General features: G+C 36.2%; 6 protein-coding genes and 2 pseudogenes across 7 annotated transcripts in view; 4 read left to right on the top strand and 4 right to left on the bottom strand.

Moving 5' to 3' along the window:
- LOC103454537 (protein IQ-DOMAIN 12) overlaps nt 1–2,841 on the top strand; it is a 2,862-nt gene extending 21 nt beyond the window's left edge. The window contains exons 1-6 of the mRNA XM_008394116.4: nt 1–233; nt 575–749; nt 891–1,202; nt 1,420–1,665; nt 1,776–1,907; nt 2,028–2,841. The exon at nt 1–233 is cut by the window's left edge and continues 21 nt beyond it. Coding sequence (XP_008392338.1) covers nt 675–749; nt 891–1,202; nt 1,420–1,665; nt 1,776–1,907; nt 2,028–2,468 — 1,206 coding nt within the window. The 5' untranslated portion in view covers nt 1–233; nt 575–674 and the 3' untranslated portion in view covers nt 2,469–2,841. The remainder of the gene's footprint in view (nt 234–574; nt 750–890; nt 1,203–1,419; nt 1,666–1,775; nt 1,908–2,027) is intronic.
- Nucleotides 2,842–22,267: 19,426 nt separating this feature from the next.
- Nucleotides 22,268–44,047, bottom strand: LOC103454591 (pentatricopeptide repeat-containing protein At1g56690, mitochondrial). The gene is given in 7 exon segments (XM_070812562.1): nt 22,268–22,591; nt 22,594–22,889; nt 26,616–27,594; nt 32,703–32,725; nt 33,641–34,268; nt 34,591–34,629; nt 44,023–44,047. Coding segments are annotated over 5 exon segments (2,103 nt in total). The 5' UTR covers nt 34,246–34,268; nt 34,591–34,629; nt 44,023–44,047; the 3' UTR covers nt 22,268–22,391.
- Nucleotides 44,048–58,585: 14,538 nt separating this feature from the next.
- LOC103454535 (uncharacterized) lies at nt 58,586–61,278 on the top strand. Its single transcript, XM_070812311.1, has 2 exons — nt 58,586–58,766; nt 59,152–61,278. Exon 2 carries the CDS (start codon nt 59,164–59,166, stop codon nt 60,085–60,087), a length of 924 nt encoding a protein of 307 aa, XP_070668412.1. The 5' UTR covers nt 58,586–58,766; nt 59,152–59,163; the 3' UTR covers nt 60,088–61,278.
- Nucleotides 60,106–62,664, top strand: LOC139187611 (uncharacterized). 2 transcript variants are annotated; one of them, XM_070812309.1, is made up of 2 exons: nt 60,106–61,644; nt 62,356–62,664. In XM_070812309.1, exon 1 carries the CDS (start codon nt 60,106–60,108, stop codon nt 61,072–61,074), a length of 969 nt encoding a protein of 322 aa, XP_070668410.1. In that variant the 3' UTR covers nt 61,075–61,644; nt 62,356–62,664. The 2 variants fall into 2 exon arrangements, with proteins under 2 accessions (XP_070668410.1, XP_070668411.1); XM_070812310.1 differs by having other exon boundaries at nt 62,241–62,664.
- Nucleotides 62,665–70,371: 7,707 nt separating this feature from the next.
- Nucleotides 70,372–71,548, bottom strand: LOC103454588 (glucan endo-1,3-beta-glucosidase, basic isoform-like; annotated as a pseudogene).
- Nucleotides 71,549–84,065: 12,517 nt separating this feature from the next.
- LOC103424367 (glucan endo-1,3-beta-glucosidase, basic isoform-like) lies at nt 84,066–85,432 on the bottom strand (annotated as a pseudogene).
- A 15,569-nt stretch (nt 85,433–101,001) lies between these two features.
- On the bottom strand, nt 101,002–102,321 carry LOC139191141 (uncharacterized). The gene is made up of 2 exons (XM_070811701.1): nt 101,778–102,321; nt 101,002–101,570 (listed from the first exon to the last, which is right to left on the bottom strand). The coding sequence occupies exons 1-2, from the start codon at nt 102,319–102,321 to the stop codon at nt 101,002–101,004; spliced, it is 1,113 nt and encodes a 370-aa protein (XP_070667802.1).
- A 20,818-nt stretch (nt 102,322–123,139) lies between these two features.
- On the top strand, nt 123,140–126,324 carry LOC103454534 (cytokinin dehydrogenase 1-like). Its single transcript, XM_008394115.4, has 5 exons — nt 123,140–123,993; nt 124,496–124,623; nt 124,826–125,086; nt 125,191–125,453; nt 125,538–126,324. Exons 1-5 carry the CDS (start codon nt 123,333–123,335, stop codon nt 125,857–125,859), a joined length of 1,635 nt encoding a protein of 544 aa, XP_008392337.3. The 5' UTR covers nt 123,140–123,332; the 3' UTR covers nt 125,860–126,324.
- Nucleotides 126,325–131,005: the final 4,681 nt, after the last annotated feature.

The raw sequence follows: 131,005 nt of genomic DNA, 5'->3' as shown, positions 1-131,005 counted from the left end.
TGTTAGACTTTCTAACGTCATTATAACTAATGCTAGGGTAATTTCATGAAAGCAGACATTAGGACTCGTCAATGGTGGTTGTTGAATTGACCGTTGATGGTGGAGAGAGAGAGAGAGAGGACCACAGTGAAGTTAAGCAGACTCGTGCTTCTTCTTAAACCACCACACCTGCTGCTGTCATGAGTCATCAGTCTTCGTCAACTAACAACGTCTACGTACCTGCAGCAGCCATTGTACAGTTTCTCTCTCTCTCTCTCTCTCTCTCTCTCTCTCTCTGTTTGCTGTTAGTTGTAGTGATTGAAGGCTTGAAGCAAAGAAACCATGGAAAACCTACTTGAAGTATCACGGTTCATGCATTTAAGTTGATTGATGTAGGTTTTAATAGGTTTGGACCTGAGAGTTTAGTGTTTAGCATCATGACAGAAGAATTATGAGTCTAGAATCTTTCAAGTGCATATATCATGATTCATTATGTATTACATATTCATGTTCCTTAAGTTTTCGTATTATATACGTACCTGCTACGAACCTTAATATACACACAAATTAGTAACATATATATGTATATATATAGTTACAGTAGTGCTCCAGCGAGTGGTTAGCACCTGAAAAATAAACGACGATGGTTGACATCATAATGGATTAAGATTTAAGATGGTCTTACTACTTGTTCAATGGCAAAGACAAAGTGCTGGTTTGGTTGGGTCAAGAAGCTCTTCACTTCTGAAGCAAACTCAAAGACACAAAAGGTTGGTGAATTGAATTCTATTTCTCAGTCTTCCTTCATTGCCTTAATTAGGTTAACTACTGCTTAATTATTTACACATATGTTGTGATCCTCTTTAATTTGGTTCTCATTATATATTTTTTGTTTCCTAATTAATCACCAGAAATCGAAGAACTGGAAATGGATTTTCGGGAAGTTGGAGGTACTTCCTCAGTACCCTGCACAGCCTGCACTGATCACAGCATCATCATCAGAGAGAGCAGTACTGCTCAGTGAAGCAACAGAAGAGCAGAAAAGACATGCTTTCACTGTTGCAATTGCAACCGCTGCTGCAGCAGAGGCAGCAGTAGCTGCTGCCCGTGCTGCAGCTGAGGTTGTGCGCCTTACTACTACTTCAAAATCTCGCCACTATCACACAAAGTTTGATAGGAACTTGGCCGCCATTAAAATTCAAAGCGTTTATCGCGCACATCTTGTGAGCTTCTTCAAAACTTTAAACTCAGATTCATAATCTTGAAATCTATGCATGAGTAGTCAATGTGTACTATGAATTATTATAACCATTCGTTCAAATTTATTTATTTAATGGGAAAATTAAATGAAACGTGCATTTGAAATAAGTATCGGTATTGAGAAATCACCATTAGATCCTCTATAGAAATTAGCATGGTCTAAAAGTTAGAGTGAAACAGGCAAGGAAAGCATTGCGAGCGTTGAAAGGACTCGTACGAGTTCAAGCAATTGTTCGTGGCAGAGCTGTGAGACGACGACAAGCAGCTACCACTTTGAAGCGTTTGCCGTCCAACAGAAAAGGAAATGAGGGGCAAGCAGAGGTTTGCCAAAGGAGCATTCTTACTACACACGAGATATGTAGTGATGGTGAAAACAAACAGCTGATCAGCAAGACAAAAAGGGAGTGGGAAGAAAATGAAACACCAGTAAGTGAGAATTTATTTCTTCATATCTACAAATAATTATTCCTTTTCATGATACTAATTTATGACGCCTCTACATTGATTGATTTACGCAAGATGTTTGTTATGGACAGCTTCAATGTAGCAGCCAGAGAGGGTGGGATTTCAGTATAATTTCACAGGAAGACATGGAATCCGTACGGCTAAGAAAGCAAGAGGCTATGACCAAAAGAGATAGGATGAAGAAATACTCTTTTTCTCTACGGGTAAGTAAAACGTACTTTTCAGCTTAAATTATCTGAACATCTTGATTCAGATGAGAATATACAAGGAAAAGGAGAACCCACAGCAAATTTGAAACTCCGTACAACTATTGTGTTTTGCAGGAAAGCAGAAATGTGCAAATGTTAGAAGATTCAGCGAGCATCAACGAAACTGGAACGCTAATCCTTCATTCAAATCTTAGTGCTAGTACTGGAGCATTGTTTGGGAGATCACAAGTTAAACCGCAACATGTGAGAAATGAAGATTCAGTGGAAAGACCGACCCCAAAATTTCTGGTATTGCCAAGGAGATCATTTTGCAATGTAGAAGCGGAACAGAACAATTCTGTTCATGATCAACATTACATGGCTGTGACAGCATCTGCCAAGGCAAAGACACGGTCGCTAAGTACCCCGAAGCACCGCCTAGAATCCCAGGATCGACACAACTATGGGATTTCTCTTTCTTCTTCTTATGATGCTGAGTCTGTTAGCAAGAATAGTAAGAATGGATGGGGTTCTTTGGCAGATATGTTGAAGCAACATCACCATAAACAACGTTGAAAAATAAGAAGTCGATCGTCAAATTTTCCTCCCGGAGATCAATGTGAAGTTTAGGGTGAACAGTGATCTGAAAACAAGGAGGCTGAATTCAGTTCTATATCCGCCGAGACTTTCAAAGATGACGATGCAATTTTATTGACCCTTCAACACTGTAGTCAGGTTTCCGATGTGGGACTTTTACATTCCTCAAGAAATATTTCAAGAGAGAGGAATATGTGAACGGGCTGTTGGAGATTGAAGGAATTTGTAAAATCTGAGGATGGTTTTTTATTTTGTTTTGGATATTGTTTTTGTTTGGAGGATTTTGTGTCTAAGAATTTTGAGGAAGAAAATAATGCTATGAAAGGCATTGTTTCGGTTGGAGTGCAAATAATATCCATCTTCCATGTCCCACTTTACATGCCCAAAGCTAGTGCAAAACAATTCACCAAATTCTATTAAACTTTGGAGTTTACTGAAACATTTTAAGTATCAAAGAAACTGAAATTCCTTTTATCGACGGAGTCAGAAATATTGTCGTTAGTTATAAATTCTAATAAAAGATAATGAAATTGATAAACAAACAGATTTTTAATTTCTTTTTTCTTTTTATTCTGTGTGCCATCATTTAGGTGGTCCCCGTCCCCATATCCCTCTCCCTCACATCACTCTACACAACCCACTTCTTGTTTGTTTTGTGTTTTTTCTTTTATTTTGTATATAATTCAAAAATTAGTGCATGAACCTTATATATGTGGACTCACCCTTTTATTATTATTTTTCAATCTATTATGTTTTTCATTTGGTGTATTGTCACATCTTTTACAAGACATACTAAAATGGTTTGTTAATCGCATACCAAAAAATAAATAAAATTGTTATCAACAAACTTAAGGAATAAATAAATAAATAATACAACCATGCATAATTTAGAAGAAACTAGTTAATAATATTACAATCCTACGATATCGAGAAAAACCTTTATTATTGAGTTTTAGAAACAGTGCTTACTTTAATTTTGAAAATGGTGATTCTAAATTTAGTTTGGGCATATCTTTTGAGTTTGTGCCATATTATCCGAGTTAAATAATACAACCATGCATCATTTATATCAAACTAAGTAATAATATTACAATTCAAAAAAACAAAAAACTAACTATATTTAGAACTGAACACTGACTATTTCTTAAACTCAACACTAGTACTATTATTATTTTTTAAACTGAATAGTTGTAATCTATTTCTTAAACTTAATAGTGAACACTAATACTATCATTATTTCTCAAACTGAACATTGATTATTTTTTAAACTGAACACTAATACTATCACTATTTCACTATTTCTTAAACTAAACTGAACATTAGTACTATATTTCACTATTTCTTAAATTGAACATTAATACTATCACTATTTCTTAAACTGAACAATAGTATTATCACTATTTCTTTAATTGAAAATTACTATTATCACTATTTATTAAACTGAATACTAATATTATCACTATTTCTTAAAATGAACACTGACTATTTTTAGAATCAAACTTGACTATTTATTAAACTAAACATTAGTATTATCACTATTTCTTTAACTGAACACTAACTATTTCTTAAATTGAACATTAGTACTATCAATTTCTTAAACTAAACACTCAATATTTCTTAAAATGAACAGTAGTACTATCATTCTTTCTTAAATTGAACATTAGTAACACCGTTATTTTTTAAACTGAAAATTGACTATTTCTTAAACTAAACACTAATATTATCACTATTTCTTAAAATGAAGACTAAATATTTCTTAACTGAAGACTAATAATTTATTAAACTTAATACTAGTACTATCATTATTTCTTAAACTGAACATTAGTACTATCATTACTTCTTAAATTGAACACTGACTATTTTTTAAAATGAATATCTACTATTTTTAGAACTAAACTTGACTATTTATTAAACTGAACACTAGTATTATCACTATTTCTTTAATTGAACACTAACGATTTCTTTAACTAAACAGTAGTACTATTAATCTTTCTTAAGCTAAACACTTGTGCTACTACTATTTCTTAAACTAAAAAATGTCTATTTCTTAAATTGAACACTAGTACTATCATTACTTCTTAAACTGAATACTGACTATTTCTTAAACTCAAAACTAACTATTTCTATAACTGAGCTTGGGTACTATTACTATTTCTTAAACTAAATACTGGTGCTGTAACTATTTCTTAAACTGAAAACTGAGTATTTCTTAAAATTGAACATTGACCATTTTTTAAGCTAAATATTGACTATCTCTAGAACTGAACATAGGTACAATCACTATTTATTACACTAAGTATTTTTAATATGCATGAAATAAAAACACAATTTCAGGGCACCCACAGATGCAAGCCATAGAATTTCATTCACAAATCACAACTTTATAGAAATTCGTTCACATAGATCTTCCCTATACATCTAAGTTTGAAAGTCAAATTGTCTTTCCAAAGACTTGAGTAGATACACATTTTTATGTGTATGGTTTTGTGCATAACTTGTATCGACAACGTATCTCAACCATATTGACAGTATATTGCTGATATACTTTCCATATGAAGATACATTATCCTTACACTATCTATCTGGATCATACGCATTAGACTATCTACTTAAATTATGCGCCTTACACTATCTATCTGATTTATGCGCACCACCCAGGTGATGAGCAAACTCTTCCTCCTCCGTTATGTATGGAAAGAGAAATATAATGCGTATAATTATAAGTTAGATAAAAAAAGTTCAAAAGAAAACTACTTGGCATAGGATGATGGTATTGGCGCCAAGGGGAAAAGCTCCCTCATTTTCCTGCCGAATAAATAGCCCATTTCACGACCAAAAAAAAAAAAAAAAAAAAAGCCCCATTTAAGATTGGTCTTGCACACGCTTTTAGTGTGTTTTTTTTTTGGTTGTTGTCCTTCTTTATCTATCTATCTATATATATAAAGTGAGAAACCTTAATAGATGAAACAATCGAAAATCTAAAATGCCCTTTTGTTTCCTTCACAATCAAACTCCAAAAATTTCAAAAAAAATGAGGACAAATTAGTAAAAAAAAAAAAAAAAAAAAAAAAAAAAAAAACATAACAGAGTATAAAACTGTCTTGAAAAAACAAATTAAAAAAAAAAACAAAAACATAATAATTATCCTCTTAAACTCAGTTATGCGTGTTAAAAGTTAATGCTTTACTTAAACTGATTCTGCTTTACTGAAACTGATTCTGTGTAAAAGGGCTGACTGTTGCCTTTATCAGTCGACCCATTTACTTCAGTCGGCTTATGTATTGAGCCATATATATATCAGAAATATCTAAATGAAAAGATCATATCTCTGTTTTTACAAAAAGCATCAGCCCTCTGTTTCCAAAGCTCTCTGCACTCTGTTTCTTTGATTTTCAATCTTTATCATTTTATTCAAGTTTTATTAATGATGAAAGATTGTCTAAATACCAACATGGTATCAGAGCCAATCTGATCAAAGAGTGGGGCGTTTTTTTTTATTCTCAAAAAGGGGGAAAATTCTAAGTGAAACCCTAGAATCAAAATTTTTCAAATTCATGGCTGGTTCAAGTAGCAGTGGTGAGATTCGAACTCCTATCTTCAGTGGAGTAAACTACGACTTCTGGAGGACAAAGTTGAGAACAATTTTTGTATCTCATGATTTGTGGAGCTTGATTGAAGATGGCTATGTTGTACCTCCAAGCACTGTGGTTTTGACAGAGACTCAAACAAGGGAGTTGAAGGTAAACATCAAGAGAGATGCAAAAGCTCTTGGGGTCATCCAAAATGCTATCTCAGATGAAATTTTTCCGAGAATCTCAAATGGGACAAGTGCCAAATCAGCTTGGGATGTGCTGGAGAAAGTCTACAGAGGTTCTACTAAGGTAAGGGCTGTCAAACTCCAATCTTTGAGAAGAGATTTTGAGTATATAAGAATGAAAGATGATGAATTGCTAGATGATTACCTGAGTAGATTGTCTAAGATTATTAATCAAATGAAAAGCTATGGTGAAATCTTGTCTGATGAGAGAATAGTTCAGAAGTATCTAATGAGCTTGCCAAGAAAGTATGACAACATAGTTTCAATCATAGAGGAGACTAAGGATTTGTCAACTTTGAGTGTTGAAGAATTGATTGGTTCTCTCAAAGGTTTTGCTCAGAGATTATCTAGGCATGACAACAATGATGTAGAAAATGCTTTCCAAACACTTACAGTGAATCCAAAAACTCAAGCTAGTTCAAGTCAAAGCAAAGCCAACTCCAACAAGAATTGGAAAGGCAAAAACAAAGCGTGGGAAGGAAAGGGTAATTTTGAAGAGAAGAAAAAGGTTGAGAAGAGTTTGTATGTTTCAAAGTGCAAAATTTGTGACAAAGCTCATTCCAGTGAATGTTGGTTCAAAGGAAAAGTGAAATGCCACAAGTGTAGCAAATTCGGGCATATGCAAAAGGATTGTACCTACAAAGATAATCAGCTAGCTCACTACACCAAAGCAGAAGATGAAGAGACCAATATGTTTTATGTTGGTCATGATACAACCGTCCAAGAAGAAGCTAAAGTTTGGTTTGTGGACAGCGGCTGTAGCAATCATATGACGGCGAATAAGAACATTCTCCATAATGTTGACACTACAAACCTAACCCGAGTGAAGATGGGAAATGGGCAGCTAGTCGATACATTGGGAAGAGGTACTATTGCCGTGCATACAAAGAATGGAAAGATGTTCATCAAGGATGTCATGTTAGTTCCTGATTTGAAGCAAAATTTGCTAAGTCTTGGACAACTCATTGAGCATGGCTACTACTTATATTTTGGAGACAATACTTGCAAGATATATGATAGGAGGAATCGTCAACAACTCGTGGCTAAGATTGAGATGAGGAAGAGTAGAAGTTTTCCACTCACAATTGAGTATGCAACTCAATCTGCATTCAAGATGGAAGTGCAAGAAGATTCAAAGCTATGGCATAAAAGGCTTGGCCACTTGAATTTTCAAAGTCTCAAGAAGCTACAAGAAAAAGAAATGGTGCATGGGTTGCCGAGTATCCAAGAAAATGAAGAAATCTGTGAAGGGTGTGCACTTGGGAAGCATCATAGAGATTCATTTCCACATGGTAAAGCTTGGAGAGCAAAAGTTCCATTGGAATTGATTCATACAGATGTTTACGGACCCATGAAGACCTCTACTCAAGTGGGAAACAAGTATTTCCTAATCTTCGTGGATGATTATTCCAGAATGACTTGGGTATACTTTCTAAGACAGAAATCAGAAGTGTTCTCAATCTTCAAGAAGTTTCAAGCTATGGTTGAGCGACAATCTGGGTATCTAATCAAAGTTCTTAGAAGTGACAGAGGAGGAGAGTATACATCCACAGAATTTGATAAGTTTTGTCAAGATATTGGCTTGGAAAGACAACTTACTGTCAGCTACACTCCACAACAAAATGGAGTAGCTGAGAGAAAAAACAGAACCATAGTCGAAATGGCTAAGGCAATGTTACATGACAAGGGAATACCTCAATATTTGTGGGGTGAGGCAGTTAATACAGCGGTCTACTTGATGAATAGGCATCCAACAGTGGCAGTTGAAGATAAGACACCATTTGAGGCATGGAGTGGCAGAAAGCCTTCCGTGAATCATTTGAGAGTGTTTGGGTCAATCTGCTTTGCTTATGTTCCGAAAGAACTAAGACAAAAACTTGATGAGTCAAGTGAAAGATGCATTTTCGTAGGCTATGCTTCATACACAAAAGGGTACAGACTCTACAATTTAAAAAGGAAGAAAGTTGTGGTTTGTAGAGATGTTCTTTTTAGTGAGAAATCTTCGTGGGATTGGAATCAAGCAACCATCCGAGAGGAATCTGCACAAATCAGAATTGAAGAAGAAAATCAACCAAATGAAGAGGAAATTGAGCCAGAAATTCCACAATTATCACCTGAAAACAGTCCTCAAGCTCACTCTCCTACACTTTCAAGTCCAAGTTCAACGCCAGTTCGGTTAAGGAGCTTAAATGAAGTCTATGAAAGCTGCAATTTTTGTGTTGAAGAACCAGAAAACTTTGATGATGCAGTGAAAGAAGAGACTTGGAAGGCTGCAATGCAAGAGGAGATCAATGTCATTGTGAAAAACAAGACATGGGAACTAGTGGACAGACCTTGTGACAACTCCGTCATTGGAGTGAAGTGGATTTATAAGACTAAGCTCAATCAAGATGGTTTCGTTCAAAGGAACAAAGCTAGATTGGTAGCAAAGGGTTATTCTTAGAAACCCGGAATTGATTTCCAAGAAACATTTGCACCGGTAGCTAGGCATGAAACAATCAGAGGCCTTATTTCCGTAGCTGCTCAGAAGGGGTGGTTTCTACACCAACTTGATGTCAAGTCGGCTTTCCTAAATGGAGTCCTAAAAGAAGAGGTGTTCGTTGACCAACCTCAAGGATTTGTTCTTAAAGGACAAGAGCACAAGGTGTATAAACTTAAGAAGGCACTTTATGGCCTGAAACAAGCTCCGAGAGCATGGTATGGAGAGATTGACTCATATTTCAATGAAAGAGGTTTTCAAAGAAGTGAGAATGAACCTGCCCTCTAGGTCAAAACAGAAGGTATTTCAGATATCCTTATTGTTTCCTTATATGTTGATGATTTGGTTTATACTGGAAGTAGTCATAATATGATCTTGAATTTCAAGAATGACATGATGAGGAAATATGAGATGAGTGATCTAGGCATGTTGCATTATTTTTTGGGAATTAGTATCATTCAATCAAATGATGGTATCTTTATTACTCAAAAGAAATATGCAAAAACACTTCTAGAAAAGTTCAAAATGGTTGGTTGCAAGCCTGTTGCAACACCTCTAGTTGTGATGAAAAGTTTCAAAGAGAAGATGGTAGTGGTGATGCTGATGAATCTGTGTATAGAAGCCTGGTTGGGAGTTTGTTGTATTTGACAGCGACTAGACCCGATGTTATGTATGCTGCAAGCTTGTTGTCTAGATTTATGCACAAGCCTACTTGCATTCACTATGGAGCTGCAAAGAGGATCCTAAGATACATACAAGGTACACTTGACTTTGGTATTATGTATGAAAGGAATGTTAAGCCCAAATTGTATGGGTTCTGTGATAGTGACTGGGGAGGTAGTGTGGATGACTTGAATAGCACATCTGGCTATACTTTTACATTAGGGACTGGTGTATTCTCTTGGGCATCTAAGAAACAGAAATAAGTTGCACTATCAACGGCAGAGGCTGAATATGTGTCGGCTTCAATTGCAACTTCTCAAGCAGTGTGGCTGAGAAGAATTATGCAAGATTTTGGTGAGAAACAAGAATCAGCAACTCATATCCTTTGTGACAATAAGTCAGCTATTGCCATGAGCAAGAATCCTGTCTGTCATGGTAAATCAAAACATATTGCTCTGAAGCATCACTACATCAGAGGTGCTGTGGAAGACAAGGAAGTGGATGTGGTCTACTGCAAGACAGAAGATCAAGTTGCTGATATCTTCACCAAGGCATTACCAAAGGACAGATTCATCTACCTAAGAGAACTTTTGGGAGTGAAGCAGCAAAGCATTAAGAGGGAGTGTTAAAAGTTAATGCTTTACTGAAACTGATTCTGTGTAAAAGGGCTGACTGTTGCCTTTATCAGTCGACCCATTTACTTCAGTTGGCTTATGTATTGAGCCATATATATATCAGAAATATCTAAATGAAAAGATCAGATATCTGTTTTTACAAAAAGCATCAGCCCTCTGTTTCCAAAGCTCTCTGCCCTCTGTTTCTTTGATTTTCAATCTTTATCATTTTATTCAAGTTTTATTAATGATGAAAGATTGTCTAAATACCAACAATGCGGTTAACTACTCGGCAGACACGATTACAAGAACAATGCAGCGGTTGTAAAGAGCGGAGGACGATGGAAACCGCCTTCCACACGTTATTGAGAGGAGAACGATTAATCAATTACAATACACTCATTCTAACTGCTTGCATACCCATTTTCCTTCTCAATACTCTCTCTCTCTCACGCTACCTTGAGAGTCTCCCGAGCGTATTGTTCTTCATAATTGCAATTTGACCAATTTATGCTGTTTGATTTCGTGTCTCTATGTGTTGTCTTTGGTACTTTTTTATTTCATTGATTGGCTCATTAGTTTACTTATCATTTGCGTATGTGCTTCTTCCTACGTTTCATTTCAGTTTTAGTTTTCTTACTAAATATCTCACTTCTTTGCATTTTGTTACTACAAAAATTAAGGTAATTTTTGCCCTAACTTCTTTGCATTTTGTTGGAATTAGGGTTAATTTTTTTAATGGATTTATTTGCTCGGTTAATTTTCACCCAATTTCTCTGTAGCCATTCTATCTCTCTCTCTCTCTCTGCGTTTTTCTCTCTGGGTTCCATTAGTAAATGGGTGATTCAATCACCATTTTAAAATTTCCATACCCCATCACAATTCAACCAAAATCAATCACCAAATAAACATATTCAGGGAACAATTTCCTCACGGATATCTGTTAGATAGATTGAAATTATTTTCATAACTAATCTGACTCTTAATTTATACTCTACACAACCAAATCCGCTGCTAGGATATATATGATCGATGTTCATACCATTACCCCATACCAATAAGAGATAACGTCAATTGGTGAAGTGTGGTGACATGAATGCATGTAGTAATTAACAAATTTGTTAGCCAAAAAAATTAAATTGAATGAATGTTTTTCCAACGTGGTGTTTATGTCTTTCCGGATTGATTATGGTGAATCTCAATTGTTTTATTCTTTGATAGTATATGCTCCTCATAGTGATTGTAGATGCCTTGATAGGAATAAAATTTTGCTGCTATATTTTAAATTTTCTATTTTCCTACTAAATATCTTCGCTTCCCTTGCAATGTGAGTTTTGTACTGATTTTGTGCCTATTGGTGGTGTTTGGTTGGTTACTCATGGTGCAGGACATTAAAAGTGACACATCAATGGTGTTAACGCCTTCTAATTTGGATGATTGTATTCAATCAAAAGCCGTGGGCAAAGAATTTAGAGCAACTCCACCCATGGAACCCTTCCCCTTGGCAATCCACTATTGAATTCACTCTATTGAACAATAACTGCCTTTAATGAATAGTAACTACCCTTAATGAACAATAATTGTCATTTGCATCTCCACCCTTGGAGCCCTCCCCCTGGCAATAGGCAATAAAATATTAGTTTTTTTTGTTTGTTTAAATAATACAAAATAAAATTATTTGTAATTTCGGATAAAAATTTTTAAATCGTTCTCGTTGCGCCACGTGTCATTTTATAAAAAAAATAATTATTTAGCGATGGATTTCGATAAGATTTTTATCCAATGTCATCGTGCCACGTGTCGTTATCTTTTGAGAATCTTTGACGATAGATTTCGATCAGATTTTAACTCGTTCAAAATTATGTCACGTGTCATTATCCGAAAAGATAATTATTGAAGATCGATTTTGATAAGACTTTTATCCAATACGATCGTGTCACGTGTCATTATCTTTTCAGAATTTTTGAGGATAGATTTCGATCAGATTTTTAACGAATGACAGCATGTCATGTGGCCTTATCTACAATCCAATCCTTTTTGAATCGTCCATATAATCCACCATCCATCCTCACAAATCTCACACCAATTTTCTCTACATCTCTATCTCATTATTCATAGTTTCTGCTTCTTCTTCACCATCCATCCTTACAATGTCTTCTTCTTCATCAAGGATGATGTGGGAAATCGATCAGCAAGAGGAAGAATTGTTTAACCAATTTGAAGGAATGTTCAACCTTCAGATAGCCGAAAATGAGATGGAAGAGGATGTGGAGCGTACAAGGAGAGATGACGAAACAAGAATGGCCAGAGCCTCACATTCCCGTCGAGTCATCTAAACTGTTACTCAGATATGTAGGCCCAGCCGTTCAAGAAACCTTGATAGAAGCAGGAAACGACGGGGTGAAGAGTTGTTGGACGATTACTTTGTCCATAACAGTGCATTTCCTGATAGGTACTTCAGACGCCGTTTTAAAATGGAACGACATTTGTTCAACAGAATCATGACTGATGTTTGCAACCATGATTCTTACTTTGTGCAAAAGAAGGATGCTTATGGTGTTATGGGTTTCCTGCCTGAGCAAAAAATCACTGTTGTGTTGTGGATGCTTGCGTATGAAGCATTCGCAGACCAAGTGGATGAGATAACGAGGATGGGGAAATCAACCATTCTTGAGGCCCTGATGAGGTTTTGTGGAGCAGTCAAATCTTTGTACACCGCAGAGTACCTCCAAAAACCTACTCACATGGACTTGCAAAGGCTTCTGAAGAAAGGCGAGATGCGAGGTTTTCCTGGGATGATAGGAAGCATCGATTGTATGCACTGGACGTGGAAAAACTGTCCAAGTGCATGGCAAGGCGCATATGGGGACAGAAAATGAGCAAAATCTATCATTTTGGAGGCAGTGGCATATTTTGATACATGGATATGGCATACCTTTTTCGGGGTTCCGGGGGCTCAAAATGATCTCAACGTCCTTGCCCAATCCCCAGTGTTCAACAACGTCCTACAAGGAAAGGCACCAAAAGTCACGTACGTCGTCAACGGACGTAGGTACGACGGGCCATACTACCTAGCTGACGACATTTACCCACGGTGGGAAACATTTGTCAAAACAGTGCCATGTCCGCGAAGTGTAAAGGAAAAACACTTTGCAAGCTGTCAAGAGGGGTGCAGGAAGGATGTGGAGCGTTGTTTTGGTATTCTTCAAGCTCGTTAGGCGATCGTCAGGGGTGCTGCCAGAATGTTCGATGTAGAGTCACTTCGATCCATCATGATGACGTGCGTCATTCTTCACAACATGATTGTGGAAGATGAGTTCGATTATGATGCGGTTGATGAATATGAGCCAGAGCCAGACACAATGAACAATTCAAGAACACGGATATATTGTGCGCATGATGCCACCGAAGAACCCGTGCAACACGAGCCATTAGAAAGGGATGGACGTTACAATGAAAGGGTCATTCAACAATATACTGCACTTCAAAGGTCATCTATGCACAATGATCGGCAAATTGACTTGATAGAGCACCAGTGGGCATTGAAACAAGTTGAAGATACTTAAGTTTATTTAGTATGTTTGTTTGTATTTGGTGTGTTTATTTAATTTTATTTGGTGTGTTTTTTGTAGTGAGTTTTTTATTATTTGGTATGTTTATGTAATTTTATTTGGTGTGTTTTTTGTAGTGAGTTTTTTATTATTTGGTATGTTTATGTAATTTTATTTGGTGTGTTTATGTAATTCCATTTGGTGAGTTTTTTAGTTTTATTTGGTGTGTTTTATAATTTCATTATACTTGAACAATTTGATGAATAAAGATTCTATTATTAGGATAAATATATTACAAAATTAAATAAATGTACTCACTTTAAATAAAGTACTAACTTCAATAAATTGGAAACAGCATAAATAATAAATTACAACCCAAAGTGATTGGAAAACTATGGGCTCCGATTACAAAAAGTACCCTGTTCATCATCGCTTAACCAATCTGTGGTGCTAGGATCATCTTGTCTTGTTGTGCTAGGACCATCTTGTCTTGATCTCGCTTCTCTTGCATGCCTCCTTTGCACCACATCCGCTTTCTCCGACTGCCAAAAATATTTAGAATTTGGACACATCCCTTCTAAACGCGTGTTCATAATGTCACGATCTCGTTGTGCAATTCTTTCTTCTCTAAGCAACTCCCTTTATTGCCTAAGTAGCTCTTTTTCCCTCTATTCAGCTTGAAATGCTTGTTGAATAGCTGCAGCTTTTGCCTCATCTCTAGCCTTTTTAGCCTCATATTTCACCAATTCCCACGCCAACGTCAATTCACCTTGACGAGCAAGTTCTTGCATGTACTTTCCATAATCATTCTTGGAAGCACTCCCTTTCCTCTTTTAAGCCTTCTTACCTTGAGGCCTAATTGGATAACGGGTCGACCCTGACGCTTGTTCAGGAATGGGCGTTTCAGGCACTTCTTCTCCATCTTCTTCATCAACACGGGAGCCATGATCGGGTGTAGAGTGTGGAGGGGTGCTGTGTAGAGGGGTGTTGTTCATGCTTACTTTTGGACCAACATGCACAACTTTGAATTTAGGACAATCTTTAACAATATTCCAACATTCCCACCGGCTGAATGATTTGTTTCTTGATTTGATTTTGGCAGCATACCATGCTTGTGCTTGAAGTTGCTACAAATGAATAATAATGAAATTATTAGGTAACAAATAAATAATACAAACAAATAATAATAATGAAATTAGGTCACAAATAAATAATACAAACAAATAATAAAAATGAAATTAGGTCACAAATAAATAATACAAACAAATAATTATAATCAAATTAGGTAACAAAATAATAATACAAACAAATAATTATAATATATTCTTACCTCATCCGCATAATTTGCCCCACTTCGAACATTACTATTAGCTTGTGTCAAGGCATCTCTCCACGTACTAAAGGAATGGCTAAGTATTTTCCAACGACTGGAGATCGATTCTTTGGTTCTTTTCCCACCCATTTGCTCAAGAAATTTGGTATGAATTAAACTCCACATTTCTCGCAACTGCATCTCATTACACGTAAGGGAATTATGAGTAACTTCAACCCAGCTAGTACCTAACGCAACATCTTCAAGAAGCGACCAATTCGTACCTGCATCAGTAGTCATTTTGTGGAAAAAAAATTGGATTGAAACCTTGAGAGAAAGATAGGAATTTGATTGAAAGTAGTTGAGAAAATATGAAATTGTGGTGTAAGGTAGATGGAGAAGAAGTAGTATTTATAGAAAAGTAAAAACAATTTTTTACAAATTTTTTTCAGATTTTTTACAATATTTTTAAATTTTTATTCAAATAATTAATTTCTGCCATTGGATTTTAAAAAAATTGAACTCCAACACTCCAGATTGTGCCACGTGCACAACGGTAGCTTTTCTTAATTTTAAAACTATTTTTTATTTTTTTTTAATTTATAAAGCAGATTAATATCAACCGTTGATCTCAGATCGAACGGTTGATATAAAATCAGCTTTTTTTTTATTACCGTTGCAAATCGGACGGCTCATATTAAAGAGCCGTCGGGATCGAACGGACCGTGGGAAGCCACGTGGCTTCCCAACGGTCACTGGGTTTTTTGAGGCGCACGAGCCCGTGCCCTGAATTCCGGTCGAGCGACGCGCCCCCACTCGCGAGTGAGGGGCACGAGCCTAACACAAAAAAAAAAAAAAAAAAAAAGGCCGGCCACAGGCCTTGCGTCAGCCTGACGTCACAGGCCTCGGGTAGCAGGCCTGTCAATCCCCCACAGACCTGACCCTCGGGCTCCCACCCTCACTCAGACTCTCCAAGGCTAGAGGCCTACCCACCGGCCTTCGGGCCCTTTCCTAGAACATGTCCCCCGAGCAACCACCATGGGTGAAGTTGCTCTTAAGATTTGATAAATTTGTTATTTTTACTTTTTGCAGTACACGTGCCCCGATGCAACTCACGCTATTGTTCGTTGCGCTGCTACAAGTTACCTATGCATATTTGTACAAATTTATTTCATTTTATTTATTTTGGTGTTGATTTTTGTGTAGTGTTTTGTGATTTGATTTGATTGATCAATCCCATAATCTCCGATGTATCGAATTATTCAGGAGAATGTGGTGGGCGTTCCTAGGGCAATTGGGGCCCGATGACTAAATGAAACTGAAAATGTTGGATATACTGAAACGATTTCACTTTGAAGAAGAAGAAACTAATGACATGGATGATGATGATGATGCTGGTATGTTTTTATTTTACTGTTTTAAATGATGAACCATTCATAATGGCACCTGATACAACTGTTTGTCATGTCCTTTGAGTTTACATATATATGGATGCATGAATTGTTCTATATATTTTCAACGACCTAAATTTGACTCAAAAACGGAATCCAAGATCAATATTGTCACCTATTCAACATGTCATATGATCAACGAAAGATTGAGAAATTCCTTGATCAATTGAAAATGCAATTGGCTTATGAAGGTAAAAAATTTTGGAAACCATTTTTTGTGTACGTTACTCTGGAGAAGATCAATATATACTCCACAGGTAATTTCTGAATCTACAACATAGGAGTTATTACATATTGATTGCATACCTTACAATATTACATTATACTTTGTATTCCATTTGTAGAGTTTATATTGTTTCATGGTGTTTGTTTATAAACCATGCTTAGAAGAAATCCCTTCATTTGAACTGACTTGCATCTTTTTTCTACCATTTAATTTATTTTAATTTTATATTTTTGTTTTTCTTGGTACCAAACTTTTGATGAAACTTACTGTTTTTTAAATTGATTCTAGAATGTTAATTATGTTGTTTTCTTAATTTCTACAGTGAGGCTTTGGTAATCTCATTGCATTTAGGTGCTGAAATTTCCAAAAAATAAAAATAAAGCAAACCGATGATGATGTGGTTACAAATTTCCGCCATCTTCTCATTTGATGAAAATGCACCTGCAAAATAATAACACCTAAGATTAAGGCTAAAAACCTCATGTACCCATGATGAATGGGGGGCTTTGGCTGAAGAATCTCCAATGCCAAAGTTAGAATTCTGAAAAGAATTTATATTTGGAGTTTATGGGTAGCAAATGGCTTGGCATTTTAGTATGATAAGAGGGGTATTTATAGGAGGTGGCCGGGCCTTAGGGTGGAAAATGGTCGGCCATATATGGTGGTATTTGGAGAATAATTGCAAGATATTATGTGAAATAATATATTGCAATTAACATGACAATTATTCCTATATTAAATAGGAAGTTTTGGGAGTTACCTTTTGAATAAAATCAATAAGGGATTGATGAGGAGTGATGAGAGGGATTTGAATAAATATCATATTGATCACCTTTGAATCTTCCTTGATTGAGACGTTATTGTCTGTTACATGCGCGTGAGAATCCTAGTGTGCCTCGAGAGTAATTTTGTCTTCTTATCCAAAATTCCATGTGTCACCTCCTTGATTTTTTGGATTATTTTTGGTTCCACATATGAAATATATAAGGCTATAGAAGAAAAGGGATGTAGTTTTGAAGCAACACTTATGACAAATGGTTAGAGTTGTTTGTTTTTATTTGATTCTTTTTAAGGTGTTGCTAACCATACTTTTAGAGTATTAGTGTTAGGTACGTTTTAAATGATTTCATTTGCTTGTCTTTACATTAATTGTTTTGGACTTCTACCTTCATTGTATTATTGAAAGTTTGATTACTAAATTACTTTGTAGACAGAGTTCACAAGAGCCAAGAGAATACTGAGCAAAGACTTATGACATGCATAGTAACTTAAAATAGTCTTACTATTATTTTCTTTTGTTTCTCTTCAATGTTTTGTTGTATGTATTGAACAATTCTTTTGTGTTAGTAATTTGTTCTAGATGCATGTACATTTTGTTACTTAGAGAACATAATGTAAGACAAATGGGTGTCTGGAAGGATTATGTGATTACTAATTTACTATTACATTGGTTTACACAACGATTTCAAGACACTAGCTACTATGCCTTGCGTTAGTTGTTTTTCGTCCCTAAAAATGTCTTGCATTAGTTGTTTTTCATTGTAATTGTTGAAATTGCTCACTGAATGAATTGAAAACTACCAGAAGACATCTTCAAGGGTGTGTAGCGATTGTGATTGAAAAAGGCCTCTCGCACGCACGTGAGTGTGTGTGGAGAGGCTAGTCATTAAATAAAGTTATTAGATGTTTTTTTTTGTTAAAATTTAAAGTTTTGAAGTTCTTTTCATTAGTTTTCCTTAAAAATTAATCATGAAGAAAACTTATCCATTTTGATCATCTCCAAAATGGTGTCGGTCTTTGCGTAGCCTGGTGGCTTTGTGTTCACATAAGATCCACTGGGTCAACAATTCAATCGGCACCAAAAGAAAGATCATCTCTAAAGTGGTAGGATTAGAAGGAATGAGTTTTCATTCTCTTATGATCTCCTCCAAATGTGAAATCATTCACTAATGCCTTTAATTTGTCTTGAAATTAGTGTAGATTCATTTCAAATCCTAATCCTATCTTACTTACTAAAGGATTTGGATCCTCTCCTAAGCAGGGGGTCCGAATTCTCTTGATCCAATAACAAGGGCAATTGGATTTTGATCCAACATCTACAAACAGGAGGTCTCTCTAAAAGTTATAATAATTGTAACTGTTTGATCAAAATCCAACGGTCTGTGTTATTGAGTCAAAATGATTCGAACCCCTTGCCCAGGAAAGGATCCAAATCCCTTACTAAATGACGGATTTGGATCCTCTCCTGAGCTAATGGAGAGGATCCTCTTGACCAAGTGTTATGGGCCGTTGGATTTTCATCCAACGGCTACAAACAAGTGGATCCTTTTAAAGTTATAATAATTATAGCCGTTGGATGAAAATCTAACGGCCCATAACACTTGGTCAGGAGGATCCTCTCCGTTAGCTCAGGAGAGGATCCAAATCCCTAAATGACCACACTATGGTGAAACGTTATAAATATGACGTCTTAAATTCAACTGCCACCAAAGATGATTTTGACATCGATAACTTATTGAGTGACAACTCAACACCCCACTTCCAATATCTTAATCAGAAAAATATGAAGTACAGTAAGGGGAATCAAACCCGCCGGGAAAAAGACATGCTATCACATGTCATAATTGCATGAAGTACAGTAAGGGGAATCAAACCCGCCGGGAAAAAGACATGCTATCACATGTCATAATTGCTTTGCTCACCACATGGTTGGTGGAAACATTACGTTGTGGGGATGACGCAGCCCAATTATTCTGCTAACCGCACCCAATAGCCGAATTGACCATTCTACCACTGCTGTCCAACACAGATTTCGACCCTGCGAGTCAAAATATGCAGAGTTCCCAATGGGTATTTTTGTCAATGCGTGTGTTCCTTCCTCTCTCCGTCGGAGGTAGATTCTCTGCCCTCCCATTTCTCGTGCCCTCACGTGCTCTTCTGGTTTGTATGGTCACGGTTAAGCCACGCGGAAAGTGGGAGAGCAAAGAATCTGCCTCCCTCTCTGCCAACGACTTCTACAGTCTTCGTCAATAATATAAACAGTCGAGCAAGCAACACGCTTTTCATGTCCTTATCTTTCCCTTCTCTCTAACGTCACAAACAAGTTGAGAAAATATGCAATGCAGAAGAAAACAAAGTGATTACATCTATATATATCTATACACACACATACACGCATATACATACAAACATAATACATATATATGTGTGTGTATACCAGACACACTCACTCACACAGAGCAAGGGGGAGTTAAGAGAGAGAAGCATGGAAGGAGGAGGAAAGAAGAGGAAGATGGAGGATGAAGAGGAGGATGAAGAGGAGAAGATTGAGAAATTTTATGCGTTGATTAGAAGTACGAGGGAGGTGCGCCAGCTTCTTAGGGGCAATTCAAATGGGTCGAAAGAGAAGAAATATGAGAAGAAGGAAGACGACAAGGCTGCCGGGGGTTGGAACCCGACATTTCAACCGGAAGACTTCCTTGAGGATGTTAAGATTTCTGGTCATCATGGAGGAGGTTCCTCTAAAGCAAAACAAGAGGAAGATAAGAAAGAGGAAGATAAAAAAAGTAATGGTTTAAACCTAAACCTTTCTTTGTAGGGCATGGAGCTTGTAGTTTAGTTTCAGAACATTCACCCTTGCGCCTGAGGTCCCAAGTTTGATTTTCCTTCCTCCTACAACATTGCTTGTACCGGAAAAATAAAAAATAAAAAAGGCTTCTTTGTAGGCACATTGTTCAATTTTCTTTCTGGGAAATTGGGTGGTAGGTCGAATGAACTAACGGTGCAGTGTATTTTCTTCCATGTGGCTCAGATTGGCCTAAGCTTTTGTAAGTTACTAAGTTGTTTCCTCAATGTCAATGCTATGGCCTCTCATACAGTGTATTTTCTTTTGGCGTCCTTCTCCCATTACAAAGTTCATGATTTTTTTCGTAAAGTTTTAGGGTTTGACATGTTTTTCTCTAAGATGTACTGTTATCAATAGCGTCTACGTGAAAAACCGAAAGAAAATATGAAATTACATCTTACAACTTAGGAGAGAATCCAATTATTCAAGTAGAAAATATCTTCGTGGATCATAAACTATCACGAGTGGTAGCCACTACTTCTAGCATGAAATAAAGAAGTAAAGAGATTAAAGAGTGATGTAATAGCATGACATCAGCAAACTAAACCAACCAACCATGTATGACTCATTCAACTTTTGAAAATGCAAAATTCTAGAGTGCTCCGTAGTATGAAATACTTGTTGTTTTAACCGTTAGATCTTAATTTTTGTATTTTTAAACAAAGATCACGGGTTAAAACAATCAGATTATCTCATACTCAAGAGTACCTTAGAAAATCACTTTGAAAATGAGCAAACTTAGTTGATTCACATCAAACCAACACTTGACCCACATTGAAAGACATCACAACCTACAATAGGTCCCACTTAAATGATAGATCTTTTCTGTATATAAACAAAGAAAATTACTCTAGAACGAAAGCTTTGTGCAACTTATTTTTCACTTCACTCATATAAGATGGACTCTACGATCAAGTGAGTTCAAAAACAGTTATACTCTAAGCCAAGATCAGAGGAGCAAAGCGAAAATCGACAGGTATTGTATTTCTACTACATCCTTATTTTCATGCACTAACAATAAAAAGGATGAATTTGAAACAAGCTCACACACAAAAGGAGAAAAAGAGAAGCCTAGTTTAGCTCAATTCAAGTGAAGATCTTTTAGCATGACCAATTACAACTCTGAAACCAGTTCGAACTTCTTTTGCTGTTTGGGCACAAGTTTTGGTTTTACTACTTTCTTCTTCAGTGTAAAGGGAAATACCTTTTTTGTTCCTTAACATCTTAGAGGATTTGTTTGAAATAATAAACTGACAGACACCAGGATGCAGTGCAAAATGCTTTTGTTTGAACACAATATGTTTTCGGCAACAACTGATGTGCAAACAATCAATAACAGGTTTAACAGTTGAAGAGAAATAAAAAAGTTTACAAAAAATTGTCAATATCAGTGATATTGCCCTTCAAATATTTTACTAGTATAATTTATTTACACCAACATCCCAACCATTCAATTGGCGGGAAACCTCTTGGACAAACTCAACCATGCATGCAAAAGTTCACTCATGCACGGACACACACTCGCTAACATGGTAGTTGATAGCAGGGCATAGAGGAAACCATGTGTTTGATCCCAAAGAGATCACCCTAAGTTAGGAACGGGGGAAATTTAAAAGTTTTTAAAAAATGACCTTTCTTAATGAACTTCAGGGCAACAAAAGCTCTATGTTCGCCTTCCTCGGCTGAGCTCACTGTGTATTATTCATGTCAAGTTCCAGCCCTGAATCATAAGGTGAACAGCGAATGTGGCACAAAATATTAGCCGAGTAAAAGAACAAATAGTATAAAAAGAGTAAAAAATAAAATAAAATCAATATTATGAACTTAGATTGAATATAACATACCTGCACACGAGAAAATTTTCACCCCATGCCATTTTCACACAAGCATAAGTACTTCAAAACCGTTTCAATTCCAGAACCATCATTGTAGGCCTTACACTTTGAAGTTTACAAGCTTTTATGGATTGCCAGTGCATACAAGTTATCGTATTTGGAAGTTCTCCCCATGTACCAACAAAGTTATAGCAAGTTCTCCTCATGGTTCTATATATAGGTGTCATTATCTGGAAGTATCAATTTCTGTCCTGGTCAATTAACTCCGGTAGGCACAATTCCTGTCTCAAAACCAGACTGTCCCAGGATGTACCCTATTAAGTTTGGAATCACCAATAGTCTCCACAAGAACACACACCATCCTTAAAATGATGAAATCTGTTTGCATCCCTCAAAACAATCTCTCTCTGCATAACTTTAGCTATTAATTTAATTGCAGAATGGCAATCCCCACAAACCCGAAGGTTCTTCATCAAACGAATTGGCATCCCTTTTGGCACCTTCAGGAGCCCATATGCTATGGCCAATTCTCACTATGATAACCCAAGCTGTGCGCCTTCTCTTCTTCTTCTACATCATGCAATACAAAGCTCCCATCAGGGCAGTAACCAGTTTCTCTTAATAATACACCCAGTCTCTCTAACTCTCTCATGATCATCTCATGTTCTGGGTGACCCGTGCTCTCTCCCCCAGTAAACATATGCACATTTTTCTCCACTACAATCCAGCTACAACCAGGTAACTTGCGAAGACTTCTGGCTCTCATGTTTTCCCTCACCTCTACAACATCATACCATCTACCCTGGGTTGCATAAATATTTGATAGTGTTGATGCACAAAACCGGAGGGGTCTTGGAACAACGTAAATCCGACTGTGAATCTGCAAGAAAGTAAAGAACACAAGATGTATCGTGGTTCACCCCAATGTTTAGGCTACGTCCACACTGATATTATATTTCTCTGTTTGTGAGAGGATGAGAGGGTGAGAGCCTCTGAGGGTGAGAGTGAGGCTTTCCATGGCCTAAGAATTGGCTCTTCCCAATAAGGAGAGTGAGGGGTCATTTTATAGAATAAGGGCTCCTCACTTTTACATATTTGCCATTTCATTTATTACATAATTACATTTGAGTCCTTCGAGTATTTATACGAGGTCTAAATACAGAGGCCCTAAGTATGGTACAAATAGTATTCCCCCAAGTCTTCAGTCAAGAGAGTTTTTTGGCTGGAGACTTGAAATTCAGTCCATGTGTGGGCCGAAGTAACTAGATGTCATCTTGAACTGATATTTGATATGAGGCGGTGCTCAAAGTGAAATGATTCTCAACTAGAAGTAGCACATGTTGCAAGGCTGCTCGGCTTGTGGCTTATGTTGCCTTGGTTGGTTCGGCTTATGGCGTTGAAGGTGAGGGAGTCCCTTTTATAGAATGAGGGCTCACTCCTCAATACATAAATGATGGACTAGAGTCGATGCTCGCGATGAGCCGGTTGCTCAGTAGGTAGCGATGCTATCTAATGATGGTGAGGGAGTCCCTTTTATAGAATAAGGGCTCGCTCCTCAATACATAAGTGATGGGCTAGAGTTGATGCTTGTGGCGATGCGGTTGCTCAGTAAGTGGCGATGCTCTCTAATGATGGTAAGGGAATCCCTTTTATAGAATAAGGGCTCGCTCCTCAATACATAAGTGATGGGCTAAGTCCCCCAAGTATTTTTCATGAGGCCCAGTTGAGGCCCAATATATGGTACATAATGTAGTCCCCCAAGTCTTCGGTCAATAAAGTCTGTTGGCTGGAGACTTCAAATTGAATCCATGTATGGGCCGAAGTGGCTGTTGTTCGGAGGCGGTATTTGTATACCCTACACTGAAGCTTTGTAGGTGAAGATTTGCAAGTGAAGCTTTTGAAGTTGGAGCTTTCAAAGTTGGAGCTCTGTAAATGAAGCTTTCGAAGCTGATTGACATGAGTAATACTCATGAATGTTTATGTTGATTGACAGAAGTGATGCTTATGAATGTTGACTTGAGTGATGCTCATGAATGTTGACATGAATGATGGTCATGAATGTTTATGTATGATTGACATGAGTGATGCTCATGAATGTTTATGTATGATTGACATGAGTGATGCTCATGTATAATTTTGGAGTACTAGACGTACTTTTGATCACCTGGTTGGTGATAATAGCGGCGGGCTGCCGAATAATTTTGAAGTACTGGGTGTACTTTTGATCACCTGGTTGGTGGTAATAGCAGCAGGCTACCGAATAATTTTTTGTAGTACTGGGCGTACTTTTGATTACCTGGTTGGTGGTAATAGCGGCAGGTTGCCGAATAAGTTTTTGTAATACTGGGCGTATTTTCGATCACCTGGTTGGTGGTAATAGCGGCAGGCTGCCAAATAATTTTTTGTAGTATTGGACGTACTTTTGATCACCTGGTTGGTGATAATAGAGGGCCTGGCTCTTTTAGGCATATAGGTCTTCGCCCTCCACATAACATTCCAGCCTATTATTTTGGGCTTGCCCTTTTTTTATTACCCTCTGATAGCGTTATACAGATATCTGCAAGAGATAAGAAAAATAAATTACATCATTCAAAACAAAGGTTTCGACACAAAAGCTTCGACAGTTGCAGATCGTTGGTGCGTACTGCACTTATTGCGTACTGGGTTGTTGCAGATCTGTTTCCATGTGCGTATTGCGCCTGCTGAACGTTTTACCTTTTCCTTTCTCTTTATTTTTCTTTCTTTTGGCAGATGACAGACAAGGGAATAATGTCATTTCCTTTTTTTTTTTGCTTTTGCTTTTGCTTTCGTTTTCTGCTTTGCTTTTGCTTTCGTTTTTCTCAGCTCACCTTTGCACCTTTGCTGCTTTTGTTTTTTTGGTTTTTGGATCTTGAGGTTTGGAAAAATATGAACCAGAGTTACCGGTTTCCAAACCTAAGCAGGTTGTGGAGTGCCCATCGAAGAGCTGTGCTTGATGCATCCACCAAATGCGGCACGAATCCTGACCATATGATCTTCACCTTGTTGGGCTTCTCCAGAGACAAGTTCACCAGCGAAGTGAGGGCATTTTGCTGTACGGTGTTGTATCGCGAGATAACTCACCGATTTGACGGCGGCGATTCTCCCCTTTTTAGTCGGAGCAAAAACTATCGTTAACATTCTGTATAATGAGACACTGCAACCACACAAATTTGCAACTCTGCCACTGCTATGGTCGACTTCCCCAAATCTCTCTCTCCGAAGCGAGTCCTGAAGCTCCTCAAAGCTGAGAAGAATCCTTACACTGCATTCGCACCGCTCGACTCAGTGAGGCTCTCTTGATTTACCCCATCGAAAAATCTGGTCGTAGGACCATGATCTGACGAGTCTTCAGCTGGAGCTCGTTGTCGCCCTAGTATCGTAGGGTGGCGTCGATGCCGTGCTCGGCGTAGATGACTTCCCAAACCACAAGACCACATGTACTTGTTCCTGCAATCACATCAAAATAGTCGACGATTCTTGCATCTTTCTTCTCTAATTTTTCTGTTGGCAAGATCTAATCTGTGGAAGGCACTTTAGCCAAATCGGGTGGTACTGCCTCTGCCACCTCGTCGTTGAGTGGAAGCGGGAAGATCTGCACTTGCTGTGCTGTCGCCGGGAAGAGGTCATTTTGGGCTCCGATTCGGGGGTCGTAAACGCATCACACTTGAACGGTAGGACGGAAGGGAAGTCGACGGCAGCAAGTTGTCTCCGAAAATCGATGATCTCTTCCTGCACACGATGGCAGACATGTTTTGCCTTCTCTCACACTCTCTCTTCTTCCTCTGCATTCTCCCCCACTATCGTCTTCATTCTCATGCAGCGCACCGTTTCGATCTGGAATGGAACCCCCTTCAATAACAACCCCTAATTTCCCCAAATTTGGCAACAATTACAATTTCTAGGTTCTGTGGGGTTTGTTTTAGTAGATCTGAAAATGCTTGAGTCAAGTCAAAGAATATATGCTCAAAATTTTTTGGGTTTCTTTTTGTTTTCGTAGCTGTTGGATGGAAGAAGAAGATGACGAAAAATAAGAATAATGACAAGAGTTATAAGGCAGCCATTTGATAGTATTGAAAGTTGTTTGCAGATTCACGGCGGAGGTGAAAATATGAAAGAGAACCGACATAGTTTTTCGTGTTGATTCCCACAGACGGCGCCAAATGTACTGTTTGTACCATACTTAGGGCCTCCGTATTTAGACCTCGTATAAATACTCGGGGGACTCAAATGTAATTATGTAATAAATGAAGGGGCAAATATGTAATAAGTGAGGAGCCCTTATTCTATAAAAGGACCCCTCACTCTCCTCATTGGGAGGGGCCAATTCTTAGGCCATGGGAAGCCTCACTCTCACCCTCAAATGCTCACACCCTCACATCCTCTCACTAACAGAGAAATACAATATCAGTGTGGACGTAGCCTAAACATTAGGGTGAATCACGATACATCTTGTGTTCTTTACTTTCTTGCAGATTCACGGTCGGATTTACATTGTTCCAAGACCCCTCCGGTTTTGTGCATTAACAGATAGCAAGACGTAAGGCCTTGCTTTATAGGGCTCAAGCTCTGTAAGTTTCTTTGCTCCAACTTCCGCTAAGTCCATTTTCATGTGCTGTCTACATGCACCTAATATGGCACCCCAAACAATCGCATTTGCCTCTACTCGCATCCTATTAATTAAACCCATTGCCTTCTTTACTTGTCTTACTCGACCAAGCAGATCAACCATACATGCAAAATGTGCAGTTCCTGGCTCCACCTGGTAATTTGATTTCATTGTTTCAAAAATCTCAAGACCTTTTTCTACATTTCCACTGTAGCTACAGGCTAAAAGAACTCCAACAAAGGTGATTTCATCTGCTGCTATGCTCAAAGAGCACATCTCATCAAACACTTGTAGAGCTTTACCTCCTAAACCATGTTGGGCATAACCAGTGATCATTGAGTTCCACATAACAATATCCTTTGCAGAAAACCTGTCAAACACCTGTTTTGCCTTCACAAGGTCGCCACATTTAACAAACATTGTCATCAATACTGAAGCAACATATACATCAAGATCAAACTGGTTCCTCACCAACTGGGCATGAATCTGTCTACCATAATCAAGATTCGCCAAGCTGCCACAAACAGATAGAACACTTAAAGGGAAATTCGGCCTTATATCTTCTCTTTGCATCAAAGCAAACAAGTCAAGGGCTTCCAAATCAAAACCTTTCAGTTCGTAAACTTTAATCATTGCACTTCATGTCCGATCATCCCTATCTCTCATATTATCAAAAACTTCCCTTGCTTTAGCTACCTCTCCATTTTGACCGTAACCACGTATCATGGCATTACAAGTAACAACTGACTTAATAGGCATTGCTTGAAAAAGCTCTGAAGCCTTTATGATCCGTCCACACTGAGTGTAACCTATCAGCATTGTTGTCCAAGACAACTCATTTTTCTCTGGCATCACTTCAAAAAGCTTTCTAGCAATATCCACTTGTTGGTTATGCACATAGAAGGCTAAGAAGGGATGTTGTAAAGCCTTATACAAGGACATAACCGATGAAAATGGTGAAAGGTATAGAAGAGCGAAGCAAGAGGGGAAGAAAGCTGTGAGATAAGCTAAGTTAGCGGCTTATGACGATATGTATAAGCGACTAGATACCAAAGAAGGAGAGTTGGATATCTATAAACTAGCTAGAGCAAGGGAAAAGAAGACAATGGACCTAAACCAAGTGAGGTGCATCAAGGATAAGGATGGAAAGGTTCTTGCTACAGAGAACGCGGTCAAATACAGATGGAAAGGTTATTTTCATAATCTTTTCAATGAAGGACATGAAAGGAGTACTTGTTTAGGGGAGTTGAGTAACTCAGAAGAGTGTAGAAACTACTCCTTTTATCGTCGAATCAGGAAGGAAGAAGTGGTTGTAGCTTTGAAGAAGATGAAGCATAGAAAAGCAGTGGGCCCAGACGATATACCGATCGAAGTGTGGAAAGTCTTGGGAGAGACAGGTATAGCATGGCTCACTGACCTTTTCAATAGGATTTTGAAAACGAAGAAGATGCCAAATGAGTGGCGAAAGAGCACTTTGGTGCCTATCTACAAGAATAAGGGCGACGTACAAAATTGCATGAACTATAGGGGTATTAAGCTAATGAGTCATACAATGAAGCTCTGGGAGAGAGTCATTGAGCATAGATTGAGGCAAGAGACACGGGTTTCGGACAACCAATTCGGGTTCATGCCAGGGCGCTCAACCATGGAGGCAATCTATCTCTTACGAAGACTGATGGAAAGATATAGAGATGGGAATAAGGATTTACACATGGTCTTTATAGATTTGGAAAAAGCGTATGATAGGGTCCCAAGAGACATTCTTTGAAGGATTTTAGAGAAGAAATGAGTACGAGTAGCATATATCCAAGCTATAAAGGATATGTATGAAGGAGCAAAGACTGCCGTAAGAACTCATGAAGGACAAACCGAAAGCTTCCCCATAACTGTAGGATTAAATCAAGGCTCATCCTTAAGTCCTTACCTTTTTGCGTTGGTAATGGATGAGTTAACAGGACATATTCAAGATCATATTCCTTGGTGTATGCTTTTCGCAGACGATATAGTGTTGATAGATGAAACTCAGGAAGGGGTAAATGCGAAACTTAACCTTTGGAAAGAAATGTTGGAATCTAAAGGTCTTTGCCTAAGCCAATCAAAGACAAAATATATGGAGTGCAAGTTTAGTGCAAATGGAGGCCAAAATGAGTTAGGGGTGAGGATCGAAGATCAGAAAATACCAAAGAGCGATCGTTTTCGCTACTTAGGATCTATCTTGTAAAAGAACGGAGAATTAGATGGAGATCTCAACCATAGAATACAAGCTGGATGGATGAAGTGGAAGAGTGCATCCGGCGTGTTGTGTGACCGTCGTATGCCACTGAAGCTCAAGGGAAAATTTTATAGGACGGCAATAAGGCCGGCGATGCTGTATGGCACAAAATGTTGGGCGGTGAAGCATCAACACGTACACAAAATGGGTGTAGCGAAGATGAGGATGCTTCATTGGATGTGTGGGCATACGAGAAAGGATAAGATTAGGAATGAGGATATCCGAGGTAAAGTAGGAGTAGCTGAAATTTTAGGAAAGCTGAGAGAAAATCAGTTACGGTGGTTTGGACATGTGCAAAAAAGGCCTACTGACGCTCCGGTTAGAAGATGCGACTACGGGACAGAGGTTCAGGGTCGAAGGGGTAGAGGAAGACCTAGGAAAACTTTGGAAGAGACTCTAAGAAAAGACTTAGAGTACTTAGATCTAACGGAGGACATGACATAGGATCGAGCACAATGGCATTCTAAGATTCATATAGCCGACCCTACTCAGTGAAGAAGACTTTGGTGTATTTAACACAATACGTTGAAATGAAGCAAAGCTTATTGATTGATATCTCCGATAAGTTACAAATATGTACATATACATGAGTCAAAATAAACAAACAAAAGGGAGCCTTCACAAAGGTTGCTTAGGAGAAGTCTCAGCAGTCGGTAGAGCCCCAGAAAGAGAAGGCACCGGAGGGGGATCATTCGGAGCCTCAGTACTGGACAGAACACTAGAAGGATGAGGCATCAGAGGTTGATCATTTGGAGCTTCATTACGCGGTACAGCCCCAAAAGACGAAGGCAATAAATACCTTTGGAACAAACCCATAAGCCGCTGATGATCAAGTAAAACCTGACCATCAAATTCCTTCATCTGGTCAAGCTTCCTCTTCATGTTTGTAGCATAGTCATGTGCGAGCTGGTGCAACTGTTTATTCTCATGCTTGAGCCCTCTAATCTCCTGTTTGAGACTCATCACTTCAGCCACCAATGATTCAACTTGGCGGGTTCGAGCAAATAGGCGTTGGGCCATATTAGACATAGAACCTACACACTGAACACTCAGAGCCAGAGAATCCTTAACAGCCAACTCATCAGACCGTTTGGAAAGTAGTCTGTTATCTTTTGGAGTGAGAAGGTTCCTGGCCACCACCGCAGCGGTCATATCATTCTTCATCACGGAATCCCCAATGGTAAGAGGACCAGTAGGGGATAAGAAGGATGGGCGCCATATGTTGTCTGGAGAAGGCGTGGCTGCCTCTTCAACAAGGTTCAAGTCAAAACGACGGTCGGAGGGGCCAGACATTTTCAAAGGTGTTGAAGAAAGAAGAGGTCGGACAAATCAAGATCTTAGAAGTGCAAGAAGGGAGCTTCTACTGGTGGAGATTCAAGTGTGCTTTGGAACTTAATGCCAGCCTCTATAAAAATATGCACTCAACGGAGCTTCAGAAATCGAAGAGGCATCTGCCCAGAAATCGAAGAGGCGTTTCCTTTCTCAAAAGCTGGGCTGCTCAGAGACCATGAGGGCCGATATCAGAAATCGAAGAGGCGTTTGCTTTCTCAAAAGCTGCTGCTCAAAGACCACGAAGGCCGATCTCAGAAATCGAAGAGGCGCTTGCTTTCTCAAAAGCTGGGCTGCTCAGAGACCACAAGGGCCGATCTCAGAAATCGAAGAGGCATCTGCTTTTTTTAGCCTTGTCAGCACCTGTCACATGCACACTCAGCGTTGCTGAAATTACGGGCATTCTGTTGAAGATTTCTGGTTAAGTAGAAAACACGTGAATCTTATTGTTCAATCATCCACTTTCCACACGCACCATCAGCTCATGAATACCACAGATAACTTTGCCAAAGATCTCTGACAAAGTTTAGACACGTGAAGCTCGCAGTTCCCACTACATCGCTATGACCAAGAAGGGTAAAAGAATAGCAAAGAAACAGCACTAACAAAGTTTAGACACATAAATTTTGAAGGTCTAGCTACCATATTATTACCTACAAGGGTAAAGGAACAGCACCATTGCTGGATAATTGGAAAGTCCCTGTGTGTCAACCTCTGTGTTCCGTGGCAAGGTAGACTAGAAAACATGCCCAACCTTTACTCATATTCGAGAAAACACTCCCAACAAGATTGCTTGCTCCAAAATCGAAGAGGCACCGCCCTCCGAATCTCGAGAGCCAAACTCCCAACATGATTACTTTCTCACAAATCTAAGAGACACCGCTATCCGAATCTCGAGAGCCAGACTCCCAGCAGGATTGCTTTCTCAAAAATTGAAGAGGCACCGTTCTCCGAATCTCGAGAGCTAGATCCCCGACAGGATTGCTTGTTCGAAAACCGAAGAGGCACTGCTTTCTCAACTTCGAGAGCCAGATCTCCTTGGATAAAGCTTGTCTGTAATCTTCACACACAACATCAGCTTTCCAGATACCACAGACCACTTTTTCAAAATGCTCTGACACACGTGAAGCTAGCAGCTCCCACTACCGTGTTATAACCAAGCAGGGTAAAGGAATAGCATTACTACTTGTTGTTAGGGAGACTCCTATATATGTCGACCTTCATCCTCAACGGACAGGCAGACCTGCAAAAACGCTCAACCCTTCCTCATATCTGAGAGGGCACTTCCAACGAAGCCTTTCGAAATACTCAGCTTTCTTTCCCCCCAATAATACCTCTGCAAACAAGCTACACCAGAGCAAGAATATCTCATATCATCAGGGTTAAAAGCAAGAGTATCCCATATCATGCTTTTTCCCTGTCTTTTCCTTTGGCCTTGTTCTTACCTGCAAGACAAGGAGAAAAAGAGCAATCAGTCAGCACTTGGAAGCAAGCTTCCAGTTAGGAACTGACTTCCTGGAACCCCATACCTGATTACTTACCTGGCATTGCTCTCGAGTACTCATCTTCAACATCTTATGCTTCTAGAGAAGATACCACATCTGCTTGAGGAACAGATAGGGAAAGTGAGAAGGATACAAGGAAGCATGTGGAGACAAGCGTAACAGAACATGTGCCGATACATCCACTACTTTGTCAACAGCAAAAGTATCCCATATCAGCAGGGTCGAACGTACTCTAGATTTGATGGACTTGTTTTGACCCTCAAATTCTTCAGTCGGCCTTATACTCTGGAGGAAACCAGAAAACCCTCCAGCCTAGTTCAAGAATAAGCCTGTGGAAAGTTACTTTTTCAAAAGCAAAAGTATCTCATATCATCTATTCTCTTTTTTCTTCTCTTTATCCTTCATGTTGCTTGCAAGATATGGAGAATGAGAACAATCAGCTGGAACTCGAAATCAAACTTCTCATCTGGGACTGATTGCTTGGAGCTCTGATTGCTTACCTTGTCTATCACCTCTTTCAGCAGATCCCCTAGCTCGGCGACTTGGGGGACTCCTACTACATGGTTTGTATCGTGCTTGACCAAGCCTGAAACTACAAGTAAGCTTCAAGTGAAATTGATACATTTCCTTGTGCATCTCCACCAGTTAAAGATACCACCCCTGGATGGAGGAAGAGTACTTCTAGAGAAGATGCCGAATCTACCTATGAGACAGATAAGGCAAGTGAAGACGATACCACACTTCGGTACTTAGAAGTTTCGTGATTACGAGATCATTCTCCCACACTATTTCCTAATGTCATTTGTACTAAATCATTCACTTGTACTCACTAAAGGAGAGCTTGAACCTATGTACTTGTGTAAACCCTTCACAATTAATGAGAACTCCTCTACTCCATAGACGTAGCCAATCTGGGTGAACCACGTACATCTTGTGTTTGCTTTCCTGTCTCTATCCATTTACATACTTATCCATACTAATGACCAGAACAATCTAGCGAAGATCACAAACTTAATACTTTCTGTTGTACCAAAGTCCTCACTGATTTTGTGCATCAACAATCCTTAAGTCCTTACCTTTTTGCGTTGGTAATGGATGAGTTAACATGACATATTCAATATGATATTCCTTGGTGTATACTTTTCGCAAATGATATAGTGTTGATAGATGAAACTCAGGAGGGGTAAATGCGAAGCTTAACCTTTGGAGAGAAGTGTTGGAATCTAAAAGTCTTCGACTAAGCTGATCAAAGACAGAATATATGAAGTGCAAGTTCAGTGCAAATGGAGGCCAAAATGAGTTAGGGGTGAGGATCGGAGATCAGGAAATACCAAAGAGCAACCGTTTTTGCTACCTAGGATCTATCTTGCAAAAGAACGGAGAATTAGATGGAGATCTCAACCATAGAATACAAGCTGAATGGATGAAGTGGAAGAGTGTATCCGGCGTGTTGTGTGACCGTCGTAGGCCACTGAAGCTCAAGGGAAAATTTTATAGGACGGCAATAAGGTCGGCGATGCTGTATGGCACAGAATGTTGGGCGGTGAAGCATCAACACGTACACAAAATGGGTTTGGACATGTGCAAAGAAGGCCTCCTGACGCTCCGATTCGAAGATGTGACTACGGGATAGAGGTTCAGGGCCGAAGGGGTAGAGGAAGACCTAGGAAAACTTTGGAAGAGACCCTGAGAAAAGACTTAGAGTACTTGGATCTAACGGAGGACATGACACAAAACCGAACGCAATGGCGTTCTAGGATTCATATAGCTGACCCCACTTAGTGGGAAAAGGCTTTGTTGTTGTTGGTTATGCACATACCCAGATACCATCACAGTTCACGAAACAACATTCTACGCGGCATCTCATAAAAAATCTCACGTGCTTCAGCCAAACGCCCAACCTGAAAATACCAACCAATCATATTAGTCCTTGCCACAACATCCTTGTCGGGCATCATATCATAAAGCCTACGGGCATCATTAATCCTACCCTCTTAAATCAGGCCACCCAACATCATTGTCCGCGAAACAACATTCTTTTCAGGCATTTCCTAGAAAAGTGAGTCAGCCTCCAAAATCATACCCTCTTGCACGTACCCTCGAACCATCGACGTCCAAGAAACAATATTCCTTTCGGGCATTGAATCAAACACTTTCCTAGCCTCACTAATCATCCCATTCTTGACATACCCAGATATCAAACCGTTCCAAGAAACTATATTCCTCTCCTACATTTTATCAAACAACCTTCGGGCTTCTCCTGGCTGATTACCTTGGAAGTGAGCTCCCACCATTGAGTTCCAAGACACAATATTTTTATCGTGCATTTGATCAAACACCCTTCGGGCTTTCTCAATTTGGCCAAGCCGAGCATACTGAGCAATCTGAGAATTGGCAGAAATTGCAATACCAGTGCCATATTTCCGAGATAGAATAAACCGAGCCAGCATTGTTACACTAAATATTGCACTACCTACATAAAGAAAACAATTATTCAGAGTTTACAAAGTAAAGGCTAGAGATCTAGTATAATAAACTAGTTCCCTTTTTTTCCAGCGCAACCTCCACAACAATACACAATTTCATTTTTACACGGACAATACAAAGTGAAACATTAACAACCATATTACAAGGGAACTTTTATTAGCACTCTAAAAATCTCTTTCTATACTCCTCATAAGTATATTTTTCTTTCTAATTATAGAAAATTTGTAGTGCAAAATGAGATTTTTAGAGTGCCAATAACAATTCCCTATTACAAAATGGAATACAAATTACTCTAGACACAAGCACACCTCATATTCTTTCTTGTTTGCCAAGCTTTAGCTCCCACCCTACAGAGACACACAGATATCAATCATAAGCTAACTTTTGCACACGTAGATTCATACTTAAGCAAGTGAAATGTTATGCACAAGAATTTTCAGAATGACCAAATTATACAAGCATGAAAAAGTAACTATTCAGGAGATGTATACTAATAAGAAAAATGTTAACCATTCCCATCATATTCGAATTACCAATTTGACATATTGTACTTTGCTAAAAATCAAACAATGACGAAGATGTGAGCAAAGAGGTGTGAGAAAAAAAATCATTGTTAAGTTTGCTTTTATCACCAGTTACAGTATCATGAAACCTTCAAGCTAATGAACCTCTGAAAAGAAAACAAATTTGCTCCTTCACAAGGCCAAGGATTTTAAATGTCACAAGCAACATCGGCTGTCATATCAAGTTGTGGACTTTCTTGAAAATGGAAGGATCTAGAATAAGCGGCCAACCTCCTAGAGAGGACCCATAGATATAGCAAGTAAGCAAGGTTTTCCTTTTAGGACCGACTAGAACAAGCTGGCAACTGTAATAGAAACAAACAGTAAGCTCTCTTCCCTATTTGCTTGTAATGCTACGTTTCCCCTTCTCAATCTCTCTCGGAAATGCCATCTCTTTCTAATTTCACCAATGTAATTCGAGCAAAACAATATTGTAATCTCTGGCAGCACTGAACACCGCCGCAATGGCTCAAAGTTCAGCTGATCAATAAAAGACAGACAAATTTCGTCCCCTCTTCATCAGATAGATACTCAAATAATTACCATTTCCATATCACACTTCACGGACTCCCCTTTCTTCTGAATGCAACCATTCTCAATTCCATAACCATATAATGACCTAAAACTAAGCTACAATCCTAACAACTCTTATCAAAATTCAATTAAAAAATCCAAAAATGCAAAATTCTTTTCCCAAAAAAAATCAAACTAGTCCAGTGGTTTGACTTCATATTTTGTATTTATTTTTCCGGTTATTTCTAAATTAATATGACTTTCACAGATGCAATAGGAAACCCAACCGAAACATGAAAATTTGCCAATTAATCCATACATAGTGTTGATGCCCAAAATCAATGAGGACTTTGATACAACAGAAACTGTTAAGTTTGTGACCCTCACTAGATTGCTCCAATCACTAGTATGGATAGGTATGTAAATGGACAAAAATAGGGAAGCAAACACAAGATGTACGTGGTTCACCCAAATTGGCTACGTCCACGGAGTAGAGGAGTTCTCATTAATTGTGAAGGGTTTACACAAGTGCATAGGTTCAAGTTCTCCTTTAGTGAGTACTAGTGAATGATTTAGTACAAATGACATTAGGAAATATTGTGAGAGAATGATCTCCTTTTATAGAAGAGAGTCTCTAGCTTTGTTCTGACTTTGACACGTGTCGTGCTGTGATTGGCCTCTGATGTTGACACATGTCTCGCTATGATTGGCCTCTGATGTCAACACGTGTGATTGGCCTCCTGGTTGGAGGGAAACTCTTATGGATCCTTGACGGTATAACGTTGACCGGTGCTTAGTAGTTTCGGGATTGGTCAAGTATGGTACAAACAGTGCTCCCTTATGTTCCCGAGTAAGGGAAGCTCTTCGATTGAGGACTTGTAAGATCCAAGCCCCTAAGTAATCACGAAACTTCTAAGTATCAAAGTGTGGTATCGTTTTCACTTGCCTTATCTGTCTCATAGGTAGATGTGGCATCTTCTCTGGAAGTACTTTTCCTCTATCCAGGGGTGGTATCTTTAATCGATGGAGATGCACAAGATAATGTATCAATTTCACTTGAAGCTTACTTGTAGTTTCAGGCTTGGTCAAGCGCGATATAAACCCTATAGTAGGAGTCCCTAAAGTCTCTGAGCGAGGAGATCTGATGAAAAAGGTGACATACAAAGTAAGTAATCAGAGTTCCAAGCAGTCAGTCTTAGATCGAAAGTTTGATCTCGTGTTTCTGTTGATTGTTCTCCTTCTCCTTGTTCTGTAGACATCAACAAAGATAAAGAAAAGGACATGGAGAATAGATGATATGAGATACTTTTGCTTTTGAAGAAGTAACTTTCCACAGGTTTATTCTTGAACTGGGCTGAAGGGTTTTCTGGTTTCCTTCAGAGTATAAGGCTGACTCAAGAATTTGAGGTCAAAACAAGTCCATCAAATCAAGAGTTCATTTGACCTTGATGATATGTGATACTCTTACTATTGACAAAGTAGTGGATGTGGTATGGCAAGGTTTTGCTCTTTGGCGACGATGTCAGCGAAAGGTTGTTGAAGCTTTTCGAGCTCTTCGGATAGGGCAGCGATGCCCGGCTTGGATTTGATTTAGACTCCTTTGTCTAGATTGTGCAGTTCTGCAGGAAGAGCATCGTCCTATAGTGATCTGTTATAGCTCATCGTTGAACATTCTACTTCAAGCTTTTGCGTCGCAGAAGTGGTGCGCAACCTTTGCATTTAAATGGTCCTTTAGAGCACTACTCCTCATCGACTCATCCATGCGTGGCAGCTTCAGTGTAAAGCATCAATATTGTATCAACTGTTCTGAGGTATTTACCGAAGGAATTTGTGACCTTGACAACAGTTGAGGATGAGTACTCGAGATCAATGCTAGGTAAGCAACCAGGCACAGGTTCCGGACAATCAGTTCTAGATCAAAAGTTTGATTTCAGGTTCCGATTGATTGCGTTCTTTCTCCTTGTCTTGCAGGTAAGAGCAAGGGCAAAGGAAAAGACAGGGAAAAAGCATGATATGGGATACTCTTGCTTTTAACCCTGATGATATGAGATACTCTTGCTCTAGTGTGGCTAGTTTGCAGAGGTATTATCGGGGAAGAGGGAAACTGAGGAGAGGCTTCGTTGGGAGCGCTCTCTCAGATGTGAGGAAGGGTTGAGCATTTTTGTAGGTCTGCCTGTCCATGGAGGATGGAGGTCGACATATATAGGAATTTCCTCAACAGCAAGTAGTAATGTTGTTCCTTTACCCTCCTCGGTCATAGCAATGTAGTGGGAGCTGCAAGATTCACGTGTTTTAACTTTGTCAAAGATCTTTGACAAAGTGGTCTATGGTATCCGGAAAGCTAGTGTTGCGTGTGAAGATTGCAGAAAATTTTTATCCAAGAACATCTGGCTCTCAAAATTCGGAGAGCGGTGCCTCTTCGATTTTGGAACAAGAAGATATGTTGAAGATCTGGCTCTCAAAATGCGGAGAGCGCTGCCCCTTCTATTTTTGAATAAACAGATCTGTTGGAGATCTGGCTCTTGAAATTCGGAGAGCGTTGCCTCTTCGATTTTTGAACAAACAAATTTGTTGAAAGTGTATTCTTGGATATGAGGAAAAATTGAGCTTTCTTGTGCGCATGCTTTTCCATGAAAGATGGAGGTTGACACATCTAGGGATTTGCCAATTAGCCAGTAGTGGTGCTATTCCTTTACCTTTATGGGTAATAGTAGGGTAGCTGGAACTTCAAAATTCTCGTGCCTTAACTTTGTCAGAGTTCTTTGGCAAAGTTATCCTTAGTATTCAAGGAGCTGACGTCGCGTGTGGAGATTGTCGACAAATCTTACCTTGGAAAATCTGCTTCTTGAAATTCGGAGAGTGATGCCTCATCGATTTTTGAACAAATGGCCATGTTGCCCTTTCTTTTATAGGGGCACCAATTGTGTTCAAGAAGTACGTTCAAAGAGTTACTGCTTGTAGGAATTCCTTCTTTATTTTTGTATTTCTTAGATTTACTGTACCTCATTTTTTCGTCATTATTTCTGAAAATGTCTGGCCCATCTGACCGTCGTTTGGACTTGAATGCGGTGCAAGAGGTAGCTATGTCTCCTCAAGACAACATATGGTGCGCATCCTTCTTATCCTCTATTGTCCCTTTACCATTGGGGACTCTGTGATGAAGAATGATATAACCGCTGCGGTGGTGGCCAGAAACCTTCTCACTCCTAGAGATAACAAACTACTTTCTAAATGGTCTGATAAGTTGGTTGTTAAGGATTTTCTGGCTCTCAGTGTTCAGTGCGTAGGTTCTGTGTTTAATATGGCCCAACACCTATTTGCTCGAACCCGCCAAGTTGAATCTTTGGCGGCTGAAATGATAAGTCTCAAACAGGATATCAGAGGGCCCAAGCATGAGAATAAACAATTGCACAGGCTCGCATATGACTATGCTACAAGCATGAAGAGGAAGCTTGATCGGTTGCAGGAATTTGATGGTCAGATTTTAAGTGATCATCAGAGGTTTGTGGGTTTGTTCGAAAATCGTTTATTGTCTTCGTCTTCTGGGGCTGTACCACGTACTAAAGCTCTAAATGATCAACCTCTGATGCCTTTTCTTCCTGGGGTTCTGCTCAATACTGAGGCTCCAAATAATCACCTTTTGATGCCTTCTTTTTCTGGGGCTTTGCCGAGTACTAAGACTTTTCCTGAGCAACCTTTGTGAAGGCTCCCTCCTGTTTGTTTGTTTTTATTCATGTATATGTACATATCTGTAATTTCTCAGGAATATCAATAAATAAGTTTTGCTTCATTTCAGCGTATTGTGTTAAATACACTAAGGCATCATTCACTAAGTTCTTTGAATTTGTTCTTTTGTTAAAGTTTGCGTGTTGAAACTTCGTGGGTGGATCCTGTAGGTTGAAATAGTGCTCCCTTAATTTCCTGAATAAGGAAAATTTCTCGATTGGAGACTTGAAAAATCCAAGTCACTGAGTAGTTGCGAAACTTTCGGGTACCAATGTAGTAGCATATGGTAGGAGTCCCCAAGTCTTCGGTTGAGGAAGTGGATGAATGAGATGTCTTGCTAGTAGCCAATTTTCCAAATTAACAAAACTTCACCATTTTCCTTTCTAAGTGGTAGTCCAAAACTCTTCCTTCATATATATTTGGTATGAAAGTTGTTAGGCCTAAAGAAGGGGAGACCTGGCCTTTTTTTTTTTTTTTTTGAATTTTTGAATATATTTTTTTTAATAGAAAAGCTTTTGCAGGTGAAGCTTTTGTGTTAAAGCTTTGTAGGTGAAGCTTTGGTGTTGAAGCTTTGTAGGTGAGACTTTTGTGTTGAAACTTTTGTGTTGAAGCTTTGTAGGTGAAGCTTTATAGGTGAAGTTTTGTAGGTGAAACTTTTGTGTTGAAGCTTTGTAGGTGAAGCTTTTGTGTTGAAGCTTTGTAGGTGAAGCTTTGAAGGTTGAAACTTTGTAGGTGAAGCTTTGTGGTGAAGCTTTGAGGTTGAAGCTTTGAGGTTGAAGCTTTATAGGTGTAACTTTGTGGTTAAAGTTTTGTAGGTGAAGCTTTGAAGGTTGAAGCTTTGTTGACACCATAAATTGATTTTGCTTCACACTATCTTGATCAAGAGTGTGTGAGGCTTTTGCGAATTGTAGGTTGAACTCCTTTGATGAAGCTTTGTTGGCACCATAAATTGATTTTGCTTCACACTATCTTGATCAAAAGTGTGTGAAGCTTTTGAGAATTGTAGTTGCCCTCCATTTGTTAAAGTTGTTGAATTTCTCAATTTCCCTTCTTTTTTTTATTATTCTTTTTTGGAAAACTGGAAATTTGAAAATGTGGGAGAGACAACATATACAAATTTTGCTTTCACACTGTTAAGCAAGAGATTGTGATGCAAGCCACACCTTGTAGTAGTTGAAGGTTTGGATGAAGCATATAAATTGAATTTGCTTCCAACGGTCTTGATCAACAATGTGTGAAGCTTTCTACGAGTTGTAGTATTTGCATTGTTATAGAGGAGAAATGTCTGAAGCAGATGCAAGAGGGTTGAAGAGCTTGATCTTCGTATACCATGCACTGAAGCCATTGTTGGCTTGCAATAAGACTTTGTTGGTGACTATAACTCTTGTTGGGCATAAGTGCTCCCCTAGTTGAGTTGTAAAGCTTGAGGGTTTTTTATTATTTGTGAATGCTAGGACTTCACATGTACAAGTTGTACCACTCGTCTTCTAGTTGGTGGAATGAATGATGAGTTGCTTTCATCACTTGGTTGGTGGTACGAAGGTGAATTCCTTCATCACCTTTAATCACATTTCATCACTTGGTTGGTGGCATGAAGATGAGTTCCTTCTTCACCTAGTTGGTGATAAGAGTGGCAAGTTGCCAAATAATATTAGAGTATGGGTTGTACATTTCATCACCTGGTTGGTGGCACGAAGATGAGTTCCTTCTTCACCTGGTTGGTGATAAAAGTGGCAAGATGCCAAATAATATTAGAGTACGAGTTGTACATTTCATTACCTGGTTTGTGGCATGAAGATGACTTTCTTCTTCACCTGGTTAGTGATAAGAGTGGCAAGTTGCCAAATACTATTAGAGTACAAGTTGTACATTTCATCACCTGGTTGGTGGCACGAGGGTAAGTTCCTTCTTCATCTGGTTGGTGATAAGAGTGGCAAGTTGCCAAATATTATTAGAGTACGGGTTGTACATTTCGTTACCTGGTTGGTGGCACGAAGGTGAGTCCTTTCATCACCTAGTTGGTGAGAATAAGGGAAAGGTGATGAGGCACATTCTAGCAAGTGTCGAATGACACAAAGTATGTTAAACCCTTTCGAAGCACAATTGGCTTATGTATGAATGTGTTGGAATGTATGAATGTGTTAGAATGTATGATGTTTATGTTGATTGATACGAGTGATGCTTATGAATGTTTTGATATACATGAAGGAATCCATGCTTTCAATATGTGAACCATGTTGGTTGTAACACTTAGTATCACTTGCTTTGTGTCAAAGTAAGCATGTTGGAGCTCTAAGTTGGAGTATAGAGGTAGGTCAACGTAGATCAAGTGTTCCAATGCTAAGAATGCAAAAGACTCAGAAGAAGTTGTTTGAATTCTCTCTTCTTTTAATATTTGCTAAATGCCTTGTGTGACAAAAGATCTCAAGCGGTTGAGGGTCAAAATATTTGTAATGTGTATGCCTTCTTATAATAGCATTTCCTTCAGTACCTAGTACTCCATTTTGACAGAGTGAGGCTTGGCCTCATACTTATAATAGTCGACGGTACGTTCACCCTTAGTTGTCTTGATACGACTTTTATCCCTCTTGTTGTAATGAGTTTGCTGAGAGTAAAAATTCTTCCCCTTACAAGAGACGAATATGTTTGGTGACTTAACGAGTAGCTAAATGAGGTAAGAGAGGATGCAATGGGTGTCTGAATGGCCAAGATCTCCTCACTTGGTAAAAACGAGTAGCTAAATGAGGCAGGAGATGATGCAATGGATGTCTGAATGGCCAAGATCTCCTTACTTGGTAGAACTTGACTTCCACTTCCCATTTGTTAATAGGGGTTAACCATATAAGGGTTCCCTTAGTATGTCCTTACCTCGACAAATGCATGATTGTAAGCTTGCATCATTACCTCAGAGTAAGTCTTCCAAGTGTTAGCATTCATCATGTACTTGAAGAAGCATTCATACATGCCTACCGTGAAGGCCTTGAGTGATGTTTTATCATCTACCTCAGCACAATGAGAGTACTCATAGCAGAAGCGATTAACATATTCACGCAATGACTCATTTAATTTCTAATGAATAGTGTATAGATCATTAGCAGAGTGTACGCGATCAGCTTGGAATATGTGTTGAGCCATGAAAAGTCTCTTTAGCTCAGTGAAGGAATCCACAGTATTAGGTCGAAGACGAAAATACCAATTGAGAGCTCCACTAGAGAGAGTTGAGGGGAATATAAGACATTGTTCCTCATCATTGTGTCTTCGGTATGCAATTATAGATTCAAAGAGGTATATATGCTCAATCAGATCTTCCCTCTCAGTATAAGATTGCAAGCTAAGCTTCTATTTCGTTTCTCCTTATAGAGGGGTGCCAAAGATTCTCTTTGTCAGAGGGTCGAGCCTTGGTTGATCCCAGCCAGGGATTTAGGCATGACACTCGGCCTTTAACTTGCTCACCTCTTCGATGAGATGCATGATAAGAGGGTCCTGAGTGGAGTCAGGCTTCATTAAAACTCTCATTCGCAAGTTTTCCTCATCCTTAGGAAGAATGGAAGTTTGGTCAAAGACATGTGGCTTTTCTTAGATTCACCGTACTGGCTTTCGAGATGTGCCGTTTAGAAGTCCCCCGAGTCTCCTTCACCTTCTTGTCCCTCCAAGGCATGTGGTTCCTTTCTTGGATTAGGCGTTGGCCTACGTTGTGGTAGAGGACTGATCCCTTTAATGACTCTTGGGTCTTTGACCCTTGAGCCTATATGGATAGAATTTTCTAGACGTTGTCTTAGGAAGTCTCGACAATCACGGTAAACGGCTCTTGATCTTTCCATTCCTTCTGTAAAAATGTGCCTTCCTCCACTTTTCCAGCTTCGGGTCGAAGTAGCTGGGTTGAGAGAAGTTCATGTTTATTGACATTTTGATGAGTAGCTCGCTCCTCGTTAGGAATACTCATGTCGAAGGTAGGTGACCCTCCGTGTTGGGGGGCACCCATTTGATGGTTAACTTCCACGAGGGTGATGAGCTCGTGTGCTTGAGTATGCCTAGAATCATGGAGCATCTTGAAGAGCTTTTCATACTACTCCTGGATGACATTGTTCTTCATTGTTATTTTGTTGTTCTAAGCCTCCAGTTCTTCGACTTTAGCTTGAAAAGCGAACTTCTTTCGTTCCTTCTTTTGCTGCCTTACATTATGCACAATGAGGGTGTCGTTCTGTGTGTTGTGGCTTCCTTCGCTCCCCATGTTAGATAATGATGCCTAGTCAAAAGAGAGTGTACAACTGGTGGAAACCAGCTTGACAAAGCTGAAGATAGTAGGAATAAGTGTGTTTCCCATAGACGGCGCCAAATGTTGATGTCCAAAATCAATGAAGACTTTGGTACAACAGAAAATGTTAAGTTTGTGAACTTCGCTAGATTGCTCCGGTCACTAGTATGGATAGGTATGTAAATGGACAGAAATAGGGAAGCAAACACAAGATGTACGTGGTTTACCCAGATTGGCTACGTCCACGAAGTAGAGAAGTTCTCATTAATTGTGAAGGGTTTACACAAGTACATAGGTTCAAGCTCTCCTTTAGTGAGTACTAGGGAATGATTTAGTACAAATGACATTAGAAAATATTGTGAGAGAATGATCTCCTTTTATAGAAGATAGTCTCTAGCTTTATTCTGACTTTGACACGTGTCGTGCTATGATTGGCCTCTGATATTGACATGTGTCACGCTATGATTGGCCTCTGATGTCGACACATGTCGCGCTGTGATTGGCCTCCTGGTTGGAGGGAAAATCTTGTGGATCCTTGATGGTATAATGTTGACCAGTGCTCAGTAGTTTCAGGATTGGTCAAGTATGGTACAACACATAAGAATTCAAACCAGAAAAAAAAATCAACGGTCTAAAAAACTGAACAGAGTAAATATTGATGATCTGAGAACAAGAAATCTCACCTTCAAGCTGCCGCTGGTAATGTGTGTTCCAAGCCTCAAACTCTCGCCGTTGCCGCAGGAGAAGAGGGAGAGTGCAAAGGTGAGAGGATTACATGAAATTTTATAAATATATGAGGGTATAACAGGAATTCTGGAACTTTTTAAACCTGCAACCTTCCCAGTCGTAGCTAGAATATTTATCAATAATAGTCAAAATTTAACACCCATATTCATAAATGTCATTTTTTTATAAAATATTTCAAATATAGCAGAAAAACCACTTAAAAAGAACTATAAATACCTTGAAAATTAAAACCAAATAAACGTAAGAAACAAAACCCTATTAGAAGTTCAATCGTTCCAAAGAAATCCAAAACTAAAATTGAATTTCCAACATGATCAGAATAACAGACTTGTATAATGAAAAGTGTGATCGATTCATGGCATCCATTCGCTTTGGGTATAAGAATTGGGTTGAGTTGAAATCAACAATTTAGAACTTACAAATTGGTGTTGTAGATTAATTAGATTGGTGGGGAAGAGAAGAAAAAATAAAGTTGGAATGATCCTTTTGTGAATTAGATTGGAATTTGATTCCAATGAGTTAGAAGCCTCAACCAGTATCATGTCTGCTAAATTGATTGTACAAAACATACTCTTTTAAGACAATCTTGTATCAATGGTAATGATTGAGTTTCAAACATGAGTGACAAAATTTCAAGTCCGTACTCCATTTGTTGATTGTTGAACAACACCCGCAATTGCTCTACAACGTTTATCAACTCCACTTGTGGCCTCACACTTTGAACAAAGATGTAGAGAAGATCCATTCAAGGGTTTTGGCTTTTTGTGTAATTAGGTTTTGGATTTTTAGGACATTTAGGTCTATTCACATGGGTTTTCTGCTACATTTGAAATTTTTTATAAAAAAAATGACATTTATGAAATTGAGTGTTAAATTTTGGCTATTAACGATAAAAACTCATAGCTGTTTGCGTTTGTTGCACTGAACTATTTCGAACTCAACTAATTTCAGGGATTAAGTTGAATTGTCTTGGCTTGAACTAAATAGAATAATAATAGTGAAGCATTTGATGTAGTATCAGACTAATCACGGACTAAGCCCTGGTTTGGCTTAGCTTAACTTTTTAAAAAAGTGGGTATGAAAAAAAAATTGGAGCAATTTAGGTGTTTGGTAAACATTTTAAATCAGTAATTTTTCAAAGTTATGGGTGAAAAAAAGATGAAAACCAGAAGCTGGGTTTTGGTAAACATTTTAAATCAGTATGTTTTCAAAGTTATGGGTGAAAAAAAGATGAAAACCAAAAGCTGGAAATAACAACTTCAACAAAACAGCTTATTTTGGTAAAACACGGGTGAATAGTAAAACCTTCAGTCTCTCCTGAAGCTCCTGTAAAATCTTCTCCAGTATTGATCCCATGCCTGTGTGTTCGTCAAAATCCCAAGGTAATACTTTTTCCAAAGACTCCATATTTATTTGAGTTAAATTGAAAATCTGAGCATTTTAGGCACCCATAGTAGTCACTTAGGGTGGAATCTCTTCAAATTTGTCATGACCCATTTGCAGAAACTTAGATTAGCATCTGTTCGCAAATGGGTTTCTTTGAATTGTTGCGAAAACCGTGTTACATCATCACCAATCCCATTTCAGCCAATTGGGTATTTCTGCAATGCCCTAACCTTTAGAATGTACAGTACCAATGGAGCTTCTGCAAATGAGAATTCTGAAAGTTCGGATAAAACTTCAACAAGTTTATGAGACAGGCTGATATTGAAAAAGAGATTATTGCAAAAAAGAATAATCAGAAAGATATTGGGTGAGCAATTGCACGGTTCTTGCAGTACCATCCGATTAACGAATTTGAGCCCTTCTTTGAAATGGAGCAGCACCTTGGAAATGGAGGGTTGTTCGCGACGGCTACGCCTTGGTTGCCGTTACAGCGTGAATGCGATAAAGGAGGAAAACACGAGAGAGACACAGAGACAGAGATTAATTAATTTTTAGGCATTAAGTTTTGTATTTTAAATTTCTTAATTATAAATATTTAAGATAAAGTATATAAATATTTTTATTTGAGAGAGAGAGATTTATTAATTTCTAGGCATTAAATTTTATTTTTTAAATTGCTTAATTATAAATATTTAAGATAAAGTTTATAAACATTTTTATTTGAGAGAGAGAGAGAGAGATTTAATAATTTTTAGGCATTAAATTTTGTTTTATAAATTGCTTAATTATAAATATTTAAGATAAGGTTTATAAATATTTTTCTTTTAAAAATAAAGTATATTTAGTAATTCACTTTTATTTGTTAAGTGACACACCCCGATCGAAATCGAGATGTGCTGGCCGTCACGTGAGAGTGACGTACCCATATGCGCAAAGCGGAAGCGATAAAGAGTAAGGGAATACTAACAATTTAAAACCAATCAACTAACAATCCCAATTAAGAAAGGGTGCTAGTGAGAGTTTAAGTGTATAAATATACTTTCAGAGCAATAAGAAAGTCTAGTTGCAGTCAAGTAGGATAATTACTAAGATACAACACCCGAAGGTGAATCCTACTTCTTCGGATTCTGTCAGAACACCGTGGGATTCCTCGTGGCCACCAAACTCTGCTATCTAAGACTTGGAGGGGCGAAAAACAAAGTTGAGTGGGTCAGTAAAAACATTCTTACATGAAAACCTTATTTGTCTTTGAATATATTAACCCCTCACCGTAAAACAAGTATATAGATATTTTCCCAGAAAATAGAATACATAAATATGTATATATTTCAAATCATGCTCAAAATCAAGATTCATATTTGTATGTATGCCATGCCTATATATATAACAGAATAAGCAATTCAGATAAGAATAGCTTCATAGAAATATAACATGTTAGTCGGAACCCTTGTGGTAGTCTGCACGGCTGAATACATAACTTAAAGTCAATCTAACCGGAGTCACTACAATGACCTATACGGCAATACACTGCACAAGAGTCGGAACCAAATGCAAAGGTATGTACGACGATGATGGGTGTAATATAATTATGCTCAATACTACTCTCACATAATAGCCAGGCGAATAATCACTAGTCACCTACGAGTCGGAACCATAAATAAGGTCTGTACGAGAAGACTGTGCACCTAAATTGGATCCAATGTGAGCATATGGTGCGCGAGGTGACATAATAAACAGGCATGTGTCATATCTCTGACTAAAATCACAATCACCCTACATGCAGTTTTATGAGCTCAACAATATTCAATCACATATCACATCATCGACAATTCAAATAACCAAACATAACTTACCTGAGCTTACCTGAGCCTCCACAACACCATGCAACAATATGCATAATTATGATAATGCATATACTAAAATAAAATATAGGCATAGCATGGCATTTCAATCACATTTTCTTAAATACGTTTTCTCGAAAAAACGTCAAGTGTATATATATATATATTGAAAATAAATGCCCACTCACTGATATGAAGTCGGGTCGTAACCCCCATGCCTAGCCTGGCTACGCTCGTCCTTCGGATAGGTCTCGCCTATAGGAGAAGCAACTATATAAACATCACTTTAATGCACATATACAAAACTATGTAATAACTCTTCATACATAGCTCAAATTGGGTATATGAACATACCACAATGGCCTACACAAACTTAGGATCGTCCCCAAATTTTTAGAATAAATTTTCGAGGCCTCACGCGCCGCCACGCGCCGGCAAGTGCACGGCCAGACGTGCCCCCACGCGTGGCCAACCCTCACGGAATCCTAATTGCCGTTAGGAATATTCAATGGAATATTCCGTCAGACTTGATGGAATATTCCTTCATCTCCTACCTCCAGCTCCAGCAACCATCGCCGATGTTGGAAACTGGGCAATTTTTCAAACTCTTTAATCTCCCTCATTTCTTCACCATTTTTCATGCAATTTCCACCAAAATGAAGTTTAGGAGGTAAAGAATTGCGTTATACCTCTTTCACGCTTCGAATCACATGAAATCAAGTCGAAGAAGTCCTCGAACTCCGGCAACCTCTGCAAAGCTCCGTTTTCGAGCTTCCCGTGACCCAAATCCTACCAACAATGCACTCTGAGCATCGTGAGGACCTCCTTGAGCTCACTGTGGTCCTAAAATTCACAAAAACTCAAGGGTTTAAAAGCTGATAAATAGTACCCAAGTCGAAGGTTCATTTTCCGGGGTTTTCTGATGTCCAAAATTGTTCCAATTTATGCCAAAACAAACCAGATGACTAGGAGATTACCTTTTGAGTCTTAGAACAGCTTGAAACCTCCACGAACTAGTTTGGTGTACTGTACACCCACGGCTCCCTTTCAAACTAGGGTTGTTCGAAGGTTTCCTTGCTGAAAATGGGTACCACTCGACTCGTAAGGATCCTAGGAACACACTAGAGACCTCAAAACCTTCGATCCGTGTTGCTTTGGTTTTGTTTGTGTGTGTCCATACGAGTTCAAAGAGAGAGAGAAAGAAAGAGAGGGGGAGAGAGAGAGAGAGTAGGTGGGTGTGTGGTCTAAAAACCACCAATCAAAATTAAAGGAACACCTAGTTCTAATTGGGTCCAATAATAGAGGAATAAAACTAATAGGTCCACAACCTTAAGTCAAAACCACAACACTCCATAATAATTCTCAATGTCCAATGGTATTTAGATAATTTCACGCTGGCAATAATTAAATAATATACTTCTCTAGGACGGGCTGTGACAATCTCCCCACCTTATAAAATTTCGTCCTCGAAATTACATACAACAGATACATCTACTAATACTCATAAAATAACTTTGGATGCATCTCTCTCATCCGATCCTCTGTCTCCCATGAAGCTTCTTCCACTCCATAATACTTTTACCAAGTACACCGTCTTATTTCTCAGGACTTCCTCTTTCCAATCCAAAATAGTCACTGGTTCCTCATCATAAGTCAAGTCCGGATTAATCTCCAAGGCTGAACCGGAATCACAAGCGACGAATCTGCTACATAATAACGAAGCATCGAAACCTGAAATACATTATACACCTTAGCCAATTCTGAAGGCAACTCAAACTTGTAAGCATTTCACCGATTCTTTTAGTAATCAAAGACGGCATGATGTACTTAGGTTTTAGCTTGCCTTTCCTTCCAATCCCTACTATCTCTTTCCATGGTGTAAGCTTAAAAAATACCCAATCATTAACCTTGTATACCTGATCAGTAGCATGCCTGACAGCTAGGCTCTTTTGTCGATCTGAGGCCGTTTTCAGGTTAGGCTTAAGTGCCTGAATATTCTGAGTAGTCTCCTTTACTAACTCAGGGCTTTAAATTTTTCAAACCGTTCGTGGTTGAACTTTTTGCTCCCCAAAATACCTTCCGTCGACAAGTCCTAAAAATTTTGATACACATGACACCATTTTCATGGGCCTTATGGTGTCACTCTAGGAAAACTTTTTTCAACAGATCCGTAAGCCCAAATCTCTTTTCCATAAAATAGATAAATAACTGTTGCACTTGCTGGAAAGGTCACTGCTCCTTCACTGAAGAATAATGTGCTGACTTAATAAGCCAATCAACTATCATCCAAACTCCATCGTAACCATTTATGTACGAGGAAGTTTGTACACAAAATCCATAGTGACAATTTCCATTTCCACTGTGGAACCGGCAGTGGCTGCATCAATCCAAAAAGTTTCTTCCTTTTTACTTTAATTTGTTGACAATTGGTACACTTATTAACATATTCAGCAATTTCTCTTTTCATACCTGGCCAATAATAAAATGGTCGAATGGTATGATACATTTTAGTACTTCTAGGATACATCGCATAAGCTGAATTATGTGTTTCATCCAAAATTGCTTTCTTAATTCCACATCATTAGGCACATACATCCTGCTCTCTTGCATAAGTATGCCATCTGATTTTCTAACTCTGAGGTCTTTCTTTTTCTCTTCATTCCTTGCCTCGATTAATTCTTGAATTTCTTCATCAATCCCCTAGGCATCGAGTATACAATCCACTAAAATTGGCCTAATTTGAAAATTAGCCAATAAAGCTTACTCTCGTTCTTTCACCTTAAGATTCACTCTAGAAGATCTCAAATCCGCAAGAAGATGAACACAATAAGCATTCAAAGCATTAATTCTCACTTGAGCCTTCGTACTAAGTGTATCAGCAGCAACATTTGTACGATTACTCTGGTCATGCAATCATAGTCACTAAGCAACTTCAACCATCTTTGTTGCCGAAGATTAAGGTCTTTCTGAATAAAATATATTGGAGACTCTTATGATCTATAAAAAAAATCTTGCATTTCTCACCGTAAATATAATGTCTCCATAACTTCGAAGCAAAGATGATAGCTGCTAATTCCAAGTCATGAGTAGGGTAAGTCTTTTCATAAGGTTTCAATTGTCGTGAAACATAGGCAATCACCCTACCATGTTGCATCAACACATATTTAAGACCATTCAACGAGGTGTCACTGTAGACCACAAAATTTCCACTATCATCTGGGAGTGCTAAAACAGGTGTATGAGTAAGATAATACATTCAGCTGCTGACAACTTTGTTTACAATTTTCATCCCACTCAAACTTAACCTCTTCCTTGTCAACTCGTTAATGGCAAAGTAATGACTAAAAAAAATTTCCTTAACAACTGCCTATAGTAGCCTGCTAAGCCAAGAAAGCTCCTTACCTCAGTCACGATTCGCGGTTGTTCCAAATCCTCCATCGCTGTTACCTTTTAAGGATCCACTTGAATACCTTGAGCAGATATCGCATGTCCCAGAAATGCCACTTGATTCGTCCAACATTGGCATTTACTAAACTTGGCATACAACCGATGTTCTCTCAATTTCTTTAATACCAAGTTAAAAAATGTCAAACATGGTCCGTTTTCAACTTAGAGTATACTGGAATATCGTTAATGAAAACAATAACAACTTGCATAGATACTGCTGGAATACTTGATTCATCAAACCCATGAAAACAACAGGCACATTCGTTAATGTGAATGGCATCACCAAAAACTTATAAAGACCACAATAAGTCCTAAAATCAATCTTAGGAACGTCTTCACCGCAAATCTTCAACTGATGATAACCAGTCCTCAAATCAATCTTTGAAAACACACATGCACCTCCAAACTGATCAAACAATCATCAATGTGCACGCGGTATTGGATAATGGTTCTTAATCGTTACCCGATTCAATTACCTATAATCAATGCATAGCCTTAATGTCCCGTCTTTCTTTCTCACAACAAAACTGGGGCTCCCCAAGATAATGTACTAGGTTAAATGGAACCTTTATCAACCAATTCCTATAACTGAATTTTTCAATTTCCTTAACTCAGTAGGAGCCATTCTTTAACATAAGATCTGTACTTGGAAATAAATCAATAGCGAACTCCACAACTTTGTCTGGCGGCAATCTAGGTAACTCATCCGGAATTATAACAGGAAAATGTCTAACCACCTTACATCTTCCACATTACTCAGAGTAGCATCATTTAGCACTACATGAGCTAAGTATCCTTGGCAGCTTTTCGATAACCATTTCTTCGCTCTCACAATAGAAATAAGGACATACCTCAATCCACTTTGCTCATCCATAAAAGTAACCTCTAGTGATCCAACACGATGAAAAGTAACTGATTTCCCGTAGCAATTTATATTGGCACGATCAATCTGAGCCTAAGTAACATCGAAATCCACCATATCTAAAGGGATAGGATTTGCTGGCATAATATATCTTCCACCATCACTGGACACCCTGAATAAATACAATACTAACATGGAATGACCTACTTGTTACTTGCTTAACGAATCCAACGCATAAGTTATTAATATTACGGTCTGCAGCCTGCAATACTGATAACTCACTGTTGTCTTGATAAGTAAGTAATAATTCCCAATGGTGCAATATTAACATCTTGTCCTTTATTGGAAAATACATATGCACGCTTCGATCGTGCTCATTCACCACCTTCTTTGGCAACATCGTCCAAAATATAAAATTTCTACATTCACAATCAATGAACTCTGGCAAAGTGACCAAAATGATTAACGTGCCCATAATCAAGTCCAAATAATTTTGAGCATCTTGCAGTGATATGTTAACAAGTCATTGGCTTGTTGGCGTCCTTCACAACCTATATTAGCTTGATTTCTTCGCCCCTACACACCACAGCCCATCTGACCATAACTACTAGATCCAGGAACTTGTTGGATCGGCTAGTGGTGGCAAAGAAGACTACTAGGCATCTACTGCTTATGGGGACAATTTGCAGCTCTATATCCCATTTGTCCACATGTAAAACATCCACTGCTTCTTCGTCTACACTCTCTAAAGTGTCTATTATTGTACCCACGACACAAAGGTACATTTCCTTTACCAATATATCCCTGCCTCTGGGACTTGGGACCTCTAGTGAATCTACCACCTCTTCTCAGATCAGTAGCACTAAAACTTCCTCTAGAAGAACTAGAATTAGTGAATTAGTTTCACTTCTTTTGAAGCTCTGAGTTTTACAAAGTCCTTGAGATGACTGACCTTAACTTTTATCATCTTTCCTCTGATTCCCATTATTTTCCTTTTCTTCATCACTATCGTTGAACATGTTCTCAGAGTCCTCAAAAAAATCTCGTAGAACTCCTAGTAAGAAGCACAATGGGTAATGGTCCCCAAAGAACACCACATCTTCTTATTACTTAGTTAAAAATGACGTAACATCTTAACCGGATTAGCCGCAACATTCAAATGGTAACGAGACAAGTCAATAAACCTTCTATAAGGCCCATCCATCGTCCTCTTTCCTTGTCTCAAATTGTAAACTCTTGTTTCGTACCATTCATATATGCCGGAGGAATAAATCTTTTCTTAAACAATTCCTTAAACAATTCTCAATTAGCAATTTCCTCCTGACCCTACCAGGATGCGAACCAAGTAGTCGTCTTGATCCACCTTTCAAAAAGAAGATTCCTTTGACTTGTATAACGCGGAACGCTTTTTCCCAACGATTGAGCCAACGCATTGCTCCCTCAGGTCCTTTATTTTTTTTTTCCATAAAGTGATTCGGTTTCAACTTATAACCAATCTCAAAATGAGTCCTTTAAGAATGACGGACTGAATCATATTAGCAATAACTTCCCCTAACTGAGCTATATCAAGGAAACTAGGCTCATCTGAATAACGTGGCTCTCTACGAGGCAGTATAGTTCAGACAGAAGACACTAGGAAATTCTTAAGATATACAGGACTACAACCTAGGCTCTGATACCATTTGTCACATCCCGGCCCGAGGTAGACCACTTCCCGGGCCCGTTCCACAATCATAGCACGATATTGTCCGCTTTGGGCCCCGACCACGCCCTCACGATTTTGTTTCTGGGAACTCACGAGCAACTTTCCAGTGGGTCACCCATCTTAGGAGTGCTCTGGCCTCCTTCTCGCTTAACTTCGAAGTTCCTACGAAACCCGAAGTCAGTTAGCTCCCAGAATGCCTCGTGCTAGGTAAGGATAAGAAAATACATTTAAAGATCACTCCCCTGGACGATGTGGGATGTTACAATCCACCCCCCTTAGGGGCCCGACGTCCTCGTTGGCACACTTTCGACCAGGGATCGGCTCTGATACCAAATTGACACACCCCGACCGAAATCGAGACGTGTTGGCTGTCACGTGAGAGTGACGTAGCCATATGCACAAAGCGGAAGCGATAAATAGTAAGGGAATACTAACAATTTAAAACCAATCAACTAACAATCCCAATTAAGAAAGGATGCTAGTGAGAGTTTAAGTGTATAAATACACTTTTAGAGCAATAAGAAAGTCTAGTTACAGTCAAGTAGGACAATTACTAAGATACAACACCCGAAGGTGAATCCTACTTCTTCGGATTCTGTCAGAACACCGTGGGGTTCCTCGTGGCCACCAAACTCTGCTATCTAAGACCTGAAGGGGCAAAAAATAAAGTTGAGTGGGTCAGTAAAAACATTCTTACATGAAAACCTTATTTTTCTTTGAATATATTAACCCCTCGCCGTAAAACAAGTATATAGATACTTTCCCAGAAAATAGAATACATAAAATATGTATATATTTCAAATCATGCTCAAAATCAAGATTCATATTTGTATGTATGTCATGCCTATATATATAACAGAATAAGCAATTCAGGTAAGAATAGTTTCATAGAAATATAACATGTTAGCCGGAACCCTTGTGGTAGTCTGTACGGCTGAATTCATAGCTCAAAGTCAATCTAACCAGAGTCACTACAATGGCCTATACGGTAATATACTGCACAAGAGTCGGAACCAAATGCAAAGGTCTTTACGACGATGATGGGTGTAATATAATTATGCTCAATACTATTCTCACATAATAGTCGGGCGATAAATTGCTAGTCACCTACGAGTCGGAACCATAAATAAGGTCTGTATGACAAGACTGTGCACCTAAATTGGATCCAATGTGAGCATATGGTGCGGGATGTGACATAATAAACAGGCATGTGTCATATCTCTGGCTAAAATCACAATCACCCTACGTGCAGTTTTATAAGCTCAACAATATTCAATCATATATCACATCATCGACAATTCACATAACCAAACATAACTTACCTGAGCTTACTTGAGCCTCCACAGCACCATGCAACAATATGCATAATTATGATAATGCATATACTAAAATAAAATATAGGCATAGCATGGCATTTCAATCACATTTTCTTAAATATGTTTTCTGGGAAAAACGTCAAGTGTGTGTGTGTGTGTGTGTGTGTGTGTGTGTGTGTGTGTGTATACTGAAAATAAATGCCCACTCAATGATATGAAGCCGGGTCGTAACCCCCATACCTAGCCTGGCTACGAATAACTCTTCATACATAGCTCAAATTGGGTATATGAGTATACCACAGTGACCTACACAAACTCAGGATCGTCCCCAAATTTTTAGAATAAATTTTCGAGGCCTCACGTGCCGGCGAGTACACGACCAGACGCGCCCCCACGCGCGGCCAACCTTCACGGAATCCTAACTGCCGTTAGGAATATTCTATGGAATATTCCGTTAAAAGCTAACTAAATCCGTCTAAACTAACTAACAGTGTGAGAATATTCCGTCAGACTTGATGGAATATTCCTTCACTCCTACCTCCAGCTTCGACAACTGTCGCCGGCACCGGAAACTGGGTAATTTTTCAAACTCTTTAATCTCCCTTATTTCTTCACCATTTTTCATGCAATTTCCACCAAAATGAAGTTTATGAGGTAAAGAATTGCATTATACCTCTTTCACGCCTCGAATCACATGAAATCAAGTCGAAGAAGTCCTCGAACTCCGACGACCTCTGCAAAGCTCCGTTTTCGAGCTTCCCGTGACCTAAATCCTACCAACAATGCACTCTGAGCATCGTGAGGACCTCCTTGAGCTCACTGTGGTCCTAATATTCACAAAAACTCAAGGGTTTAAAAGTTGATGAATAGTACCCAAGTCGAAGGTTTATTTTCCAGGGTTTTCTAACATCCAAAATTGTTCCAATTTATGCCAAAACAAACCAGAGGACTAGGAGATTACCTTTTGAGTCTTAGAACAGCTTGAAACCTCCACGAACTGGTTTAGTGTACTGTACACCCACGGCTCCCTTTCAAACTAGGGTTTCTCGAAGGTTTCCTTACTGAAAATGGGTACCACTCGACTCGTAAGGATCCTAGGAACACACTGGAGACCTTAGAACCTTTGATCCATGTTGTTTTGGTTTTGTTTGTGTGTGTCCATACGAGTTCAAAGAGAGAGAGAGAGAGAGAAAAAGAGAGAGAGTGAGAGAGTATGAGAGAGAGCACGGGAATGAGAGAGAGAGAGTAGGTGGGTGTGTGGTCCAAAAGCCACCAATCAAAACTAAGAGAACACCTAGTTCTAATTGGGTCCAATAATAGAGGAATAGAACTAATAGGTCCACAACCTTAAGTCAAAACCACAACACTCCATAATAATTCTCAACGTCCAAGGGTATTTAGGTAATTTCACACTGTCGATAATTAAATAATATACTTCTCTAGGACGGGTTGTGACATTAAGAAAATTAAATTAATGACATATATAATATTATACCTTTTTTTATCAATTCACACAGTAACAGTTGTTTTACGTAAAATTTTATCAAACAATATCATACTGCTTTTTTTTCCTTTCCAAAAGCACTTTTACAAAAAAGTTTACCAAACACTCTACTGTTTTATTTCACAACTGCTTATTCTCACATCACAGCAGAAGCATTTTTTTTTTTCAAAGCACAACAATACCAAACCAGCCCTAAATATGTCCAAAAAAAGTTGTGCCATTTTTCCTTCACACTTTTGCTCTAAAAAAAATAAAACTAAAAAACAAAAAAACCTCACATCATGCACTTAGTACTACGGTCTAGTAGTATTTCTTTTCATTTGTAAGTGAGATATCTTAGGTTCAATTCGCGACAAAAGCGAATTTGAATCATATTATTATTAGTCAATTAAGTGGCTAAGCACACCTCCCTCCCTCAATATAAATAATATTGTTTGTCAAAAAAAAATAAGGCCAACATCACCACCATTTCTATATCTCTCGTCCAAGAATAGCCATTTTTATCTGGGCAAATTATTTATATAACCCATATGAGAATTTGACAATTTGTTAGTTGATCATCGTCCTCAACTTTAATCTGGGCAGTAATTCTTCATCACCTCACGTTGACCCACTTATCCCACAGAAATTAGACAATTGTGAAGCTCTGCTTCAACAAGAACTTTGAATTTTCAATCTAATTTTCTTGACGGCGTCGAATGATGAGAATGATTGAGGCTTGACTAATCCTCACGGAATTTCTGGTAGGTATTTCTTGACAGTTTTGATTTGAAATCGGTGGCTCTTATTTGCCCTTTGCCCGCTTTCTGCAACTCTTCTTTGGGGTTTCTCAGAACGGCGACAAATCCAAGAGGCGTACGGTGGGGTTGCCTAATGGGTGGGAGGAAGAAGCTGGTTTTGAAGATGGATGTGGGAGCGGGGAAAAAGAAGTAGATGGGAGGGGCGAGGCGGAGCAGAGAATCAGAGATGCTCTTGGCAAGTCCCACGGTTTCAGAAGGGTCACGCTAAGAACTTACAATGAGGCCTCTACTCCACGCGAGTCCCCTGTAAACTCATTGTAGGGACCAAACGTGAGACTACATTAGTAAGAGCTTTTCCAATAAAGGCCTTATTCTTTGCTGCTATATTTTAAGTTTTAATGAGAATTTCATCACTAATAAGCGGAAAAATTGAGCTAGATTCATTACTTGGGCTAGCAACTTCCTTTTTCAGGAAACATAAATTTGGCTACACCTAGCCCCAAAAAAACAATGGCTCACACGAGAAAAGTAGCAACTCATGTGAGCCAAATTCTATCACTCTCCTTTGACTTGTGAATACACTTGTACTCTCCTTTTATTCTTTTTTTTTTTCTTACGTATGTTTCTTGCAATGGCTAATGAATGATTGTTTTAAATTTCATAAGAATTAAAATTTCAAATTGATTTAACGTTTATGGGCATTGGTGGGTGAAATTTTGAAATAAATATTTTCAAAATTGTATGATACTAATTTACCAATTGGTGCTAGGTAGATTGTTGTGTTGTACGTGAAAATCAAATTATTTCAAGGGCCGAAGTGGGGGTTTGTATTTTTTAATGGATGAAATTGGAATAAAAGAATATAATCCAACGAATGGTTCATAAATAATGAAATCTAATTTTGTTAGAATTTGAACTTTTTTAGATTGAAAGGTTCATAAAAGAAATTTAAAATAACATAACAAAAAATCAACTTAAGAAAAGTTAACAAAAAAAAAATTATCACGTAATCAAATTACTACATAAATAAATATATATAGTCTCGTATAGAGCCCGAAAGAAATTGTCCCTCATTAGGAGAGATTCTTTTATAAAGACGCAAAAAATCCTCGAAGCTCGAAAATTGGCTATATCCACCACTTTTCCAACCCTAAATAGAGCCCCTCACTGGGGATGCTCTAAGTAGTCTAGTCTAGTCTAGTCCAATCCAGTTCCAGTTAATGAGGTCAAACAAACACACTTAGCCTTACATAGGAGGGAGAGACACGTGACGTGCCGCCCATGTTTCGGGCAAAGCGAAAAAACTTTCGGTCCAATGGTTTCATGTAGGACAAAATTATTGTATTACCCTTACATTTAAGGTCATTAAGACGAAATCTCTTTGAAATGGAGCGAAAATTGAGTTCTAAAGATTAAAATGAAGGTATTGTGCTATTTAGTACTACGGTTTAGTGATATTTCTCTTTACATGTAAATAAAGGGTTTTAGATTTTATTCTCGGTAAAGGTGAATTTCAATCACATTATTACTAGCTTATTGTGAGATTTAACATTTCTATTCCCCTTAATATGGATAATATTATTTGTAAAAAAAAACAATGACAGATACATTTTTTTCAAAGCAGCTTTTACTCAAAAAAGTTACTTTTTTTATTATTTTATTTTATTTTATTTTTATCCACCACGCAGCAGTTGCAGTGCCAAACCAGCGCTAGAAAGTATTCGTTGCCCTCAGTCGTCTCTCTCAGTGTCTCTCCCGCTCTGTTTTCGTTCTCTCAATTCCCAGACCCAAACCCTAACCCTAAAAATCCAAACCTAAATTCCCTCAAATTTCTCACTCCAATTTCCCACAATTTCAATAAGCCCTAAGAAAAGACAAGGTATGATTTTGTTGTTCAATTTTCATTCCAGTTTAAGCACACCAAATTGTGAGGGAGTTTGAAAATGGTTATTTAACTCTCCATCATTTTCTTCGCAAGTGTGAAAGTTACTGATGTGTAATGGATATGAGTATCCGGTCATGGAATTATACGCAATTGAATTTAGCTTCATCTTTATTTGTGACCTTTACATACGCACACAAAGCATGATCACGAAATGTCATTGATGTTTGGTGATTACGCTGATCAAATATGTTAGTGCGTTCGAGCTGCTTGAGTTAGTTGGTTATTACTAATCACTGCGTCTAATTATGTGTTTGTGTGTGTGTGTGTATATATCTCTATGTGCTCTCTCTGTGAAATCCCTGACAAACTAATTTTACAGAAAATAAAGGAAATGGAAGAACCAGAGCAAGAAGCTCGGCGGCTGAAATCTGTAGTAGAGGCCAAATACAAAGACTCCAATGTCAAATCAGCCCTCAAATATGCAAAACGTGCTGAGCGCCTGAGCCCAAGCTTGGAAGGCATCTCTTCCTTAAAGATCATCCGTACAGCCTCCCAAAGCCCCAATCCTGACTGGTACAACGTCCTGCAGGTGGAACCCTTTGCTCACACCAACACCATTAAGAAGAACTACAAGAAGCTCGCGTTTCTTCTCCACCCTGACAAGAATCCTCATGCTGGTTCCGAAGAGGCTTCCAAACTCGTCAACGAGGCCATTCGATTCCTTTCTGACAAGCTTAGGAGGAAGGAGTATGATATGAAGCTCAGGATAAAGATTCAGGATGAGAAAATTAAAGAGAGTGGTGTTGGGGGTTTAGGTTCTAGTATGGTGGTGGAAAGTGACACCTTTTGGACAGCCTGTTCAACATGCCGGCTTTTGCACCAGTTTGAAAGGAGGTATTTGGGGCATAATTTGGTTTGCCCGAGTTGTAAGAAGAGCTTTAAGGCTCTGGAGGTTGAAAATGGTGAGAATTTCAAGGTTAGGACTAGTGAGAGGTTAAGGAAAGTGAGTTTGGCATCAAAAGGGGGAATGAGTAGTGAAGGATTGGTTAGGAGAGTGAGTAACAGTGGTGAAATAAATGGCAGTACTGGTGGGAAAGGGAAAAGTGGTGTTTTGCAGAGGAAGGGTGAAGTGGGTACTGGTGATTTGGACAGTCAAGTGAGCGCTGGGAAAAAGAAAAGTGTTGTTTGGGAGAAGAAAGGTGAAGTCGGTACTGGGAGTTTGGGCAATCAAGCTAATGGTAGTGATGCTGGTGAACCGAGTGGTTGGAGGTTGAGGAGGAGAATGAGTAGTGTTGGAGAGGTGATGGAGAGGTAGGCAAAAACCAGTGATGAAATGATGACATTGGCGGAAATGAAGCAAAAGGCTCAAAAGGAGAAGATGAAGATGAAGATGAAGTTGAAGCTGAAGGACAAGAATGATGAAAGAGATAAGAAAGAGAAGAGGGAGAGGCTGAGGCATGACAAATTAAAGAAGGGTAAGAATTTAGATGTTGAGAAACGTGCTGTTTCAAAGAAGGATTTAGAAAGTGATAAAAGCAAGGGCTTGTCAATAGAGAAGAGCAGCATGGGGTCTAAGAGTGGGGATCTGGAAATTATGGTGGTGGAGGATTCATATTTTTACGATTTTGATAAAGATAGAGTAGGGAGGAGTTTTGAGAAAGGACAGGTGTGGGCTATATACGATGATGACGATGGAATGCCAAGGCTTTATGGTTTGATTGATGAAGTTGTATCTGTCAAACCTTTTGAGGTGAAAATGAGTTGGTTGGATCTTCAGAATAATGGTTATGAGTGGCTTGCCTTCTCGGAAAAAATGGGATTCCATGTGTCTTGTGGGAGGTTCAAAGTTTCCAGGAAGACTTCCATTAATTCATTTAATATATTTTCTCATCTTGTGGATTGTGAAAGGGTGGCAAGAGAGATTTATTGTATATATCCGAAGAAGGGGTCAGTGTGGGCACTTTATAGTGAAACGGCTTTCGATGCAGAGGGAAGAAACTTGTCCAGTAAAGACAAGCGTTGTTGTGACATAGTTGTGTTTCTGACAGCTTATAGTGAGATGCATGGTATGAGTATAGGGTATCTTGAGAAGGTCGATGGGTTGAAGACAGTTTTTAAAATAAGGGAGATCGGGTCTCATGCTGTTAGGTTGCTAGAAAACAGTGATGTTAGGTTGGCATCACACCAAATTCCTTCTAGGAAGCTCTCCGGTGATGAGGCTCCAAACCTTCTCAAAGACTGCTGGGAACTTGATCCTGCTTCTCTTCCTCCGGATTTACTTCCTTTTGGTTCGGGAAGATAGGTTTAGAATATTGTTTGGAAAGCAGAGAGCTCTTTATGTAGCCTTTCCTTCTCTGGTTTCGGGTTCAAACTGCAATATGCTACTGTTCATGCAGTACCCTACTGAGGTAATTTTTGTAGCAAATGAGGGTACCGCTGTTGAACTACAATCTAATCAGTTGCTGACTATATATAATCTTCCAAATTTTATTGGAAGTGGATTAAATGCTGGTTTACAATCAAAGGAAAATGCATCTGTACTAATTAATGTGAAGCAGCGGTTTTTGTGTTCTTCTCTTCTCTTGGACACACAGGCCCTTATTTTCTTTTCGCCCAAGTTTAGGTGGTTGACATAAAACCAAGGGAACTGGTCACCGTTAGTCAGTATTGATACACAAAAATGAAAAAACACAGCTTTTGAAAATTAACCACATAACCATCCATCTCTCAAGACATCAAAAGAGTAATGGCCGAGCTCTCACTCTCTCTCAACCAATTTCCCTATCCTAAATCCCCTATTAGGATTGGAAAATGGGGGATGTTGGGTTGGTACAACCCATCTTTCTCTGTCTCGTGTCTGCTTGTGGCCATGGTAAGCTAATCTCACCCCTCTCTCTCTCTCTCTCTCTCTGTATTCCTTGTGAATTTTTAAAAGCTTCAGTATTTAGATTATGTGATGCTTTCATAAATCTTGATTGGAAGAAGACGATTGATTTTCTTGACATGTGCATACCTATGTATTGGTTTATATTAATCTTTCAAATATTTGATATTTATGATTTATGTAGAGTAGATGGATACTTCATAAATGGCCCAATACCCTATCTAGATTTTGGAAACCTTTTCCCTTTCAAACCTCGTTTTCAATAGAAGTGGTGTTTTTGGGTTATGTCATTGTATCACTTTAGAAGTTCAGAGATGATTTGTTTTTGGACTAAACATTTCCTGGAGTCATGCCATATATTAGTTGGTTGGTTTCTCACACATGTATCGTCATATTTTGTTTTTGGTTTTTATCAGGCCAAGGGAGAACTGTTACTTATTATTTCGTTCGTATTGCAAAAGCTTTATGTGCAGGAATCAGGATAAGTTGTACTGTAGCTACTTAGTGTTGTAATTCCTTTTTCGTTGCCCTGATTAATTTGGAAGTAGAACAACTTTTTACGTTTTTCTGCTTCGTTCGTTCAGATCAAATTTCAATCATGGGATGGAGAGTGCAGAGTGCTAGTCAAGAATATTAACGAGTAGCAGAAAATGGTAACCCCAGTTCTCCTTTTAATGGTTGAGTTCTGATGTTTTGCAGATTTGAATATGGCTTGGTGATGCGAATGGGGATTCGGTCTCATTTGTCTCCCTCAATGAGAGTTTGTGCCAAGCCATTAGTCGATTATTTGTTCAAATACTAAGTTAGCATTCTTATTCGGCCTAAAAAAAGTGAGAATTAGAGAGCTTAGGTTGATTGATTATTAGTTTGAAACCCTAGCACCCATTGGCTGCTGGGAAAGTGAAAGAAATCTAACAGCCTAATTCTTTTGAATACATATTCTGTACTTCTGTGCTCCTGCAATTTCAGAGCTCCTGATTACAGTTCTCGTTTCTGTTTTTCCTTTCATTACCGGTGTTTTGCTGAATTAGATTGTTTTTGTTGGCCAATATAGGCTTCTGTTTGCTGATTTGGATGCAAATATGATATTGGGTTCGTTAGCATGACTTGATTGTGTTTGGCTTCTTGTCGCCATATGTACCTGAGTCTGACCTTGTGGCTACACTAACTAATGGTATGTGATATTCCCGCTCTCATTTTCTTCATGCACTCCTTTTTTCTACCCTCGAGACTGCATGAATCATAAGAGAATCAAAAGGGCAAAAACAAAGGGAAAAGTACAGAAGGATAAAATGAGAACGTGAAAATCACTAACCTAACTAATTTTCGCATGATTGGCAGTTGATTAATTGATATTAATAATTATCAATAACTAATGTAATAACTAGACCTTGCAGTTTTTGACACGACACGAAAATAACGGATTTCGGATCAACACGATAACTTATCGGGTCACTATCGGGTGACCCGTTAAGAACCCGTATACACGCGGGTAACACGTGGGTAACCCGTTTCAACCCGTTAAGAAAAAAATTATTTTAATAATTTTAAAGTTTAATTACTAAAATATTTATTATAAAATACAATACTCATATTAATATATACAATATATTCTATATTAAATATATAGTTTTGTATTATTGTTCTATATAAATTATAAAAAAATAAAAAAAAAGTTTTAGTCATTATTTATTTTTATTATGAGAGTTCCTTATTATCATTACTAGGATAAATTTTACATAACATATTCTTGTCCAAAATTAAAATATACTAGTATAGTATTTGTATATGCAAGAACTAAGAAGACATACATGCAAGTATGAAAAATGTGAAAGAATATATAAACACTCGTGATGTAACATCCCACATCGCCCAGGGGAGTGATCCTTAAATGTATATTCTCATCCCTACCTAGCACGAGGCCTTTTGGGAGCTCACTAGCTTCGGGTTCCGTAGGAACTCCGAAGTTAAGCGAGAAAGGAGGCCAGAGCACTCCCAGGATGGGTGACCCACTGGAAAGTTGCTCGTGAGTTCCCAGAAACAAAACCGTGAGGGCGTGGTCGGCGCCCAAAGCGGACAATATCGTGCTACGATGGTGGAGCGGGCCCGGGAAGTGATCCGCCCCTGGCCGGGATGTGACAATTTGGTATCAGAACCTAACCCTGGCCGTGGTGTGCCGACGAGGACGTCGGGCCCCTAAGGGGGGTGGATTGTAACATCCCACATCGCCCAGGGGAGTGATCCTTAAATGTATATTCTCATCCCTACCTAGCACGAGGCCTTTTGGGAGCTCACTAGCTTCGGGTTCCGTAGGAACTCCGAAGTTAAGCGAGAAGGAGGCCAGAGCACTCACAGGATGGGTGACCCACTGGGAAGTTGCTCGTGAGTTCCCAGAAACAAAACCGTGAGGGCGTGGTCGGGGCCCAAAGCGGACAATATCGTGCTACGGTGGTGGAGCGGGCCCGGGAAGTGATCCGCCCCGGGCCAGGATGTGACACGTGATTTATCATTATTCCTCTACGAATAGATAATTGTTACACTTATATTATCGTTTAGATTTTTAAAATCCTTCAAACCCTCATGAATAATGTTTTTTATTTGAGGGAAAAATTAATAATAATTATTGTAGAAGTGTAAAAAATGTAAAAATATATATATACAATCACTCGTACATAAAAAAATGTAAATGCTTTAAATTAAAGATCAAATTTATTCATTACATTCTTATAGGGTCGAGGAGTGTATATGTACAAAATCATCAAAATCGAAGCCAAAATAACCGTTAAATTATGATTTTTCGTTTATAACCGTCGAAAACTTTTGTTCCGTTACGTTATCTCTGAATGTTTGTTTTTTACAATTTTTTAAGTTTGCAATCTCAAAATGTGTACAAATAAACTTGACAGTTGGATCGTTGAAAAAAGTTTCGTAGAATGCATATTGCGTCCAAACGGTATATTAAACAAACACTTAGAGTTAATATTATATTTCTATTAAGTATAAAATAACTAGTGTAAATACTTTAAATTAAAGATCAAATGTATTCATTACATTCATATAGGGTCGAGGAGTGTATCTGTAAAAAATTATCAAAATCGAAGCTAAAATAACCGTTAAATTGTGATTTTTCGTTTATAACCGTCGAAAATTTTTGTACCGTTACGTAATCTCTGAATGTTTGTTTCTTATGATTTTTTACGTATGCGATCTCAGAATGTATACAAATAAGTTTGACGGTTAGATAGTTGAAAAATGTTTTGTAGAATGCATATTGCGTCAAAACAGTAGATTAAACAAACACTTAGAGTTAATATTATACTTCTATTAAGTATAAAATAAGTTTTTGTGGTATTCACTAGTGTAAATACTTTAAATTAAAGATCAAATTTATTTATTACATTCTTATAGGGTCAATGAGTGTATCTGTAAAAAATCATCAAAATCAGAGATAAAATAACCGTTCAATTGTGATTTTTCTTTTATAACCGTCGAAAACTTTTGTTCCATTACGTAATCTCTGAATGTTTGTTTTTTACGATTTTTTACGTATGCGATCTCGGAATGTGTACAAATAAGTTTGACGGTTGGATTGTTGAAAAACGTTTCGTAGAATGCATATTGCATCAAAACGGTTAATTAAACAAACACTTAGAGTTAATATTATACTTCTATAAAGTATAAAATAAGTTTTTGTGGTATCCACTAATGTAAATACTTTAAATTAAAGATCAAATTTATTCATTACATTCTTATAGGGTCAAGGAGTGTATCTGTAAAAAATCATCACAATCAGAGATAAAATAACCGTTAAATTGTGATTTTTCGTTTATAACCGTCGAAATATTTTGTTCCATTACGTAATCTCTGAATGTTTGTTTCTTATGATTTTTTACGTATGCGATCTCGGAATGTGTACAAATAAGTTTGACGGTTGGATCATTGAAAAAAGTTTTGTAGAATGCATATTACGTCAAAACAGTAGATTAAACAAACACTTAGAGTTAATATTATATTTCTATTAAGTATTAAATAAGTTTTTGTGGTATCCACTTGTGTAAATACTTTAAATTAAAGATCAAATTTATTCATGACATTCTTATAGGTCGAGGTGTCTATATGTAAAAAATCATCAAAATCGGAGATAAAATAACCGTTAAATTGTGATTTTTCGTTTATAACCGTCGAAAACTTTTGTTCCATTACGTAATCTCTGAATGTTTGTTTTTTACGATTTTTTATGTATGCGATCTCGGAATGTGTACAAATAAGTTTGACGGTTGGATTGTTGAAAAACGTTTCGTAGAATGCATATTGTGTCAAAACGGTTGATTAAACAAACAATTAGAGTTAATATTATACTTCTATTAAGTATAAAATAAGATTTTGTGGTATCCACTAGTGTAAATACTTTAAATTAAAGATCAAATTTATTCATTACATTCTTATAGGGTCGAGGAGTGTATCTGTAAAAAATCATCACAATCAGAGATAAAATAACCGTTAAATTTTGATTTTTCGTTTATAACCGTCGAAATATTTTGTTCCATTACGTAATCTCTGAATGTTTTTTTTTATGATTTTTTACGTATGCGATCTCGGAATGTGTACAAATAAGTTTGACGGTTGGATCATTGAAAAAAGTTTTGTAGAATGCATATTGCGTCAAAACAGTAGATTAAACAAACACTTAGAGTTAATATTATATTTCTATTAAGTATTAAATAAGTTTTTGTGGTATCCACTTGTGTAAATACTTTAAATTAAAGATCAAATTTATTCATGACATTCTTATAGGTCGAGGTGTCTATATGTAAAAAATCATCAAAATCGGAGATAAAATAACCGTTAAATTGTGATTTTTCGTTTATAACCGTCGAAAACTTTTGTTCAATTACGTAATCTCTGAATGTTTGTTTTTTACGATTTTTTATGTATGCGATCTCGGAATGTGTACAAATAAGTTTGACGGTTGGATCGTTGAAAAAAGTTTCGTAGAATGCATATTGTGTCAAAACGGTGGATTAAACAAACAATTAGAGTTAATATTATACTTCTATTAAGTATAAAATAAGATTTTGTGGTATCCACTAGTGTAAATACTTTAAATTAAAGATCAAATTTATTCATTACATTCTTATAGGGTCGAGGAGTGTATCTGTAAAAAATCATCAAAATCAGAGATAAAATAACCCTTAAATTGTGATTTTTCGTTTATAACCGTCGAAAACATTTGTTCAATTACGTAATCTCTGAATGTTTGTTTTTTACGATTTTTTATGTATGCGATCTCGGAATGTGTACAAATAAGTTTGACGGTTGGATGGTTGAAAAAAGTTTCGTATAATGCATATTGCGTCAAAACGGTAAATTAAACAAACACTTAGAGTTAATATTATACTTCTATTAAGTATAAAATAAGTTTTTGTGGTATCCACTGGTGTAAATACTTTAAATTAAAGATCCAATTTATTCATTACATTCTTATAGGGTCGATGAGTGTATTTGTACAAAATCATCAAAATCGAAGCTAAAATAACCGTTAAATTGTGATTTTTCGTTTATAACCATCGAAAACTTTTGTTCCGTTACGTAATCTTTGAATGTTTATTTTTTACGATTTTGTACGTATGCAATCTCGAAATGTGTACAAATATGTTTGACGGTTGGATTGTTGAAAAACGTTTCGTAGAATGCATATTGCGTCAAAACTGTAAATTAAACAAACACTTAGAGTTAATATTTTACTTCTATTAAATATAAAATAAGTTTTTATGGTATCCACTGGTGTAAATACTTTAAATTAAAGATCAAATTTATTCATTACATTCTTATAGGGTCGAGAAGTGTATTTGTAAAAACTCATCAAAATCAGAGCTCAAATAACCGTTAAATTGTGATTTTTCGTTTATAACCGTTGAAAACTTTTGTTCTTTTACGTAATCTCTGAATGTTTGTTTGTTATGATTTTTTACATATGCGACCTCGGAATGTGTACAAATAAGTTTGATGGTTGGATCGTTGAAAAAATTTTGTATAATGCATATTGCGTCAAAACAGTAGATTAAACAAACACTTAGAGTTAATATTATACTTCTACTAAGTATAAAATAAGTTTTTGTGATATCCACTAGTGTAAATACTTTAAATTAAAGATCAAATTTATTCATTACATTCTTATAGGTCGAGGAGTCTATCTGTAAAAAATCATCAAAATCAGAGATAAAATTACCGTTAAACTGTGATTTTTCGTTTATAACCGTCGAAAACTTTTGTTCCATTACGTAATCTCTGAATGTTTGTTTGTTACGATTTTTTACGTATGCGATCTCGGAATGTGTACAAATAATTTTGACAGTTGGATCATTGAAAAAAGTTTCGTATAATGCATATTGCGTCAAAACGGTAGATTAAACAAACACTTAGAGTTAATATTATACATCTATTAAGTATAAAATTAGTTTTTGTGGTATCCACTAGTGTAAATACTTTAAATTAAAGATCAAATTGATTCATTACATTCTTATAGGGTCGAAGAGTGTATCTGTTAAAAATCATCAAAATCGGAGCTAAAATAACCGTTAAATTGTGATTTTTCGTTTATAACCGTCGAAAACTTTTGTTCCGTTACGTAATCTCTAAAAGTTTGTTTTTTACAATTTTTTATGTATGCAATCTTGGAATGTGTACAAATATGTTTGATGGTTGGATCGTTGAAAAAAGTTTTTGGACCGCTCGCAATAGATAATTTTGTAGTAGTGAAACATTAAATTTATTTAACCGTCGATTGTCATTTACGCTTTATTCTTCTTACTGAATTTCATTTTTAAAATTTTATTTTTTGAAAACATGATCATTTGGCGGATGTAAGAAGATGATATCACGTTTCGATATTTATGGTTAACTGAAATATGAGTCAATGTCATATAATTTGTAGAAACTTTATAAACATCAAGCAATATTTTCACTAACCGTAAAACTCTAAATATAATATCAACGATCCAAACTGTTCATCTACTTGCTTCCTCTAATAGATCATGTTTTCGAAAAAGAAAATCTAAAAAAACGAAATTTGATAAGAACAATGAAGCATAAATGTAAACAACAATCAACAGTTAAATTTTGATCTATGATTTATATGATTATAGTGGCGAATTTCGAAGTTAAGCTCTTCATGGAAGTTATAAAGCTTTTCATTACGAGTATTTATATATTTTTTTCTATATTTTTTTACACTTCTACATTAATTAAAAAATTATTAAAGACTTTAGGTAAGCGAAAATATACTTAAAACAAAATTGCGTTTTTATGTTTTGGATGAGATAATATGGAATGTATATACTTATTTAGTATTATGTTTTTCATTTGATTATTTATTGGTTTAAAATATATTTTCCTTAACGGGTAACGGGTCGGGTCATATTACCTGTTAATATTATCGGGTCGATTTCGGGTCGGATCATTTTACCCGTTTATTTTAACGGGTGTTACACGACACGACCCGTTAAGATATCGGGTATGACATGAAAACGACACGAACACGAAAAACACGACATGAATGCCAGGTCTAGTAATATAACTACGTGCATTTCGACTAACACATCATGTGATTAACTAATATGATAAAAAATATGATCTTTGCAAATGAGTTCAATTGTTGATTTCTTACTTTGCAAACAGGCGGTGCATATGCAACGAAATTCGTATCTCAAACTGCTTCCCCTACGTGGTTTGGCCTGGAACCCTAACCAGCCTCAGGTTTCAAGTTATATCCCCAAGCTAGCAGATATGTGGGCACTCGGAATCCATGGAGAGGCCACTTTTGGGGCCGAACCGGATGTTCCCCCGCCTCCGAAAAGTTCACTTGTGAAACTGTAGAGTGCACCCCCAATGAGGGTTCACGCAATGGTAATGGCACTTTTCGTGCCCGCGACTCTAGTGGAAATGACGATTGCAGCTGCGGGATCCCAAGTTCAGGATGATTCTTGTCATGCTGGTTTCAACTTGCCCATGTCGTGACCTCCCGGGCAGTAACGGCAGCGCGTGGTGGACGTCTGCTTATAATACATTTGGTTCGAACAAGTAAATGAATGTTTACACATCTGTTAGCGGGCTGCTGTAGGGAGTTTGTTGTCGGAAAATTAATCACTGCAGATATTGCCGCCCAGTACTCGTCTTATTTCTCCACCCACCTTAAGATCTCTCACTTGATAGAGTAACAGTTGAGATTGAGGGGGGATGTTGGCAATATCCACGTGCCAAAAGGTTGTTAGAGTTGTTATAGGACTAGTTAGTTAAATAGCTTAGGCTGCAAGCTAGTCATGATGGCTATATAAACTATATTGTCATAGTTGTAAATATTAATTCAGTATCAATGTAATCAATTACTTTCTCTCTTTCTCTAATTCCCTTCTCTCTCTTCTTCTTCGATACGTGCTCTTTCTGCATTTCTGTTAATAGACATCAAGTGTATCAAGAAAAGTAGTATTTCGTTACAAAATAGAATGAGCACGGGCATAAGATTACTTCTAAAAATTTAAGAACCCTATATTATATTGACAGTTTTAATGTATTGATTATCATATAATTAAACACGACATGCAAAATTATAGAGAATTTGATAATCCTATGAAACTATTTGGTTGTACATGACCGCTTTTTGGGTACATGATACATGGTAACTCTTTATTGCCATAATGTACATTTACCTAGCTATGATTAATTGAAAATAAATGGGTATTTAGGCTGTTTTTTGGGATAAAAAACCCCGCAATGTTTCTCAAGTTCTGGTGTCTTTTGATTGTCATCAAACATGGCAAATATATAAGTTTCTATGGGTTTTGCTGGCCTTCTTGGAGTCCCTTCTTTCACATGTTGAATCAAGTGTAAGTAATGTCTTTGCATTATCAATTGTAGTTTCCATTCCACCAGCTGATGGCCAGCCCGTCTCTGATACAACAATTTCCAATGACCCTCCCCCAACCTTCTCAAGGGCAGCATAAACACCATCCAAAATGGCATCGAAAAGATTATCATAACCAAATTTTCCATCTTGTACCACAATTGATGGAGATATGAAAATAGCATAATCAAGACGAATATCACGAGCGTTGCTGCTGTAAATAAAATACGGGTACAAGTTAACAAGTAATGGCGATTTGTGATTGGGTTGCTAAAGTGAGCTATATTCTGACTTGAATGAGCCATTTGACGAAGGATAGGCTTCTCCAAGTGCTCCAGTGTCTATGGCAGTGGAAATTTTAATTTGTTTGGCAAGGCCAGCAAGAGAAATCGCCTTTTCAATATTTCGCATTGCTGGGACCAGAAATCGGGCAAATGAGTCTGAGGGCTTGACTTCATTTCCTACCGCAATGTATTTGAATCTTACATTGGCATAGTTTCTCACATTGTTTTGCACCCATGTGTTTGCATTGGCTTGGCTTGAAGCAAGGTTTTGAAGGTTATCATTTGGCACGCCTAGCAAGAGCTCAATATTAGAGCCTCTAAGGGCACCCAAAGCAGCTTGGTTTCAATCATAGAGTCTCATTCTCTGGATTTTATATGTTTTGTAGAGAGCAATAACTTCTGCTTGGGTTGGTAGGTCATCGCCAATCATTCCATTACATACACCAATTTGGGCATCTAGATTTGAAAGAACTTATTATTGTTTTTATGATAACATGATGTTCCTAAATGATAACAAGTAGTGCGTTAAAACAAGTCATAAAAACAATCTTACTTACGTCGACTGCCATATATAGAACCCTAGTTTTGAAGCATGAGAGAGGGAGAGAGAGATACCTGTGGTTTCAAAGCTGGCCATCAGTTGCCCTAGTACAAGTATTATGGAAATCATAGAAGATCCTCTGCCAACTGATGAATTGGATTTAGCCATGACAAGAAAAATATTTATATCCAAATTAAGAAATAAATTATATTATTTTGTGTTTTCTTCAATGTTGCTCCTTGCTCTTTAATTTATAGACATAAAATAGAAGAATGTACGATTAAGAATAGTAAAGCACACTAACTTACATGAAACAACCTTAACTGTTTGTTTATTTATTCTGTTTTTTATGATGTATATTTGTGCTTCGCATATTTTTTGTTTTTTGTTTTTTGCTATTCAAGGAATGACTATTTCTTAATTTGGTTGGTGGGTTGAGGTTAATGTGTTTTTAGTGGATTTGTGTAATTAACAAAGAATGGTTAGTATAACTGTTATTTTACCAATTTAATTCAATTGGGTGTGTTGATCTTGTTATTCGTTTATTCTCTTGTTTTTCTTCACAATTTGTAGTTTAAGGATCGATTCAACATTTTGTTGATTTTAGGGGCCTGTATGTTATTTCAATTATTTTATGAAAACTTTGTTTTTATTTCAAACTCTTACAATCCAATATAATTCAAAGAGAATATGTTGAAGAATATATTCTGTGTGACAACTCGTCTCAAATTTTATTATTTTATAAATTATAGAAGCATGAATTTACGAAAATACCCTTTAAGGCACATGCTTTGTTCGAGGTTAATTGCTATGTCGTGCCACCTAAGATTTTTTTTTCTTGGCATATCCTCGTAGTACTCGTCGCTACGGACGCGTGGGCGCACACGGTTTGTGATTTGGAGCTATATCGAAGAAGTTATTAACATTTGAAGTTTGGACATTTTAGGAATTATAATTTTAGTAAAATCTGGAATTTCTTTTATGAAAGTGGACGGCCCATATTTAATGAAGAAATAAATGGATGGCTGGGATGAGAAGAAAGGAGGTTACGTATGTGTGTGCGTGGCTGGTGGAAGAAAAAAAGGACGAAGAGATTTGGCAGAACTGCCCAACCAGAGAAGCGGAAGAGCTCCGGGAGAGAAGGGTCAAATTGGGAGAAGAGAGAGAGAATGAGACAGACCAATCGGAACAGGGAAAGGAGGAAAGGAGAGAGAGGGTGAGAAGCGGAGGAAAAGAGGAGAAACGGGTTGGGAGAACCCGTGACCCGCTTCGACCCGGCGATGCCCACACCTAATTTTGACGGAATTACGTCCAATTTTCTGGCGTTTTACAACCTTGCACCTCTACCAATCAACTCCTTAGCCTTTCCTCTACCTATTACATCCCAAAATTTGGAAAGTTTGGCGTTAAAAGCTGAGAAAAACGCACTGGTGGTGCGGTGGATGGGTGTTCGAAATTCTTCCATTTTTGAAGCAATTTCTTTCAATTGCCACCACCCATAGCTTCCTCTTGAGGCTTAGAACAAAGCCCAAGAAATGGTTAGGACGGCAGAGTTTTTTTGGAGGTGGATTGAAAACACCTAAAATCAAGGATTTCGTACGGTTTTGGTGAAATTGGAGCCCTTCTAGGCCAAATTGGCCTTGGCCAAAGGTATGAAAGTTGTTCCTCTCTTTGAGATCTTAAATTCTGCAATTTTTGAGAATTTTTAAAAACAGTAGAATTTTCCGGCGAGCCGGGGCAGCCAACCGCCACCCACGGCGACGGGTGCAGCAGCGAGTGGCCTGAGGGCCGCCAATGCAATTTTTAGACTATATGTGATCTCTTGAATTCAGTTTTGAGAAGTGAATGACATAGATTGATCGTTAGAGCCAAAATTCTCTAAGATACGTTAATAGGCCATTATATGAATCGATGATCCGACCGTTGGATCGTCATCAAACTTTGATAGATTATTATTCATAATATTTGAGTAATATAAAAACTTACGGATTGGGAATCTGACTTATAAATCTTCTCGAATTGGATTTGTAAGTTCGTAAAATAAAATGTTAACTGCCACTTGGTTTTGGCAATTGGCGGAGATCCGACCGTTGGATCGTTTTGAAACTTTAATATGTTGTTCTAGAAGCATAATGTGGATCCTTGGAAGTTACAGATCAAAGATCTGATTTGTGGATCTTCTGGACCGAATTGCATAGACTTATATGCGATGTAAGTCATGTATTATATCAACGAGAATTCTGAGATATGGTTTGATAATTGGTCACTGGCACCGATCGTTTATGACGCCTTGATGTTCGTGCTAGGAAGTTGTAGCGTGGACTCCAGGTGAGTGGATCTTTCATTGCTCATCTTATGTTTCATGATTGATAATTCTATAAATGCTTTTAAATAAAACTGAGAAACTTATGCCATGACATATATATATTTATAAGTTATAAAATACTATGAGATGGTTCAGTTTAGATTTCATCGTGATATATCCATATGCGTATTACTATAAAAAATTATTGTGAACTACGAATGGCTTGATCCTTATTTAGGGTACGTAGGCAGTCTAGCAAGATGTTAGATGCAGCCATATAAGAAATAAGATTATATAATTGAGACAATAGCCTTGTTTAAGGAATTGAGCAATGTGTGTGAGCTTTTGGTTTTCAGTATATATTTATATACTTTATATTTTTCGAGAAATATGTTTAAACGAGATTATGCCTTGAATGTCATGCATATAAGTTTATAATTCGTATATGATGCATTATATATATATATATATATATATATATAATTGTGTTACTGTGAGTGCTCTGAAGTGCAAAGGTGAACGTAGGACATTCAGGTAAGTTCGGGTAAGTTTAGGTAAGTTTACGTAAATTTAAGTAAGTATACGGTGTTAGCCATGATTGATGAGATATCAATATGTCGTATAGGTCACTAGAGGTGACTCCGACTATTATATGCTAGCCATAACCGATGAGATATGTGATGAGATATCAATATGTCGTATAGGTCACTAGAGGTGATTCCGACTATTATATGCTAGCCATAAACGATGAGATATGTGATGAGATATCAATATGTTGTATAGGTCACTAGAGGTGACTCCGACTATAGTGACTCCGACTATTATATGTTAGCCATAACCGATGAGATATGTGATGAGATATCAATATGTCGTATAGATCACTAGAGGTGACTCTGACTATTATATGCTAGCCATAACCGATGAGATACGTGATGAGATATGAATATGTCGTATAGGTCACTAGAGGTGACTCCGACTATTATATGCTAGCCATAACCGATGAGATATGTGATGAGATATCAATATGTCGTATAGGTCACTAGAGGTGACTCCAACTTATATGCTAGCCATGATTGATGAGATATGTGATGGGATATTAATATGTCGTATAGGTCACTAAAGGTGACTCCGACTTGTGCACTATTTGAGATATTAATCACATGATTATTTGATATTATTGTTGAGATGATGTGTTGTGGTACATTATGATTTCCTTGGAAATTATAAGGTGTTGTTGTTGGAAATGAATCATCCTTCAGTTGTAACGAGGGATTACTTGTGTTATATGTTTTCTATTAGAAATTTACTTACATGGTCACTCACCCTTGTCTTGTTTTCACCCTCCAGGTATTATTAGTTGAGTTTTATTATCACCAAAGACTCGCGGCGATTCTTAGTATCAGAATCTATTTCGAGGGTACGATTCTTATATCATTTTTCTGCACTTGCTTATGCTCTAACATCACGTGTGAAGTGGGTTCATTCTCGCTCCCCATTGCACTTTGGTATTTAGGCATTCTTAGGTTTAAATTTATTCACAATTTTCCACACCATCACACTTTTTAGCTTCGTCACCTTCCAGGTGTCGGCCAACACAGCTTGATTCGGAGTCCTAGTGGACATTCCGGGTTTGGGTGTGTCATTCTGCCCTGCATACAATTTATATTTGGAAAGTCCACAATTATATCTTTGGGGCTTTTTACAATAAAACTCTACATCTAATAATAGGTGATTAAGTTGAGAACAATAACAGTGATCAGGGCCGATCCTGAGCTTTTTTGGGGCTCTGTGCGAATGCTCAAAATATGCATTTTTTCAATACACAAGCATGTATTAAAAAAATATATAGTTAAGGAGGGCTAGAACCCAATCGAAAGTAAGGGCTAGGCCTTCACGCCCATGTTATATTACTTGAAGAAAAAATATACAGCGGGGGGAAATAGTACCTAAATCCCAACGATCATGAGACTCATCACAAACATCTTGTAACTCTTCACCAACATTATTTTCTATCAAATTTTCAACCGACTCTTTGTTTTTCGAAAAAGAATTATTAAGAGATCCTCTTAAACTTTTGGCAATTTCTTTATCCTTTTCCTGTTTTTTTTCTTTTCATATTACTAGAGAGTTATTTCCTAAAAGACATGGCTTCAATCTTTTTTTTCAAAACATTATCTACACGCCATATAACAAAAAATTCCAATTCAAATTATCATCCCAACATATATTATATATTATAAAAAATACTGACATATCATTCCATCATATATTATAAAAGATTAGCAACATGCAACATATTGATGTGGTAAAAACTAACACACAAATTAAACCTTATTAAGATAGTTGTAGTACGCGTAAGTAAGGATCGTTCTAGGTCGGGGATTAGTTAGGGATACTAATCAATACAAATTAAACTTAAAAACTGAAAACTAGACTCAAACACTCAAAACAAGCTAAACTGACTCAAATAACACAAAACTAAGTTAAATTGACTCAAAACAAGAACTAGAATGTAATTTGGACGAAAATTGAACTCAAAAGATTCAAAACAACGTAAAACAACCAATCTGGATAGATTCTTACCTAAAAACACGAAATAGAAAAGGGGGGGGGGGTTTGTTTTTGGATAATTTAAGACTAAAAGCAAACAAATTTAAAGACTCTAATAACTTTGAACGAAATTGGTGATTTAAAGGAGTGAATTACTAGCTAGAGGGTCCTTCTCCACACATGACACATATGCATACAAATCGATTTCCAGTTATTCTTCTAATAAACCATGAATGACAATGCCCAAATTAATCGTGAGAATCACAAATTAACTTTCAAATTCTCCTAAATTCATTGAATTGGACTCAGCGACGCAACCAAATTATTCTTATCAAGTTCCCTACATGAACTGCATAATAGAGATGCATAACAAAGATCATTAAGTTCTATGAAAATCATAAGCATTGACAAGGTATTCATAACTATGAACTGCATGATACTCCTGCCAAGAATTCACTTAACACAATCATGACTAGTGACTTTTATTACTTGTGAATATAAGTTCATAACGATTAGGTGAAATTCCCTTATATCCTAGCATTAAATTCATGCATGCAAACGAAGTAGGCCTCCTTAATCAACATACAAGAACAAGTTATCAATCAAACAGATAAGTAAATTGCATTCACGATTTATGAAATCATAACTGGATGTAATCAATTCATATCACATATATGTTCATGGCTTTGAATTCACATCTAACTAAACCGAACTTAGTTCCACATGGTTGCAATTAAACAAAAACAATCTAATTTAAACATTGAACTAAAACTAAGGATAGAATACACCTAGGAATGTTCCAGCAATCCAAAGCCTTGAATGGCAGGCACGGCTCCAAGGGTCTCCTCTCTTTCCTTCCTTGTAAAGCTGCGGCACAATTGTATTTTTATGATGTTTTGGCTCTTGTATGTGTGTTGCACAAAATTGTGGTGATAAATATGTATTTATAGGCCTAAGGTTTGCACAATTTCTGAAGGAAAAAGGATTGTACAATCCTAGGATGAAAGGGAGTAGGATACACGGCAGGTTTCTAGAAGAAAAGGGATTAAATTCGTCATATTTCTAGGGGGAAAGGGATCATGTTATTTGCATTGTTTCAGGGCTTCTAGAATTAGATATTAGGTATTCTAATGTGATAAGGAGTCCCCCTTGTAGCTGGAATTAAGGTAGGATAGGATTAGGATAAGATAAGATAAGGTTAGTTTGGATAATGTTGGATAATGTTCATTCCTTTTAGCTGATTCCTTATCTTCTTTGTCTTGACTTTATTTTCTTCATCTCTTCAGCATATTCCTAGCCTCTTGAACTTCAAAAACGTCCATCCACCTTGCTCCATGCATGTGCTATCCATTCTTGGCCCAAAACTACTCTAAAATGCTCCCAATTGCACTTTCTTGCCAACTTTATCATTTAAACCTGAAAACACACGAAAATAGCTTAAAATACTATAATAAGTAGAAACTAGCTATGAAAATGCAAGAAAACAAGCTAACTAAGTCGCATAAATATGCTCCTATCACATATCAATTGGAATTTCAACATATATTATAAAAATATTCTATTCGCTAGTCGCCACACAAGTTTTGCTGCTTTTGCAGTCTTGATATGACACATGGTCATTACAGTTTGTTGCTTTTGCAGTCCTGTTATGAAAATAAAACTGATTTGTAAAAAACAAAAATTAAGTTGAAAAAAATTGAGAAAACTAAACGAAAATAATTGGCCAAAATTAAGCTGAACTCAGAACTAGGTATGCCGTCTGGGGGACTCTATCACTCTTGTGGACAACTAGAAGTGGACAAATAACGGAATGGGAAGTCGGATTGTAGCCTACAACCCTACAAGTCTGTGACTGTGAGAGACGACGAATGTAGGAGGACAAATAATAGTCGAAGGCAGTTGGGAAATTGCTTCGAAATTTCGAGTTGTGGGCATAACAATCTATAATGGTTCTTAAAGAATTGATTTATGATATTTAATTAATCAAAACCTTCAGGTTTGAAATTAGTCTTTGGATTTGCGAAGTGTTGAAGACGAAGTGACGAATAGAAGGTTAAGGGATGGTTTGGTATTTTTGTGCTTAAAAAAAAACTGTTTCTATTATGATGTGAGAACAAGCTTATTTTTGCTGCTTCACGTTTTCAGCTTTTTCACCCAAAAATGTGAAAATAAGTTGTTTTTAAGTGTTTACCAAATACCTTTTTGAGCTCAGTTTTTTTTATACCCACTTTTAATGAAAGCACCTCAGTACCAAACTAGTACTAAGAGTCGAAGACGCGGGAGCACGGTAGCAAAATTAAATTAAATTTTTTATACTTATATAAATGCAAAAGAAAAATGGTACCCCTTTCAATTTTAGGCCCTAGACAAGGGCCCTGTTAGCACTAGGCCTGAGCAAGCCCTAACGGCGATGTTTGTGACATGCCATCCTGGGATAAAAAGTTTATCACAGTACGTATTAAAGTTGACTATTCTTCTTACATGTCTTGATCTCGATTTACTAGGCTCGTATTTTCTTCTTTAAGTTAGGCTTTAAAAAAGATACTCTAATTAACTCCAACTTAAGAGTATTGAATAATGATTGGGCACTTAAAATGATGCGTTAATTAGTTGTGTCATAATGAATTTACTAGTTTTCGATGTGAGAATTAGTTTCTGTTATGACCCTGTGTGGTGTCACTCATGAGGCATGTTGAAGAATAAAGTTATAAGGCATGTTGAAGAATAAAGTTATACATATATGAGATATAACAAATATTACACGATTTGTATGTAAGAGCTTCAATATTGCTAATATCATCAATACCTTTTATAATAAAAGTGATTAAGTTTAGGAAAATATCAATGATGTTTATGGTAGATATTACTAGACGTGAAAATTTAATTAGAACCTTCATTTCTTTAAACCTTCATTTCTTTACAAGCCATGTTAAGTCTATTATGTAATGTGGTTCTAATTGATGACTAAATTTCTAAGTGATCTATACTAAGATGAGACGTTCAATGGATAGCCCTGCCTGGGCGAAAGCCTTAAGGCATGAGGCGAAGCCTCAAGGGACCTAATTATATATATATATATATATATATATATATATATATATATATATATATATATGGGCAAAAGACTGTTTACTACCCTCATGTTTCGTGGTTTTCAACATTTGGTACATGAAGTTTTTTTCATCTTAGAGTCATACCTCAAGTGTTAATTTTGAGACAGTTTCATACATCCGTTAAGTTTTCCGTTAGAATTTTTGTTAACTGATGATGTGGTGCCCATGTGGACAATAATTAAGCGCCACGTGTCAATATGGGTCCACTTCAATATTAAAAAATTATAAAAAATAAAAAAACCCACCCTTCCCTCTTATCTTTCCGCTCAGCTGCTCAGATCACTCCATCTACGAATCATAAAGTGAGACGACCTTCATCTTCTTTTTCTTGGTTTCCCATAATGCATTCACACAATCATCCACCATTTACTTCTGCGACTCCATTATCATCTGATTTTGCTTCATCTCCATCTTCATTCTCATCTTCTCCATCTCCCCCGCCATCTCCATCTTGGTTTCCCACAATGCATTCACACAATCATCCACCATCTACTTCTGAAACTTTCATAATTTCTGACCCAAAACCCACCTCCATATTGAACTCCGATGCGGATATCCGGATCTGGGTTGGACCCGAAAGCCAAAGGAAAGTCGCATTCCAAGTCGATCATGGGCTGAAACATATCTCAGGCAAAGAAAAACGGAGCCGAACCCAGGTGGCGGAGTCGGTGGTGGTGTTGTATGGGCGAGGACCAATGTGGAGCTAGAGATTGATGGGCCATCGAGCCCTAGCAGCAGTGGGTATGCTGGCGACCACCAACACCACCACGAAGGCCATGAGGATTGTGGAAATTATGAGGACTCGGGTTCTATTGTTTTCAGATATGGTGGGGGAGAGGGAGGAGGTGGGTCAAAGAGGTGAAGGGGGAGGAGTATGAGGGATCGGGAAAGAGAAGAGGGAGGGATCGAGAACGGGAAAAAGAAGAGGGAGGGAAGCCGCCTTGCAAGCCCATCGCAAGCTCCCGGCCGATGGTCTTGAGCTGCTCCATTGATGATTGAGGGTTTGAATGTTAGGTTTTTGGATGGAGAATTGGGGGTATGAATTTGGGGGAATTAATTAGTGAATTTCCATTACATGAAGAAATAGAGGGAGAGGTTTTGTGGGAGAAGGGGGTGCTTGGGTGGAGAAGACGAAAGGGGTGGAAGGGTGCTTAGGTGGAGGGATGTGGGGATTCTGGGGAGAAAGGAAGAGAAGAAAGTAAGAAGAAGAAGAAGAGAGAGAGAAAAAAAAATCCACGTCTGAAGAGAAGAAAGAAAGAAAAAAAAATCCAGGTGGACCCCTAAATGACACATGAGACGTCCAATCATTGTCCATATGAGTGTCACGTCATCACTTAACTGGAAACTTAACAGTTTGACTAACGGATGTATGAGATTGTCCCAAAATTTACACTTTAGGTATGACTCTGGGACAAACAAAACTTAATGTACTAAATGTTGAAAACCACGAAACTTCAAGATAGTAAACAGAGTTTTACCCTATATATACATATATATATATATATGTAGTTATATATAAAAATATAATACTTTGTAAAACAAACATTGTCATTCAAATTCAAAAGGTAATATTATCCAAATCCATTGTCATTCAAAAGGTAATATCATCCAAATCCATTGTCATTCAAAAGGTAATATATCATCCAAATCAATTATAAAACAAACAAGTTTAGCTCACAAACGTACAGACAAAGAAATCATTCATCAAAATCCTCTTCATCTAAATCAAAGGTAACATCATCCTCTTCATTGTCAAGTCTAGTTGAACTTGGAGGGTATGTCATCAAGTCTTCAAACAAATCTTCTGAATCATACTCCAAATTTGTGATTCTTTGACTTGAGGTTTCTTCATTAATTTGTTTTCTTTTGAAAGTAATAGGAGCTCGAGGTTGAGTAGGTAGGTTCACAGGAAGAAGGAGAAGGAGGAGGCTTTCATGTAATTACATAAAAAGTTTTGATACTTTTGTATCATTGCACTTGGATCCAAACGTTTATGTTTTTACATAAAGGCCCAACTTCACTAAAGGATAAAATGTTTTTCTCTTTTAATGAAGTTTTTGTTATTGTTGAACTTTTTGGTATCTAGTTGTAATAACATGAAGTTGTAAACATTTGTGTATTTAAAAAGTGATCCCAAAAGTTTGTGTTTTTGCATTATAGACCGAAAGTTGAGGTTATTGCATTTTTACCCAAATTAGTTAGAGCACAAAATAGTTTTGTCTCTTTAATAAGAATTAGATTTCCAATTCACTTAGCTTCATTTAAATCAATTCTATGAATACAAAAACCTATTGTTTAAATTGCTTTCTTGGTTAATGTGATTAATTATAAAAAAAAAGGTGATTATGAAGCAAAGGCAACGATAATTGAGTTACATGATTGACCGCTTTTCATTATGAATAAATGGAAATATGTAGATTAGATCTCAATGTAATTTGATTAGATCAAATGTGATGTAAAGGGTGTAAGCCCTTCTATTTACTTTATATACTCTTTTAGTTTGATTGCATGCAAATTGGAGTAGTTGGGTCCAATGCCCAATAAGACATAACAGTTTAGTTAGATTAAACATGTAATTAAAGTCAGATCTCTTAGCAGTCTTGCTTCCATTAGGACTCAGTTGAATCAGTGCTCTTCTAGGCTGAGAACCAATTGCATGAGGAATCATTATTGGGCCAAAAGTCATGGTCGTCCAACTCGAGTTATTTCTCTCAACCCAATTTTTGTATTTCAGGCCCAGGCAATAACAAGAGATATTTGACCTTCAATAGTCCAAGAATCGTATAATATGATTCAAGAGTCTCTAGAGCACATGAATTTGATTTAGGAAGTACGTTCCAAAATCACATTTGGATAGTAATTATGCCTAACAGCTAAAAAAATGTGATGAAGAGTATATATTTATTACACAACATTATCATGAGTTGAAAGCTTCAATGGTTTAAGTTTTTTCGAAGGTGGCTTCTATCTATATGACTAAAAAGAAGTAACAATGACATCAACAAGTGCATAAGGCAAGTAGTATTTCCTTAAGAAATAGAATAATGAGCCTGGACATAAGATTTGTGAGGTCTAGAAATTGAAGAAAACTTTATATTATATTGACAGTTTTAATGTATTGATTATCATATAATTAAACACGACATACAAAATAATAGAGAATTTGATAACCTTATTCGGAGGTGGCATCTACCTATATGACTAAACAGAAGTAACAATGACATCAACAAGTGCATAAGACAAGTAGTATTTCCTTAAGAAATAGAATGAACCTGGACATAAGATTTGTGAGGTCTGGAAATTGAAGAAAACTTTATATTATATTGACAGTTTTAATGTTTCGATTATCATATAATTAAGAGTAAAAGACTATTTACTACCCTCATGTTTTGTGGTTTTCAACATTTAGTACATCAAGTTTTTTTCGTCTCAGATTCATACCTAAAGTGTAAATTTTGGGACAGTCTCATACATCCGTTAGTCAAACTGTTAAATCTGCCATTAATTGTGACGTGGCGCCCAATCATGGCGCCACGTGTCATCCACGTTTTTTTTTCTTTTTTTTTCTTTTCTTCCCCTTCTTCTCCTTCTTCCTTCTTCCTTCTTCCTTCTTCTTCCTTCTTCTTCCTTCTCCGAATCTGGGGAATTTTTTTTTTTTCTTTTTTCTTCTTCTTCCTCCTTCTTCCTCTTTCTTCTTCTTCTTCTTCCTCCGACTGTAACTTCTTTCTTTCTTTTTTTCTTCCTCTTTCTCCTTCTTCCTTCCCCTTCTTCTCAATCTTCATTCTTCTTCCTTCTTCTTCTTCTTCTTCTTTTTCCTCCGAATCTGGGGAAGATGAAGGTTTTTTTTTTTTCTTCCTCCTTCTTCCTTCCCCTTCTTCTTCTTCTTCCTTCTTCTACCTCCAAATCTAGGGAAGATGAAGGTGTTTTTTTTTCTTCTTTCTTCTTTCTTCTTCTTCCTCCTTCCTCCTTCCTCCTTCTTCTTCCTTCTTCTTCTTCTTCCTTCGACTGCAACTTTTTTTTTTCTTCCTTCTTCTTCTTCCTCCTTCTTCCTCCTTCCTCTCCTTCTTCCTTCCTCCTTCTTCTTCATCTTCCTCAAAAAAAAAAAAAAAAAAAAAAACCTTCATCTTCCCCAGATTTGAGGAAGAAGAAGAAGAAGGAAGAAGAAGGAAGAAAGGGAAGGAAGGAGGAAGAAAAAAAAAAAAGGTTGCAGTCGGAGGAAGAAAAAGAAGAAGAAGAAAGAAGGAGGAAAAAGGAGGAAGAAGAAGAAAGAAGAAAAAAAAAAAAAAACTTCCCCAGATTTGGAGGAAGAAGAAGAAGAAGGAAGAAGGAGAAGAAGGGGAAGGAGGAAGAAGAAAAAAAATTGCAGAAAAAAGAAAAAAAGAAGAAAAAAAACATGGTTGACACGTGGCGCCCAATCATGGCGCCACATCACAATTAACGGCAAATTTAACAATTTGACTAACGGATTTATGAGACTGTCCCAAAATTTACACTTTAGGTATGAATCTAAGACAAAAAAAATTTGATGTACTAAATGTTGAAAACCACAAAACATGAGGGTAGTAAACAATCTTTTACCCTATAATTAAACACGACATACAAAATAATAGAGAATTTTTTTTGATAATTTTATTAAGACTATTTGGTCGTACATGACGCTTTTTGGGTACATGATACATGGTAACTCTTCAGACAATGTACATTTACCTAGCTATGGTCAATTGAAAATAATTGGGTATTTAGGCTGTTTTTTGGGAGAAAAAACCCCCCAACGTTTCTCAAGTTCTGGTGTCTTTTGATTTTCATCAAACATGGCAAAGATGTAAGTTTCTATGGGTTTTCCTGGGCTTCTTGGAGTCCTTGTTTTCATATGTTAAATCAAGTGTGAGTAATATGTCTTTGCATTATCAATTATCGTTTCCGTTCCACCAGCTGATGGCCAGCCCGTCTCTGATACAACAATTTCCAAGGACCCTCCTCCAACCTTCTCAAGGGCAGCATAAACACCATCCAAAATGGCATCGAAAAGATTATCATAACCAAATTTTCCATCTTGTACCACAATTGATGGAGATGTGAAAATAGCATAATCAAGACGAATATCACGAGTGTTGCTGCTGTAACTAAAATACGGGTACAAGTTAACAAGTAATGGTGAAATGTGATTCACGAGGAAACGGATAATGGGTTGCAAAAGTAAGCTATATTCAGACTTGAATGAGCAATTTGACGGAGGATAGGCTTCTCCAAGTACCCCAGTGCCTATGGCAGTGGAAACTTTTATTTGTTTGGCAAGGTCAGCAAGAGAAATCGCCTTCTCTATATTCCGCATTGCTAGGACCAGAAATCGGGCAAACGAATTTGAGGGCTTGACTTCATTTCCTACCGCAATGTATTTGAATCTTACATTGGCATAGTTTCTCACATTGTTTTGCACCCATGTGTTTGCATTGGCTTGGCTTGAAGCAAGGTTTTGAAGGTTGTCATTTGGCACGCCTAGCAAGAGCTCAATATTAGAGTTTCTAAGGGCTCCCAAAGCAGCTTGGTTTGGATCATAGAGTCTCATTCTCTGGATTTTATATGTTTTGTAGAGATCAATAACTTCTGCTTGGGTTGGTAGGTCATCGCCAATCATTCCATTACATACACTAATTTGGGCACCTAGATTTGAAAGAACAAAAAATTATTAGAGTTTTAACGAAACACTCATAGTATTGTTTACTTTTAACGAAAATGACATTTTTACTCTAAAAAATCATTATGGTATTATTCATTTACAACATCTTTTTGTCCTTTTGATTAAAACTCAAAGTTTTCAAGCTCTTTTCATTAGTTTTCCTAAGTTATTATTGTTTTTATGGGATAACATGATGTTCCTAATTGATAACAAGTAGTGCGTTAAAACAAGTCGTCAAAACAATCTTACTTACGTCGACTGCCATATATAGAACCCTAGTTTTGAAGTATGAGAGATGGAAAGAGAGAGATACATGTAGTTTCAAAGCTAGCCATTAGTTGCCCTAGTACAAGTACTATGGAAATCATATAAGATCCTCTGCTCATTGATGAACTGGATTTAGCCATGACAAGAAAAATATTTATATCCAAATTAAGAAATAAATTATATTATTTTGTGTTCTCCTCAATGTTGCTCCTTGCTCTTTAATTTATAGAGATAAAAAAGAAGAATGTATGATTAAGAATAGTAAAGCACACTAACTTACATGAAACAGCCTTAACTGTTTGTTTATCTATTCCCTTTTTTATGATGAATATCTTTCGTTTTTTGTTTTTTGTATTTTTTTGGCTATTCATGGAATGACTATTTCTTCATTTGGTTGGTGGGTTGAGGCTAATGCATTTTTAGTGGATTTGTGTAACAAAAAATGGTTAGTATAATTGTGATAAATAGAGTGGGGTAAAATGTAATTTACACTTTTAGTTTTGTTCCTATTCTCTTTCTCTGGCAATCCAACTCTTGGTATGTAAAATTCCTTATATAAAAAAAATGTAATTTTCTAAAATAATAAACATACATTATATTCCCATGAAGAACACAGAAGGAACAAAACTTTTATGGGATATTCCTTCTACGTAGTATAGTGCCCCATGAGATTGCAGTCTAGGTTTTTTATTTTTATTTTTTATTTTTAACAAACGAGTACACTAAATAGAAGGGGGTGGCCTCATGATGAGCTAGTATTAATGAGGTTCAAATTCGCTTTTGATGAGAATTAAACCTAAAATCTCTCACCATGAGATTGCAGTCTAGTTAAAAGATACTATATTAATAATATTTATTTATTATATTATCTAAATGTAATAACTAGATGTTCTTCTTTTCTTTTTATTTGTCTTTTATTATTATTATTATTATTATTATTATTATTATTATTATTATTATTATTATTATTATTTATTTATTCATTTTTAGTAGGAGAGGAGTAGGTCAGATTAGCTAATGGTCGATGTAGGATGCAAAGCACCCACAACGAGAGGGTACCATTACTTCCAGGAGCCGGATTGAGATCCACTCCAAATTTTTATGTCTGGAACCTGTGGATTAAGAGATTTAGATCACTCAATTTAAATTCTATGACCCCTATTAACTTATCCCACTTACCCAGATATCTTTCTCTCTCTCTTTAATGGTTCAAATCTCTCGATCCACGGTTTTTGGACATAGAGATTCGGAGTGGATTTCATTCCCTGGCAACCCCCCACCCATCTCTCTTTAGGGTGTAATGACTAGATTGAGTATTTTTTTATATTTAGAAAGAAAAATACTGTTACAAAAATGTACAATTAAAGTATCAATAATAGTTCCATTTTTAAATACATATTTGTTTGTCACTATCGCATAGTAAGAACAACCCTACAAAAGTTATTCTACTTTATCCACGGATAAATGCGCATATATTCAACCCTCTAAGTCTAGACATAGATCAGCAACATTTATTGTAAGAAAATATTCAGAACTTGGAAAACAAACCAAAACACCATCAAAACTTTACTTTTAATCATCAGGACATATTTTTTCAAAAATGCCGATCCTACCCTTCACACATATGTACAAGATTGGGTTAGTTTTCTGCAAAGTTCATGTGGATACATCCAAAAGAAGAAAAAGGAGATTGACATTTTCAGAAAGCATTTGCATGCAAAAGGATATGTGGCAAACATTGCAACAACCAAGACAATATAGATTCACATGCAAAAGAAAATGTGGCAAACACTGCAGCAACCAAGACAACATAAATTCACATGACATTCAAGCAAAGACAAGACAGCTAACTTTCAGAAACAGTGCTAACAGTTTTCAGAAACAGTGTGATGTCACTATTCAAAAAATTGTAAATAGATGAAATGTTATTTTGTCTTTGAAGAATTAGATTTTGTATATAAGAGAGCATTTCCTCCCATACAGAACACACTTCTTACACACACACCTCTCTCAACATCTGAAAACACCATACTCACTTCATACACTCAAGCATTCGTAGCCTTCATAGCATCCTTGTAAACACTTCTTTATAATCACTTTCTTGTAAACAACTATCTCTTTAAACATTTCATATATCAATAAAAGTTCAAGTGTATATATTCAAGCAATCTCCAAGTCTTAAGTAAGTTTTCTTTTCCTTCTTGAGTGTGTTTGTTTAATTAGACTTCTAGTCCAAAACAGGGAAACACTATTGTGGTTATATTATTAACCTGCTAAAACTGACGATCATACTTTATTCGAGCACTCCGTTATAGTTGAATGTCTATCAAAGAAATAACTGGACATTAACCAAGGTACCTCTGAATTCTTCGTACCTCTGAGTTTAGCTGTTAAAACCTTATACTTGTACTGTGAGTGGCCGTCATGCTGAAACATGTCGAGTTCTATGTGCAAGGTTCTATGTCTTTTTGCTATAATGGCCATCCTACTATTTAACCGAGCATGCGTTTCGAATTTGGTATCAGAGCTAAGTTTAGTATTTTAATAATATAAGCATAATAGTAAAGTACCTTGAGGATAGAAGTCATTGATACAACTGATATAATATTTGTTTATTGTGTATGAACAACAGATATTATTGTCCCTGTAGACCCTGTCAACCACAATTACCAGGTATTTATTGTCTCAGACATCCAACTATAACTAGCATAAAGAGAAGATTAGCATATATATCCAAAAGAATTATCAGTACTTTGAAGAAGCAAAAGTTTTATTTTGGCTATCTTGAACATCTTTCATTTATTCGTAAATATAATAACACAGAAGTGCAACATAAAGTTTTAGAAGCAAAAAGAACAACAGATCAAGTTTTAGAGACCTTGAGAGAAGAAAGAGAGTTTTTAAGAAACCAGTTAGTTGTAACTCTAGATAAGGGTAAACTGTAGTTTATGATAGATTATCTTAATTTAGAAATTAGTGAACATCAAAAAAGAAAAATAACTTTAGACCAAAATAGTTTAGTTTGTTATTTTCCATCAAGAAAGCATAATCATATTTTGCACAGTGAAGAAAATCCGCAAGCCAATAGTATTGTACATCTTATTATTAGTCAAGCAGAAAATATAAAATTAGAAAATAATAAGCATAATCATTTGTTAAACCAGTTGTTAGAACATTTTCAGAAAAATTCCATAAAGATAATCAAACAAAATTTAGACTATATTACATCTCAGTTAGAAGATAATAATAAAAATATTCAAAGGTTTCCTAGCAAAAGAGAGATAAAAGAGCTTGTTGACCTCATAGATAGTAAGCCAAAGCAAGTAGAACTTAGGTCATTAGAAATAGTTGAACAACTAAAATTAAAAGTTCAAAAAATTCAATTAGTACAAAAGGAGTTGAGTGAACAAGTAGATAAGTTGCATAATAAAATAGATAAATTATTGGTTTAATGACAGATTCTAGAACTAGTAGAAAATATATCCAAGCTTTGAAAGAAATTAGTAAGTTAGATAAAGAACCAGTAGGTTTAACAAATTTTTCAACACAGGTATCCAGTAGTAATATTCCCATTAGGCAAAATAATTTGATTATCCAATTAGTTTTAAGTTTGGCTGAAAAATTAGATCAAGTTGAAGAACAAATAGTAGAAATAAATCAAGTTTTACATAACGCATCTTCATCACTTCCACCATCTTTACTAGATAAATTAGAAAATTTAACTTTAAGTGCAAATAATAATAGAAGACCTAAGCTAAATCCTTTTGATAATAGAAAATGGAACTCTTTAGGAAAAAAGGAAAAGAAGTAGTTAGGGCTGAGGATATTTATCCAAATGAAGAAGAAGCACAAGAATTTATTCGAAGAGGTTTTGAGAGAACACAGAAAAATAAATATAACTTGTATCAATTAGGTTTATTTGAAAACAGAAGTAGAATTGTAAGCAGCATCAGCCAACATGAAGTTAGTTGTATTGATAAAGAAGTCACACTTAATCTAATTAGTAAAGAAGCAGTTACTCATTTGAGAAAATCACATTTTAGTCAGATTCATATAGGAACAATATTAATTGGAACAGCAGGATTAACCAGAGCACAAGTAGGTACAAAAACTTTAGTATACATATATGATGATAGATGGGATAATCAACAATAAGCAGCAATAGCAACAGCTGAAGTAGACTTAAGTTCAAACTTAGCAGTCATAGGTTGTATTCCAAATTATGTTATGACGATTAATGAATTTAGTAAATATATCAAAGTGAGCATAAGAACAAAAAATTATAATATGAAAAGAGAGTATAAAAATTTGTGTATTAGCTTAATGTATATAGGTAAAGTGTCTGATAGATATAATCATAAGTTTAATTTAGAATTTCAAAATTTAGTTCAAACATTTGGCAGTAAACATATAAATATGATAGAAGCAAAACCCATAGATAATAGTTTTTTAGAATGAATTCAGTGGACATTGCCTAATTTACAAGTAGCACAAAATAGACAACCAAATAAAGTACAAATAAATGAAACTAGTACAGGTCAAGCAACAATTATGTTTAGTAATTATAAGCAACTAGAAAAAATAGAAGAGGATGAGAGTGAAATCGAAAATGAGAGTATAAATATGGCCTTTGATAATTTAGATATTAATTTAGTTAAACAAAATTTTGATCATATTGTAGATAAACTTATAAAAGATATTGATCATTTAGATGAAGAACAATATTTGAAAAAATATAAGACATATGATTTAGAACTACATAAAATTTCAGACGAAGAAATGAAAATTTTAATCTTAGAAATAGGAGTAGAACACATTTTAGGATCAAAAGAATATAATAATTTATTAGAATTGAAAGTAGAATGTAACCCAGCAAAAGAAAGTAGTACATCAGGAGTAGAAAATCCAGGACACGTAAGTAGAACTGATCAACAATTTTTTAGAACAACAAATGAACAATATAATGAAAAAGAAAAAGTAGACTATATGGAAGAAAATATGATAAAACCTAGAAAAAATAATATTTCATATTTGAGAGGGTTAGAACAAATTAATATAACTGGTAATATATTAAATTTAGATAATGTAGATCCACAAGATTAGGAAAGAACGATTGAGAGATGGGAAAAATGTTGCGTACATGCAGCATTACTGTTAGATTTTAATAATTCACAAAATATGTTAGATTACTTTGAGCATACTTTGGATGGTTTAGTTTTTGATTACTTCCAATCATGGAAAGTTCAAAATCCAGAACAGCATCAGGCAGCTAAAATACATTTTAATATTGATGGTTTTGTTACTTTGATTAAACAAGAGTTTTTAGATCATAATAGGTTAGATGGCAGAAGCGAACAAGAACAAATAAGAGCAATCAGAAATTTAGAACAATTACAAATTTGCGATTTACAGTATATAGCTGAGTATACCACAGATTTCTTTAAATATTTAGGAAGAACAGGTAAAATTAGTGATATTAATTTATTAGATACTTATATAACAAAAATAAAAGGACCAATAGGTGAAAATATTTGGAATGAATGGCAAAAGCATCTGAAGAAAAATGATATTGCTATAGGACCTAGAATTCAACATGTATATGATATACTCAGACAAGAGTGTAGTCAAATAAAAGCTAAGAGACAAATTAGGAAACAATTTTACATGTGTTATAAAAATATAAATTTACCACAACAGTATGGTTGCCATAAGAAAAAGCATAAAAAAATATACAAAAAGAAATATAAGTCGTATAAACCCTACAAACAGCATAAGAATTTCAGCATAAAACCTTCAAGAACATATAGGAAAAGAAAATATATTCCAAAACAATTTAGAAAAAGAAGTGGCAGACCTTGGATTAGAAAATATAAAGCACCAAAAGATAAGAGTAATTGTAAATGTTATTCATGTGGAGAAGCTGGACATATTAGACCTAAATGTCCAAAATTAGGTAAACAGTCGAAAGAAAAAGTACATTTGATGGAGTTGTTTAAGTTAGAAGAAAATGAGGATATTCAGTCAATATACAATTTAGATAATTTAAGTGTGAGAGCATTTATAATATAGAAAGTATTAACATGATAGATTCAGACTCAGAAGATTCAAGTAACACAAATAGTGATCTGAAAGAGTATATGTGTGCATTCATAGAAGAACAGCATGAAGAAGAATATAAATACATCAATTTAGGTTGACCAGAAAAATGTCATAAGTGTAGTAAATTAGTTGCAAATAAATACTATAATACATATTCGATATTATGTGAAAAATGTTATAATAATAGGTTATTAGAAGTTAATTCAGCAGAATCACAAGAAAATACTGAAATATTAGGAAATATTGTTTATAGTATAGAAAAACCAAAAAATAGTTCTTTAATTACCATAAATTGTGAAATAGAATTAGCAAAAGAACATAAGATACAAACGATAGTTATGATAGATACAGGGAGTACAAAGAGTGTCATAAGAGAAGAGTTAGTACCAGAAAAATATAGACAAAAATTAGCAAAACCAGTAAGAATAATACAATTTGATGAGAGACCAGTTTACTTAACACATTGTACAAATAATGAGTTTATTAAAGTAGAAAAACAACAATTTAATTTACCATTAACATTTGTTTTACCAGTAGGATCATATCCATTTATTTTAGGTTGAAACTTTTTGAAAAGTTTGCAAGGTTTTTTATTTATGAACCCTAACATAACATTTTTCAAAAGAGTTATTACAATAACTGACCAAAGTAATACTGTAGAAGCATACAAAAACATAAGTATAGAAGAGTCTAGTGGCCAAGATAGTTATCATTTAGAAAACTCAAAAGAAACTGATGAGCATAATAACGTAGAAGAGTTTGATGAAGACATTTTTGAACATGAATACCCGATTTTAGAAAAAGAAACCTGTATAGAAATATTACAGTTAGATAGACCAAAGAGTTTAGAAGAATTGTTACAATTAGCAGAACAAACTAGAATTATAGGAGAAGACCCACAGTTACATTGGAGTAAAAATAAAATACTAGCAAAATTAGATATAATTAACCCAGATTTAACCATTAAGATGGCTGATATGCCTTGTAGTCTAATAGATAAACAAGAGTTTGAGCAGCAAATAAAAAAGTTGTTAAATTTAAAAATAATTAGACCCTCTAAGTCTAGACATAGATCAGCAGCATTTATTGTAAGAAAAAATTCAGAACTAAAGAGAGGTAAGGCTAGAATAGTTTATAATTACAAGAGATTAAATGATAATACATACGAATATAGTTATAAATTACGAAATAAGGATGAGCTTATAAATAAAATTCAAGAGAGTAAATATTTTAGCAAATTTGATTGTAAATCAGGTTTTTGGCAAATAAGATTAGCAGAAGAGTTAATTGAGTGGACAACTTTTACTTGTCCAGAAAGACATTTTGAGTGGCTCGTTATGCCATTTGAACTTAAAAATGCGCCATCGACCTTTCAAAGAAAGATGGACAACATTTTCAAGAAATATGATAATTTTTGTAGTGTTTATGTAGATGATATTTTAGTACATAGTAAAAATAAAAATAAACATAGGAAGCATTTAGAGATAGTATTATAGAATTTATCAATAATGGAATTGTGATTAACAAAAATAAAATAGCATTAGAAAAGCAAGATATAGAATTTTTAGGAATGTATATCAAGTCAGGTACAATACAATTACAAGATCATATAGCTAAAAAGGTGTTAGATTTTCTAGATAAATTAGAAGGTAAGAAACAGTTACAAACATTTTTAGGATTGCTAAATTATGCAAGAAATTTTATCCCTGATTTAGGAAGAAAAATAGCAGTATTACATAGTAAAACTAGCAAAACATGACAAAGATATTTTAATAGTGAAGATATTAAACTAGTTCAAAAAATAAAAGAAGAAATTACTAAACTCCATTAACATTACCACTAGATAATAGTTACAAGATAGTTGAAACAGATGTTTCATCATTAGGATGGGCAGGTATACTATACCAGAAAAAGCATAGAGAGTCTCTAAAGTCCGACGAACAAGTTTGTAGATATTCCTCAGGAAAGTTTAGTGATATACAGTCAAGATTACCATCAACAGATTTAGAAATTCTAGGGATAATTAATTCACTTGAAGCATTTTCTTTATTTTTACATAATGAAGTATTTACGATTAGAACAGATTGTCAAAATATAGTTTCTCATTATAACAAGATACATGTTGATAAACAGGCAGCCCGAAAATGGGTTAATTTTGTTGATTCAATTACAGGAAATGGTTTTAAACCAATTTTTAAACATATAAAAGGTAAGGACAATACATTAGATGATATTTTATCAAGATTAATTTGTTGAACATATATGGAATATCGTGGACCATCATCAACAAATAGCACAAGGCTACAATGTAGAAGAGTTTCTTTCAATGGCATGATGATACACCATCAACCTCCACCATTCAGTGGATTTCAAAATAGCATGAGCAGACCAGCATCACCACTAGTACCTACGTTCAACTTTAATGGCAATATTGTTGAAGGAATTAGAAATCCAACTCTGAGATATAAGTCAAGGGAACCAGGGCTTTCTGATAGGCAGCAGGTTCTCTTAGATAATTTTTGGAATATTTAAATTAAGCAGCCAAACATGAGGTTAGGTCATGAAAAATTAATTAGAGCCTTGGAACAAGAGTTTGATAGCTTTAATTTTAATTTCCACCAAAACCAGCAGCATATTCATTTTCTTGAGCACAACCTTCAAGCCATCTCTAGGGACCATGAGTCATTACTTGGTAAGTTTACCAAAATGAACCAAGAACTCCAATATCTTAGAATGCAACAAAAGGCAAGTGACACCTTTAAAAGAGAATTAAAAATAGGTTTAGAAACTGATCATCATAAGAATAAAGGAAAAGATGTTATTAAACCCATAGAACAAGAGACTAATGAGTCCATAGAAGAAATTAAGATTGAGCTCTTAGAAGAAGACGTTGAAATGGAGCAACATCAAAGTAATGATTAGTATCAGGTTCTGAGTGACAAAGAAAAACAAGAAAAATATGAGAGTTTTCTTAGGAATATATTTTCAGACTTAATATTAGATGATGTTTTATTAGAAGAAATTTCAAAGGCAAAACTAAGAATAATGTCAACTGATACGCAAAATGAGATCCTGAGCAGAGCATCACAGTCCATGAATGAGTTACAATTACAATTACAATGCGCTTTGTATCAGTCCATCTTTAATCCAAAACCAGGGATGTATATTATTACAAAGATGTATCCTCCATGTCTTTGTGATAGTACAGAGAATTGTATTTGTAAACCAGAGATTAGCGTAGTTGTGGCCAGGATTAACATGGGAGATTTTAAATCATGGCATTTTAGTTATGAGCATCAAGAAAAACATAATGTGGTAGAAGTTACCCCTACCTTACTATTAAAGTTTGGTTATCTCGATAAAATATTTATTAAACGTATTTCTCAACTAGAATCATTTCCTGAAAAACTTATAAAAGTAGCAGAAAATTATCTAGAAATGTGGAAAGAAATTTGCATAAGTTTTATTAGTAGTCCTCTAGATTGGTATGTACATATGCATAAAGAGAAGGCTAGGCATATAGCCATGATCAATGAAGAGTCCTTTAGACCAAATTCTATCTCCTCACATAGGTAGACTCCTTCATACAAAGATATTTTAAAATTTAGAGGGATCAAAATGTTTGCTTTAGATGAGTTTGAAGATTTTAGATATGACATGGTACTAGTAGCAGAAGAAGAATAGATGTATATTTACAGTAAGACAAGAATTAGTCATCAGCCTTATTGGAAGCCCCAAAATTTCAAAGAAGAAACAGCAGAAATATATTGCAAGGTGAAAGAAGATAGAGAAAGAGATGCGGAGCTAGTAGAAGGCGATGAACAATATTGGAATAATTTGTCAGAAGAAGAGCTGCATAACATCGACAACATAATGGAAGCATGAAAAGCTAGTTGTAAAATTAGCATAAGTTTAATAGCATAATGCAAAATGATGTATTTCTAGACAGAAATGTCAACATCTTTGTGGACCCCGCTGTAATGGCATAAGAGTAAATAAAGAAAAGAACTTGATCTATTATGGACCTTTCATACACAAAATACCCTTATAATTAAGAATGAATAGTTCCGGATTCTTTTCATTAAAACTCCCTATATTCAATGGGGGAAACATGTAGACGCAAATGCAAAATTAGTAGAAAAAACAAGGTTTCTCTCTACGTGCGCCAACTATCTAGTGAGGTAAATTAACTGAATTATCACTAGGATTGTAAATGAAATTCCTAAATCCGAGAGAATATGTATATATGTATCTTGTTGTGTAATTCAAACCTATTTTTTCCGACATAAATAATTCAATATAAATTAAGTTTTTTGTTATTTTTGTTATGGGGTCTGAAGTTTTGAGTAGACACAAACTAAAGTTTGAAATAATTACATTCACCTGCTTTTCTTGTGGAGCAAACATCTTACAAGCACCAATAAGAATTCCTGTGTTCTTCTGGAGAGCTTGTTACTGAAAAATAGAAAAATTAAAATGAATAACAGAAATATAAAGGATTTATATGCGCTTTGTCCCAATTAGGGGTGGGTTCGGTTTAATTCGGTTCGGTTTTTTGCCAAAACCGAAACCAAACCGAAATTTCGGTTCGGTTCGGTTCGGTTCATTTTTTTTTCGGTTTTTTTCGGTTCGGTTTTTTTTCGATTCGGTTTTTTTCGGTTCGGTTTCGGTTTTTTGTTTTTTTTTTCTTTCAAAAAATGAAAAACATTGAAATTTTAAATTTTAACGTATCCAACACAATCATAACACAAGCATTCTAACTATAATCAAAGACAATGAAAATAAACATTTAAAGTTGAACTAAAATCATCAATCAAGTCGTCCAAAGTCCAAACTAACAACATCCCAACACAAAAATCGTACAAATGACTTAGAAAAGTTAAATTGTATGATGTTGTTCAAAGATCAGGGTTGTTTGCTTGTAACTGCATGTTGACAACTTGATTAGTAAAAGAAATGCGTGGGTGGATTTATTTAGTGTGTGTTGGATTCTTTTCCATCACAAATTCCCTAAGTAATCTACCCGAAATAAATGTTTATAGATTCTGTTACATGTTATATGAGAGTAGATTTGGAAAAGAAAGCTGAGACAAAAGTAGACAGTGCTATGGAGATGGATGTAGGTACTTCAGGATGAGGTTTGGCTCCGGAACCTTATATGGGGGATAAATAATAGGTTAGGGTTTAAAGTTTTTATAGGACTTTTTTTTAATATTTTGAGCTTAAAGTTTGGCAACACATTGGGTTTAGCATATTTTAACTTACAAATTGGGTTTAGAAAATAATATCCAAAACAAATAATTAAATAAAAAAATTAATTTAATTAATTCGGTTCGGTTCGGTTTGGTTCGGTTTCTAGATCACTAAAACCGAACCGAACCAAAAGAATTCGGTTCGGTTCGGTTTTTTCAATTCGGTTCGGTTTTTTTGTTCGGTTCGGTTTTTTCGGTTTCGGTTCGGTTTGGTTTTCGATTTTTTTCGGTTTTCGGTTTTTTGAACCCACCCCTAGTCCCAATTATTGGTGTCAATGGTATTACTTGGCTATAAGATAATATGATTTGGATTTCTGAAATAGCATTGGGTGTGAAATTAAGGATCAGATCATACCAAATAAATAAAGTTATTAATGGTGATAGATACGTGATGCTTTTTGTAGTGCACATAAACTATTGATGACATTTAATGAGTCAGCTAATTGAGATTAATCTAAATTACAAGGATAACACGAAAGAAACATACACACACATATATATATACGGGTGTGCTATTCACACATCATTTTTTACTTCTCACACACCCTTTGTTAATTTTTACTATTTGATCTCTTTTAATTCAGTCGATCTGACGGCTGCAAATCAAGAAGATCTGTATGAAGTAAAAAATGGTATGTGGATACCACATTCTTATATATACATGCATACATATTATATATTTAAGCCTTGATCAACAAAATTGCAGGCGCAGACAGTGATGGGAAAGAAGGAGAAGAGACGGTAATTTTGTCGGAAAAGGGGTGGTTGGCTCAATTATATAATTTTACTGCACGGAGCTTCTGAGGTAAAGGGCAAACCTAATCTGAAGGGGTTAAAAGCTTAAAGTAGAGTTATATATTACCATATTTGTGACAACTTTTTTTATGTTTTAGGCTCTCTGTAATCTCTGTCATTTGATCATTTTAATTCATCCTCTTTGGTGGTCGAAAACTAAAAAATTTATGTGAAAATAAAAGAAAGTTGTGAATAGGATCACCCCTAAATTATTGGTCTGATAATCTACCGACTGAAAGTTCGAAACCTTAATGCCTGAAACTTAATGTTGTTGTGGTGCATGCGTAACAATATACTGAACAAAGCGCTATGGTAGACATTTTCAAACCATTAGAAGGATTATACGTATTTTCAACAAGACTTTTTACCCCAAACTAATAAGAGCAACTCCACCGTGGTGGATTGCTCGGGGGACAGGCAAGAGAAAAGGGCCCGAGGCCCTGTGGATTCGCTCCAGCGTGAAGGAGCCCGAGTGGAGGTGAAGGTCCAAGCTCCGAGCTTGTGAAGAGTTGTCAACCCGCGAGCCTGAGTGGATTGGCTGTTAGGGCTGACGTCAGCCCTGCATCATGCATTTTTTTTATTTTTTTCTATCAGGCGCGTGCACCCCACTCGCACGTGGGGGCACGTCGCCCGACAACTTTTCAGAAAAATCAGCCCACTTTTCAGACTGAAATGTTACCGTTGGAAAGTCATGTGGCTTCCCACGGTTCGTTCGATCTCAATGACTATTTAATTTGGACCGTTCGATCTCAACGGTAAAAAAATAAAAAAAAATCTTATTTAATATCAACCGTTCGATCTGAGATCAACGGTCAATATTAATATGCTTTATAAATAAATAAATAAATAAAGAAAAATAGTTTTAAAATTAAGAAAAGTTACCGTTGTGACACGTGGCACAATCTGGAGTGTTGGAATTCAATTTTTTTTTTAAATCCAATGGCAGAGATTAATTATTTGAATTAAAAAAATTTAAAAATTGTAAAAAATCCGAAAAAATATCTGAAAATTAAAAAAAAAAAGTTTCTACTTTTCTATAAATACGTTCTCATTATCATCTACCTTACACCACAATTTCATATTTTCTCAACTACTTTCAATCACATTCCTATCTTTCTCTCAAAGTTTCAATCCAATTTTTTTCAACAAAATAACAACTGAAGCAGGTACGAATTGGACGCTTTTTGGAGATGTTGCATTGTGTACTAGCTGGGTTGAAATTACTCATAGTTCGTGTACGAGTAATGAGATGCAGTTGCGATAAATGTGGAGTCTTATTCATACCAATTATCTTGAAAAAATGGGTGGGAGTAGAACCAAAGAATCGATGTCTAGTCGTTGGAAATTACTTAGCCAATCGTTTAGTATTTGGAGAGACGTCTTGAACAAGCTAGTAGTAATCTTCGAAGTGGAGAAAATTACATAGATTAGGTAACAATATATTATTTATTTGTTTGTACTATACCCAAATTTACATTGTAATTATTTGTTTGTATTATTTATTTGTTACCTACTTTAATTATAATTATTTGTTTGTATTATTTATTTGTTACATACTTCGATTATAATTTTTTGTTTGTATTATTTATTTGTTACCTACTTTAATTATAATTATTTGTTTGTATTATTTATTTGTTACCTACTTTGATTATAATTATTTCTTCTCCCCCATTGTGTAGCTAATTCAAGCACAAGCTTTGTATGGTGCCAAAACCAAAAGCAAAAATAAATCATTCAACTGTGGGAATGTTGGAATATTGTCAAAGATTGTCCTAAATTCAGAGTTGTGTCTGTCGGTCCAGAAGTTGTCATGAACAGCACCCCTCTACACTCTACACCTGATAATGGCTCGCATGAAGATGATGGAGAAGAAGTGCCCGAAACGCCCATCCCTGAACAAGCGTCGGGTGCGACCTGTTATCCAATTAGGCCTCAAGGTAAGAAGGCTTTAAAGAGAAAAAGAAGCGCTTCCAAGCATGATTATGCAAAGTATATGGAAGAACTTACTCACCATAGTGAATTGACTTTGGCGCGGGAAATGGCGAAATTTGAGGCTGATAAGGCTAGAGAGGAGGCAAAAGATGCAGCTGTTGAGAGAGAATTTCAAGCTAATGAGAGAGAAAAAGAGCTACTTAGGCAAGAAAGGGAACTGGTTAGAGAAGAAAGAATGGCTCAACGAGATCGTGAGATTATGAACACACCTTTAGAAGGGAAGTCTCCAAATTTTAAATATTTTTGGAAATCGGAGAAAGAGGATGTGGTGCGTAGGAGGCGTGCAAGAGAAGTGAGAGCAAAAGGAGATGGTCCTAGCACGACAAGAGAAGATCATCCTAGCACCACAAATTGGTTAAGTGATGATGATTAGAGTACTTTTTGTAATCGGAGCCCGTAGTTTTCCAATCACCTTGGGTTGTAATTTATTATTTATTGAATAGAGTATTTTATATTGTTTCCAATTTATTGAATTTAGTACTTTATTTAAAGTGAGTAAATTTATTTAATATGGTGATATATTTATACTATAAGAGAATCTTTATTCAAACGACATAAACATACTTTTCTATAAAAAAAAATAAAATAAAAAAAACTCACGAAATGAACTAAAATAAAATGCACCAAATAAAATTACATAAACATACTAAATAATAAAAACCTCACTAAAATAAAACACACCAAATAAAATTACATAAACACACCAAATAATAAAAACCTCACTAAATGAACTAAAATAAAATACACCAAATAAAATTACATAAACATACCAAATAATAAAAAACAAACTAAATAAACTTAATTATCTTCAGCTTGTTTCAATGCCCACTGGTGCTCTATCAAGTTATTTTGTCGGGCATTGTGCATGTCTGGCCTTTGAAATGCAGTATATCGTTGAATGACCCTTTCATTGTAACGTCCATCCTTTTCTAATGGCTCATGTTGCACGGGCTCATCGGTGGCGTCATGAGCACAATATATATGTGTTCTGGAATTGTTCACCGTGTCTGGCTCATATTCATCAATAGCTTCATAATCGTACTCATCTTCCACAATCAAGTTGTGAAGAATGATGCACGTCATCATGATGGATCGAAGCGACTCTACATCAAACAATCTGGCAGCACCCCTAACGATCGCCCAGCGAGCTTGAAGAATACCGAAACAACGCTCCACATCCTTCCTGCACCCCTCTTGGGTTGTAATTTATTATTTATTGAATAGAGTATTTTATGTTGTTTCCAATTTATTGAATTTAGTACTTTATTTAAAGTGAGTAAATTTATTTAATATGGTGATATATTTATACTATAAGAGAATCTTTATTCAAACGACATAAACATACTTTTCTATTAAAAAAAAAAAAAACTCATGAAATGAACTAAAATAAAATGCACCAAATAAAATTACATAAACACACCAAATAATAAAAACCTCACTAAAATAAAACACACCAAATAAAATTACATAAACACACCACATAATAAAAACCTCACTAAATGAACTAAAATAAAACACACCAAATAAAATTACATAAACATACCAAATAATAAAAAGCAAACTAAATAAATTTAATTATCTTCAGCTTGTTTCAATGCCCACTGGTGCTCTATCAAGTCATTTTGTCGGGCATTGTGCATGTCTGGCCTTTGAAATGCAGTATATCGTTGAATGACCCTTTCATTGTAATGTCCATCCTTTTCTAATGGCTCATGTTGCACGGGCTCATCGGTGGCGTCATGAGCACAATATATATGTGTTCTGGAATTGTTCACTGTGTCTGGCTCATATTCATCAATAGCTTCATAATCGTACTCATCTTCCACAATCATGTTGTGAAGAGTGATGCACGTCATCATGATGGATCGAAGCGACTCTACATCAAACAATCTGGCAGCACCCCTAACGATCGCCCAGCGAGCTTGAAGAATACCGAAACAACGCTCCACATCCTTCCTGCACCCCTCTTGACAGCTTGCAAAGTGTTTTTCCTTTGCACTTCGCAGATGTGGCACTGTTTTGACAAATGTTGACCACCTTAGGTAAATGTCGTCAGCTAGGTAGTATGGCCCATCGTACATACGTCCGTTGACCTCATACGTGACTTTTGGTGCCTTTCCTTGCAGGACATCGTTGAACACTGGGGATTGGGCAAGGATGTTGAGGTCATTTTAAGCTCCCGGAACCCCGAAAAAGGCGTGCCAAATCCATGTATCAAAAGATGTCACCGCCTCCAAAATGATACTTTTTGCTCATTTTCTGTCTCCATAAGCGCCTTGCCATGCACTTGGACAATTTTTCCAAGTCCAATGCATACAATCAATGCTCCCAATCATCCAAGGAAAACCTCGCATCTCGGCCTTCTTCAGAAGCCTTTCCAAGTCCATGTGAGTAGGTTGCTGGAGGTACTCTGTGGTGTAGATAGATTCGATTGCTCCACAAAACCTCATCAGGGACTGAAAAATGGTTGATTTCCCCATCCTCGCTATCTCATCAACTTGGTCTGCAAATGCTCCATACGCAAGCATCCGCAGCGCAACAGTAATTTTTTGCTCGGGAAGGAGACCTATAGCACCAAAAGCATCCTTCTTTTGCACAAAGTAAGAATCACGGTTGCAAACAACAATCATGATTTTGTTGAACAAATGTCGTTCCATTCTAAAACGACGTTTGAAGTACGTATCAGGAAATGCATTGTTATGGACAAAATAATCGTTCAACAGCTCCACACCTTGTCGTTGCCTGTTTTTATCAAGGTTTCCAGAACGGGTGGGCCTGCATATCTGAGCCACAACTTGGATGACTCGACGGGAATGTGAGTCTCTGGCCATTCTTGCTTTGTCATCTCTCCTTCTCCGTTCTTCATCCTCTTCCTTCTCATTTTGGGCCATATGGAGATTCAACATTCCTTTAGATTGGTTAAACAATTATTCCTCTTCTTGATCGATTTCCCACATCATGCTTGAAGAAGAAGACATTGTAAGTAGAAACTATGAATAATGATACAGATTTTGATTTGGTGAAGAAGGAAGCAGAAACTATGAATAATGATAGAAATATTGAGAAAATTGGTGTGAGATTATGGAGGATTCTGAAATGATTAGGTTGTAAATAGTGCCACGTGGCATGCCGTCATTCGTTAAAAATCTGATCGAAATCTATCCTAAAAGATTCTGAAAAGATAACGACACGTGGCATGACGGCATTGGATAAAAATCTTATCGAAATCCGTCACCAATAATTATCTTTTCAGATAATGACACGTGGCGCAACGAGAACGATTTAAAATCTGATCGAAATCTGTCCTGAAAGATTCTGAAAAGATAACGATATGTGGCACGATGACATTAGATAAAAATCTTATCAAAATCTATGACCAATAATAGTCGTTTTGGGTAAATGACACGTGGCGTAAGGAGAACAATTTATAATATCTTATCCGAAATTACAAATAAATTTATTTACTATTATTTTGTAAAAAAAAAAATTTAATACTATTTTATTGCCTATTGCCAAGGTTATTCAAGTGCAACGGTGGAGATGCAAAAGGCAGTTACTGTTCACATGATGGATTGAATAGTGGATTGCCTGGGGGGAGGGCTCCTACGGTGGAGTTGCTCTAAGTTCTTACTGACATGTACTTAGATAGGAAAAAAAAAAGACTACCGCTATGACAATAAGTTAAACAACTAGTGAGCTATCAAATACAAATTTCTTAAGAATAATGATTTTTGCACATTCATATTTATCGTTAGGGAGACTTTGAATACGGTTTAGCAATCAATATTTTTTTTACTAAGATCTTGTTAATTTTTAAATTTTAATCAAAGTTCCTGACTTTTATACATCTAAGCATATTAGATTAATTAATTTTCATTCTAAACAGAGCTCACCACTCATGCCCTGAAAAGAGGAAAATGCAATGATAGTCATACTAGTTTAAATTTCAATAAATCGCATAATCATTTTTTTTTTTAATCTTGGCTATTCAAGGTTTCAAAGGAAGTTCTCAAAACATTTCATGACCGGTTGACAGAACTTCCAGTTTAATATATGAATTGTTCATACTATAAATCTTCTTATAAAAATTATCTTTGTAAAAAATTATAAAATATGAGATTGTTCAATCATCAAGTTGTATAAAAACAAATATGTAGGATCAGTAAAAGTATTATAAATCATCTATTTATTTGCTATAATTGATTGACTAAACGGCCTAGGTATAATTTAGTTTTTGCAAAGGCATATTTTTATAGAGTTATATATAATAAGCATAATTACATTGTACCACCCCCACCACCCTCCCCCCCCCACAAAAAAAAAAAAAAAACAGACGATTACCAAAATGGACCATGAGATTCCAATTTTCGTATATTTAACCTTGAGGTTTAGAAAGTTTTTTAATTTTCTCGTATGTGAATCAGTAACAAAGCTTCTTTTTTTTTTTTTCTGGGGACTTCTGTCAAATCTTCATGAATAATCAAGCATCGTTCTTTCTTTTATTTTTCCTCATGTTCGGTAGTGAACTGTATAATTAATATATATATATTTTTTTTTTGTTTTGAGCCGTTTACAGACTACTTTATTACTCCTAGACAGGAGCACCCGAAACCCCGTCCCCCACCCACCAACAAAGTAAGGTAAACATTACGTGTTTTATGTACCTCTTTTCAACAAAAATTAAAAAAAAAAAAACAACTATTTTGGAAATTATTAATTAGTTTGCTTTGCTTTTGTTGTTTAACACTACGCCTATATGTTTTTGCAGCTTTTTATGAAGTCTTATGTCGGCTGTCTTATCTTTTCCCTCCTTTTCATCAGTTGTGTTGGAAAATTTAATAATAATATTATTATATTAAATTTATTAATTAAATGAAAATTAGAAGTAAAACCTTTTATATAGAAATGTGTCTATTCAAATGAAGAGTTGCAACTTTTGACTCTTCATAAATAGTCATATGTTTTCCAAAGAGGTATCTCACATTCTATAAATAGGAAAACCCCAAAAGAATTTTTCATTGTTTACATAATCATACATAGAGTGCACTAAATATTAAAGAGTCTCATTGAGTCCATATGAGAGAGTTTTCAACACAATCGTGGTTCATGGAACCTTGTGATTTGGAGTGCTATTATTACAAGAACGTGATCGTTGTATCTTAGGAGACATACGCTGATCAACCATGAGCACTAAAGTGGGGCGTAAACTTGTCTTAAGGACAAAATGTCAAACACTTGCATTGATCGCATTTTCTAGGTTTTTCTAATCCATTATATCATGTTCATTTAACATTGGTTACTCATGTGTATGCATTAATTTTGATATATAATTGCATAAATTATTTCTTAAATTTTTATGTGATTTAATATAGCAATTAGACCCTAATTTTTCCAATGCTACATTCCTTGCTCTCTACTCTCTTCGTCACATTCATACAATTTCTTTCTAGTTATTTCTAAGGGAATACAATTCGATTTTGCTAATCGAATATTCCATACTTTGTTGTATCCTGTAAGTGATTTGCCAAGAACCCTTTAGCAAACTCATTCGAGTGGGGACAAATAACACTTTAAGAAAACGATTTAAGTCATACCTTAAAGTCATCATTCGGATTATTCTCTATATTTCTACATTTACTCTAACAAGTTGCATATGAGCCATTTAGATAACCAGATTTTAGGTTTTTAACTTATAAAAACCTCACCGTCTTAATTTAGATTAAGAAATTGTGATTAGATTATATACGCTCTTGAGTCCTGATAACAAAGTGTTTCCACGAAATAGAATTTGTAATTTATAGAGTACAATTAGAAAAATATGTGCGTATGAAGAACGGAACTTGTCTCAAGCCCCCATAAAACTTTTATTATCCTCTACAGCTTACCAAAAGTAGTGAACCTAAACCCTAGTACTTTTTTTTTGGTTGATACCCTAGTACCTTTGTTTTTTTGGGTTGACAACGGGGTATCAAGCCGAAGAAAAAAATTGCAATAATTTAACAAGGCTGAGCGACTTTTAGCTATATTTGCAACAAACCGACAATAATGAGGAGTTTGCTGAAAAAAAAAAAAAAACTGGACCAGAATTACAAAATAAACTCAATCATCAGCAACAAACTTCTTTTTATGATAAACCCTAGCATTTTGTATTCAAGTCAAATATACTTTTAACTTTTCGATCAATTCTTTGCCAATAAAGTGGGCTAAATTAGTTTAATCAATATAGCGATTATGGCCTGCATTTCGATTTTTATTTTTTATTTTTTTGGTCAAGGAAATTATTATTAACTACAAAGAAACATATTTATAAATGAAAGGCCTGGAAACAAATAAAACATAAACAAGCAAAAAGACGGGCCAAACAACAAACTATCAAGAGCCCAACCAAATAGTTGAGGTCCAAAAACAGGAAAAAAAGAAACATAAAAATAGAGAAGTCCACTGCTACTGCCTCCGCCAAAACAGTGCATCTAAACTGGCACAAATCAATGCCCACCATCGAACATCGCCTCGCCAATCTCATCATCCAACCCCGATTTGCTCTCCGAGAACAACCACGAAGTAAAGATAATCAACTGAAGAAAATCAGTCAGCTATCAAGAAAAAGAAGCCCATGGAACACCATGAGCAACATTGCCACACACGGTAGACGGCAGAGAGAACGTAGTGGTATTGAAAACACCCGAGTCGGTCGAAGCACCGGAACTCTACGTACCATCTCCAAGGCAAGAATGGCTAAAGATCAAATTTCAAAAGAAGGAGGAAAAGGAATGTCAGTAAGGTAAGAAGGGCGAATCAAGATGAGGAGGAGGAAGAAGAAAAAGCAGCAGAAAAGAGAAAAAAAGGATTAAAAAAAAAGAAAAAAAAAAGAATGGAGAAATTGGCAGCTAACCCCAGCCGAAACTAAGGTCGGCATGGCCTGCATTTCTCTGCCTACCAAATAAGGGGAAAGGAGGGAAAAAAATTCCCATATTCCTATTATTGGGTCTTAAATTGCCTCACAAGGTCTATCCAAAACTAAATATTAGACAAATAATTCCACGCCCATGTTTATGCAATTAGGCCAGCCTTATATCATTTGTACTATGTATTAACAAAATCTTCTATATCAATTAAAAGAGTGTTAAAACGATTGGGTTTTCTATTCACAGTTCAATCAAAATAATCTAAAAAAAAAATTCTTTTTCTCTTCCCTCTCATCAAATCATCCAAACTCACCCCCCCCCCATTCTCTCTAAATCCTAGTTTCCCTCTCTCTTCTTCTCTCCCACAAAAATTTAAAATTATTAAAAAAAACCAAATTAACCAACATTTCTCTCCTTATTCGCTCTCATAAAATGTTATAATTTTACACACACATAATGTTGAAATAATAGTGAATGAGGAGAGAAATATTATATATAAACCCTAGACAACCATATCAAAGAGCATATCTGGTAACTTCTAATTGGATAAATAGTTGAAATAATAGTGAATGAGCATAAGACAAATATGACATTAGTCACATTGTCCCCAAACAATTCAGGCAAATTATAATATATTCTATTAAAACTATAATGCCAAAACATGGCAGAAATCATATCATCCTTTCATATTGGGATCTAAAAAAATAGATAGAAAAATAAGTGTTTTTAATAAAGGAACAGTAATGGGAAACTGCCCCCAACATATCTGTTTTGGTCCTCGACATCATCATGCCGGAAGTGTACGGGCTGCCTTGGGTTAGGGGTGCCTACGGTCCGAAATATATATTAGACACCTCATTATTCTTATCATGTTCCCTATCTCAATTACATTCCTCTTTTGTCATCTTTACTTGTCTCTCACAACAGAGGTATAAAATATCGAAGATATCGAAAATATCAGTAATTCAAAAACATGAAAATTTGAATGGAAATATCGGGATATTATCGATATCGATAAAAATTGAATAAAAACCACGGAAATTGTAAGAAAAACTTGGAAATTTTTATTGAAACTTTGCAGGATGTCTTTTTAGTCAATTATCTATTAGTTTATCATAAAAAATTGGAAGGAAATGCATTGCATAATAGATATAACTGATTTAAGTTGATTATATAGCGAGTTGGCAAACATTGTGAGTGTAAAAAATATGTAGTAATTAATGAAAGAAGTTTAAACACACCATAATCATAATTAGTATAATATTTTACACTTTATACATTGCATGATAAGATACATGAGTGATTTAGTAAGGTCTAAAATATCGATGATATCGGAAATATCGGTAGTTCAAAAATACAGAAATTTCGATGGAAATATCGGAATATTATGGATAGTTTAGACCATGCTCACAACGACGTAATTTTGTGGGGATTTTATTGAGTTTGTTAATAATTGGCATCATTCTAATATGTTTTCGTTACTTGAAATGTTGAAGCAATATGAGGAAGTTATCAAACAAGTTCACCATTTAGAGAACTTAATTTAATATTGATAGAGTCTTTGATAATTAGAAATACATAAAGACTAAATTCGGATTTTGGGTGTAGTTTGTGGAATTTTTTTTTATTTTGTTCATTTTAGGTCCATGAAGCAAGCTCATTGTTTTTCATGCCCTTACAATTGAGGTGGAAAATTATAGTTGTGCCCTTATTAAGTGAACGACTAGAACTCAAATTCCTTGAAGCACATAAGGTAAATTGTATTGTAGTTTCCATTATGCAGTTTTGAAGATTTAGACTGTGCATTACAAATTCTGTTTTACTATAGTCAAGTTAGTCACATGTAATATTAGATTTTAATCAGTGATTAAGAGATATGGGTTTTATTACTGAATTGACTTGAAATTGGGTGTTCTAGTACATTGATAATGATTTTAGATTTTAATTTTTAGAATGTTTTTATTGTTTTCAAGTAAAAAACGAGAAGAAACAAACTAAAGTACAGAATAAATATGAAACCAATAATCATACTAGAAAAATATCAAACGTAAATATTTTGACTATAGTAAAACAAAAGCTACGTAGAGCAACGCATAATCTATATACATAGATTGCTGAGTCGAAACTGCAATGTTGCATCTGAATGTCAGTAATTTACTCTATAATTTTAAAGATTTAAGATGGTAGTGTAATGACACTAGTGTTGAGACATAAATTTACATCTAATACGAGAATGACATGTGGACATTAAGCTCATTAGGATGGTTTTATCCTTGATGTCGTTAGTAGACCACATAGTACCTCAAGCGATGTGGCATATGCTCTATCCTCTGGGTACAAAGCCTTTGACCAGCCAGGGTGCCCATGGTCTCCATTGGACCCATGGTCTCTTACCACCGAGCCATACCCAGTTCAAGGTGATAGGAAGCCAACTCTTGGGAGTCTCTCCTTTGGGTTTCCAATGCTCCTGCGTTCAAACCAACCAGGGACATCTAGGATTTCTCGTAAGCTCCCTATGGAGACTGGTTTGCATCATCACTAGCAGAACATAGCGGTCTGCCTAATATGGTATGCAACCTCACCTCCAGCTGCATGTGAAGGTTAAGCTTCATAAATAGCCGAGTCACACGGGGAAATAGGTAATGATCATTTACTACTCAGAATCTCTATATCCAATGTCACAGCCCGTCCCAGAAATTATTTATCGGAGGTGTGAGAAGTCGGAATTACCCCTGGGCGTTGAGTTGTTTTATTGGTTTAATTTCGTTTTTGGACCAATATTCTTAAATCCTAATTGTTTGGAACCAATTAGGATTAGAGTTTGGTGTATTGTGGGTTGTTGACTATTTTGGACCACACATCACTTCTCCCTTCTCTCTCTCTCACTCCCGTGCACACACACTCTCTCTCGGTTTCACTATCTCTCTCCTTCGAACTTGTACAGACTAACACCCAAAGCCCTTGAAACTTCATGGATCGTGGTCAAAGTTGGCACCATTGTGTTTGTGAAGCTCAGACGAGTCGATTGGTACCCATTTCAAGTAAAGATATCTTCGAAAACCCTGGTTTTTCATATCCCCGATTTGTGCACTGTTCATGCACACGTAATTATGGATGTTTTTGGAAATTTGAAGCCTGTAGGAAGCTTAGTGAGGTCCCAAGGAAGCTCGGAGTGCTTTGTTTGAAGGTTTTGGACGTCAGGATCGTGTGGATGAAGTTTGGCCGGTTTTTCTTGGAATTCTCCAATGACATTCCGTGACTTTTAGAGCTTTAAATTAGTATGATTGTGTTCTACAAGTTAAGAGCTTCATTTTGGTATAAATTACGTGAAAAATGAATGAAAAACGAATGAGTTATAGTTTCCCAGTTTTCCGGCGACGGCGACGGTCGACTGAGCTGAAGGTAAAAGACGAGAGGATATTCCGTTAAGTTTAACAGAATATCCTAACGGCGTTAGGTCACGCCGTTAAGTTTTGTTAAGGAATAACGGAATATTCTTGGAATATACCTGACGGCGTCAATTGACACCGTCAATGTGCCTGGCACATGGTCGCCTGTGGGGGACGTGTCTGGCCGTGCCATTGCTGGCACGTGAGGCTTCCAAAAAAATTTCTAAAAATTTGGGGATGATCCTGAGGTTGTGTAGGTCACTATGGTATATTCATATACCCATTTTGAGCAATGTATGAGAAGTTATTAGCTAAAGTGTATGTGCTTTAAAATAATGTTTTTATAATTCATTCGCATTTAGGTGATGCTTATCCCGAGGACGAGTGTAACCACGGGCGTCTAGGGGGCTACGACTCTTCGACATACCAGTGAGTGGGCTTTTGTTTTCAGTATATACTTATATACTTGATATATTTCCCAGAATTGCATTTTTTTAAGGAAAGTATGCTTTGAAATAATATGCCAAATGCTTTTATATTTTGAATATGCATTTCATGGTTGCATATATATATATATATATGTAGTGTTGTGGAGGCACAAGTAAGTCCAGATAAGTTATGTTTAGCTATGTGAATAATCGATGATGTGATATGTGATTGATTGATGTTGAGCTCATAAAACTGTACCTAGGGTGATTGTGATTTAGCCAGAGATATGAAGTACATGCCTTTTTATTTATGTCACCTCCCGCACTATATGCTCATATTGGATCCAAATTAAGTGCACAGTCATGTTGTACAGACCTTATTTATGGTTCAGACTCAAAGGTGACTAGCGATTTATCGCCCGGCTATTATGAGAGAATAGAATTGAGCATAATTATATTACACCCAATCCTGTCGTACAGACCTTTTTAGGGGTTCTGACTTATGTGCAGTATATTGCCTTATAGGTCATTGTAGTGACTATGGCTAGATTGACTTTGGGCTATGTATTCAACTGTACAGACTACCACAGGGGTTCCGGCTAACATATCATATTTTTATGAATTTATTCTTACCTGAATTGCTTACTCTATTATATATTGGCATGACATATATATTTGAATATGATTATGTGAAGTATGAATTGATAAATGAAATGGTTTTGTAAAACATTTGTTTTTGCCCACTCACGTTTTCTGTTTTGCGCCCCTCCAGGTTTTAAGTAAGCTTGCTGTTGGTGGCTCGAGGACGTCGGCAGTTCTGACTTATCTAAATAGTAGTAGGACATTCCTGGTACTGTATAACTAGTACTTGTCCTACTGGACTGCACCTAGACTTTTATGCTCTGAATATGAGTGTTTACTGTTATAACTAACTCCTATCGCTCTCATTTTAGTAGTGCACTTTAGTAATTTTGTTTTTAATTATTCGTTTAATTCTTATCTTTATTGCTTCCGCACTGTGCACATGGCTACGTCACTCTCACGTGACGGCCAGCATGCCTTGATCTCGGTCGGGATGTGTCATCCAATCTCTCAAACTACTTTTCTATGGCATCAGAGGCCCTTTGGTGGAGACCCTCCCCCTTTTTTGGGTGTTCGTCAATTAGGCTAATGGTGTTTGTTATTTTGTAGGTGTGATTCCATCAATCTAATCTTGTGCACGACTATTATGTGGTTTTTGTTTAATTTGGATGCATTAATGTACTTTTTTTTTATCAAATGGTAGATTTGTTAGATTAGAGAGTCGATGGGATTCAAACCCACGCTGTGGTGCAAAGGCAACACTCCTCTCCACCACTGTGGTAAATGGCCACGTGGTGATGCACTAATGTACTTGGAATGTCCATTAATTGATTGTGTCAGGTAAAATATAGTTTCATGCACTCCATTCATATTCTTTTTTGTATGTGATGGATTCCATTCATTGATTGTGTTTATGTAAAATATTGTTAGAAAAAAAAAAGGTATGTAGTTGATTAAGTAGGTAAGCTACATATCCCTGATCGAGGGGCTTTCCTACGATTTCATGTCTTGAGAAAGGAAAGGGTCTTTGTTTTAAAATACTGAGAACTTTAAACCAGCAACTTTTGGGGATGGAACCATGAGAAAATACCACCAACGACTGCATACCAAAAGATATAGGGCATGAGATTTTGTAAAATGAAAACCTAGGTTCAAAAGAAAACATCATGAAGCTGAACTCTTCATTCATGGTTAGACTACACTCTCACTTTCACTATGGGATTTTTCATTACTTTGGAAGTTCTCTAAGATCGAGTTAATCATGTCATCATTTCGATCGACTATTAAGTATTTTTCCTCTATCTTCGTTAAATAAAAATAGAAACAGTTTAACCTAAGTGATTCGGTCCATATTATTGCTTTCGTATTACATTATTATATTTTACTAAAATGATGCCAAACAAACACTAATGAGACCGTTATCAAGTTTTTCTCGACATAATCATCAAACAAACTGCCATTTGCGAAACAACAATTACATCAACTTTGCTTCAAATCTTTGTTGTTTGCTTTTGCGCACCATGTATCTCATAACATTCTTTAATATTTTTGTTTGAAAATATTGTACATATGATTCCCGAAAGAAACTTTAAGACAAACGAAAGGAAACTTTAAAATCGAAATCTTATAGTTTTATAATGATGATTAGGGAACCTTGATCATGCATTGTTGTTAGTGAAAAGTTTATAGGTTGATTGTGTTCATGGAATGCTATCATGCTCTGTCATTCTGTACCCAATACCAATATCAATTCATGTGGAAACACGATGTTTTGGAGAAAATTTTTAATGTACAAGGGCGCGACTCAGTATACTAAGTGTCGTAGTATAAATGATTGAAATTAATTATTTCTTTTCTAAGTATCTAACTACTTGTATTATGACATTTACTGTACCAGACCATATTTCTTACATACTGAAAAAAAAGTTGGATGTTTAAGGGCCAAACAACATCTTTTGTAACTTTCCAAATGCTTCATTTTGTCTGCCAAGTCTAGCGTGCTAATTATGATATAATTAGTTTTAAAATGGTTGATGGTGATAAAAGTAGTAATAGTGGGAACAAAATATAGTTGGTGCTTCTACCATTATTGGATGGGAATAGAATTTACTTACAGGAGGAATTGTTTATGTTTCCTTTAATAGTCAATACTGGATTTCATTCACTACAAAAGGGGCCGAGTGCAATGAAATTAAAGTGAACAAAAATCACGAATACAACGTGTTCCAATATAATAAAAAAGGAAAGCATTCCAATTTACTGAGGGCAAGGAGTGATCTCAGATATGAGTATCTTGTATAGAGAGACCAATGCTAATAATTAACTGTAACTTGTATAAACTGGGATCCTTACCACAAATCATCGCAGGAGAGATTAATATTAGCCCCCAAAACAGGTTAACTTTCTATGGGATATTTAGGACCTGTTTGGTATCCTATTTGAAAAGTTTTATCATTTCTCAAAACATTTCTTGAAAACAATTTTCTTTAAGACCCAAAAACTTGATTGGTTTACGATTTAAAATTTTTAAATCTTACGACTTAAACTAGACAAAGATGTCTAAAAAGAGGGGATCGCATGAGAGGGAGAAAGAGGAGAGATGAGGAAATAAAGTAAGAGATGATTGAAGGAAAGAGAAAGAAGACAGAGGATCGGACGAGATAGAGAGGAAGAGGAGTGAGAGAAAGAACCGAGAAAATGAAGAGAGAGGATTGAAGAAGAGATGAAAAAGGTAAAAAAAGAAAAAAAGAAAAAAATGAGTGAGTTTAAGTTTAAAAACTCACTTTTTATGTTTTTAGAGAATAGACTATATTTTTGAGTTAGTCTTAAATTCAGTTTTTGAAAATAATCCTACCAAACAAGTTTTTAAGGCCTAAAACTTGAAAATTGTTTTTAAATTTAAAAAGTTGAATTCAAGTAGTGTACCAAACAGATCCTTAACTTCCACATCTTATTCAAAAGGGTTTGCCTCAAATGACTTCTCAATTTACTATTTTGAATTCAGGCAGCACACTTTACGGAGAACTCACCATTTGCAGCACAACAATCATCCTGTTCTTGAAGAGGCAAAGGAATAACACTAATTTTCTTAACAACCTCATGATCAAGTAACTGATTAAATCTTGAGTAATCCCAGTTTCCACTTAAAACAACATCACAAACCTTTTAAGTTCCAATTTAAAGAGCCTATGCTAGCTTCAGGAAATAATATATCTACCACTCAAGATACCTTTCCAAGCTAGAAAATGATTCTGTTTGACTCTAGTTTCCAAAAAGTTATCATGTCGTAAATATTTCTGTTTGATCATTTTAACCCACCAATTATACTATCATTTAAGGGCCTGTTTGATATCTAATTTGAAATTTTGTATCATTTTTCAAAATATTTTTTAAGAACATTTCTTGAAAACAATTTTCTTTAAGACTCAAAAACTTGATTGGTTTGCGATTTAAAATTTTTAAATCTTATAACTTAAACTAGACAAAGAGATCTAAAAAGAGGGGATCGTAGGAGAGGGAGAAACATGAGAGAGGAGGAAAGAAAGTAAGAGATAATTGAAGGAAAGAGAAAAAAAAGAGAGGATCAAACGAGATAGAGAGGAAAAGGAGTGAGAGAAAGAACCGAAAGAATGAAGAGAGCGGATTGGAGGAGAGACGAAAAAGGTAAAAAAAAAAAAGGGGAGAGAAAGAAGAAAAGATAGATAGATTTGGAGTGAGAGGGGAGGAGGAAGAGAAAATAAGGGAATGAGTTTAAATTTAAAAACTCTAAAAACTCACTTTTTATGTTTTTAGATAATATACTATATTGTTGAGTTAGTCTTGAGTTCAATTTTTGAAAATAATCCTACCTAACAAGTTTCTAAGGCTTAAAACTTGAAAATTATTTTTTAGTTTAAAAAATAGAATTCAAGTAGAATATTAAACATGTCTTAAACTTTCCACACTAACTTAGCCAGACAAGCCTATTTAAAGTCTTCTATTCTTCTAATGTCAAGACGGCAGACGTATAAGTACAAACATCATTCCAACCAAATGGGGTTAGCGTTTAGTATATTTGCCCCAAACAAAAGTTCTACATTCCCTGTTGATATCATTAATTAGTTTGTCCGACATTTAAAACAAGTCATAACATGATTTGGCATTCTCATTAAGTTCGAGTTTATCAAAGTTAGTTTTCCAGCCCTAGATAATGATTTTGCTTTCCACCAAGCAAGTTTCTGTTTAACTCTGAGAATAAGTTCCTTAGCATTAGTTGAATCCCTCGAGAAAATAATGTTATGAATATCAAAATATTATCAATACACTACTAGAAATTTCCACTTTGCCGACAAAAATAGTTTGTCGGCAAAAGTCAAAATTCGTCGGCAAAGAGCCTTTCCCAAAGAAAATTTTTGTCGGCAATTATGTCACTAAAAGCATATCGCGCAAGATCTTTCTCGACAAATCTTGATATTTCGTCGGCTCATTTTAAAGGTGACAAATCTCAGCCGTCAAACTGTGCCCGTCACCAAAACAACATTGTGACAAAATATTTTGTCAGCATAGGTTGTTTTTTCGCGACGAAGTTATTTGTCGGCTTAGTGATCTTGTTGCGACAAATATTTTGTCGGCTGAGTAATCTTGTCACGACAAAACATTTTGGCGGCTAAGTAATCTTGTCGTGACAAAATGGTTTTTCGGCTACGTAGTCCTATGACAACAAATTGGTTTGTCGGCTCAAATTACTTGTGTAGACAAAATAATTAGTTGGTTGAATCTTTTGTGAGCAAAAACATTTGTCGGCTAATTAATTTTGTGCCGACAAAACATGTCAAGTCCAATATTTTCTAATTTTTAATAATATTTTTAACCATCACAAACAAGCAAGCTTAAGAGATTGAGAAGGGGCGTGAATGAAGAATTAATGTAGGAACGACACAAAATTCATGTAATATAAACTAATGTAAGGTTCACAATTCGGTTTAGTTACAAAATACAAAAATATCTATGTTTTCATTTCGAGATTACTATAATATAGATAAAATATCCTTAAGTATCACCATTCTCACTATAGTCCTCATCAAGTTGATATGCATCATCATGAAATCGGGAAACGATAAGGATCATCATGAAACATTCCAGTATCAAACAACTGTAGAAGAAAAACAAATTAAAAAACTTGATTAGCAAACGTTAAGGGTGCTAAATATCATTGACATTAAGGAACGCAAGGCCACACTAGAGTGGTATTTCTAAACAAATAACTTATGAAACCATAAATGTGTAAACAACAAGATAAAGATATCTACTAATCAAGTTAACTTACCAACGCCATGCAACATCACAACCTAGCAAAATTACATGTTTAATAGATACCAGGTAATAATCAAGTTAGCATCAACTACTTATATGTCATTCATCACTGTAAACAACAAGATAAACATTATAAACAGCAAGGCAACATGATTATCACACTCTGTAAACAAGGCAACATGATAAGTAGATCATATAAATCCTTGAAAGGTCTATAATTTATATAAACATAACAATACCAATCACCTAGCTAAGTAGGTTATAACTCTAGAACATAAGCATATGCACCTGGAAACATAAATAAACTATACTAAAGCATCCTAATTCATCATTGTTTATAATCTTTATCAGTGTAAACAAGAAGATATAGACATCTACTAATCAAGTTAATCCTCAAATATCAAAATTACCTGGTGTGAATGATCCTCACATTAGTCTCCATGCCATGCTGATACCAGTTGTAAGCTATCTAGCCCAGAATTCCACTGAGCCATAGACAACCTGCAAGAGCTTTGATTGCGTTCTCGTTCATATAGAGAAACAAGAGAGAATGAGAGCATAAATAGTTGCCAAGAGCTTTGATTGCATTCCCCGGAAAATAATGGAAAGGTGCACTGGTGAAAACCTCTCACGTAGAGTTATTAATACCTTGCCAATGACATACTTTATTGCCTCTCTAATCAATTTGCCGATGAAATACTTTGTTGCCTCACATCATCGGCTAATATTTCAATATAGCGGGAAAAGTTCCCGCCAAAGTTTACCCGTCAAAACAAAATTTGTCAGGGCATCGAATTTACGCCTACAAAATGATCGTCGGCTAACGTTTCAATTTTCTCGACTAAGATTGGCATTGTAAATTGGTTCTAGTGTGAGTAGTCAACCGACAAATTAAAACTTTCGTCGAGAAAGGACTCTTGTGCCGACAAAATTTTGCTTTGTCGGCTTATAATTTGTCGGCAAAATTATAATTTCTAGTAGTGATAGTAGTTTTGTGTTGTCTATGTAAAATATTAGTGGGAACAAAATATAGTTTCCCGTGTGACCCTGCGTGGTGTCACTCTTGAGAGGGCGTGTTGAAGAATAAAGTTACGCACATTTGAGATATAACAAAATGGATTTGGATTCTATCCGGATCCAAATTGTGGGGATCCTTACATTTTAGTCATTTATCGTGTATCATGTGGTCAGAAATCATTTGATATTTTTTATTTAAAATTAAATACAAATAGTACCTGACAAACACTGACCGCACGATGTACGATGAACAGTTAGGATGTGGAGATCCCTAGGATCCCAACAAAGTGAATCCAAAGAGGATCCTCTTCCTAACAAAATAATATACAATTTATATGTTGAAGTTTCAGTATTGCTAATAAAGATGTAGAAGTGACTCTTCAGAATATTACTAGTGGTGTTGAAGAGCCAATAAGTTGCATCTCTTCAATCAAAAGGCAAATGTTGCACCTTTTCTCTTTAATTGAACAATAACAGCCTTATTCCTGAATAGTCACAACTCATCAAATATTTCAATTTACATAAAATAATTTAATTCATTTTGAATTAAATTTTCCAACAATTCCTCCACTAATCAAGTGAGAGTTCTTCAGTTCTACTTTCACAGGTGACGAGTTCAATATCAATTTATCATTGCTGACTCGTCATGGCTTTACCTAATCTCTACACCTTAGTGTAAATATATCGTTGCATAAACTTCGGAATAGTAGTTGCTCTAATCTTTGTTTTGTATTCATTATCTACTCATATTTTCAAGTAATTAAAAGGTTCGTTTGATAACCATTTCGTTTTTAGATTTTAGTTTTTACTTTTTGTGCTTGAGAGATCTGCAGGTAAAAGAGAGAAGAAGAAGTGTGCATGACTGGAGGGGAATAAATCAAGAAGTATGAATGAAAAATAATCTTGAAAATAAAAATGATTTTAAATAACTTTTGATTTTTAGTTTTTGATTTTGTATATCTTTTCTTGTAAATTTCTTCTACGTCTCTTACACTATTTTTTTTTTCTCATTCTTTTATACTCCTTATTTCTCTCATACCACTATTTAAAAAAAACTAAATTTAAAAAAAAAATGGTTATGAAAATGAACTTTAAATATACATATTCCTACGAAAAACAATAAAACTTGAACTTGGTAAAAGGAATTTAATATCAAAGAATCCCAACATTTATTTCTTGGGAAAATTTCTAAAATGTAACATGAACTTATACACATTTTTTAATATATCATATAAATTTAAATTTTATGGGAATTGCCATCTCAACTTTTCAAAATCATTAATTTGTCATCTCACTTAAGTTTTCCATCCAAAATAAGTCATGTGTTTTGCGTATTATGATTTGGTTTCAAGGTTATTTTGGACCTTTTAACTCCCCACACTCCTTCAAGATTATTTTAGATATTTCAACTCCTTTTTCTAAGAACAGGATGTACTGCGTTTAATTCTCAAAGCTTGCAATAAGTTAAACTCCATGTTAGTAAGCCTAATGTACTTTTTTAGTAGTTCACCATAAGCTTTTGAAACGAACACGACATAATGTTTTTAAAAGCCAAAATTTTTGGTTTCGTACCAAAGGGAAGTACAAAACTTGTGAAAAAGAGGTCAAATATCTGAAACCAATTTTTTCCTCCACCTTGTATAGTAAATATATCCTTGTATAAAAAAAATGAAAAAGCTCATGAAAATGAGGTCAAAAATCCAAAATAACACTAAACACAAGTCATGTGCAAGACACGTAACTCATTTTAAATGAAAAACTTAACGAAGTTAGTATAAGATGACAAATTTATAATTTTATAAAATTGATATCACAAGTTACTTAAAATATTAGTTCATATGATAAATTAAAAAAGATAAGTTTACACGACATTTTAGAAATTGTCCCTCTTTTCATCTCTCATCTCTCTCCTCAATAAGTGTACAAGGGACCGATGATAGTTTATTCAACCTTTCTTGCAAAGTTTTCTTCCCCTCAACCACAAAAAAGCAAAACATATACTGTATAGTCGATTTTATTTGATATCGGAGAATCATTTTAGGGATGTCATAGTGCTGGGATCAAAGACTCCAATGCCAATCAGTTAACTTTTATAGTGTTTCCTCCATTCAAACTGTCATACTCATCGTCCCCCATGTTCCACTTTCCAATCCTTGCTAGCTACACAGCCCAAAGTAACCCAGGCCCCTACATGCCACCAACATAATGATACTTGAATACTTCTATGACCAATGGATGCACAGAGCTTTCCTCGGACAGTGACATTAAACATCCAAAATAAATAATTATTTGAGGTTGAAAATGATTAGGCAAATGGCCACATTGAACATATTAATCTCAGCCCACTAAACATTCAAGTTCACACTAATAATTTCCTCTTTGATGATAAATTTTGAGTCACCGAGAGGTTAACCCCTAACATAGTTAGTAATTCAATACGATGCTAATTATGCTTTTGGATTCACTCCATGATATTTTATCATGATTTCATTGTTTATTTTTTAGGTATTCATTTAAACATCATTGAGAAAATTCTTCCAAATCAATTAATCATTTAGTCATCGCTTATTGTTGTGGACATTCATTATATTTTCAACAACATTATGTCAGTAAATATTTTTATTTTTCATAATTAGATTTTAAAATGCTTCCGATTTTTTTTTATTTTTTATTAGGATGGTCTTTGAATGAAAAAAATAAAAACTAAATGATTTGGATCATAGAAAAATATTGAAGAATGGACTCAAACGCATGGCAACGTTATATTATGTTACTGAATAGTTAGCGCTTGACGCTCATTCCTTCTTATGATCTATGCGTATACAAGTAATTGAATAGGTATATAAATATTGAGGTGAAAAATCATGCAACACTAAACGCTGTCCAAGTCCACAACAAGATTCAAGTTCACAAGAGCAATTTTAAACGTGTTCTGAGGATTTGAGCCAGCTACTTATGATTAAATAAGTCTTCTAAGAAATATGAATGTCTTCCCCGACCAGAAAAAAGAAAGAAATAAGAATGTCTTTTTACTTACTATTCATATGTTCCCATTAGACTTTGTGGGACATACATATACTTACAGACGTGCGGTTGGTCCTGGTACCAAAGTCAAGGCTAAGACAATTTTTTCTCGATGCCTCGTGAAAGTCACATGTAACATGTCCTACATGACCTTGTCATCGTCATGACAACATATGTTTCATTTTTGTCACTTTAATATCCTAAAGTAAATTTAACAACAGACTTTTCTTGTTTTTGAAAATAATCTAATTATTGTATGATTTTCATTCAACATACATGCACGCGTTTTGTCTAGTCATATTTCTCTTGTTAATTAAAGATTGTGATATCGCTGAATCATCTCCTTTTAATATGTATAATGCATTGAGGTTGTTGAGCATCCATCTTTTGTTGAAGGACCAATGTATCAATTATATATGTCTACATCGAGTCGGATTGATTATCTAAGCACATGATAAGATAAAAACCTAACATCTTACATACTAAGCTACAAGCCTCGTGCTGATATAAAAACAAAAAGAACCCTAAACCCTAAAACCTTACAAAGAAAAAGTTGCACGCGTTTTCCTCACCGGTACCACACAAATCTAGGTGATTAAGATTTTTAGAGTTTACAACTAGCTTGCTAAACCACCGGTGGAGAGATGGTCCATATAATTCTCCATCGATGGAGTAATATTATGGTTTGCTTGTTCACGAGATTATCAAAAGGATGAGACAGTCACAATGGAGAAAAGAGTCAAAAACCACAAAATGCATGCTGCTGAAGATAAACGTTGCAGTGGGACCCCACTTTATCCGACTCCCCTGACACTAAACTCGAACAGAATGCAGCAGCTGTGTAGGGGGCATCCCCTGAATCGCTCTCCGAGCAGAAAATTATTGAATAAAGATACTCTCTAATACGTGAGGTAGCATGCATATATACATATATATATATATATATATATACATACACACACACATATATATATGCAGTAGTCTTGCTCGGAATAAATAAGGACATTGCAATCATGACCAACAGCAAGCAATTAAGTTTATGTGTGGTGACTGGTCTCACTGTACGATTTTTACTTGAAGTGGTAAATATCGACAACAGTAAAACACTTTCAGAAAATGAGGTACAAATATAAATCAGGCGAAAGTTGATAAAGGTTATTTGGAATTTTCACTTTCTTGTCATTTGTGATGTTTATTATCTCCTCAAAATTGGAACCCAACAAGGAAACCTGAAAGCTCTGTTGTGAGGCCATCTTCAACCAACCCGGCTAAAGGGTCACATGCTAAAATATAGCTCGTTTTGACACGAAAATCATCTTCAACTGAAGGCTAGGCCAAAAGACTTGCGGGCCCCACTAGGCTATATTCCAACCACAAGGCTAGCGAGCTGGCCAAAAGGAGCCAGCCAACCAGCCCGTTTGTAGCAACCCAAATCTATGCAACAGTAACCATGATGTTAGCATGATGCAAGCTAGCAACAACTAGCTGATGTTAGGTTACCGTTGGAATTTGAATTTTTTTAGACGATTTTTTTTTTAATTCTAATTTTTTTTATACCATTTCTCACATCTTTTTCACCATTTCACCATTCCATAACCAATTACATCTCGACAAGTGGCTAAACATTAATTCAATTCCATAACCATTGCTACACCATTTCTCACATCTGGAAACCTTATTTTAATATGGTAGTTTAATTCAATTAACCATATTAATTCAATTAAAATAATAAATTATTGAGAGGGCTAAAAATAGCCCCCTTCTGTTGGAGATGAGTTTTTTTGTCAAACGGGCTATGTTTTGGCCTATGATCCTTTGGCCTCCTCGATTGGAAATGGTATATAAATATGGCCTGATACTGTTCATTAAAAAAAAAATTTCTTGCGGAGCTATAATCTGAACGGAGGCTAAACATGCCCCTTTGATTTTCTTTCGGTTGAAGATGGCCTAACACTTTCATTTTTAGGTTTTAGCTATTCTTCTTTAGCTAGAGACCGTGGCCACTTTGAAGTTTATAAAAGCCCTTCTTGAAGCGAGTACTTATTCTAAACAATGCTTCTTGAAGCAAGTACTTGTTCAAAAAAATCACTTCAAGGGTTTTTTTGACCCAAAAGCACACTAAATGTTGTCATAAATACGGTTTTTGTGACCTGAAACCGCTTTTTCATTTTTTGGTTTTTGTATTGTTCTTTAGCTAGGAGGAGGAATGAATAAAGGAGAAATGAAGAAAAATACGTCAAATCAAAAATTAATTTTGTAGTTCTTTGGCTGTTTTTCTTTTAGACCCCTTTTGGCCCATATACATTTCTTTCTACCTTATCATTTCTCTCTCATACATCACCTCTTTCTCTTTTTCTATAATAAAACACAAAACGTGAAAGTGTTATCAAACAAATCTTAAACGACAATTATTCAATCACAAATTGATTTGTAAATGTCACATTTGTTTATCGATAGATCAACTTTGATCCGCATTTATTTTTTATTATCAAGAAATTTCTTGTCATGTGTTACATCAATTCTCCTAATATTAATTTGTAATGAAAAGATTGTGACATTTAGTTGGTATATGTACCATTACCCGAAGGATAGTACTTGGCTCAGGTTATATGTACCATTACCCTAAGGATAGTACTTGGCTCTGGTTATATGTACCATTACCCTAAGGATGTACCATTACCCTAAGGATTGTACTTGGCTCTGGTTATATGTAGTACCCTAAGGATAGTACTTGGCTCTGGTTATAGGATTTGGATCCTCTCCTGAGCAGGAGATCAGGATCCTCGGGATCAAACAACATGGGCTGTTGAATTTTAATCCAACGGCTATAATTATTATAACTTTTAGAGGGATCCCCTGTTTGTAGCCGTTAGATCAAAATCCAACGGTCCATGTTGTTTGATCCCGAGAATCCTGATCTCCTGCTCAGGAGAGGATCCAAATCCCTGGTTATATGTACCATTACCCTAAGGATTGTACTTGGTTCAAGTTATACATGACCTCATAAGCGCCTCAGAACTGACCTAAGTATTTTCCTTACTCAAGCCTAAAATACACCTAATAGAAACAATTATATAGTCTATATTCTGTTGAACTATGTTTTGACTATGCCGCCTAAAACCTTCCCTTTAAATTGTCTTCTCTACCTCTGATATTTTACGCTCCTCTCTGCGCCTATCCTCTTGTTTTGCCTCTCAGAAGATCAGCAAGAAAACCTCTCTCTCTCTCTCTCTCTCTCTCTCTCTCTCCTCAAAATACTTGCTACATGGGCTCCCCATTTTACAGCTTCCTCAAGCAGAACAACATTGTCTACCTCAAAATTTTCTTGATTTTGTTAATCATGGGGTGCATACCGGATAGAACAACCAACCTTTGTTCCAACCAACTCATTGCCACACCAGCCACTCCAACTCACTTAAATGTTACTTCATCTTTGGAGACACTAAGCCTAGACGGCTACTTTAGTTTCAACAACAACAATCACGCAGCAAAGGACTTTGGCAATACATACCAGTTCCTCCCACTAGCAGTCCTACATCCGAAATCAGTTTCCGATATCTCCTCAACGGTGAAACTTATTTTCAACATGGGTTCCGCTTCGGAGCTTACTGTTGCCGCCAGAGGCCACGGCCACTCCCTTCAAGGCCAAGCACAAGCTCATAGAGGTGTAGTCATCGACATGGAATCGCTCAAGGGATCGCAAATGCAGGTTCACACTGGAGAGCAACCTTATGTGGATGTTTCAGGTGGTGAGCTGTGGATAAATATTCTGCATGAGACTCTCAAACTTGGGTTGGCACCGAAATCTTGGACCGATTACCTTCATCTCACTGTCGGTGGGACTTTATCGTACGCCGGCATCAGCGGTCAGGCCTTCCGGCATGGTCCCCAGATCAATAACGTATACCAGCTGCAGGTTGTCACAGGTATGTCAAACAAAACCACTTTAAGCCCTCCCAAGCATGAAATGGCAGCACAACAAAACACGTAGCACTCATCACTCATCATATCAGAGAAAGGAAAAGGGTATTTTTGTGATTTAACCTCTTATTTTTTTGGCAGTAACATTAAACTTAGAGGAAAAGAAGGGGAAAAATGAGGAATGAAGAACAAAATTAACCAAAAAACAAAAAACAAAATTATTATCAAACAAACCCTTAGAAAAACAAAACGGACCCTTATAAAAAAAAATAATAATAAAAAAAAGCACACTCGTCTGACATTGTAATGAGAGAAGGGCTGAAAAGAAATTACAAAGTTAAGAATCAAGTAGAAAATAGCAAATATGAGTAGCTCTTGAAGTGTTAGTGTGTTTTATCTAGTATACTAAAATGTTTTCATTTATAACTTTATACTTAATAGCAATAATTCGAATTTACCTCGGCCAAAAAAATGTGCGAATACTATAATTTGAAGTTTTGATTGAAGGAAAAGGAGAAGTAATTACCTGCTCAAAGAGCAAAAATCCAGACCTTTTCTATGGTGTTCTTGGAGGGCTAGGTCAGTTTGGCATAATTACACAGGCCAGAATTTCTCTTGAACCAGCACCAAAGATGGTAATATACAACCACTTGAATTATATTGTTGATTTATAAGGGTTCTATTATTGGCGCTCTAAAAAATTCATTCCGCACTTCTCTCTAAGTGTTGTACATAATTGGAGTGCGGGAGGACATTTTTAGAATGCTAACAAGAACCCCTATTTATAATTATTTTATTTACGCATCCATTCTAATCATGTAGTTTATTTATTAACAGGTGAAATGGATTAGAGTTTTATACTTAGATTTCTCATCATTTTCCAAAGACCAAGAGTATCTCATAGCATCTGAAAATTCATTCGATTATATCGAAGGATTTGTAATACTTAACAGAACAGGTCTTCTCAATAACTGGAGATCTTCTTTCAATCCTAAAGATCCAATGCAAGCCAGCCAATTCAATTCGGATGGAAAAACACTTTACTGCCTAGAAATGGCCAAATATTTTAACCCCGACGTAACGAATGTCATAGATCAGGTGAGATATTCACAGAAACGAACAATGTATTTCGTATTGCTACGATGATGGAAAACACAACATTTACATGGTAAACTCGTCACTGAAAATTTTCATGTTTGCAGATAACTGAACGCTTACTGTTAAAATTGCACTATATCCCATCCACCCTCTTCATGTCCGAAGTTTCGTTTGTCGAATTCCTAGATAGAGTGCATTTGTCGGAGCTAAAACTCCGAGCGAAAGGACTATGGGAAGTTCCCCACCCGTGGATGAACCTACTCATTCCGAAAAACAGAATACACGAGTTTGCAGATGAGGTCTTTGGTAACGTTCTCACAAACAATATCAATGGTCCTATCCTTGTGTACCCAGTCAACAAAACCAAGTAACTATTCTACATTTTTATGAAATTTTCTTTAAAATTCTCAACTCTATATTTCTCAGGTTTAAACCAATTATTGTATTGCAGGTGGAACAACAAAACATCTTTGGTAACCCCAGATGAAGATGTATTCTACCTAGTGGCATTGCTATCATCTGCAGTGCCATCTTCCAAAGGAACAGACGGCCTAGAATACATTCTAACACAAAATAAAAGAATACTAGAATACAGCGCTAGAGCCGACCTTGGTATCAAGCAATATCTTCCTCATTACAGAACCCAAGGAGAGTGGAGAGCTCACTTCGGCCCTCGATGGAAAGCTTTTGCAAGAAGGAAGTCTTCTTATGATCCACTGGCAATCCTTGCTCCCGGGCAGATGATGTTCAAAAAGGGAATACCAATATTATAACAATGGTATTAAAATGAATAAGCTATACCCAGTAATTGCCTCACAGAGCCAGAGACGATCGATAATGTCCAAAACTGTATAGTCTTCTTAGATTTCCAGTTCTATAGTGAGCATTGTTCTAAAAATCTCTGCCTAGCATCGCGGCCCCGCCTAGGTGCTAGACGACTGTCTACCATCCCGAGTAATCCCTAGGCTTTTGAAAATTAGGAAAGGGCGTTTAGACCTATCTAGAAGCCCGCTGGAGTTGTGACTCTCACTTAGACAAAAAAATAAATAACTTTATTTTGTATTTTATTTTTGCAATAAATTGTAAAAGACTAGTTGAATACTTGGATGAACATTCTTGTTCCCCATATTTTCACTATGTCTAATATTATAATTTATAGGCATTTTATTTTGCAATTTTTGTATCCCAATACAATTATGTATACTTCTAAGCATAAGTAAATATTTATTTATATGTTATTATTGAGGCCCAAAAATGTCATGAACAAGCCCAAACAAGTCTTGAAGCCCAATTGTTACGAGAGTCCCAAGTCGAGCCCAAATACATGCTGTTTGTACCATATTTGACCAATCCCGAAACTACTGAGCACTAGTCAACGTTATACCGTCAAAGACCCAGAAGAGTTTCCTTCCAACCAGGAGGTCAATCACAGTACGACATGTGTCGACATCAGAAGCCAATCACAATGCGACACTTGCCAACATCAGAAGCCAATCACAACACGACACGTGTCAACGTCAGAACAAAGCTAGAAACTCTCTTCTATAAAAGGAGATCATTCTCCCACAATATTTCCTATTGTCATTTGTAATAAATCATTCACTTGTACTCACTAAAGGAGAGCTTGAACCTATGTACTTGTGTAAACCCTTCACAATTAATGAGAACGCCTCTACTCCGTGGACGTAGCCAATCTGGGTGAACCACGTACATCTTGTGTTTGCTTCCCTGTCTCTATCCATTTACATACTTATCCACACTAGTGACTGGAGCAATCTAGCGAAGGTCACAAACTTGACACTTTCTGTTGTACTAAACTCGTCACTGATTTTGTGCATCAACACATGCAAAGGTGCATGATCAAAGAAAGAGTATATTCACGATCATGCCATGCTACGGTAATTAAGCCGAATACTTATATAAATCACACCATGCCCATACTTATTGGTCATACTAAAATAAGCCCTAGTCACATGCTTGGGGATTGTCAAGTGAATTGTGGTGTTGATGGTTACGGAAGTTCATCAGGCCTATGTGAGGTCAAGATATAGAAGACTTTGGGTTGTTTAGGTGTAACGACCAAACAATCGGAAGCAAAATCCGATGATAGGCCAAAATAAAATCATGGTTAATCTTTAGTCTATTAACCATATTTAATCTCCTCTCAAAACCAATTATTCTAAATGTTATTTTGGTTACTTTATGGCTGCATCCAACCTCCTCATTAAACTGCCTACGTACTATCAAATGGGATCAAGTCATTTGTAGTTCACCATCGTATTTAAACCGTTTAACCCTTAAATATTCAAGTGGTAGACGTTTGCGATACTAGATTCAAACAATTGAATCACATCAATCGAATATCAAATATGAAATAAGAATATCGAAATTAGCCTAAAAAGACAAAGTCGGCCACTGGCCACGTGCCAAGAATTCCGACCAAAACTCTAAAAATTACCAAATCTCACAGGATTGTAGAGCAAACCACATGGAAGAATTTTCATACTTGAGTCAAAGTGCAATTCGGCAAGGAAATACCTGAAATTCGACATGGTTCATTGAAAAACCCTAGAATGGGTGATTGTTAAATCAACGTCACCAAAACTTCGATGCTTCCAACCGTGGATGGGTCTTGCTCCTGAGTTCGAGGAGAGTCAAGTAGAGGTGGTGGTGAGTGATGGGAAAAGCCAGAAAGGCGGGATTGCAGTCGTGAGCTCTGGAGAAGACTACGTTCATTCGTCATGAAATCACAACCAAAAGTCGTCAAGTTTGGGTGGGAATTAAAGCTGGGACGACATTGAGTTATTTGGTGGTGGTGGTTTGCCGTGATTCGTTGGAGAAACACCATGAAGGGCATCAAAATTCATGGTTGCAGTCAGGTCGAGTCGCGTAGGGAAACGGGTTAAGGTGGATCTAGTTCCATCATTTCCCTAATTTCCTTCTTTTTCCATTAGGCAACCCTTCTTCATTTCCTTCATTTCTCCTTTACTCTCTCAATCACAGCCACACACATGAAGCCCAGATGGTTGCTCCAACAAAGCTGGAGCCTTCCAGATTAATGGTCAAATAACCATTTTGCTTTTACATTTGCTCGTTTATATCTCATTCGTTATAACTTCGTTTGGCGATCGGTTTTCACCTACACGCTCGTGGGATCGAGCTCTATCCTGCCAAGAAATACAACAAAACATATAAGGATAAAATACATTCTCGCATAATTATGTTTAGCCAGCTAGGGGTATTTTAGTCTTTTTCACTTATCCAATAAATATACGTTGTAAATATAAATGTGTCGTAACTCCGAATACGACTACCAAATATTTACTAATAAAATCCGGGAATGAAATTTCATAATCGTCAATTAATTTGAATTTCATAACTAAATCACGTATTTAAAAATAATCAGGGTATTACATTAGGGGCCCAAAGATCCAAGCCCATAATCTTTGAAGTCCAAGTGGGCAGACATTGAGAGAGAACCAACCTAGTTTACCTCTTTCCCTAGCAAACTAACCAGCTCAGTTAAGACTAAACTGGATTTCAACCATAAGTTCACGTGAAAGCCCATCAGAATAGACATTTAATGTTGACTTTCCTTTCCTAACTCACACAGCGGTTCAACGGGTGAAAGCCATTAGGTGCACTACCAAAAGTAGTGTATGTGGAAAGCTGACCAGGGAAAATCGTGCCTTAGGAAAAATACACGATGCAGGTTTTAGAGCCTAGCCTCCTTACACCAAAATAAGGTGTAGCAAAAGAACTAAGGAGAAAAGGGAGAAAGAAACAAGTCATAACTAGAGATTCCTTGAGAATGAATCATTCAACTACAAATATAGGTTAAGAACTTTAAAAAGAGGATCCCCCCATTCCCCAGCATAACAGAGAGAACCAAAGAAACCCAAAAGGCAGCACTCTACAATCTTAGTATTTTCCATAACCTCCCTCTGAGTATTCCAACCACTGTAAACTTTGCTGCCGCACTAAGAAACCCAAATTATCTAACAGGAAACACCATACAATCACCCAACTCTTTCATGCAAAACTGATGAATTTCTAGCTTCCAAACCACACTTTTTCTTGATCAAGTCATTATTTACCTAATCATGCTATCTTTGAGTCATTGAGCTAACTGGGATATTTCCTAAGACATGCTAATTCTTTCAAGATATTCCGAGACTTGGTACGAATCTGAAAGAAGGAAGACAATAGGACGTTCTCAAAGCCCAAGTCCACTTCGACCTAAAAGTCCCCCAACAATTATATAATAAAATTAATTAAAATTAAAAATTAAAAATTAAAAAAATTAAAAAAATTAAAAACCGCTTAGACTCCCACTTAGACGCCTAAAAGCTAAGGACCCTACCTGCCACCCAACTATTGCCTAATGTCTTTTAGAACCTTCATAGTAAGCAACATAGAAACCTTTAGGTTGTCCAATAAATTTTTTTTTTTCTAACTCATAAGCATCAAATATACAGTCACTGCATGTTGTCTATAAAACAATTGTCTTCGGCCCAATAAATCGTGTTCTTGGCATACTATGAAGAAAGTTGTCAGTTTTAGTTTCTCAGTTGGTTCCACATCCAACAAAATATCAGAGAATTCAAAAAAGTAAAACGATGGAAATCTCGAATTGGACTACACTGAAATTTATGCAACATGTTCAGCAAGACATTAGTCATTTAGTAGTACAATAAAAAAGCTGCAAAATGTCAAGTGCAACAAACTTGCATGCACATAATCAATGTTGAAGGATAAGCTTACTGCATATCAGTTTTGAATTGAAATTCTACAATTTTTCAAAGTCTTATTCTTAGTTGCTATGGAAGGCTAAGATTAGAACATCTTAATGTTTGTATTTTGTCATTGTAATGTACAGTGTAGTGTGAAATCAAAGTTGACTTGTGTGGCTCGTTCGGAGCTCTAAAGGTCACTTTGTCTTTTTGTAAACACAAACATTCCGTGTGCATCAGAATTGAATTCAAGGGAATCAGAAAAGATGCAACATCATTTGTTTTTCTTCTGCATTCATCATCATTCTCTCTTCTTAGAATCATACAATCCATCATTCAAAATTTAGATTACAAAACCACAAACACTAACATGGTCTCCGAGCTTGATTTGAATTGAATTGAATTGAATTGAATCAAGGGGCATGAACTGTGAATGATTCTTTCTGAGTTTTCAACGAAGAACTCAAACGATTCTAAATCGAGATGGCTAGATCTAGAGCTAGGCTTTGAGCTCTGATCTTCACTCAAGTTAACTATGATTTTTGGTGTATCAGAGTGAAGACGATTTTCAAGTCTCATAACTTTTGGATATTTATGGATGAAAGCTATGAACTTCCCTTAGATTCAGATGAAGAACTTACAGAGAAGCAACAAATTGATGCTTAGAATCTGATTGCTCGTCATGCTAGAGCTTTAGGATCGATAGAAAGTGTAGTATCATATGAGATTTATCCTTGGATTGCAAATCATGGAATGGCCAAGGTAGCTTGGGATACATTGAAGTAGAAGTATAGAGGAGATTTCTAAGTCCAAGCAGTGAAACTTCAAGGCATTCGACGAGACTTTGAATATGTTCGAATAAAAAATGATGAATAATTTTCTGCTTATTTGACTATATTATTTGGCTTAGTTAACCAAATGAAGATGTATGATTAAGAATTGTCCAGTAAGAGAATTGTTGAAAGACTATTGATAGTCTTACTCTTACTTTTGACAACAGCGCATCCGTGATTGAGGGAACCAAGAATATGAGTGAAAACGACCCTACTGAGGTAGCTGTTATACTCAAAGAATTTGAACAGACTTATTAGACATGTTGATGATAGAGATGTGACTGAGAGAGCATTTTTAGCAAAGCTATGTATGCAGTATATGAATAGCTAACAAGCTAGCAATTCCAAGAATA

The sequence above is a fragment of the Malus domestica genome, chromosome 14 (genome assembly GCF_042453785.1).
Source record: "Malus domestica chromosome 14, GDT2T_hap1".
Taxonomy (NCBI): Eukaryota; Viridiplantae; Streptophyta; class Magnoliopsida; order Rosales; family Rosaceae; genus Malus; species Malus domestica.
The sequence above is the reverse complement of the archived record's forward strand: the minus strand, read 5'-3'. Positions and strand labels throughout refer to the sequence as shown.

What these genes read in the sequence shown, in the direction of transcription:
- LOC103454535 (XM_070812311.1), top strand. Translation starts at nt 59,164, where the DNA reads ATGGAAGAACCAGAGCAAGAAGCTCGGCGGCTGAAATCTGTAGTAGAG.
- LOC139187611 (XM_070812309.1), top strand. Translation starts at nt 60,106, where the DNA reads ATGATGACATTGGCGGAAATGAAGCAAAAGGCTCAAAAGGAGAAGATG.
- LOC139191141 (XM_070811701.1), bottom strand. Translation starts at nt 102,321, where the DNA reads ATGGCCCAAAATGAGAAGGAAGAGGATGAAGAACGGAGAAGGAGAGAT. An exon ending in GAAGAAGGCCGAGATGCGAG is followed by an intron (nt 101,571 to 101,777) that starts GTTTTCCTTGGA and finishes CCCAATCCCCAG; the next exon opens with TGTTCAACGATGTCCTGCAA.
- LOC103454534 (XM_008394115.4), top strand. Translation starts at nt 123,333, where the DNA reads ATGGGCTCCCCATTTTACAGCTTCCTCAAGCAGAACAACATTGTCTAC. An exon ending in TTGAACCAGCACCAAAGATG is followed by an intron (nt 124,624 to 124,825) that starts GTAATATACAAC and finishes ATTTATTAACAG; the next exon opens with GTGAAATGGATTAGAGTTTT. An exon ending in TAACGAATGTCATAGATCAG is followed by an intron (nt 125,087 to 125,190) that starts GTGAGATATTCA and finishes TCATGTTTGCAG; the next exon opens with ATAACTGAACGCTTACTGTT.